General features: G+C 38.7%; 3 protein-coding genes across 6 annotated transcripts; 1 reads left to right on the forward strand and 2 right to left on the reverse strand.

Annotated features, from left to right (window-relative positions):
• Positions 1–534: 534 nt before the first annotated feature.
• On the reverse strand, positions 535–47,594 carry LOC139725219 (ATP-binding cassette sub-family C member 9-like; the record flags this gene model as incomplete). The annotated part of the gene is made up of 14 exons (XM_071636309.1): positions 46,983–47,594; positions 43,127–43,363; positions 40,122–40,313; positions 38,184–38,339; positions 36,132–36,287; positions 29,665–29,799; positions 23,116–23,278; positions 15,534–15,574; positions 11,280–11,546; positions 10,137–10,361; positions 7,369–7,447; positions 4,765–4,870; positions 2,252–2,350; positions 535–700 (listed from the first exon to the last, which is right to left on the reverse strand). Coding segments are annotated over exons 1-14 (2,634 nt in total), but the record flags the coding sequence as incomplete, so codon positions are not given.
• Positions 27,597–29,157, reverse strand: LOC139725234 (uncharacterized). The gene has a single exon (XM_071636324.1). The coding sequence runs from the start codon at positions 28,947–28,949 to the stop codon at positions 27,699–27,701; it is 1,251 nt and encodes a 416-aa protein (XP_071492425.1). The 5' UTR covers positions 28,950–29,157; the 3' UTR covers positions 27,597–27,698.
• Positions 47,595–66,962: 19,368 nt separating the features above from the next.
• LOC139725235 (ATP-binding cassette sub-family C member 9-like) lies at positions 66,963–112,734 on the forward strand. Of its 4 annotated transcripts, none has more exons than XM_071636325.1 (33): positions 66,963–67,435; positions 74,054–74,147; positions 77,300–77,948; positions 79,084–79,320; positions 80,035–80,226; positions 81,356–81,511; positions 82,941–83,096; positions 84,146–84,280; positions 85,069–85,231; positions 86,630–86,670; positions 88,227–88,493; positions 91,360–91,572; positions 92,234–92,312; positions 93,210–93,315; positions 94,023–94,121; positions 94,694–94,859; positions 95,879–96,016; positions 96,679–96,886; positions 97,944–98,170; positions 99,415–99,584; positions 101,578–101,647; positions 102,160–102,317; positions 102,637–102,729; positions 103,225–103,327; positions 104,624–104,743; positions 105,733–105,844; positions 106,623–106,753; positions 107,982–108,060; positions 109,267–109,375; positions 109,907–110,010; positions 111,041–111,174; positions 111,770–111,832; positions 112,525–112,734. In XM_071636325.1, the coding sequence occupies exons 3-33, from the start codon at positions 77,337–77,339 to the stop codon at positions 112,660–112,662; spliced, it is 4,779 nt and encodes a 1,592-aa protein (XP_071492426.1). In that variant the 5' UTR covers positions 66,963–67,435; positions 74,054–74,147; positions 77,300–77,336; the 3' UTR covers positions 112,663–112,734. The 4 variants fall into 4 exon arrangements, with proteins under 4 accessions (XP_071492426.1, XP_071492427.1, XP_071492428.1 ...); XM_071636326.1 differs by having other exon boundaries at positions 77,303–77,948; XM_071636327.1 differs by having other exon boundaries at positions 74,062–74,147.
• The last annotated feature ends 6,013 nt before the right edge of the window (positions 112,735–118,747 follow it).

A 118,747-nucleotide genomic window follows, 5' to 3' on the forward strand; every position in this document is an offset into this window, starting at 1 on the left:
AAGTTTTCCCAAGCTGACATGTTACAAACATCAACATTGGCCAGAGTATTAAAGAATGTCCAGTGATGTAGTCTATACAAGATTTTAGAGCATATACAGGCATACATTGTGCATTGAAAACCTGCATCCTAAGCAGGACAAGACATGCATTATTATAAAACACCTATTTAGAATGTAGCTATCCGATTGGTCGATTGCCCATCATGTGACATTTAGTGAAAAGTTCCAACGGAGTCGCATGCTCTGGCTGTCATTCATAAAATTGAGCAAAAATGGATATCATATGCACTAAGGTAGGCATTGCATGTGAAATATACACATTATTCAGGGCATTAGAGTGCATAGTGCCATGATATACATTAAGGAAAAATGTGTATTTCTTCCCCATTGATTGCACCGGCCATCAAAGCACCACATGGACACAACACATTACTGTCGGCGCAAATCTGGCAGTATTGCGACACTTATAAAGAACCCTCTTTAGGACAGAGAAAGAGACACATATTTATAGTGAATTGAGAGATGTATACTGACCAGTATGACAATGTTGTTGAAGCTGTACATGGCTCGGGCCACACTGACCCTCTGCTTCTGGCCTCCACTGAGGTTAATGCCCTTCTCACCGATCTCCGTCTCATCACCAGCTGGAAGGATGTCAATATCTGGCTGCAAGCAGCATGCCTTGATCACCCTCTCATACCTGATGGGTGGAAACATTCACACATGACTGATGAGCACAAGCAAACATAAGTACACAAACACACATACACACACACGCACCCCCCCACACACACACACACATGAATAATATGCAGAGTTATGAAAGGGAGCAGCACTATATATAGTGACTTCTATCATGTGCATAACCCAGGACATTCACACCTTCTGCCACATTTTCTACAACTTTGCTCAAAGAAAAATTATCTCAACAACATCCACATTAAATGCAGTTACATCTCTCATGACCTTCTGCAGAACACTGTGGTATCAACAATTTAATCGCTGCGGACGGGCTGATTTTGCTACAACATGCGTTTCCCATAGACGCTCATGACTCGTCCTCAATGGGTTAGGAATGAAGTCTCCAACCTATTTGTGTGACTCTCATGGGGAAAGAAGTAGAGAGCAACTAAAAGGTCCTAAAACTATGATTTTGAGTCTTAGATATACCTTCAAAGGAAAGGCAGGGTTATCTCTTTCTTTCTGTGGTATTCATTACATCATTTTTTTATTTTAGACTATCGCGATATCATCAAGATCTTGATAAAATGTTAAAATGTGACAATGGTATATGTGACCGTGCATCACAAAACGAACGAAAAGTCGCACACACTGATTTTGTGTGAGGACTGAAAATAGGTGAAATTGGTCAACCAAGCTGATTTTGACTTTTTCATATTTTCTGAAAGAGCAAGTCTTCTTCTACATTATGCTAAAATTTGGGATCATAAAATGGGCAGGAAAGTGTGTGTTTTAGCAGTTTATCTCGAACATTTTTTTTGGCAGAATAGTGTGACTAATTGTGGCTTTGGAGTCCCCTTTACATTTCTTAAAAACTGTGTACACTCTCTTCACTTTCATTTCCTATAACTATTGAAAGGATGATGCTACTACTTTGAAAGTTGGCATCAATTAAGGACAGAATGTGTTAATAAGGCATGTTCAATTTCAGTTTAATCTGATAATCCCTCCATTGTTGTTACTCCTGTGGTTTACATCCTGTTTTTGTCCCATTCATCGCACAGCCAGCACTGCTTGGTAAAGATTAAGCACTTGAATAGACATTGTACTTCAGAGCCTCTTTACTCAGTTCACACTTTTCTTGAGTGTGTGTTTTCTTTCCAATATTTAGATAGGTTAGGAGGGTTCATTTGATTTGAGTTATACATCATTTTAAAGCTTAAAGTCTGCTCTTTCAGAATATGCTCTCAACTAAAATTTCATATCTGGCGACTTTTTGTTGGTTTTGTGGTGCAGGGTCACATATACGGCAAAAACTGCAGAATTCTCTACTGAACATAATGCTCATTACCGTACAGTGTACTTCAAGACTGTGTAGGCTTTGGATACTCATGCACTCCTTACAATAGTATTAATATGGGATCAAAATGATCAGACCAACAACATCGATCAACTAAACAATGACATACATAACATTTCTTCATTCTATTGTAAATATCTTCCTAAAAATTCTGAACATGGTGGAAATAAGGTGAGGAAAAAGACAGGAAGGAAGTACTGCATCACTCACCTGTCTGGTATGTATTGATTGCCAAAGAGGATATTTTCTTTCAGGGTTGCATTGATCAACCAGGCCTTCTGAGCTGCATAGGCAATAGTGCTCAAATCCCTGACGAAGAATATGATAGAACACAAGCTAACATTCCAATAATAATCACATAAAATCTTCAATGTGATAACTGGGGATTCAGTTCACATTTGGCATCATGTGATACAGCAAGCAGAGCAAAGAGGCTGTATCTCCTTTTTTGCCATTGCAATGCATCATTCAAAATCAATGTTAGTATTCTTTTTAATCCTCTGTATTTTTAAGTTGATGAAATAAGAATTCACTTCTGGAGGAACAGCACAGAGATACTGTTATTCATGGAAATCACAACACGACAGCAATACAATTTCAGCAATTTACAATTTGCAAACAACATGAAATGGCATCACCAGTAACTTTGAGTTAATCTTTTCTTAATTGACTTCTTATTTTTGTTTTTGTGGGTTTTTATTATTATTGTGTTTACAAAGAGTTCCTTTCCAAAAGGTGATAAATCCATTTGTCATGAAATTTCACTTTTTGACACAAATGTATTCAGTTTTTGAAGCTCCATACAGGGGCTGATCCAAGAATTCCATAAAGAGGGAGCGCCTTTACAACATTAGAATGATGGGGGGGGGGGGGGGGGCGGCACCCTGTCCATTTTTTTCATCTCTTTTGTTTTAACAAAAAATAAAGTGGGAGTGCATGCCCTGTGCGCCTCTGCCTGGGTTCGCAACTGCCATACAATAAATAGTTTGAGTATGGAAATCTTTAAGAAAAATAGAGAAATCAAGCACTGAAAATTGTGTTCTGTTCAAAAATGTCCTAATTCTATTTGTTTCATTCCAAAAGGTATTAAAAACAGCAGTATCAAATCAGTGGCCTGTGTGCGTTCATCATCACACTTAGTACCACCTCTAAGTAAGGCCAGGCTAGCTGGCTAGCTTTCCTGCCAGTGTTCCCGTTTTCCAGATAATCCACATATTACCCATTATTGGCTGTCAAATGTTTCATTTCTAAGCATTCAAATTCTTTGTATGATAGAGGAAACAGGAAGACATGTGTAGAGATACCAAATCAGCCCACAAAAATTAACAAAGTCACAGAAAGTAGTTACTACTACAAGCAACATATACCTGTTGTACATCACCATCCTGAAATTTTTGTTCCAACAAGTAGTAGAGCCTTTAAAAATCCCTTAAATTTCAATTATTTACACATCAGTGTAGATAAACAGATTTTATGAGGCACATTTTCTTCATCCCATTATGGGGTAGTACTGAAAGGACATAAAGTCATTGCATTAAAAAAAAAAAAACAAAGAAGCATGTTAAATTTAAATTCAGAGTTTTCCCCATACTATTCAAGGTGGATTTAGCAGTTATTGGAAAGGATCTCTCACATAAGACACACACATGCAACAACAGCAACAAATGGTTTAATGTAAATGTATTCTTCAGCTTTGACACTTTCCAAGGTTTAATTGAATTTACAAATTAGAAAGTTCCCAAGGTTGTCATCAAATTAACAACTTGAAATTTTCTAAGGGAGTATTTAAATTCATAGTTTGGGTGATTTCTAATAGCCTATGGTGTCATTGAATTCAAAATGTCATAGAATTTATAGTTAAGATAATTTCCAAAGGGTTTCTCATTAAATTTAGAATTTGGATATTTTCTATGGGAGTCACTGATTCTATAATTTCCATTAAAGATAATATTTAAGGTTGTCACTGAATACAGAGTTTATGTTTAATTTCCAAACGTGTCATCATAAATACAAATCTAGATAATTTCTAAGAGAGTCTTGACTCCACTATTAGGAGAATTTTTACAGAATGTTACTATATTCATAATTTTCGCAATTTCTCAGGGTGTCATTAAATTTCAGTTTAAATAATTCATAAGAGTATCATCAAGTTTACAATTTGGATCATTTAAAAGGTGTCACTAAATCAACTAGAAAAGCACTCCGAGAGCGCAGACCTCCGCCAAGCAGTTACTTTCCACTAATGATCTTGCTCTTCCATAGAGATAGGTGATTTTCACCCACTGAAAAATCGCCCGATTTCCCAATATAGAAGTCTTTGTTACGTCATAAACCCTCAGATGCACTGCGCGCCTCTCCCCAGCAGAAGCTAGAGCACGCACTTAAGTGCGCGCATGCAAACCTCAAATACATGCAGCCTGAACTCCCAAGTTCATTGACCCTACCTGCAAAAATATCAAAAATCTTTCATAAATTCCAAAAAAATTCTCGGATCACAACCAAAAGGTAATCGTTTGTTACTTGTGTCATTCTCAACCTTTCCTGCAAGTTTCATCCCAATCCGTTAACTACTTTTTGAGTTATTTTGCACACAGACAAACAAACATAGGAAAGAACAACCCAATGGTAACGAAACATAACCTCCTCCCTTGGCGGAGGTAACAATCTGGATAATTTCTAAAGTTGTCATTCAATTTACAATTTAGTCTGGGGCAGAAACTGACCTGTTCCACTGGACCTCACCACTAAGAGTGGTCATTTCTCCGAGAATGGCAGACAGTAGAGACGACTTCCCTGACCCTACTTGACCGACGATCATTGTCAACTGACCTATGACAGATGGCATTGGTGGATTGATATAAGGTGAGAAGCAGAAACAGCATTTACTGTAAAAGTGGACATTTTTGCACAACTAATTTTTTTGGCTCAGTTGGTTAAGAAGAGTTTTGCATGTTTATAATTCTGCGGAATTAGGACATCAACTACTGGAACATATGGTAAGCAAAAATATTTGCATGCTTTTATTTTTGCGCTAGCTTCTGGTTGTAGGTAATGCGTGAAAAATTTCAACACCGCAAGAATTTCCACTTTTACAGTATTCAGAGGTGATGATTAATAGCATTTATCAAATTAGCACAAAAATTCAAACCCTGTAAAGACAACCAGCGAGATATCCCACTAGCAAGCAGATTTTATCACACTACAGTTAATTGAGACAATATTATCTATGCACTGAATGTGATATGTGTATTGGAAAATTGACATACATTGTAAATATGCCCACCCCTACATACCATTTGCCACCATGCATCACAAAACGAACAAAAAGTCGCACACACTGATTTTGCGTGAGGACCGAAAATAAGTGAAATGGGTCAACCTAGCCAATCTTGACTTTTTCATATTTTCTTCTTTTACATTATGCTAAAATTTGGGATCATAAAACGGGCGGGAAAGTGTGTTTTTTAGCAGTTAGTCTCGAGCATTTTTGGTAGAATAGTGTGATTAGGTGTGTCTTTCGAGTCCCTTTTTCATTTCTGAAAAACCTTGTACACACTCTTCACTTTCAACTCTAATAACTTTCGAAAGGATAGTGCTACTACTTTGAAAGTTGGCATTAATTATGGACAGAATATGTTAATGAGGTATGCTTGATTTCAGTTTAATCTGACAATCCCTTCATTGTTGTTACTCAAGTGGTTTACTTCCTGTTGGGTTTTTTTTTGTCCCATTCATCGCACAGCCAGCACAGTTTGGTTTGAATAGACACTGTACTTCAGAGCCTCTTCACACTTTTCCTGAGTTTGAGCTTTCTTTCAAATATTTGGGTTAGGTTAGGAGAGTCCATTTGATTTGAGTTAAACATCATTTTAAAGCTTAAAGTCTGCTCTTTCAGAATACAGTCTTAACTAAAAATTAATGTCTGGTGACTTTTTGTTCGTTTTGTGGTGCAGGGTCACATCTGACAGTGCATGCTACATGTATCTACACTGCCCCCCTCCTCCAATCATACAATATTTCACCATGCTTTGCTGGACCTCCAACACATTACATTCACATGGAAATAATTTGGATCACTACTGGGAGATGATGATCATGTCATTTCAGGCAATTTTGGTGCTACACTGGATATTAAAATGTGATGATAGCTATTGCAGTAGTGATTACAACATTCATTTGGACAGTGTAGCACAATTTAACAAGGAAAAGTAGAAATTACGCGGTGCGTAATATATGTCCCCGCCAGAAGTAGCGTTTTGTAGCAAAATGTACAATATAGGTCAAAAATCAAGGTCAAAGGTCATAGAAGTCAAAGGTCAAAATTCTGTGTAGAAGTTTTGAAGCCCTCACCTAGTGCCATCACATAAAGCAAACAGAATCGAAATCGGGTTAGAAACGGCGAAGGAGTAGCATTTTGTAGCAAAATGTACAATACAGGTAAAAAATCAAGGTCAAAGGTCAAAGAAGTCAAAGGTCAAAATTCTATGTAGAAGTTTTGAAGCCCTCACCTAGTGGCATCACATAAAGAAAATGGAATCGAAATCAGGTTAGAAAGGGCGAAGGAGTAGCATTTTGTAGCCTATGTACAATATGGGTCAAAAATCAAGGTCAAGGGTCAAAGAAGTCAAAGGTCAAAATTCTGTGTAGAAGTTTTGAAGCCCTCACCTAGTGCCATCACATAAAGCAAACGGAATCGAAATCGGGTTAGAAATGGCGAAGGAGTAGCATTTTGTAGCAAAATGTACAATACAGGTCAAAAATCAAGGTCAAAGGTCAAAGAAGTCAAGGGTCAAAATTCTGTGTAGAAGTTTTGAAGCCCTCACCTAGTGCCATCACATAAAGCAAACGGAATCGAAATCGGGTTAGAAATGGTGAAGGAGTAGCATTTTGTAGCAAAATGTACAATACAGGTCAAAGGTCAAGGTCAAAGGTCACAACTGAAATTCTTTGTAGAAGTTTCAAAGCTCCCGTGTAGTGCTATCATATAAAGCAAACAGAATCAAAATTGGCTCATAAATGACAGAGAAGTATCAAATTGAACATTTTGATCACACACGGACGCACACACGGACACACAGACACACGGACGGACACACACACATACGGAGCCCGTTTCATAGTCCCCTGCTCGTAACTCGTTCGGCGGGGACAATAATCAGTACACAATCTGATGTTTTGAAATTTAGATACACATAATGGAACCTCATCGTGATTTCTGCACTCTTAGCTTGAATACTATAATAATCTTCTTTGTCAGCAACTACATGGGGCCTCCAATATGGGATTGTACCGTCAAAAATAATATATCAGATGAAATAAGTTTCTACCTGTGGGAATCTCCAGATTGATGTCTGACAGAATTGGAGTGAAGGAATCTTGGTCCCACGTGAAATATCCATCGGTAACCTGAAGTTTGTCGAGAACACAGTATGATAGATGTAAACATGCCATCAGAGTATGAATGCTATGAGATATATGTATACTAGCTTTTTTAACATGTCATAGTTTACAAAGTGAGCCTTCTGGAACTATTTCCCTTTTGAATGAACACTGTACAAAAATTACTGTGATGCAGGAAGTATACTACAGCGAACTAAAACATATACATACATAGCTACGGTAACTATCAAAGATCGAGTCAGGTAGTAAGACAAGACTTGACGAACAGTGTGACGTGAATACTTTCATTTCTGCAACTGTTTGTGTTTCCTTCAAGAATTATTTCATTCTATTTGAATACATAAAAAGAATATATCTCCCTTCAAGCCTAGATCTAGTACTGTATCATGTCTGTTTTGTGACAAAAATCAGAGAACAAGGTACAGTGATATTTGCCACAGCAAAAATTCAAATCCGGAAAGTGCTGCACGATCAGAGAGGGAATATATTTATGGGGGGAAAAAAATAGACTGAAGAAGTCTATAACGGGCAAAAGGCAAAAAAAAACAACATAAAAGTGCAAGAAAAAATTATGGTAACAGTAGAGCAAAAGTAAGACACAAAGGAGAAGGGTTCATGATGAGGGTATTGTTCTTAAAGGAGGCCTCCGGCTGATTTTCAGATTTTTACATTTGAACAACTATAAACTAGTTATACTGAGGACAGAGTTTCAGAATTTGTGATAATTGGGATGAAGAATAAGAATATTTTCAAAATTTAGAACAAATTGCAATGAACAAGGATGATGACATGGCAGAGTCACCATAAGAATGCATGAGTTGGGGCTCAAGGAAGCAGAACAAAAGAAGAAGGCATGCATAGATCATACACAGGTGAACTCGCAAGCAAGCAGTATTGTAATGAAATTACACTGCTACATTTCTGAAATATGTGAACCTCCTCTGTCATCATCCTTGTTCAGTGTAATTTGTTTAAGGTTTTTCAAAGTATTGTTTCTCTGCTCAAGAACCACAATAAATTCCACAAAACTATACATGGAGTTGTCGATTTATGTACTACATGATGTGAAATTATGAAAATCGTCTGGAATGTCCCTTTAATGCCACATGATTTGTTTTAATTTCCTTAATTTGCCTTTTACATGTGGCTCCCACATGTCAACTTTTCCTAGAAGTGTGACCACAGCCTTAAGCTGTTCATCTCAGAATTGATAAATATTAGTATCATATAAAAGTTACATCACAACTTAGACTTTTGCAACAAAAAGTTGACACTTGTCAATCCAATATGAAATTCACTTTTTGAATGTATTATGATATTTTGCAGGTTTTCACTTTATGGAACACAATTATTGCATGTTAAAGGTCCTGTTTACCTTTGGGAACAGTGATTTAAAAAATGTTAAGATATCACATTTAATGCATATGTATAAGTCAGTTGTATCACAAAACATCCTACCATATAAAATTTATGCAATAAAACCTAAAATATAATGAGATATCAGTAATTTTCTCATTAAACCATAACTGTAGATGGTTTAGTCTGGCAACATTGTTATTATAGCTATTGTTCACATTTTGTGTATTTAACAATACCTAACATTGATTACATGGATTCAAATTTTTACAGTGGTTGTTTCTATCCCAAACTCACATTTTGGAACTATTTTAAGGTACTTATGTTGGGTTTTTGTTTCATCTGCAAATGGTAAATTATGCCTTTAATATTCATTTGAGCTGTTAATCTCAGAACTGCTGAAAACTTGTAACTTTTCAATTGATTTATAGCAGAGTAGACATTTTGCTGTGAAAAAGAGGCAAATTAACACTCATCTGGTCCTTGCCATACGTGTCTCTTTTTGTCAAGAAAACTCTGTTTGACTGCACAAGGATGTATCAATAAGTGAAACACCATTGTTGCTTACTAAAACTTTATCTGTGCTGTTCATTTAAGAATTGAGGAATAATTGTAACATTTGAAGTTATAGCAAAGTAGACATTTTGCAGCGAGAAGGGTGGAAACTGGTCTCTCCCATGATAACAGCACTGGTGCATTGAAAATAGGATTTTCACTTTTCATGATTATCTGAATCTGTTCCTTAAAGGACAAGTCCAGCTTCATATACATAAGGATTGAGAGAATGCAGCAATATTAGTAGAACACATCAGTGAAAGTTTAAGGAAAATTGGACAATCCATTCTAAAGTTACGAATATTTTCAGTACCGTATCTGCGCTGTCACTGCTGGAAGAGAAGACTACTACAGTGTATGATGTCACATGCATACAACTACATAAGGAAAATAAAAAGAGAATTTCATAAAACTTTACTTTTTGAATAAAGTGCACATTTCTTCGACTTGCCACTGACGTATGTTAAGGGTAATATTATTCCCCCTGCCTTCTGAAAGAGAGAAGTCGAGTGTTCTTTTGTTATGCGAGAAAAATGGAAATATGTTGAATTTTCTTTATTCTTTCTTTATGTCGTTGTACTCATGTGACATCACAGGCTATAGTAGTCTTTTCATCCAGCCGTGACTGAGCAGAAACTTCAAAAATTCATAACTTTTTAACGGATTGTCCGATTATGCTCAAACTCTCTCTGATGTGTTCTACTAATATTGCTGCATTCACTCAACCCACATGTCTATGAAGGTGAACTTGTCCTTTAAGTTTGGGTGGCCCTATACAGCATACCTTCAGCATGACGTCCAGGGTGAGTGGATCCTCTCTTGGCTGGGATGGTGAGTGCCTGAACTCATTGTTGACACGGGTGAACGGCTTCACGTTGGACACATCTTCCCAATCACTCTCCCAATCACTCTCCCAATCACTCAGCATCGGCTGCCTGTCACTAAACATGTCCCTCTCAGGGGATTTCATGCCCTTGCCTTTGGGCTCAATGACAGCTGTCTGGGGGACCTGTAAAATTACAGGACAAAGGGGAAAATTTTTACTTTCTTTTTCTCAAAAAAGTAAATCTTCTACAATTCTAAACTTTTTCATGTGTCCACTTCTTCCAAATTCTGTAACTCATTTAGTTCTCAGATTTCTTTTTTTTTTAATGAAGCAACATAATATCCTTATGAGATTTCTCTTTCATTTTTAGTGAAACCTATATCATCACAAACACTATTGAATAACTCACAGGTCTTCTGCTCTCAGGGCTCGATGCTAACTTTTTTCTCTTTACGTGGCCCCATTTGGTACACAAAAATCTTTGAATCTGAAATTTTGGTGGCACTCCAAAGAAATGTAGTGACCAGAAATAATAAGAAATATAAAAATCTCATTGCGAGCCACAAAAAAAAAAAATTCAGTGGCCCGATATCAATTTTAGTGGCCCTACGGACACCGGGTCACCGCAATTGTTGAGTCCTACTCGTAGTCTACAATAAGGTGCTGAAGAAAGACAAGATAGATTACCTTGGAGTTGACTTGACTTGAAGCCTCATGGAAGATAAAATTAAACATCTGCGAGTCTAATGCTCACCTTAGCAGCGCATTTTATCTTCATAGCAATCCACGGGAGGCCAAAACTTGAAGAAACTTGAGATTCAGGGAGTATCACAGGCCCTTGAGCAGCACTTTCTATTAGGTTCTCACCCTAGAGGTGCCCCTAGGTTCACCATCAATATTTGTACAAACTATGATCCCCTCCATTACTCTAAAGATTACTTTAAATTCAGTCATTACTTTTCAAGAAGACAGACATGTTCAAAAATTTATACATGAGAGACGATGGACAACGCATGGGGGATACTGGACAGTGAACAATGAGATTTCACTTCAGCCAATGTGGCTCAGGCATATGCAAGCTTAAAAATGTGAATTACTAACCTCTGTGCTACTGACGTCCTGGCTGGACATCCATGTGACCTCCCGGTCATCTCCTTCCTTTTTTCTTCCATCATCCTTGTCCTCTAGCTCACCCGCCATGAAGTAGGCTGTCAGACGCTGTGTGCTGACCACGGCATTGACCTGGGCCCCGAAGACTACCGGCAAGAAAATGAGGGGCATGGTCATCTGGTTGAAGACTGTGAGGGCAGCAAACGTGATGTCAGGCGTCAGCGCCTTGCCCTCTATTGTCGTGTACAGACCATAGGACTGGAATTGGTGGGGAGGCAACAAACAAACAATGAAATGTCACAACATTTAAAGAACATGAAATTACAACTGATTGGTCCTGTCAGTGTCAGTGACCTGCTCTCCATTGCAGTGTGTGTCTATTGTAGGACAAGGGAAATGGAAATGCAGCAGAAATGATAAATATCACAGCATTGCACAATGAATATGAAATAATCCACACATGTCTGCTTTGTAGAGTGTTGACAAAGCACAGAGCAGACATACATCATTCCAATCACATATCAACATACAGTCCAATTTCTCTTATCGGGACATGTCAGGACTGGCGCTCATTCGTATATGGGATTTGGCCGGATATGGGAGACTCAATGTTTAACACACGCAGAGAGTTTGCTCATAAATGAATGATCACCTGTATCATGCCCTGATTTAATGAAAGGTTTTCTGTCCATGTTCTTGCAGTAATTTAGGGGTAGCAAATGTCTGAATGAATGTTATTGAAACAGAAATTTGATGTGAATGTATGTTACGTTGGGAAAAATACTTTTTGTAAAAACGGAGTACAAAAGTCGCGTTTATAGAACATTTATGTCAAATTTCTAGGAAATTAAACATAGTAATAAAAATCACTGTGAAGGACTATGATCATGACTTACGCAAACTATTCATTTTACTATAAGTACGGACAGAGCGAGAGAGCCACTCTTACTTTGCCATTCGTCTGAAATGTATTCATTAAAAGCTAAAACGTAATTGTATTGTTCGAGCAAAAAGAATTATTCTTGTATTACTAGAAAGCACAGAAGAAAAGGAAAATGTAGGGTTTACTAAAGGTATGTTCCACAGGGCGCACTCAAGGATGCGAGGCTACCATCTATACACTAAATTTACTCATATTTATAAGTTCATATTAATGTATAGATATGTGACCCTGCACCACAAAACAAACCAAAAGTCACCAGACATTAATTTTTAGTTAAGACCATATTCTGAAAGAGCAGACTTTAAGCTTTAATTAACATGATGTATAACTCAAATCAAATGGACTCTCCTAACTTATCTAAATATTGAAAAGAAAGCACAAACTCAGGAAAAGTGTGAACTGAGAAAAGAGGCTCTGAAGTACAGTCAGTGTGTCTATTCAAGCGCTTAATCTTTTTCCCAAACCATGCTGACTGTGCGATGAATGGGACAAAAAACAGGAAGTAAACCACCTGAGTAACAACAATGAATGGATTATCAGATTAAACTGAAATTAAGCATGCCTCCCTCACACATTCTGTTCATAATAAATGCCAACTTTCTAAGCAGTAGCACAATCCTTTCAAAAGTTATTAGAGTTGAAAGTGAAGAGTGTGTACAAGGTTTTTCAGAAATGAAAAGGGGAGTCCACCTAATCACACTATTCTACCAAAAATGTTCGAGATAAACAGCTAAAAAAACACACTTTCTCGCCTGTTTTATGACCCCAAATTTTAGCATAATGTAAAAGAAGACTTGCTCTTTCACAAAATATGAAAAAGTCAAGATCGGCTAGGTTGACCCATTTCACTTTATTCAGTCCTCACGCAAAATCAGTGTGTGCGACTTTTTGTTCGTTTTGTGGTGCACGGTCACACAATGTTGTTAGTGTATTATAATTTTCGCCTCGTTAGGGGTGAAAATTTTGCCTTTTTAGTCTTGAAATTGAACTTTTAGACAAGAAAAGTGCCTTTATTGTTCACTTTCATCTTTAAATAATTGATTAATCATTTGATGTTTACTGTGTGTTGTTTCTTTTTTTTTACTTGGCAGCCCAAGGGGGGGTTAAACACCCGAAGTAGATCTGTCACTGGGTCCAAAGGGCGAGAAGTTATCATTCTGGCAAGCGCAAGCGCCTCTATTTTAAGATATAGATGCTTTTTGGTGGTATTTAAAAGTGTTTTAAGATCATGAATTTTATACAATTTCCAAAGGAAAAAATGTTGTGTTTTTATATTGTTCAAGACATAATTAACTAAAATTAACAGCAGACTCAGACTAGTTTATATCAGGCATGACAGCCCATATACTATAAAAAAAAATTTAGTGAAAAAAATACCAAACACATTATCCAACAGATCTAAAGATTAAGATGTCAAAAAAAAGCATATTTTAAAGGGGAAGGCTAGTAACTGATCAGTGGGAATCAGTGGAAATGCTGGGAGATGATTGTTCCAATCCTTATGGGATTCATTCAAGAGTTCATTGTATATCTATTGTTGTGTGAAAATGATTTGCTTCAGAACGGTCTCATATTCAAGTAATGTGCAGATTAATGCTCCGTCACTGACCAGGGACGCTAACCTGGAAGCATTAAACTGCACATTACTTGAATATGAGACCATTCTGAGGCAAATCATTTTCACACAACAATAGATATACAATGAACTCTTGAATGAATCCCATAAGGATTGGAACAATCATCTCCCAACATTTCCACTGATTCCCACTGATCAGTTACTAGCCTTCCCCTTTAAAAATTAGGCTAGTGTGCCATTTCCTTCTCTATTTTTGCAATTAGGTAGGGCAATAGGGGCCGGGGGTATAATAAATAAACACAGGATCTCTAATGAATTCATGTCTTTAATCAATAGATGGAGGGTCTGAAAGGATATCAATAAACACCCCTGTGTTAATTATAAGTTTCACAGTATTTTAGGCACAAAACTGACGGTGTTTGTTCAGTGAAAAGCAGATCAGAGTCACTGCAGAGCCCGCCCGTGCAATTGAATAAGTAGTGAGGGCATGCATCCCCGTCGTGGCTGGGATCCGCTCACTTCGTCATATGGTAGACACCCACTAATGGACAATGTCTGCATGCCCAAAGTCAGTGATGCGACGGAGCGAACGGGTCCCGGCCTGCGCCCCAGACAGCCTGTCCCCAGCGGGGCTGTATGTCCCCACTACTTATTCAACTGCATGTGCGGAGTGATAGCGCACTAGCGCCGAAAGTTTTCATCGAAAGTTTTATCCTGCAGCTGCATTTATACATTTGGGCCAAGCAAACACTATTTACCTATATGGATTACTAGTGCTTTGGTATTGTCTAGAATGATGAGTTCCCTGGCCCGGGAGTTTTCTCTTGCTGACAGCACCGCTGCTGGAGGCTGGAGAGAAACAATCATTTTGAACCACCTAACAAAACAATTCGTACCCAGTAGAGCATAGCGTCCTCATGTGCATGTTGAACTAAAGGGACGTACATTGCTGAGTCGTGTTCCGGCGAGATGCTGACGAGCGAAACCGCTATAGACTGATTTGAATGATTACCGCGTGCAGCCCGCGTCATCGAGGGTTGCCAGACAGTGTATGATATTAATCAAAAGTCGCATGCTGCATCTGATGTGGCAGTACTTTAATAACAGAGAATAACACAATGGGTTACAAATAGGGCCTACCCAGTATCTTGCATGATCAGGTCAGCAGAGTTGGGGAGGGGGGGGGGGGGGGGGGGGGGAGTGCCAAAAAGGTGTGGGGGGGGGGGGTCCACACCCCCGTGACCTAAGTATGTGCTATTTGTTAAACTCACCAGGTGTCCAGTGATAAAACCATTAATAAGTTCAATGAAGGTATAATTAACATACTGATACTTAGGCACACTGTACATTTTTGAACTCAAGCCTTTGCCACAATTCCAGATTTTCACAAGAATCTCATAACTTAATGTTCAGCTCTAAACATCAATGAACCTGCAAATACTAAAACAGGCAATACACTAGAATTTGAAAGCGCTGCATAGCTGGCAGTGTTATATAAAAAGCACAAAGCAATGTTTGTGTTTGATTATTCATTTATTCCATTTTTCTTTTGGCAGGATAGCCCTTTCATCTCATAAGTACATGAATATTATGTTAAAACAAAGAAAGTTTTGAAAGATGAAACATTTTGTAACTATAAATGCAGCTTTAAAAAGCCTCCTTCTTACAAGTCTGATAGCATGAGCCTTTGAATTACAAACGTTTTGGGATCATAAGGGTGACTTACAACTAGCATCATCAGAAGAGGGCCAGCGTCAGTGAAAAGATCTGTAAAAAAGAAGTGAAGTGAGAGACATTTCACCTTATTTAATACAAGCATAACTTTAATTGTAGACACCATGAGTGCCCTCACCCATTTTGTATAATTGGGAATGATGCCACATACTTCATAAAGTGATCGCACAGTAAACCTTACCTAAGTTGACCATGCACGAGTCGAAAACTCGGCCAAGGCAAAGCTCCAGAAAAGTCTTAATTTCTACTTTGTTATTTCTTAAAATAATCTTTCACGAGTCAAAATTTACAAGTCAAATTTGGGCTATATGTCGAAGACAATATCAAGTCCAAATTTGTGTGAAAAGATGTTATTTCCATGGCACAAGTTGAAGCTTTTTTTTTCCGTCATTCAAACATGGAAGTTAAGCATTCTTGCATTCCTTCATTGATATACAACGGAAAATACATTACTTTTCTCATAAACACTCCAAAGGGCCCAATCCAAGTAAAACCCTAATTTCCCCTCTATTCTTTAGGTTCAGCTGAGCAGAGCACAAATTGCATGTACCAGGGTAGAGGCGAGCTATGTGCAGGCGTCGCAGAGGGGTTTTGAAAAGAAAAGAAAAAAAAAGAAAAACCCTCACAATCAGCTATGGCACCATTGCGACTGGTGAGCATATAACTGATATAACGTGTACTTTACACTTCACCTCAGCCCCAGCAGGTCCAACACTGATCTGCAGTGAATAATGTGAGGACATGGTTTCTGCAAACATGCCTACACTGTCATGAACTCTAGCTTGGTTGGCTGGTGGTCACGTGCATGAGTTGCAGGCTTTTATTCCTGAATAGGTGATTATTGTACTGTACGAGCTGAAATTTTTGCGCACAGATATTTTCGCAAATTGCTACTTGGAGAACATTTTCGCGTGTTGTTAATTTCGCGGTTGCGAGGGTCTAACAGAACTTAGTTATTTGCGCGTTGTTACTTTCAGGTGTTGTTATTTTCGCGCTTCAAAGGCGATTCACGCAATTCGCGAAAATAAAACCACCGCGAAAATTTCAGCTTGGACAGTATATCAGACCAGAGATTGTATGCGACAAGAATCACACCACGACATAAAAAGTTGTGCATCCCTTGGGGGGGGGGGGGGGGGGGGGGGGAACAAGAAATGTGATAACACTACAGGCATATTTAGTGCCAATGTTCAGCAATTCAGGTGGAAAAGCTGCATGATATGAACATAAGATCTTGACTCAATCGACGTGAGTATCATGTATAAAACCAACTCATGACTTACTTGTGTCCTCAGCACTTTTTTTTTTGTGATTGTAAATGTGATTTATGATGATGAGTTACATGTACCAGGAGTGAAGAATGGAGATAGATGCATTTAATTCGCCCACACTCTTACTCTTTAATACTGCAATGGTTGTGACCATGTGAAAAACATAACATGCAATGCATTTTAATTATCGCAGTCCAGTAATAGATTTTCATGATTCTTTCACAGCCATTGCGTGACATGATCACAATCTATATAGTGGATACATCTGTCCTATCCTTGAGTGTATATCATATGGAACAAAGATTATTTTATTTGTAATAACAAAGTTAATTTGTATAGAACTAGAAACTCTGATAATTTGTATACCACTTTACCGTCTTAGCCTGTCAAGAAAGTCAATAAGGTATACTGGCCCAAAATATGGTAACTCCCCCAGTTTGAAATTATGCCCCACCATTTTATCATTCAAAAGACAGTTTAAATTACAGTTGATTAATGCTTATTGTTCATAGAACTATGTACACAGTGGTCCTGTATATCCAGTGCGCTGGCCGATTTTCAGCATGTGTTGTTCTGTGTTCTCCATTTGGGGCGCCTGCTCGGTGACCTTCACCCTGGCGCGCTGGTGGGGAGCGTGCGCCGGAGTGGGGGTCATCGGGCGGCAGCCCCGGGTGGGGGATGCAGGGTGATACAGGTTGGAAATCGCATGCATGCCTGTGGTGATCGTGCTTGGAGCCTTCTACATTGTATTACAATTATTCTTTTACACTACTATCGTAATGGAGGGCTCTGATCATGCTCAGTGCTATATATGCTGGAAGTGGTGCGCCCTCAGTGGCGGGGAGCGGCTCACGATATTGCTCGACATACTAGTACACACTGTAGAATCAGGTTAAGATTCGCGATTATACACCTGCACGGTATATTCACTGGTACTCAGTATTTTTATGATATGCAACTTTGTTTGCTCTTATGTAGATTTTTATAGAATATTGTATGCACAAATTTTGTATTTTTTTAAAATTGCATTTAATCATAATTCTTGCCCATCCTTTTGTCCCACCCTTTTATGGTTGTTTTTGGTGTCTTGGTTCCTTCCTTTTGGATATTCTTTTCTTGTCCCTATTTTTGCAAATCCGGTCCTTTTTTTGTGTGACTCATGATTTATGAAACAGTGTATAACGACATACACATGTACAGTTTTAATATTGTATATTTGCTCATGGGATCAGCCTCGAAAGGCCAATGGCCTACTGCTGATTTCCTCCACCATTTATTTTAATTGTTATGTCAATCTTGAACACACACTTTTTAACTTTTAACTGTGATTATGTACTTACCCAAAATAATTTTTGGTCTGTATGTATGTTTTTGATTTGATTGATTGTAAATTTATATGTTTTTTAACTGACCCTGAGTGGAAATAAACTGAAACTGAAACCCGGTGGCAAATGAAACTCCTGATCAACTCATGAACATTTGTTGTGACATAAATCGTCGCCCCATCAAAAATTGTCGCCCCCGGCTCAGGCCGACAATTTTTGACGGAGTTGGCGGCATAAATTGTCACCCCGTCACAAATTGTCGTCTGACGACAATTTTTGATGCTCCTGCAGTTCCCAATTTTTGACCTAGTCGGCGACAATTTATGATGGCAAAAACAATTGTTGCGACATAAATTGTCACCCCGTCAAAAATTGTCGTCGGCTATGCGCTGTGATCGAATTATGTGGTTGGGGTGGTGCTCTGGTGTTATGCTTTGGTGGGGTGGGTTTGACCATGAAGCTACGTAGCTTCATGGTATGACTGGTAAGTAATACGTACATGTGTCTGTGTGTGTGTGTGTGTGTGTGTGTGTGTTTTTGGGGGCTGTATGGTACAACGTATGTGCTGTGTATGATTTGTAGGTGCGTATAATATGTGACTTGTATGCGTTTGCGTATAGCTGTGTGTGTATGCGTGTGTGTGTGCTTGCGTGCGTGTGTGTGTGTGTTTGGCATATAATAATACAATATGTGGAAACTGTGCATAGGTGGTGGTTGTAAAGTGGTAGTGGTTTGTTTGTCTGTGTGTATACGTGTGCCTGTTTGCGTACGTGTGTCTGTTTGTGTTTGTGTTTTGATGTTTGTGCAAACGAACTTTTTGAGCAGCAGGCACTACTGTGGCAATATGAAAATGCCTTCAACGTGTATGAGCACGTGTTTATAGAGTTCACAGCAGCATTGATTTCAAAATAGTAAAGGTGTGTCAATTTCAGCGGTGAGGCCGGCTAGGAGAGAGAGACAGAGAGAAAAGGCATACAAGGGAGGTACCCTCCCTAAATGTTATCTGTCTTTGTTCATTTTTTCACTGCAGTCATATTCTTCCATCAGTCGATCTTAACTACAACTTCCATATCATTATTCTTTGTCATATGCACACTGCCAATACATACGCTTTATAAACAAACACCAACAAACACTCAAACACATCATCATAATGCAAATAAACCACCTCAACCCTTTTTTTCCCCCTGATATTTATTGATTTCATTCAAATCGTTCATAAATCAACCCATTCTGGGTGTAACATGAACAAAAACGTTACAAATGCATTTCAAAACACAAACAAATCCATTTGTCAATTTATACCACAAATAATCTCACTTCAACAGAGATAACTCGATTATAAATCAACCCTACTAACATTTTCTTCACGAGAAAGAAAGAATGTACCAAACCTATATCCCTTGAATATATTGGTTTGGATTATGTAACTCCTTCTTACTTACGAGGGCACATAAAAACAACAACTACATTATACAAATTTAGAATGAAATCATTCATAAACTAGAAATGTCGCTATGGCGACTGGTATGCCTCCGGCATAATGCATGATTCTCCTAATAGGTCTAAATAGTACATGCGGACAATGTGTGATTACATTTTCACAAAATTGGCAAAATGTTAAAATGACAAGTTTGTCACAAATGTGTTGAATGCTCACCTTCCTTGACCTAGGTTTCACTGGATGAATAGGAGAGCATGTATTTGGGATTGACAGACTTTAACTTGACTTTGACCCATTCATACATTTATGCATGGGGTAATTTTCAAGATATGGAGAAAAAGTGCAATTTCTGTATTGAATAGTAAATTGTTACCATTTTCATCTGGCCTTTGACTCTAAAATGAGATAATCATTGTCAGGCAGAAGATGCATAGATATGTAATACGTTTCAAGATAACTTGAGCCACTTCCGAGATATGGAGGAAAAACTTAGTTCAGCACTTTCACTTGATCTTTGACCTTTTGACCTGAGAGGCAAAAACAAAAGAAAAAAAAAACTTTCCAAAGAATCTCTTTTAGGCTAAACATGCATACACCTACTGTAGTGTTAAAAAAATAATAATCCTGCTGGCATTGCATAAACATGAGGGAAATAGTAAAATTTTTAAGTGTTGCCCTTGACCTTTGACCCCTGACCTTTGACCCCATGAACCCTAAATTCTCTAGATAATCACTGCCAGTCAGTACATGTATATATACAATCTTCCATGCAGAGACCTTGAACAATTTCCAAGGTACAGAGAAAAAAGGTAATGTTTTAATATTTTTGCTTGACCTTTTGACCTTTGACATCATGAGCCAAACTTTCACCAGAGAATCTTAATTGGTTAATACATGTATACACTAAGTTTCAAGAAAATATCTTCAGGCATTGCAAAGATATGATGGAAATAGTGAAATTCTATGTATTTGACCTTGACCTTTTGACCTTTGACCTTGAGCATATGCACCCAAAAGTTGATAGGCACAACTTCACCCCCTAATACACATACATGCCAAGTTTCATTAGGATACCTCAAAAGGTTTTGATAGTTACCTTGTCCACAAAATTCATTACGGACGGACGGAAGGACGGACGGACGGACGGACAACCCAAAAACATAATGCCTCCGGCACCACTTCATGGCAGAGGGATAAAAACCCGACCAACCCTTCCCCTCCCCCAACCGAAACAAATCTACATCTATCCTAAATATTAAATCCTACCAAAATCTGTCATACCATTTAAAACTATCCTTCTTCAAATCAAATCCCCATCCCACCAACCCCCATTAACCAAAACCTAAATCATCCCACACCCACATTCATCAACCCACATACATACATACACCCACACACACACCTGAACCGATACCACCTTCCTTCCTGATGAAACGACTTCCCAATGTTGAAACGTAGGACATAATGGACAGTATGCATAAAAGCAGCATCCGCCCGCACGCAAGAACCACTCCGAATTCATATACAAATCCACCAAATAAAATCATCAAACTCAAAACTGCTGATAAAATCAATATAACGCTTATGCCAGCAACAGCTTACCCCTCCCCACGCACAGCCAAAACACATAATAAACACATTCTTCCATCATATACACTAACACACACACACACTTTTTTCCCTTGATATTTATTGATTTCATTCAAATCATTCATAAATCAACCGCACACACACACGCACACATACATACATACACACACACGCACAAATGGACACTCAATTATCATGTGCGCGCGCATATACACACTTCCTTGAAACCTCACCGTGACTTTTTACATGGCTTGTTTGCATGGATGTAGCGATGTAAGTTATGTTTTGGTATTCCAATGACTTTTATGACAAGAATGATATTACCCAGCAAAATGTGCTTCGAGGGCGGGCGATAATTTTTGTCGCCAGCCCTCATCATAAATTGTCGCCAGACGACAATTTATGACAGGGGCGACAATTTAAGCCGCCAACTCCGTCAAAAATTGTTGCCTGTTTCAGGGGGCGACAATTTTTGACGGGGCGACAATTTATGTCGCAACAAATATTCACATTTTAAAACAAAAAATATACATATATATTCTTATATTGCTAATGTCCCAATTCGCATCTGGTCTCGTACACAGAAAATATGAATTTGTTGAACCCAATACTGTGTAGGGCTGCTCCTTTCTAAACAGGAACTACAGCAAAAGGCCCAGAGTACACATGGTCAACTCAACACAAACTCAATCCAGGCTCTCTCAAGAAATAGTAGAATAATAGAAAAGTACTAATTATGGTGACATTCAGGTTTATATACAAGATATAATGTAAAATACTTGAATAGTAGTACAGTTCAACCTCGATTATCAGGCCATGTCGGGACCGGCGCTCATCCAGATAAGCGAATTGGCCGGATATGGGAGACACATTGTTAATGTATATAGCTGCCGTCCAAGCTGCCGTCCCAGTGCACTGGCAGTTAGGCAGGTAGCGTACCCCACAATGGTGGTGTAATCTATGCTAGCCTGCATCGTGATTTACTGACAAGTTTTCCATCCATGTTCTTATGGTAAATTTATAGATCATGACTGCTTACTTTTACAATGATAATGTGTTATGTTAATTCTGTTGGGAATATTGTAGGTAAATTGTGTGAGTTACGTAGAAATTCTAATTGAGTTTAAAGTCACTGTTTTTTCTCAATTTTTGGATGAAAAAAAAAAGTCCTTCACTGTGTGAATGCTTCTGGATAACAGAGATTTCTAGATAATCGAGGTCGAACTGTATACATATATAAACACATACGTGTATATATCATATACCCTATTTACTATATACTATATATCTGAGAATTTACTTTTATGAGAAGTTGTATTAGATGGCAAATATCGCAAGAAGAAAACTGGTGATAACAAGAACATTGCATTGCAAGTTCTCATCCATGGCTTGGAAAAATATGAGTGCAAGCATTGTGTACATTTGAACACCTTTGTATTAATTGCTAATTCATTCTATTATCACACGTTAAATACCACAAAGTATCAGAAATGAATGTGAAACAGGACATGAACAAAATAAGACTTGAAGGAGAAGTCATAATGCTTATTTGCACCTAAAAGCCCTTTAAAAAAACAGAGAAAAAGAAATATTTCTGCTCTCCCTTATTTGTGTTTACGACCAAATCTGACACCAAGCATTTTGAAAATTATTCAAGTATGCAACAAACCACTCGCAGGCCCTTATTCCAGTTTATTTTTGGTAACTTTGATTATAGTTTTTAACTTAGATAATTGTACTATTTTTGGGGTGCTTTTGCTGCCTAAACTACATGCATGCATCCTAGCAATGAAAGAATGCAATGTTGTGTATCAGCATTTCTGTAATAAGAATTAAAAGACTACTGGGTAACAAAACTTCCATGAATTTCATTACTTTGAAATCAAAGTCAACTAATGAAACATACAATGTTCATCAAACAGTGGATGGAATTGAACTACTCACACACGACGCTGCCCCATAGATACTTTATCAACATCTGCATGATCTCGCTGGACCTGGCTCTCCCGATGGCCGAGAGGAAGATGTCCTCCCAGGCGTAGAGCTTGATGAGCCTGATTCCCTGCAGCATCTCATTGGTCTGCTTCAGGCGACTGTCGGCAAACATCTGTGAAGACGTGGATTTCGGGAACGAAGCGTGATCAGCATAAACGTGTGCTTGCAGGGCATTACAAATATATTTCTTGCACCTGCTGAAATGGCATTTGGGTTGGGGCTCCATACTAATAACACTCAGGCAGGTGGGTTTGTAGTGCAAGTGTCACAGACTTGTACAGGTTGTCTTCAACCTTGACAAGACATGTTCCTAAAAGAGGAAGACAACCATCTTGTCACACCAGCAGGATCTAAAATCAAAAGATCTGAACACTTGGGCTTCGTATACAATGTCCTATTATATCCCTCACAAATTATTTTTTGTCCTCTGATTAATTGAGGGCATAGAAAGTGACAAAACATATTTCCACCATGAAAATCCAAGTTCAACTATTTCCCTATATAGATGGTAATAGTATAAGAACTATATATCACACTGCCATGTCAATATTTGCTAAGCACACGTGTACCATTCTTGTCACAAGCATGTATTTTCGCGCATGAGACATCACATCATAGGACGGTTTCCACCAAACACACAGCGTCTACACTTCGCAATATAAAGGGCATTACAAAGTCAATGCATACACTACCACGTTGTAATTTTGTGCATTAATAAAAGAGAAGATAACTTTAGATCGGTCAACCACAAGTTTTTTACTTTGTTGTTATTCTTATAATTCATTGGGAGGGATATACAGCTGTGAAATGAAATACTAGGTCATTATTTGAGGTTCTGGTGGCAACTTCAGCAGCACTAATTTCTTTGGGTTGTGCCCCTCAGAAAATAGTCCTAATGAAGTCACCTCATGCACACAATTTGACACAGAACCTACATTGTAGGTAAGGTGTATTTGTATTAAAGGGATGGTACAGTATTGGTGGAGATGAGAATTGGACTTTTAACTTTTTGCGAGATACCAAGAAAACACTAATGATATAGCACAGAGCATACCATTTTAAGAGGAATTCAAAGTTTATTTGATGAAAATTGGGTTTGGAATAACTGAAACATCCAAAAACAAAGTAAAACAAAGCAATCGCAATAAAGTGTGGGTCCCACACTTTATTAGAATAGAAAGATTAAATGAGAACTTACCTGTTTGAAATTTGATCTTTATTTTACGAGGGAGTTGTAGGAAGAGAATACATTGAGAGACCCGCTTTGCGCACGCGCAGTCATTTTTCGAAGCATCAAATGTGGCTGCTGGATATCTGAAAGATTATGGAGAACTTAGCTTCAAGTTAGAAACTTTGGGAGGGAGAGGAGGGAATGTATTCTCTTCCTACAACTCCCTCGTAAAATAAAGATCAAATTTCAAACAGGTAAGTTCTCATTTAATCTTTCTATTTTACTTCTGGAGTCTCCGAAAGAGACTACATTGAGATTTTGAAGCCCAGCAGCCATATTTGTAAGAAAGATAACAGAAATGACTATGAATTGTCATTTACCAAAAAGGGTAAATTGTTTACCTCGTCTGGTCATTTCTTTAGTAGAGCAGTTGTGAGACACTTGCTCCCATCATCGAGCAAGGGTTTGCTGTAGAACTTTCTGAAAGTCTTTTCATTCGTCCAGCCTGCCTTCTCAAGGATAAACGAAACTGGTAAGTCTGCTCTGTGTGCAGCTGACGTCGCAGCTGCTCTTGTTGAGTGAGCCTTATATTTTGAAGTGTCGATTCCTGCCGCTGTCATAACATCTTTGATCCACCTGGAGATGGTTTGTGACGTAACTTTTGCATGGGGTCTGCGAAAACTAATAAAGAGCCGACGCTCTTGACCTCGAATTTCCTCAGTCCTCCGTATGTAGGCTTTGATGTAGTTGACAACGCACAATCGACGATCTGGAGGGTAGGCTCTCATGCTCAGTGTGTAGCCAGCGTTTCCCGGCCTATTTTGTTTCAGTAACTCGCTGAAATGAAATGTAACTGATGATCCCTTGAGTATCATGTTGTCCAAATTCAGGAGCTGCAACGACTGTGCTCGCTGTGTTGAGATGAGAGCCATGAGCATGCATAGTTTTTTGGTGAGATCTCGTAGGCTCAGTGCATTTGCCGGTGACAGCTTTCTGAGATAACAAAACACAATATTTACATCCCAAGTATCTACATAGCGAGGTCTTGGGGTTCGGAGATGGAAAACTCCCTTCATAAATCTTGATATCAAAATGTTGTTCCCAACTGTAGAGGCACCATCCTCAAGAACTAGGAATGATGCGAGCGCACTTCTTGCTGTGTTGAGTGCATTGTATCCAAGACCTCCTACATGAAAAAGCTCACTAAGAAATTCTAAAACAAACTGAACACTAGAGTGAAGATGGCTTTTCTTCTTACTCTTGCAAAAGTCTTTCCACTTCTTTATGTACACACAATATTGCTTCTGGGTAGAGGCTCTCCAAGAAGCGGCCAAAATGTCCACAATTTCCTTCTTTAGTCCTGTCCTTTCGAAGGGCTGCCGCATAACCTGCAACAGAGAAGATCAATTCGATCATACAAGGGATGTGGTTCATGCGTTACAGGTTGCGTTAATAGGTTCCTACTCCTTGTAATTAGCACTGCTTCACCCTTTAACATCCTTTTCAGCTTAGGAAACCATGCCTGTGTGGGCCAATTTGGCACTACCATTATGCCTTCAGCTCTATCTGTCCTAATTTTTTGGGATGAGACAGAATGGGGGAAAGGCATAGAATTTGAATTCTCCCCAATCCAACGTAAATGCATCTACGGCTTCTGCATTTGGATCTGGCAACCAAGTGACATATCTCTCAAGTTGGTTGTTTAGTCTGGACGCAAAGAGATCAATGTCTGGAAGCCCAAAAACTGAAACTAGTTTGTTAAAGGCTTGCTTGTTAAGCATCCATTCATTTCGGTCACTGAACTTTCTAGACCTGCTGTCTGCCTCAGTGTTCTCACTCCCTGGAAGGTGTGCTGCAGTAACCCAAATATTACGTTCCATGCACCACCTCCAGATGTCTCTAGCTGCACTGTCACAGTCCTTGGACTTAATACCCCCCATGTTATTCAAATAAGCAACTGCTGTTGTGTTGTCTGACCTAAGGAGGACATGAACATCATGTAAAGAAGAGCAAAAGGACTTCAGTCCAAACCCGGCTGCCAATGTTTCCAGGTAATTGATATCATTCTTTCTAGCTCTTTCCATTTCAAGATCGTTCCATCTGCCTCCCGTTTCAATGGACAGATTTGTGGCTCCCCAACCAAGCCCACTAGCGTCTGTACGCAGCTCAAGTGTAGGTCTGTTACGCTTAATTGGTGCACACTCCTCAAAGACATGATTAATCCACCATTTGAGCTCTTCTTTCCCTTCTAATGACAGCTTCATAGGTCTGTCAAAATGGCCTTTGTTAGCTTTAAGGGCGGCAATTTTGTCACGTTCTAGGCATCTGTAGAAAAGAGGGCCATGTTGGACTCCAGGGAAAGTAGCTATTATCTTCCCGATAACATGTGACACCTGCCTGATTGTGGGTCTAGTATTGTCAAGCAAGTCTGAACAGACTGTGATAATGTCCTGCATTTTCTCTTCTGGCAGGGAGATAGTCATATCACCAGTGTGCAGCTTAAACCCTAGGAAAGTGAGCTCTTGTTGGGGTTCTAGCATAGATTTCTCCTCGTGGACTACGAAACCTAGTTCAGACAGGAGATTTGTGGTTGCACGTACAGCCTCCTTTGCTTGTTCTACTGACTCTCCGATAATGAGAGTATCATCAAGGTAGCCTAGTACTATGTGCCCCATTTCTCTCAGTGTAGCGAAAACAGGTTTCATGAGCTTGGTGAAAAGTCTGGGCGCTGTGCTGAGCCCATTTGGTAGGACTTTGAACCTGTAAAATTTCCCTTGCCATGGAAATTTCAAGAATTTTCTGTGTTCAGTGTCAATTGGGATGGAGTAGTAAGCATCTCGGAGGTCGACTGAGGCTAGGAAATCTCCTGGGGAGATTAAAAGGGCAGCTGTATGAATGTTATCCATTTTGAAGTGTTGTACGCTCACACACTTGTTCAAATCTGTCAAATCAAGTATTAGTCGTACACCCCCATTTTTCTTGGGTCGTGTGAAAATGTTTGAGAGAAATTCTCCTTCTTCATGACCACATTCTTCGATAACATTCTTAGTCAGTAAGCTTGCGATCTCTCTGTCAATACAAGCTGAATTGTGCTGGTTTGGTTTGTATTGAATGAAGGGCTTATCCCTCCTAGGGGGCATACATGCTTCTCCAAATTCAATTTTGTAACCCCTGATTGCTGCCAAAATAAATGGATCAGCTGTGATTTGGCACCATCGCCTGTAAAAAAGCCTCACTCGACCTCCGAGTGCCACTGGAGCTTTCTTTGGAATACATTGCACACACGTACAAATACATTGGGGAAAGCAGGTATGATGATGATGTGAATCGAAACTACCTACCTCTTTGGGTATGCTGGTAGTTATTTCTTGCGCTGCATTGGAGGCCTGTGCTGTGGAGCCTGTTGTGGGGGGCGGCTCGCTGTGCGGGGTGGTGGCTGCTTGCTGTGACCCCACTGTGGGCGCTGACCTAAAAAAGGCCTGCTACTACCGCCGGCTGTTGGTCTGTGTGTTGAGGCAGCTGAACTTGCATTCCAGCCAGCACTTCTGTATTGTCGCTTGGAGAAAGCAGCTCCCCTGTACGGGTGGTACGTGCTAGACTGTGGCCGCGAAATTGGGTTTCTCATCACTCCTGATGCAGCTTTCTGCTCCTCTTTGAGATCTTTCATTCTCTTTCCCAATTCATCTCCGAATAGGAATTTAGTGACGGGAGTGGAAGGTTTGCAAAGATGAGAGTAAGTGGCTGCCATGTCCGGCTTGATAAGCTCTTTCCTCAACGAATTGAGTTCAAAATTGGCATTGCACAGCAACGCCAATGCGTCCTGCTGTGTGTCAGTCAGCCGAGGTGATGGGAAGGACTGTATTAGCGCGCTCAGGCCCTTCGTCAGCGACTTCTGCACACGCTGTAACTTGGCATCTCTACTGCGTGTGTGTTGCGGTAGGTTATCCCAGATCGGGCCGTTCACCTTCGGTGTAGCGAGGTAAACACAGTTGCTTGGGGCTGGATACTTAGATGCCGTCTCTTCCAACACTTTTTCTTCTAGCGGGTGGCTTATGAGGTAAGTAGTAGAGCTGGCTAAGTCCTCGTCTACCGGTAGTCCTGTATCACCCGGCTTGGCAAATTTTGCTGCGAGAACGGGAATTTCTTGCACGTCTGCCGCGTCTGACGCAAAATCGCCTTCTTCTCTGTTGGCTTCGCCCGTGTCACGCACGTGCGGCTCCCCGCACTGTTGAAAATCAGTTTCCATAGGAATTTCACACTGTCCGGCGCTGTGCGCCTCATCGTACGCCACAAAATGGCGCGATGCCGGTTTCGGCGGCGTGGAGTTTACACTGGGCAGCGCGTCGACCACTTTACTCAGAAGACTTTCCAGTCTCGATAGTCTGTCCTCGACATCCGAGGATTTTTCGGCCGTCTTTGGGCCCTGCTTCGCTTGCGGCACTTTACCCGCCATGTTAGTACCGGAAACCGTGTCCGACTTAACTAGTTTCTTTTTTGGCTTGACTTTTTTGTCTGTCGGAGGGGAACGTTCTTCGCAAACAACGTTGATGCTTCCCACTGCGCCGGGCTTAGCCGGATGATGCAGCTGTTCTTTGAGCTGTTGTGCCTCCATCACCGTAGCCACCGCGTGACTTTCGTGGAATGAGGCCGCTAGAAAAGGTTGTGCTTGCCGCCTTGCTAAGCACCGAATATTCGTTGTACGATATGGGAAGATTGCGGAATCTAATTCCACTAACTGCTGGTTTCTAGAACCGTTAGTACCGCGAAAATGCGATAAAAGATCAGAATTTTCGACTGCGATAAGGGAACTACGTTCGAATACTCGTGCGTAGAAAAGCGATATGACTGCGCGTGCGCAAAGCGGGTCTCTCAATGTAGTCTCTTTCGGAGACTCCAGAAGTAAAATCGCTCTTTTTTTGATATCTCGGCCATTTCAAAACCAGTTTTCATCAAATAAACGTTGAATTCCTCATAGAATTACTTGCTCTTTCATATTTCATAAGAGGTTTCTCATTATCTCACCTAAAAATGTTAGAAACCCCAAATTAGGTCTCAACTAAAACTGTACGTTCCCTTTAAACTTGCCACTTCTCACTTATACTATCAATAAATTTCAATCCTTTATCTAAATTCCCAAACAAATTGACATCCTAACACCCAAGAGATGTTCCCTGCCAAGTTTGGTGAAAACTCATCATAGGGTTATCACGAAGATGCTTAAGGTGTAAAAGTTTGTGCATGCTGTATTATGCACGCTGCACAATTCATGATAGCTCACTTGAGCCTTCGGCTAAGGAGGGCCCAAGATTACCAACAGACAAACATACCATTTTATTCTTTTGGGACTGGGCCAACTTCTTAGCAACCAGCGTCTGAATCAGCGTGAAGATAATGAAGACTGAGGAGCCGATGAGAGCTGCCGATCCGAGGTTAAAGTACAGTATCACAAGGAAACCAATCAGCTGCATGATCAGGTTTGAAGAAGGATGAACATAAATGAGATAATTTCAGAAAAAAAAGAAATACCCCTTGTTAACCCTACAGTACTTATTTGATGCCGAAATAAAGCTCAGGCTGTAGTATTTCATTAAAAAAAAAATCTTTAGTTCCTTGACTCGTTTCAGTGAAAGACAGCATGTGAGCACTATTTTTTTTTTGCAAATTATTTTCTGACAATCAACATTTCATACAATTCTACTTCTCATCTCAAATGAGTGGAGTTTTGCGGATTCAATACACTTCTGGTGACATAACTTGCAGAGGATGTTAACCTGTAAATCAATATTCTAGGTTTAAAACAAAAAGTCTGGCCAGAAAAAGTCACATCATTTTAATATAGTTACAAGTAAATAAGAGATGAAAAAGGTCACTTCTAGAGTTCATATAAAGCACACAAAGTGTCACTACAATCTACATGCATCATGTGCAATCAATTTTGCTGTGTAGTATGTAAATGTTCTTGGATTGAAGAGGGGAAAATGAACTATGTCATAAATAATTTAATCTGCAGCCAACTCAACTCAATTTCAATTTGATATTCCAAAGCTTCATTATTCTGAATGTTTACTAGTTTGAATGGAAAATGAAACTAGAAATCTGCAGCCAACTCAACTCAATTTCAATTTGATATTCCAAAGCTTCATTATTCTGAATGTTTACTAGTTTGAATGGAAAATGAAACTAGAAATTGTCATTGCATTGTGATGCGATTGCATCCCCCGGCACTAGACAGGGCACACAAACCATCCACCAACAATATGACCTTTGACCCTATAAAGGACGGAACACTATGTGCAGCACTTCCAAAATCAGTAGGCTTGTAGATTATATAATGGTAGAGCTTCGTACCAAATTTGAACAAAATCTGTTCAGAAATGTAGCTTATAGAGTGCACACAAACCATCCATCAACAATACGACCATTGACCCTGTAAAAGACGGAACGCTGGGGGTGGCATATCCGAAATCTACAGAATTGTAGATTCCATCATGATAAACCTCCATGCCAAATTTGAACAAAATCTGTTGACAAATGAAGCCTATAGAGCCAACACAAACCATCAATCAAAATGTTGACCTTTGACCGTATAAAAGATGGAACAGGGGGGGGGGTGAGGGGGGCACATAAAAATCTTTAGACTTGTAGCTCATATCATGGTAGACCTTTATACCAAATTTGAACAAAAATCTGTTACGAAATGTAGCCTATAGAGTGCACACAAACGATCCACCAACAATATGACTTTAGACCATATAAAAGATAGAACAATGGGAGCAGCAGATCCAAAATCTATAGGCTTGTAGATTATGTCATGGTAGACCTTCATACCAAATTTGAACAAAATCTTCAAGAAATGTAGCCTATAGAATGCACACAAACCATTCACCAACATGACCTTTGACCCTATAACAGCAGAACACTGGGGGCGCCACATCCAAAATCTTTCGACTTGTAGCTCATATCATGATAGACCTTCATACCAAATTTGAACAAAATCTGTTCACAAATGTAGCCTATAGAGTGCACACAAATCATCCACTATTACAATTTATTCATTCATTTATAAATTAAATTATGACCTTTGACCCCATAAAAGATGGAACACTAGGGGCAGCAGATCCAAAATCTATAGGCTTGTAGATTATATCACGGTAGACCTTCATACCAAAGACAGAACACTGGGGGCAGCATCACCCAAAGTTACAGGTGAGGAGATACTACTAATATGAACCTCCATACACAAATAAATCTGTTAAGGTTTGCAGCCGCAAGAGTGCACACAAAAATGTGACGTGGCGGCGGAGACGGCGCCGGCATAACGCTGCTGAATCCAAAGTATCCTCCGGCATTACATGCGTGGGGATACAATAGATGATGACTAGAGGGGGAGGGTGTTCCACCCGAAGGGTTTGAAATGCTATTGAGGGAGGTTATAAGTCCCGAGACGAAATTGAGGGATTTTTTCATGATGTGTGATAAGTTTCACATAATTTGCAAAATATTGAAATGACAGGTTTGTCACAAATGTGTTGAATGCTCACTTTCCTTGAACTAGGTTTAATTGGATGAATGGCTATATATTGTCTAAGAGTGCAGGTATTTGGGGATGTGAGGATTTTTACTTGACTTTTTGATCTTTTTATCTACTGTAAGTTTATGTATTGTGTAATTTTCAAGGTATGGAGAAAAAGTGTAATTTAAGCATTTCAAATTTAGCATTTAACCTGCAGTGGCCTTTGACCCTATTTCCAAAAAATTCCCAAGGGAATCACTGTCAGGCAGAATATGCATAAATATGTACTAAGTTACATAATACCTTGAGTCACTTGCGAGATACGGAAGAGGTAATTTTTAGCACTTTCACTTGACCTCTGACCTTTTGGCAAGAAACTTTCAAGAGAATCTCTATTGGGTAATACATTATATATTAAGTTTATTATCCTGCAGGCATTGCATCACATGAGGGAAATAGTTAAATTTTGAGGAGTTGACCTTGACCTTTGACCCATGACCCCCAACTTCCCTAGATGATCACTACCAGTCAGTACATGTCACATGCACTGAGTGCCATGAAGATACCCTGAACCATTAGTGAGATATGGAGAAAAAAAGGGACATTTTGACATTTTCACTTGACCTTTGACCTCATAACCAAAAACTGGAGACTCTCCATTTGGTAGTAATTGTATACACCAAGTTTCAAGAAAATACCTTCAGGCACTGCAAAGACATGGGGGATATAGTTAAATTTTCAGCATTTGACCATGACCTTTTGACCTTAAGCATGTGCACTCAAAAGTTAATAGGCACAACTTCATCCACTCATGCATGTATACATACCAAGTTTCATTAGGATACCTCAAAATGGTTTTTTAGTTACGCTGTCCAAAAAATTCATTACGGACGGACAGAAGGACGGACAACCCGAAAACATAATGCCTCCGTGGCGGAGGCATAAAAATCTTTGCCACTTGTATGATTGGTTCTATCTTTACATCTTCAAAATTCCTGTTGTTGTTTTATTCTTCCCAGGCCTGTAACATTTCTAAACTAGAAATATCGCTATGGCGACTGGTATGCCTCCACCATAATGCATGTTTCTCCTAATAGGTCTAGATAGTACATGTGGACAATGTGTGATTACATTTTCACAAATTGGCAAAATATTAAAATGACAAGTTTGACACAAATGTATTGAATGTTCACCTTCCTTGACCTAGAGGCCCCCCCCCCCCTCGACGTTCCGCGCGATGTATCGCAATCGCAAAAAGCTATCGCCGCGACGTTTCATGACTTTTTTCTTTCAAGTCTCCCGCATCTTTTGACACCAAATTTGCGATGCCCGGGCGCGTGGTTCCGAAGTTACGCATAAATATGTACATGCATGTCAGACCAAAAATTGCTCAAAAACGTGAATTTGTGTACAATTTCAATGCAAACTGTGCTTTCAGGCAAATATTATAAAAGCATGATTATTTTGGTGTTTTATTGATTAAAATCAATGAATAACATATTTTCTTGTTCGGAGCGATGTCGCGGACAAATTCATCGAAAAAACAATGAAAAACATAAAGTCGAAAAAACAAAGAAATACATAAGAAATTCAAAAAAACAATAAAATACTTAAGAATTTTTTCTGATGTCACAATTTTTTTAAATTACATTTGCTAAGGACACTAAAAAGAATATTTACACAAAAAAATGTGCCTGTTTTGAGCTTTATTTTGTGATTTATACCAAATAGTCTGATTTCATGCATCATTATGCATAAATTAGCATAATTTAGCATAAATGATCAGTTTTTGAAAAATTAACTTCAAGGTATTTTAGATTACATCATATGCAATGTGTGTGCCAATTTTTGTCGCGATCGCACGGTCGACAGCCGAGATCTGGGGGGGGGGGGGGGGGGGGCCTGGGAGCCTCCCCCGCTCTATCAACTACCTAAATAGCCCGGCCTAGTTAGGGTTAAGGAATTTGACTTGACTTTGACCCATTCATACATTTATGCATTGAGTAATTTTCAAGGTATGGAGAAAAGGTGCAATTTCTGTATTGAATAGTAAATTGTTACCATTTTCATCTGGCCTTTGACCCTAAAATTCATAAGATAATCACTGTCAGGCAGAACATGCATAAATATGTAGTACGTTTCAAGATAACTAGAGCCACTTCCGAGATATGGAGGAAAAACTTAATTCAGCACTTTCACTTGATCTTTGACCTTTTGACCTTTGAGGCAAAAACAAAAGAAAAAAAAACTTTCCAGAGAATCTCTATTAGGTTATAAATGCATACACCAAGTGTAAAAAAAAAAAATAATAATCCTGCTGGCATTGCATAAACATGAGGGAAATTGTAAAGAAATTGTAAAATTTTTAAGTGTTGCCCTTGACCTTTGACCTTTGACCCCTGACCTTTGACCCAATGAACCCTAAATTCTCTAGATAATCACTGCCAGTCAGTAAATGTATATACACTATGTTCCATGAAGATACCTTGAACAATTTCCAAGGTACAGGAGAAAAAATGTGAAGTTTTAATATTTTTACTTGACCTTTTGACCTTTGACCTCATGACCCAAACTTTCACCAGAGAATCTTAATGGAGTAATACATGTATACACTAATTTTCAAGAAAATATCTTCAGGCATTCAATAGATATGGTGGAAATAGTGAAATTTTATGTATTTGACCTTGACCTTGACCTTTGACCTTGAGCATGTGCACCCAAAACTTGATAGGCACAGCTTCACCCCCTAAAACACATACATGCCAAGTTTGATTAGGATACCTCAAAAGGTTTTGATAGTCACCCTGTCCACAAAATTCATTACGGACGGACGGACAACCCGAAAACATAATGCCTCCGGCACCACTTCGTGGCGGAGGCATAATTATATAAAAGTGTCTACATGATAACTTTCTTTTCCTTTTAGTTGCAAAGAAAGATACTTCTACCCCCTACCATGCCAAGTCCAAACCATCTCAATACACTTTAATAGTAAAAACAAAATCAAAATGTGAAACTGAGTCAAACACTCTTAAAATCTACTGCTATAAAAATAAGTACTAATATTTTGTGGCAACCAATGGAAAATCATACCATCTATTAAAGGACATACATGTGGATTGAGTGAATGCAGCAATATTAGTAGAACACGTCAGTGAAATTTTGGGGGAAATCGGACAATCCGTTCAAAAGTTATGAATTTTTAAGTCACTGCTAGATGAGAAGAATACTACAGTGTATGATGTCACATGCGTACAACAATATAAGGAAAATATAAAGAGAATTTCACAACATTTCACTTTTTGAAAAAAAGTGCACATTTCCTCGACTCGTCACTGACGTATGTTAACGGGGATGGCTAGTAACCGATCAGTGGGAATCAGTGGGAATGCTGAGGGATGATTGTTCCAATCCTTGTGGGATTCATTTACGAAGAGTACATTATATATCTACTGTTGTGTGAAAATTATTTGCTTCAGAACAGTCTAATATTCAAGTAATGTGCAGATTAATGCCCCATCACTGACCAGGCACGCTAACCTGGTAACATTAAACTGCACATTACTGGGATATGAGACCATTCTGAAGCAAATAATTTTCACACAACAATAGATATATAATGTACTCTTAAATGAATCCCACAAGGATTGGAACAATCATCCTCCAGCATTCCCACCGATTCCCACTGATCAGTTACTAGCCATCCCCTTTAAGGGTAATATCATTCCCCCTTGACTTCTGAAAGAGGGAAGTCAAGTGTTCTTTTATTATGCAAGAAAAATGAAAATATGTTGAATTTTCTTTATATTTACTTCATACTGTTGTGCACATGTGACATCATACGCTGTACTAGTCTTTTCATCCAGCAGTGACTGAGCAGAAACTTTAAAAATTCATAACTTTTAAAGAGACTGTCTGATTTTTCTCAAACTTTTGCTGATGTGTTCTATTAATATTGCTGCATTCATTCAATCCGCATGTCTATGAAGGTGAACTTACCCTTTAATTGTATAGTTCTTCCAATATTCCTGTTTTCTGTGTATCCCACCTAATACATGTGTATTATTTCATTCAACTTTTTTTTTCCCCTTTTCGCTATAAAACCATTGGAAGAATTTCGGAATCTACATTTAGAAGTGTAATTGGTGTGATTTTTAATGCCCATCTTGAATGCCAAGAGGATCTTTACCATATTTTTCTATTGATGTACACCTCAATAGTTCTCTTCACACACACACACATACAAATGAATGCAAACACATGCTCACATACAACTCTTACCGCATAAGGAATAGACCATACATGCTGGATCCATTGCACCGCATTGAATATGTTGTCCGCATCAACTGACATGTGATTGGTGACTTTTCCCATTGTCATTGAGCCACCACTAATTGAGTAGCTGGAAAGGCGCAGTGACTTGTTATACACAGCTGTCTGGAAGATAAACAAATGTTTCTGTGACTTTAACATTCAGTGACATCACAGTCTGTTTCATGTATAAACAAACATGTATATGAAATATACAGGTACTTTAATAGACATCCTGATGAATAAAAGTGATGTGCATAACAAAACCACCACAAAGTCACCAGACTTGAATTGTCAGTTAAGTGCAGATTCTGAACTTGAAGAGCAGACCCTAAGCTTTAAAACAAGCAAGTGCCAAAATGTGTCTCGCCCATTCATGTAGAAGAAATTAATATTTTCTAACTTCCAGAAGTTCCTTGACCACGCCTATGACCTTTGACCTTGTGGTGACCTTCAAATCCCTAAAGGACATTAACCACCCAAGTTTGGTCACAAACAGACGTAGGGATCAAAAGTTATAAGCCATAATCGAAACGTGCCGTAAAACTGAACATTGGACCCTAAAAGTTTGTTGACCCCTGTCTGTGACCTTTGATCTTGTGATGAACTTCAAATCCCCAAAGGACATCTACCATCCAAGTTTGGTCACAAACAGACAAAGGGATCTAAAGTTATGAGCCATAAGCGAAACGCGCCGTAAAAACTTGACATTGCACCCTTAAAGTTTGTTGACCCCTGTATTAGACCTTTGACCTTATGGTGACCTTCAACTCTCCAAAGGACATCTACCATCCAAGTTTGGTCACAAACAGACATATACATCAAAAGTTATGAGCCATAATCGAAACGCGCTACAAAAACTTAACATTGGGCCCTAAAGTTCATTGGCCCCTGCCTGTGACCTTTGACCTTGAGGTGTACTTCATGTTTGGTAAAATGTGTAACTTTGCATAACCACTCTTCCCTCCAAGTTTGATTGAACTTGAATTCCACAGTAGAGATTTATTTAAGTTTTTGTAGCGATACGGACGGACGACAGACAGATGGACGGACGACGGATGGATCGACAGGCGATCCCTAAGTCTCCCTGCACCTCCGGTGGGCTCGACAATGACAAACAAAGCAATACAAATGGACTTCCATAAGGATTGTTAGTAAAGGGCAGATTTTGAATGAGCAAATCGTACAATTACTGTGTAACTCATTATAATGGATTTTCATATTAAAGTATCAAAAAATCAATAGAAAGAAAGTACATCCTCTGGAAAAGTGTTTGTTGACAGAAGTAACTTTGGAGTTGAAGGTCTACTGTAAAAATGGATGTTTTCACGAGAGTAAATTTTTCACGCTCATCCACATAAGATGAGTTTCTCATGTTTTTCAACTCCGCAAAATCAAAACATGAACTACTGGAACAGGAAGCAAAAATAATCGCGTAAAAAGTGTTTTTACTTTTGTACTGGTATCTGGTTGCACGAAATGCTGGAAAATGTAAACACTGCAAAAATTTCCATTTTTACAGTATTCAAGTGTATAGTGTCAGCCCATGGTGCTCTGTGCAATGAATGGCCAAGAAAAAAAAAATGGGACAAGGAACTCATAATGACCAAAATGAAGGGATTGATTAACAGAGTTGATATGGTAGCTGAAACTCTGCACGCTGATAAAGCTCATTTTATTTCTCTACAGTTAAGTAATATCAATATGTCGTACCATGATCTTTTCAAAAGTTATCACTTATGTGTAAAGGCTGGGTTTATAAGGAACAAATAGGGATCTCTAACACACCAGGCTGATTTACTTTGGGAGTAACAATGAAACTGACATATAAACAGCTCCAACCGGCAGTAAGTGTATTGATTGTTAACCGTTGAGGACCAGTCCTGAGTATATTTGGGCAGGTGTCTTTGGGAAATGTGTGTTGTAGTAAAATCAAAATGTCCTCAACAGTTTAAACAGTGTCTGTAGGTGTAAAATGCTTAAGGACTGTGTGACTGCTGCTAACCAGCAGGGAGAACTGACCTGGATTGCTGCTTTGGCATGAGCTGCTTCCATAATGGTGTATTGAAAGTGATGCTGGTTGCATAGGCACTGGATGAGGGTCAGGATGAGGAGCAGAGTGGCCAGCACGAATCCATTGGTGAAGAACGTGTACAAGGAGATGTACTTGGTGGTTGACTGGAGGGGATGGTGACATCCACAGTTAAAAGCATACAGTCAAACCAGCTTTTCTGAGTACCTCTCATGTATAGAAGCAACTGAGTTTGCATTTCCCATGGGAACATTTTACTTGGTATTACTGGATTAGTGTGTAAAGGGCAACGGTTCAAAAAGTAATTTATTATAGTATTGACTTTACAAATGTCTTGACAGCTCAGTACTGCAATCATTTAATGCTTGAAAAGAGTGAATGAATGGGCAGGGTCCATTTTAATCTATTTACAACATAACATGGAACCTGTGAGCTACACGTTCTGTCCTATCCTTCTGGACTATGAACAAAAATATGTACAATTGTCAGGATGTTGCCCTCTTTTGTTGCTGATAAAATATTTGATTACCCATGTACGATTCTATTACACAATATTGCAGAATAATGTGTCCTAAAGACAATACTGTGTGACGTAAATGACAGCACCTTGTGCACAATATTCCAATGTAAAGTGTAAATATTTTCAAATAACCAATTACCTACTGCCTATTTCCAAAACATGGCCATTACATCAGTCACTGCAATATCTATAGCAGTGCTAAAAGCCCAGCCAGTGGGCTGCAAAACTCCCACAGGTGGGCTTTGATGTCTTCTCAGAACAAAAATAAACATGAATGGTTGCCACGGTGACTGACACGCCTCTGCTACTTTGCATTATTCTCTAAATAGGTCTACAGAACAGCTTGCCTATGTGAGAAAATGGTTTCATATGACTGGCCAATTATCACTACCTGTATTTTCATGACCGTAATACTTTGAGCCATTTCAAAAATATAGACAAACTACGAATGTCACTACGGCTTGTGTGCTCAAAAGTTGATAGTCACAGCTTTATTCAATCATACATACAATTGTACAAGTGCCAAGTTTCATTTGATACCTCAAAAGGTGCTTAAGTTATGCTGTCCATAAAATTGATTATGAATGGACAGACAGATGTTAGGAGTGACCAACTACCCAAAAACATAACACCTTCAGTGACACTTCGTGGCAGAGGCAACTAGAAATGTTGCTATGGCGACCGCTATGCATACACCATTATGCATGGTTCTCCCACAAGGTCTATAGTATGTCTTGACAATGTGTGATGAAAGTTTTACATAACTGGCAAATCATTAAAATGACATGTTTGTCACAACTGTGCTGAGTGTGTTCACATTCCTTGAACTAGGTTTAATCAGATGCATGAGTATATTGTTTAAGAGGGCAGTTATTTGGGGAATTTAGGACTTTTATCCGACCTTTGACCCTTTTATAGGTTTATGCATTAAAGTAATTTCCACAGTATGGCAAAAACGTTTCATTTCAGCTAGCATTTTAACCTGGCCTTTGACCCTTGACCTTTGACCCCATGACCCTAGAATTCCAAAGAGAATCATTGTCAGGCAGTACATGCATAAATATGTACAACGTTTCATGATGATACCTATCAAGGTGATAGGCACAACTTTGCTCACTCAACAATGCCAAGTTTCATTAGGATATATATCTCAAACATTTCTCTTCTTTTTTTTTTTTATGCTGTCCACAAAATTGATTACAGATGGAAGGATGGCTAAGGACAGTCCGACACACAACCAGAAATCATAATGCCTCCAGCAACACTTCTTGGCAGAGGTATAAAACAAAACTGTATTGCATCCATACATGTAATTGAGCCTCAAGAAAACTCTGTATGATCCAAACTGGGATGCGGATTAAAAAAAACCAAAAGACAAACAATTGAGAAGCGTGAATTTACAGCATACCTCAACATCCCCAGGGGTTGGGTAGACCAGCTCTGTGGCATAAGCGATCGCTCCAGAGACGATGTATGGCAAAACAAATAACAATGTGTCTGCAATGAACCTGAAGATGGCTGAACGGATAAGACCAGGATATAAGGACTTGAGGTACACCCAGTACAGGTTGATTGGCTTACCAGTGGCTTTGGCACAAGCCTACAGAAAAAAAAGGATATTAATCACAAAGATTTGTGTAAGAGAAAGAATACATACCCATTTACAAAAAAAAAAAAAATACTATTAACATCCATATCTTTGTATTGGCTATTTGAATTGGCACTGACCAAAAGTTGCGCAAAATGCGCAAATTAATGCACTGCAAAAATTTGTGCATTTACAGTAATCAAGAACAATGAAGTCAAGAAGACTAAAGTGAGAAGAATTATACTGCAAAATCTGTATCTATGTACAAAACTGTGCCTCTTGATGGTACACATGTGTAATGAAGTTTCACTGGTCTGAATTGCAAGCATATGGACCGTCTCAAAAACATTCCACTTAACATTTTACTTTTCTCTTGACAGCTTAAGGATGTAGGTGTATACGGAAAATCTTTTCTATGCTTTCATTAAAAACAAACAAAATCTTTGTAAGCAAACAAAATTCCGCCAGTTGCCACTTATGACCGACAACTGTGTTATTAACATACAATGTACTTTACACATATACAATGTATCTAAATGTACATCTAATATCTCACAGTAAACCAGAATTGAAAATAAGTGAAGAACACACAAAAAAATCTCCTGTCATTTCAGGTGCAAAGAAACAGATGAGTAAGCTCTTTGAGATGTCACAGTCAATGCTTACTATAAACGTGACCCACTAAAAGGATCTGAAAGTCGAGGGAGGTAGACTTTCTGAAAATGACATGTCATTATTCCCTTTACTCTTCCGCTTTAATTTCATATATAACAAGACTCATAAAAGTGATCAGTTGTGGAGATATTGATGATTTTAAGAGACCATGTTGAGTGGCCTGGGATATCTCTCAGCATTTTGAGGAAACCGCTTTCAAAGTTTTCTTTCCGCCGCAATCGTGCAAGGGGAGGTAGGACAGTTTTCACCTCTTGACAATGGAAGATTCGCTCATAATAGCAACCTCTGTTATGTTCATTCAAGCTTAGCGCCAGCAGTCTACGCACATCCAATCACAAACCAGGATGCCACACACTGACCAATAACATCACTCCCTTGTTGATAGGGGCAGAGTGTATCTGCAGCGCTAAATCCAAATCTTTGGACACATTTCTGTTCCGTTGAAAGTCAGAAAATAATGGCCCCCAAAAATGCTAATTTTTTGCCTTTCCTTCTAATCATTTAGCTTCGAAATTTCGGCAAATGATAGACGAAACATTCGACTACAGCATTATGCCATAAAAGAAATTTGATGGTTTTGACAAATTTTGATGATCTGACTTCAAACTCGATTTCTTGGCTCAGTCGCCAGCAACTTTCGTGATCCTTTTCTTGTGGCGGGTCACACATGGTTAAATTGAACTCTATCAACAAACATGACTTTAATTGGTAGTGACCTAAATTTAAAGTGAATAGTATTATTCACACTGATCTATGATGAGGTAACATATGCTATAAACTGATCTACATACCTGACTTTTATTTAATGAATCCTATATTCTAAATGGCTACAATTGGGGGCATAAATTCACAACATTTTGCATGTGGCACCATAGGAGAAGTACTGGTAGCCTACATGTTTATTTGTAACTCACCCACAGCACTTAACTGTCCTCATTTGGTACAATACATACGTGACCGTGCACCACAAAATAAACAAACAGTCGCACCCCTTGATTTTACTTGAGGGCTCAAAAAAGGTGAGATGGGTCAACCGAGTCAATCTTGAGTTTTTCGTATTTTCTGAAAGAGCTATTCTTCCTCACATTATGCTTTAATTTGGGATCATAACATGAATGGGAAAAGGTGTTTTCACAAGTTTTTCTACACCGCTTTTTATGGGAAAGTAGACTGATCAGGTATGTTTCCAAGGCCCCTTTTCATTTCTTGAAATCCCTAGCACACTCTTCAATTTCCAGTCTAATAACTTTTGAAAGGATAATGCTACTGCTTTGAAAGTTGGCATTAATCATGGACAGAATGTATTGATAGAACATGCTCAATTTCAGCTTAATCTGATAATCCCTGTATTGTTGTTGCTCAGGTGATTTACATCCTGTGTTTTGTCCCTTTCATCGCACAGCTAGCGCTGCTTGGTAAAGATTAAGCACTTGAATACACTCTGTAGTTTAGAGCCTCATTTCTCGGTTCACACTTTTCCAGAGTGTGTGCTTTCTTCCAGTATTTAGATAGGTTAGAGGAGTCCATCTGAATTGAGTTATACATCAGTTTAAAGCTTAGAGTCTGCTCTTTCAGAATCTGCCCTTAACTAAAAATCCATGTCTGGCGACTTTCTGTTGTTTTTGTGATGCAGGGTCACATACAATATACTAATACAGATACATGTACTGTAAAGACTATAGCTGCCATAGCAAAACATGACCCCTGTCTGATGTCATTGCCATGCAAACAACTCTATGGCAACACCTGGGGCCTGCTGCATATCAAAAGTGCTTTACCTGAGAAAAACTCTGGTAAGAACTGAAAACTCAGGTTAGTATGATGCTGCTATCAACTTTAACACAGAAAAAAAAAAAATCTGTTAAAAATTCATCAGAGTTTTTAAATTTTATGCAACAGTGTGTATTGGCTATTGACCTGTTAAAGGCAAGTCCCGAGTATACTCAGACACGTGTCTAGATGGAAAATGTGTGATGTAGCAAAATTAATCCGTCCTCAACGGGTTAAATGGGACCACAAATGGCCAATTAAAATTTCACTTGATTTTATTTGGCATACAAAACAGCTCCTTGGGTCAAATCATGGACCTGACATCAATGTGGAAAAAATATCAATTCCAACTGTCAATAAACTTCAGTATTAAAACACACCTGTTCTTTGGCCAGCGCTTGAGAAAACTTGCTAGCATTGTAGCGTACGGTGTGGGTTTCTGTCAGTGAGCCTAGGTCGTCGAGCTCCAAATGGTGGTCATAGCCAGTATGGAAGAGGGGGTTGAGCCACCAGAAGAAGATGCTGGATGGGATGTTGGTGTAGCCCTCGTAGAAATGCATGTTGGGATCACGGAGGTCTTTTGGAAATGCCCCTGGTGCAGAACAGCACTTAACCACCTTATGGATACAAGTAAAGTCCATCATTCACGACACGAGGAATATATGGTATAATTTGAGACAACGGTTCACATGATGTGGTAAGAAATGGAAGCAGGAGACCTGGGGGACATCTTGCACTCACACGAGTACTGCAATTTCACCCTCCATCTCACTCATTGCACGAAGAACATAACAAAAATGGGGAGCTCCTGGATACCGTACCTCCATGAGGGCATGGTTTCTATTATCACACTGACAGTAATACAATAAACCTGCCAAGTTTAAATAGGAAATTTTTTACCATGCATATTCTAGAGAAGTTCTATCAAAATGTAAGAATTGGCCCCGAAGTTCCCAACCCCAAAGGGGGTCACCATTGGATCTGCTCTGTAAACAAATTTGAACAGGCAAAAGCACATTCATGAATGAAGATTGTAATTATTCAGAATATTTCTGGTTTTACGAAACACAACTTCTTTCAGATTTTCTAGTTTTGGGGTGCTGGGCCCCTTAGGAACCCCAAGTAGGATATGGTGCCCATATAAGTGCAAATATGCTGTAATATCAGAAACATTATGCAAAATGAAACTTTCTGAAATTGGAGCCATATCAGTCTTTTTAGCAGCATACCACCAAAACTCAATGCATTTTACTCTAAAATATCTGGTTTCTTGCAAATTTTGAGAAAGCTTCATGCATCAGCATTTACAGAACTTAAAATACATTCTGTCTCACTTACAAAAATTCTTGCACAAGTTTGATGAAAATGAGATCATGCCTTTTCAAGATGATGATACTTGTAATGTGAAAATTGGACTCAAACTTGGTCCACCTCCGATCCCCACCCAGCCCTGAGGGGAGTACATGTACAAACTTGAAACTACAGCCATACTATTAGCTCTATTCCTTCTGGTTCAAGTAAAGATGAGGTGAATGTTTTTAAAGATTCTTTCAGTTAGGGGATCTTGGCAGCTAGGGCGGGGACATGGTGCCCATTTGAATAATTGATAATATTCTACCATTCTGCAGATCTATATCGTTGCTGGGGTAACAAGACCTTGTATCTGCAAATTTGGTGAAAATGACTTTTTTGGATTAATGGTCAAATTATGGATTAAGTGATGTCCTGTCCAAATTCCAACTGTCTTACTCCAAAAATGAAGCCACCATGGCATGTCAAAGGAAAGGCTATCCCATTCACCGCAGTGCTTTGGCCGCCATGTTTTTTGGCTCTCCTGAACATTTGACATTTTGTAGATACGAGGTCCTGTTGCCCCAGCCATGATATGCTACATGTACCTGCAAAGTTTTCTCTTTTTTTCAGTTGTTTTTTTCTTGAAAGAAGAAGCTGAAAATGATAATACACATTTAAGGTCCAATTTGGTATTCCCCATCGTGAACAAACTTGACACTACAGTCACCAAGTTTGCTCATAGCACCTACTTTTAAAGCTGTTTCCTGCTAAATTCTAAAGATCTCTTAAAGGGATCGTATAGTTTTGGTTGAGGCCTAATTTCAGGTTTCTAACTGTTTTTGGTGAGATAATGAGAAACCTCTTATGAACTATGAAAGAGCATGTAATTCCATGAGGAATTCAATGTTTATTTGATGAAAATTGGTTTTGAAATGGCTGAGATATCCAAAACAGAATGAATCTGATAAGTGTGGGACCCACACTTTATTACGATCACTTTGTTTTACTTTGTTTTTGGAAGTTTCAGTCATTCCAAAACCGATTTACATCAAATAAACTTTGAATTCCTCTTTATGCTCTGTACTATCTCGTAAGTGTTTTCTTGGTATCTCGCAAAAAGTTAAAAGCCCAATTCTCATCTCCACCAATACTGTACTATCCCTTTAAATGTTCCCAAATTTGAGGGTTCTTCGACCCCAGGAGAGCATAATCCCCACTAATACACAAATTCATCCCAGGGAAATCCTCATATGGAAATTCGGTCCCCATCTCCCCCTCCCTCCTCCCCCCCCCCCCCCCAGCCCAGAGAGGGCACCCCCAGATCCACCATGAATAAACTTGAAACTACATGTATAGACACCAATGGCACATTATCATCTATAGCACTTTTAAAACTAATCTCTATCACTTCCTGTTCTAGAGAAGATCTTTAAAGATTCCTCATTTTGGGGCCTTGGGCACAGTAGGGGGGCACATTGCCCAATTGAGCAATATAATTGCAATTTAGTTCACTTGAGCCTACATACATGTAGTGTGTCTTTGTGAGCTAATGATATGCTTGATATGAATTATGGCACAACCCAACAATGTGTTGAGTGATAATACATTTCCTTGAACTGGGTCATTATTTCAACTCTCATGATACACCCAAGTGGCCTACATTTTGACCAAAATTGAATGAAGAGACCTTGAGCCATTTCAGAAATATAGAATTTATAGTGAAATTTTAGCATTTGAACATGACCTTTGATCCCTGACCTATGACTCCTGCATGGCCCACAACTTTTTTTTCCTATTAATATCTGGTAATCATGCAACAAAGTTTACAACATCACAAATCATTTTCAAAATAAAGAACGTTAAAAAATAACAATAATAAACTTCCGGCATTTTTACTCGACCGTTGCATGACTCCATGGCTAACATTTTCCCTACAGAATCATTGTGTGGTAATGCTTGAACCTGTATGCCTACATATCAAGAAAATTGTTACAACAATGAAATATTGCCAAGGTATAGAGATAATGGTGTAATTTAAGCATAAGGTATTATGATTCGGCTTCCTTTTATCTGACCATTGACCCCATGACCCAAAACTTCCTGAGAAAATCAGTTTCAGGAATTACATGCATTGACAAATGTACAAGTTCTTATTTTTATGAAGCCAATTTTTTGATACAGAGCAAGAAGTTTTTTTTTTTTAAAGAGCAAAACTTACCCTACAAGAGAATCTTTGTCTGGTAATACTACATGTTTACACTAAGTTTCACAAAAGTACATTTGTACTTTCTGGTCTTGTAGCAATACAGGGAGAGAGTGAAATTTTATCAATTGACCTTGAGCACATGAACTCACGGTTGATATTGCAAGGTAAAGTCATGTATTGAAAATGATGACTGTATCAAAATACATGATTTTTTTACTCTGCACTACTGCCACCATTGTTTTTAAGCAAAATAACTGTCAACTTATCTCTGCCCTCTGCCAACTTCCACCACCAGTTGACATTATCAGCTGACATTATGGTATGAAATGACCTTTTTTTCATTTTTTTTTAAATGAATGTACATTGACCTTTCACTGTAACCATGACCTTTTACTGTTATCCTGTTCACGCAAGTAATAGTAATCTTTTTCCCCGTTACACTGACTAATGACACGTCTGGATACTCTGGTAAAGGATGGAAATGACGATTTTTGGCACAAGTAGAGTGACCCTGAGTATGTAGTTCTTGACAATTCATTATAAGTGTATTCCATAGGAATATTCCTTTATCTATTAGATTGCTATCTATTACTTCTCTTCATAGCACATCATATCACTACTGGACTTTCCAAGAAAAACTTAAAGCTGAAGAATGCAATATTACCCAAGGTTCAGTGATATTTGATCTGAAGGATTCTAAAGCATCTAAATAGATGATAGATATTGTACATACTTACCACAACTTGTATTTCAACCATACAAACAAGAGTGACCAGCACCATAGAAGCAATATTTAGATCCCATCGCAGCAGGTCCAGTGTGACCTCCTTGTCGTAGTAAAAGGTCACAAATCGTGCACACTCTGCTGCAAGGAGCAGCATCCAATACAGGCACTGTGGGACAATCATGGCTGGCACGTTCCAGTACTCCATGTGATGGTAGTAGACTGCTGCCAAGATGGACGCCACAAATGCTGCAGCAGGAGTGGTGTAGAGCCGTGGCATGGTGTTCTCCTCAGATAATGTCATGAGGTCAGTAAGAATGCCCTCCCCTAGCTTCGCTAGGCAAACCATCATGTACAGCAGGTAGATAAACCACCTGACTACATGGCCCGGATAGCGCAGGATGTAATCGTGCTTTGTCGTCGTCATTGCATTGCAACATCGCACAAAGACCAGCACCAAGCTGGCGACGACAATGAATGTCGCATGGATGCAAGCAGCCACAAGATCAGTAAAACATGCGTTGTGGATAGTATGCAGTAGATCCCATGAAAATGTGTACAGCTTGTCCTGTGTTGTGTTCACACCACAGAACCAGTCAAAGTGATTTGCCGGAGCCCCCTCCATTGCACTGATGTGTTGAGATAACGTTAGTCTGACATTCACCCTGCTGGATTGTAACAATGAAAATAGAAAGAATCATAAAAGTAATTGTTAATCACAAAATAGTAATCCCACAGTATTTGGGGTCATATGAATACAGATAGTAATCCCTGCACTAGATTACAGTTTGTATCAAATCTTCAGGGAATTATGCCTATTATATCTCTTTATCAGTGCCATAAGAAAACCTAGATCATATTTTGTTCAAAGTATAACAAAAGAAAAAGTAATCCTGGAATCTCCTATGCTTTCTAAGTGTAACTGCAATTTGTACAAACTGTCTACAATAAGATTTCAACAAGTCCCTAAACTAAGTGTTATTGCAGGAAGGAGTATTTTTCATATTCTGACAAAAGCAATCCTCTCTACCACAGCTATGTTTAAACCTTTCTTTAAGTCATGTGGTTCTCCTATTTATGGATAGTCACGTATCTTCACGCAGCCCCCACTGAAACAATATTTCACATGCTCACACAAAAAGCCAGCACAATAGACTAGAAATGTTGCTATGGCAACTGGTATGCCTCCGCCACAATGCATGGTTCTCCAAATAGGCCTAGAGTATGTCTTGACAATAGGCCCGTTCACACACAAGGGAAAAAGTGCGATTTAAAAATCGATTTTCTTATCGCGATCAAAATTTCGAAATTTTGTCGTGTGTGGACAGAAAAATCTCACTAATTACCGCGATCCTTATCGCGATCCAACTCGCACTATTAGTACGATTTTTCAGAATAATCGCGATTATTCTGCTTGTTTACAAAATCGAGTCTCTTTGAATCGCGCACGCACGCGAAACTCTATTGGGACTGCGGGGTCAGTCTTCGGTCATGCAAGTTTCGCGCATGCGCAATTTGGCCACTGATCGTTCTTTCCTTGCTGCGAAGTGCAATTTTTCCCTGTGTATGAACGGTCGAAAAAAAAGAATCGAAATTTGGATCGCGATTGTAATTTCAATTTCCGTTGTGTGTGAACGGGCCTAATGTGAGATGAGAGTTTCATATAATTGGCCAAAAAAGTACAGTGACATGTCTGTCATAAATGTGTTAAGCGTTTACTTTTCTTGAAGATAGTTTCCTTTTGGATGGATGGCTAAATTGTTTGAGAGTGCAGGCATTGGGGATTTAAGCATTTTCACTTCAACTCTGACCTTTGCCCTTAGACCCCATGGCCCACAATTCTTCATATAATCACCAACTGGTAGCATCCAGTTTCCTGACAATACTTTGAGTTTTTTTTCAAATTATGAGAAAAATGGTGGCATGTAAATATTTCCCTTGACCTTTGACCCCATGGCCAAAGTCTTTCCCTATAGCACAGAATCATTGTGCAGTGATTCATGTGTACACATAGGCTTACATTGTACCAATAATTGTATTCTTAATAGGTTAATGCATTTCAAAGTAATCCTAAAGGTATGGAGAATTATTACAAATACCAGACTTTAAGCATTTTAACATGACCTTTGACCCTGGTCTTTGACCCCATGGCCCCAAAATTCCCAAGAGAATCACTGTCAGCAGTACATGCATATATGAGTACTATGGTTCATGACGATACCTTTAGGCATTTTTTAGATATGGGGGAAAAAGTGAAATGCTAGCATTGTCATATGACCTTTGACCTCTGACCCTACAGCCCAAAACTTTACCAGATAATCTTTATGTGGCAATGCATACACTAGGTTTCAAGAAAATACATTCAGGCACTGCATGTGGGAGAAATAATAAAATCTTGCAAATTTGACCAGAACCTTTGACCCTTGACCTTTGACAAAATAACCCCCATATTCTCAAGAGAACCAATATCATGCAGATACTTGCATATATATAAATGTATTATATTTCATGACGATATCTTGAGCCATACCAGAGATTTGGGGGAAAAAAAGTGAAATTTTAGCATTTTCACTTGGCCTTTCCTTTGACCTCAGACCCCATGGCCTGAAACTTTCAATAGAGATTCTTTATCTGGTCATACACTGAAGAAAATACCTTCAGGCATTACAGAGATATGGGGGAAATCATAAAAATTTTATGAATTTGACCATGACCTTTGACATTTGACCTGTCACCTCGGGCATGTGCAACCAAAAGTCCACATACAGGCACATTTTTGTCCACTCATACTTACATACCAGTATGCCAAGTTTCATTTGAATACCTTGTACAGGTTACGCTGTCCATAAAATTGATTATGGAGAGACGGAAGGACGGACAGACAACCTAAAAACATAATGCCTCCGGCAACACTTCGTGGCGGAGGCATAAAAATGCATACAATGCACAAAATAGGAATACAAACTAGTGCCATTTTACTGCTGCACACAGGTGAGTGTGATGCCTCCCCTTCTCACTAAAATTGCTGCACCTGTCATAAAATGTGATTTTGACTTACAAAACCAACAAAAAGTCACACACTCGGAGTTTCCTTGAGGACTCAAAATAGGTGAAACGGGTTAATTTGATACACTTTTTCATATTTTCTGGAAGAGCAATTCTTTTTTTACATCATTCTAAAGTTTGAGATTATGGAATGAATGGGAAATTGTGCTTTAGCCAGTTTTCTAGAACACTTCTTTGTAGAATCGTGTGATTTGGTATGTCTTAGAGGCCCTTTTTCATTTCTTAAAAATCGTTGACACACTCGTCACTTTCAACTATAGCTTTTGAAAGGATGCTGCTAAGTGCTGCTTTGAAAGTTAATGTTCATCATGGCTAGAATGTGGTAACAGCATGCTTGATTTCAGCTTGCTGTGATAATCCCTTCATTGTTGTTGCTATGAAGTTATTTTATCCTTTTTTTGTCCCATTCACTGCACAGAGCATGGCTTATATGTTGCTTGAAGGTTTGCATGGTCGAGTAAATGGGGGAGAAAGGTTTGCGGTAGCAACATGTGTATACGCAGTCAAGGATAGCCTAGAAAGAGGAGAGTTACAGTGAGGAGGGAAGTACGTAGGGAGAATGTAAGGAAGGCAAATAGAGACAAGTGAGGGGAAGCAGAGAGCTGGAAGTTGAAGGTGCACTAGTGGAGACAGGAGCAAAGGGGACAGAGAGAGTCGTAAGAGAGAATGATAGTGAAAATCAAGTGAAAGGTTCAGACATCTCTGGGAGGAGAAAGATGAAGTCGAAGGGAGGGGGAGAGGGATAAGTTGACCATTGGTAAATCATGGACATAGGATACAGAAATAGAGTTTCATCAAACCAATCAGGAGAAACAAAGTCTGTGAACGATATGGACTTTGGTACGGAAACACAGAACGACGACAGGAGAAATAAATCAGACCAAGAGGGGGGATAAGACTATGGGTAAAAGAAAAAGAAAGAGAGAGGAGGGGAGGAATGAAAGCTACAGTGCAAGAGAGTGAAGGGCAAGTGGTTGAGTGGATCCTGGAACTGGCAGCTGTGGAAGAGAACTAAGAGATAGAATAGTTAGAGTTATGTCCTGAAAATGTTTTCTGTTGGAGAAAGGAAAAGGGAGAAAATATAAAGTTAAGTTGTAGTCCTGAGGTAGGGGATGAACTAGACAGAAAGATCCCTCTGTCGGGAGGAGTCTTTTATCTTTTTTTTTTCATTATCATTCTCCTAAGGGTAATACTGTATAAGGAGGGGATCCCTGAAGCCAGATGCAGTCTCCGCGGAACATTTCCCCGACGACCAGATACAGACCGATTTTTCGGTCAAGGGATGAACGAGGTAGTAACCTGTGAAGAAACTGTGAAATATTCAGGTGGTACTGAAAAGGGCTGTTGGGTTGTAAGGAAGCAAGAAATAAAGAAGAAAAGAAAAAGATATGTGGAGGAGAACAGACTATAGTGAAAGAGAGAGAAGAAAGTGGAGTAAAAATAACGGAGCAAGAAAACTAGTTAAGATAGAGCGAGAGATACAGTTATAAAATAACTATGATATAATACTTGGAGAACTTGACAGGCAGATTGAATGTCCTTTGTCAGATGTGTGGCGCAACCTGGGAGGAGGCAAGGTGTGGAGGATGCGGTCCTAGGTGGAGATCGTTGGCAGAAGTGGGCAGAGCGTCGACTGTTGGCATGCAATGTTTGCGTTGCGGCCATTGAGATTGCATGGCTTGGTAAGACTAAGTGCTTGAATAGACCTTATACTTCAGAGCCTCTTTTCTCAGTTACACACTTTTCCAGAGTCTATTCAAATCATATACCCATTGGATATTCCGAGCACACAGAAAGTGAATTGCTAAAAAAAAAAAAAATGCACTTTTAGTCAGAGTTCAACCTGTGACCTTTGACTTTTTAACCTCCAGGGACTTCGTTAAAATTCTAATCAGAATATCTCTGGACACCTTATGTTGTATGCCTGGGCTGGGTATAAAGAAATTTCATCAGGCAATTTCCCCAAGATGAATTATAAATTGTAATAACATTTAAGATGTGAGAGATGGTTTGTAAGGACAGGCAGCCAACAATCCCAAAACATAATGCCTCCACCACAAGATAAACCCTTCCTGAGCCCATTTCATAAAAGATGTTAGGATAGCAACTCTTGCTGGAATGGCAACTTCCAATAGCAACAGCCAATCAGGAAGCTGGATTCTTGTCATTACTATGACAATTGCCATTCCAGCAAGAGTTGCTATCATACATGTATAAACTTTTTATAAAATTGGGCCCTGGACTGTCCCTTTATACAGTTGAACCTCTCTTATCCGGCCTCCCTTTATCCGGATCTCTCTATTATACGGACGCAATCTCGCCATGATTTTTTTTTTTTATAATTATGGGAGGAAAGGGGGATTCCCAACTCCTTGAGAACTCCTACATAAACACACATGAATTACATATACTTGATACATTTCTTGATAATTATTTAGGTAAATCATCCTAAGAATTCATAAAAGAAAATGATTTCATTCTTGCAAACACGAACCTCTATTTTGGGGTCTGTTACTGAGTGTAACAATGAAAAGGTTGCAGTACTACTACATGTGGTACTAAAATGGGCTACATCAGTACATGTATAAAGCATTGAGTCTCCCGTATCCGGCCAAATCCCTTATCCGCATGAGCCCCGGTCCCGACTTGTCCGGATACGAGAGGTTCAACTGTATAGAAAGTTTCAGCAGTCACCTCCTAAACCTCTCTGATTGAAAATACTGAATGAATGATTACTGACCCATGAAAGAATGTCTGCAAAACCCAACCAAAAGAATGCTGCTGTTGTCAAACTTCTTGAGGGATTATCTTTAAAGCTCTATCTAAAGAAGAGTACAATTGCTTGTGCTCCTTAAATCTCTTCATCTTTCTATTCACAATGTATTTATAATAGACTTTGCATTCTTCTCTCACAGTGCTTTTATTGAGCCTCCAATCTGAGTAGATATAAAGCAACAGCTTAAATTCAGTTCAGGCATTACCACCAATGGATCCTCTGTGCATGCAAGAGTCACACACACACACACACACACACACACACAAATTCACTTTTCTAGCAAGTGCTTGACTTGCCTCTTAGAGAAGGCAGGGGGAACCCATTATTATGTCAGTAATGAGTCCAGGAAATGTGGCCCTTTTCATCCAAAAAAAAAAAAAAAAAAAAAAAAAAGAATTCTCATTATTTTCCTGATCTGACATCAGAAACTGAAGCAGTCTTCTCATCCATAATAGTGGCACTTCAACCTTAAAAATTTGTAAATTTTGAGCAGATTGTCAAATTTTCCTCAACTGGGTGTTCTATATGTACCAACATTGCTGCATTCACTCAAGCCACATGAATGAAGGTGAACTTGTCCTTTAATACAAAGTTAGTCTTTAATCATACAGCTCTTTAAAGGACAAGTTCACCTTCATAAACATAAGGATTGAGAAAATGCAACAATATTAGTAGAACACATCAGTGAAAGTTTGAGGAAAATTGGACAATCGATGCAAAAGTTATGAATTTTTTAATTTTTGTGTTAGAACAGCTGGATGAGGAGACTACTACAGCTTGTGAGTCATATGCGTACAACAGTATAAAGAAAATGTAAAAGAAAATTCAACATATTTTCACTTTTTTCGCATAATAAAAGAGCACTTGACTTGCCTCTTTCTAAAGGCAGGGGGAATAATATTACCCATAACATTTGTCGGTAACGAGTCAGGGGAATGTGTACTTTTTTCAAAAGATGGAATTTTGTGAAATTCTCTTTATATTTTCCTTATATTGTTGTACGCATGTGACATCTAAGTTATTCATACACTGCAGTAGTCTTCTCATCCAGCGGGTACTGCACAAAAACTTCAAAAATTCATAACTTTTGAACGGATTGTCTGATTTTCCTCAAACTTTCAATGATGTGTTCTACTAATATTGCTACATTCTCTCAATCCTTATGTTTATGAAGGTGAACTTGTCCTTTAAGTTTCCTGTCCTACGTTAGACCTTAATAGTTTAACCACATGATGATATTCTTTTCATTCTTTAAAATCTTTAAAAAAAGAATAGATTATAGATTCTCGACATAAAATCCACAGTAGGTTTACCATCAACTCATTAAAGAAGAAATCTGCTCAAGAAGTTGTTCAATTTTTAAAGACAAAAAATTTCCCTGTAGAACTGTGCAAAATCGATCAAAATCGGATTTAAAAAAAAAAAGGAGGTTTAATATGACATTCTATTTTTTTTTCTTCAGACAATACTTTGTGACCAGTTGTTGATTCAAATCAGCAAGTAAAATGTCATGCCTTCTTTCTCTTATTATTTCATACAGAAATGTCACCAATCTCATATTTCACGTGCATAAATATAGAACTTGCCTTAAAACCATTAAAAATACAAAAAAAAAAACCAAAAACAAATGTTACCTCTGCCATATTTTGGTATGGAAATATGCTTTTACCCATTAGGCCTATTAGCTAGAAATAATTTTTCTGAATTTCATATGGAACATGAATGAAAAATTGTGAGGGCATGACATTATCAACTTGCACATTTGACTATTCAAAAGGACTGCATGGTCAAGAAATGTTTTCTGAAAAATGTTGAAATTCAAATGTATCTTTCTTGTTTCTTAAATCCAAGTTACATGTATCATTTCAGGAACATTTTGTAGCGATATCTTTCTTTCATAACTTTATTTTGGGGGTGAATTCCCTCTTTATATTCATCGGGGAAACAGCTTAGGACTATATTGAAGCACTGGGTGGTTGATATGATAGGTGGACTTTTTGGGCATTTCTTCCTCTTCTTAAAAATACTCAACATATTCCATCTGGAACCAAACGAGGAGGAAGGGGGGAGTGCCCAATATTGCTCTGTTACTTAGTGTTAGTCCTTATAGCTCGAATCTGAAATCTTGGTTACGGATAGGGCCTACTGTAAGGTAGCTGTCTAGGTGCCTACATACTTTGAATTTGCTGGCAAATAAAATCTGAAAAAAAAGTGAGTTACATTTATTTTGAAATAATTAAGAGCCCAAACCGGCTTCTCTCCATTAGCCTGACCAGACTCCGTGCAAAGCATACAGCAACTGGGCTGTGTATAGGTCTAGTTACTCTCCGTATTTAAAGCTTTTATTATGATGCATTATGATACATTTTTCACCAGTCTCCCTGGTACCGAGGAGTCTGTGACTTTGAATGTTTTTAAGACAGATAAAAATGTTAACATGCAGCCTTGTAGGTGTGGTACAAATGATGTGGATCATCATCACTAACTACAAATGTACACACAGCCCAGTCGCTGTAAAACGTGACGCAATGCGGGCTACATCATCACCATCATTTATCATCATGCATTCTCGTGAGAGAAAGGATCAAATTGAAAATTGTGTTTTAACAAACATTGTGTTCTGTTTGATGGTGGTGCAATCAAGTTTCTCAGCTTCGCGCTTCAAAACGTGTGATACTAGGACCCAGTCAATCTACTACAGTACACAAGCATTCTACATGTTATTATTTTTATTTTTTAAGTTCTATTAGATCATGTAGATCTAATGTTACGCTACAGACATTGTAGTACTCTCCCCAGCATCTACGTCTGTGTCACTCGAGTGTCAGAAGAAGTTCTACAGAGCTAGGGCTATGTTTGACCGACAAGTCTGTCTAATTCCGCGAAAAACTTCTCATCTATAATAATGACATTTGCTGGGTCAGCTCAGTTTTAATTCTGCGAAAAACTTCTCATTTATAATAGACACTAATGACATTTGCTGGGTCAGCAGTTTTAATTCCGCAAAAAAACTTCTCATTTATATTAATGACATTTGCTGGGTCAGTTTTAAACTGACCCAGCAAATGTCATTATTATAAATGAGAAGTTTTTTAAATGAGAAGTTTTTTTGCAGAATTAACCGTTAGAAAGACTTGTCGGTCAAGGGCTATGGGGGCTAGGCCTTTCTAACATTTCGATTTACAGATCTTAAGTAGAAGTCGGTTGTCCATATTTCCTGTCAGACAAGCGTCAATGAAGTACTTACGGAACCTTAGTAGCGGGTAGTAAAACCAGAAGACACCAGCTTCCAAGACGTCTTTCATATACCTGATTCAGATACAGATAAGACTTGGGCGAAGCAGAGCCGAGGAGCGTGTTTCAAGTTGTGTTTCTTGCAGCGAGAAGCAGCACAGCCATGCAGTTATCGATCTGAATATTGTTGTCGGGGATCCCAGAGAGTTCTAGTTAGTACATTAATTTAAAAAAAAAAAATCCAATTACTAACGCTAAACTCCTCCAGACAGACAGATTTTTCTGTCTACGCAACCAGCAGGCATCAAGCAGCATAATGATAGCTGTACAAGTTTGTAGGCCGAAGATCGGGCGTTCACATTGTGAATTACCAAGGAGCTTCATGAAGCTCCCTTCAACTGCCCTTGGAATTACCCGGTCAGCCCCATCAGACTGGAGGAGAGCCAGGCCGGCCAGCCAGCCAGCCAACAATAGGCTAACAATACGATCCGACGAGCAGACGATTACTGTTAAAACTCAGTCCAAAACTCGTAATGTTGTTGTTGTTGTTGTTCTTTTTATCGCTGATAACTATCGAAGACATCCAAGCAGACAACACAACCCACCTCCTTGGATAAGCCTTTTCAAAGAGCATCGCATTATTCACGCTGAATACTGTCTTACGTCATCACAGACAGCTCGTTAGCGTGGAAAGTGGTACCCAGAAGTACAAGTTCCTCACTCCTCGCCTCTAGCTAGCTCAGCTCAGCTAGCTCACCGGGCCAAGGAGGTGGCATTTGCGGATCCAAAGGGGGGCTCACCGGGCGCGCGCCCCTCTTTATTTTTTTCTTAAAACAAAAGAAATGAAAAGGAAAAATGGGGGCGCGTGTGGCCCCCTTTGATTTTGTGAAGGCGCCTCCCCTTTTATCACGGAATTCCCGGATTCGTCCCTAAACTCGATCAATAAATATAAAATCTGCCTAATTAGGTTCAAGGAGCTGGAGGTATGGGTACAAAATACATACTCTATACTTGTATACCAGGGGCGGATCCAGGAATTCCGTAAAGAGGGGGCGCGTTTACAAAATTAAAGGGGGGCGCACGCACCCCCCCCCCCTCATTTTTTTTCTTTTTATTTCTTTTGTTTCAACAAAAAAATAAGGGGGGCGTGCGCCGGTTGGGGTCCTCCCTGGATCCGCCCCTGTATACAGTATTTTCTCTCTCTCTCTCTCCCTCTCTCTCTCCTTGGGAGTCTTTTTTAGTTCTCGCAGATCGACGGAGAATAGATAGTCACATGGGGTAAAAACTACCCTCCTGATTGGCTCAAACTCTTTGGTATAGGTTTATTCAGTCGTTCATCAGGGATAGGCCCTACAGCCAACCGGAGTGCAGGGGCCGGTGCGTAGGTCAGGAAACGTATTACTAGTATACCTTGATTAGGCCTATGGTGATGAATAGGCCTACTCAACTGGGCTCAATTTGGTCTCCCTTCCCCCCCCCCCCATTTCATGCAAAAGAAGAAGAAGAAGAAGAAGAAGAAGAAGAAGAAGAAGAAGAAGAAGAAAAGACGAAGAAAAAAATGCATTACGGCGATGTAAAATGGCTAAATGTCAAGGTATCTGTCATCTCTTTACTGCGTGTCCGTCTTCATCAGAAGTTAGATTGAGGATTTCTAGAATTGAAATTGAACGACCGGGTGCAAATATATTTCATGGGATCTTTGAAAATCTTTAATCAAAAGGTTATAAATTATGAACGGCTAAATTACAGTACATTATTCTGTCGCGTCTTGACCCGCGTAGGCCTATATGTGTATTCCTGTCTTCTTCATTTCGTGTATAGGCCTAAGTTTGTGGATATAATAGGGACCGAAGGGGAGGTGTGTGAGGAAGTGTCCCCCCCCCCTCCCACACACACACACACACTGGCACACACACGATGAAGCATTTTACATTTTTAGAGCTGAAATTCAGCGATCTGGTGCACACTTTTATGGTGAAATATTTGTGATTTTGAAAATAAGAAAGTGAACACAATTTTGTTATCAGATGAGATTTGAATGGCTAAAGCATGCTGGGCTCCCAAATGCCGGGGTATCTGTCACCAGTCCTGTTATAATCCGTATTTTATGGTGAGCGTTCAATGTTCATGTTTAATTGAAGAGGGGGGGGGGGACGGTCCCCCTTATCCCGCCTTCCTTCTTGAAAGGCTATGAAATAATCGTGGTATCCGTATTAATATGATATCCTCTTCATTTGCATGAGCTTTTTCATTGTATTAACTTTGGAGATGAAGTGAAAATGGAGGCATTTCCCATCTGCCACTTCCCAGTTACGCGAGGGAGCTTTTGCGTTTTTTATGATACACAGGGTGGAAATAAACGAATGTCCCCCCTCCCCCCTCCCCCCTCCCCCCCCCCCCCCATCATTTTTGTTTTGTTACCTTTTGCACATGTTCCCAGATACATTATTTTTAAATGCTGGAAAAAAAGAAAGAAAAATAAGCGATATTTAGTTTTAAAAATCAAGACAGCGGTTCCCAAGAAAGTCCCAGGAAACTTAAGGGGTGGGACATGATTGATTGTCTTTGTTGACAAAATGCTTGATGCTTCCCTCTCTCCCTTCTCCGATCTCCGCAAACACGCACCGTATATACGCATCCGACGCACCCCCGGGGATGGGGGTGGGGGATGTTACAGGCCTGATATTGTGGTCCGGATGGCTGATATCTGTTTTGACCAAAGGGGTCATGATCCTCATGCACTGTCTATAGCTACTCGTAAAGGGTGAGTAAAAAAAAAATGTCGCTATAGGGTCATATGGCGACTGGTATGCCTGCGCCATAATGCATGGTTCTCACAAAGTCTACACCTGGACAATGTGTGACGAAAGTTTATGCATCGAGTAATTGCCAAGGTATTACAGGGTAAAAGTGCAAGTTAAGTATTAATAGAAAATGTTTAAGATTTTACTCTGGCCTTTGACCCTATGACCCTAAATTCCCAAGAGAATCACTGTCAGGCAGTACATGCATCATACTCCGGATCATGATTATACCTTGACCACTTATGAGAAATGGAGGAAGAACTGAAATTTAGCATTTTAGCTTCACCTTTGACCTTTTGGCAAAAACTTTTCGCAGTGAATCTCTATTTGGGCAGTGGCTGATCCAGAGGGGGGCGCAAGAGGCGCACGCCCCCCTTTATTTATCGCTAAAAACAAAAGAAAGAAAAAGAAAAAAAAAAGAGATGAAACCCGGAAGTGGCACCAGAAATATTAGTTGCGCCCCCCCCCCCTTTTACAGAATTCCTGGATCCGCCCCTGATTGGGTAATACTATTGTATACACTAAGTTTCAAGAAAATATCTTCAGGCATTGCATATAGGGGGAAATGGTGACATTTTGAGCATTTGACCTTGACCTTTGATCGTTGACCTTGAGCATGTGCACCCAAAAGATGATAGGCACAACTTAACCATCTCATACATGCCAATAGATACCACAGTTTTTTTAGTTACGCTATCCACAAAATTAATTACGGACGGACGGACGGACGGACGGACGGAAGGAAGGACGGACAACCCAAAAAGATATAATGCCTCCAGCGTTACTTCGCTGCGGATGCATAAAAATCAGCCATAAAATCAGCCAAAAAATGTTATTATGTTTTGAAAGAGAGTTTATCATTCGGTATCATTTTGGTGTGGTATGTGTTCACACATGAGAATGAATTGGATGAATTTGCAAGAGCGCAAAAGTCGACTCGTGCAAGAATGTGACGTTACAATCATTCAATAGTTATAACTTTATCAAAAAGTATACCATGGAATTGTATAGGTTTGCCCTGCCGTTCTCATTATTTTATCATTCAATTTCATATTAGAAGAATTAATTTTCGTCAAATTTGCTCTGGCGTCAAAATACGGTCATTCAAAATCGCTTTTTCTTCGTTTAATATTGACTAATTTGACAACCGATTTCCGACTGCGCATGCGAGCACATTTTCGGCAATGGTTATTCAACTTCGTCTCCACCTGTCGCCAGCTCTTTCCGAGTTGTTCAAGTTCGGATATGGGCAAGCAAGTTCATAAAAGGAGCATTCAAATTAAACCTGTGCCAATGGCCATTAAAAATACTAACTTGCTTAGTAACTTGTACTGCGTTTTAAACTGAATGTTTAGAATGTTTAAATGTGGATCATAATAATACACGACGATGCAAATAAGTTAGTATGTTAAAGATGAAAGAGCAGAAAACTGTATTATATTATGGTGATCATAATTAAGATAAAGTTGTCAAATGAAGATTTTAAACACAATATTGATCTTAGTGAAAATAAAAACGTAAATTAGAGATAAAGACAGCCATGAGATGACATGACGAAACTATGATTTTACATTGAAGTTTAGATTACAATATGTTAAGCACAAGAACACAATGGGTGTTCAAGATTAAACAAATGCTGATTATGATAATGAAATGGTAGTGGTAATGGTTTGTTTGAAAATTCATTTGCAGCCATGGAGATGGCTGAATTGCAGAATTTTGTACAATACACGCATCATATTTTATTTTATAATAACATACATAATCATGCAATCATTCTTCAATTAAAATATAAAACTATATAAAACACACCTGGGGGGCGTTTCATCAACGTGTTCGTCGGAGGTTTTCACCGACAAATTTGCTATCAGCCAATCAGACGAAAGGATTTCAGTAGCTTTTAACAGTTGTCGGTGTAAATCACCGACAAAAAGTTTCATAGAAAACGGTCCCATGATGACCAAAAATATCAAAATCAACCAAATACACTTACATTGAAAGATCTGCGAGAAAAACGAATGCATACACAAACTTATAGACCAAAATATATCAAATATACACAAATCATTATACTTCGCCAACAACTTTCAAATTTTGTTTATACTTGTACTGAAAAAAATAAGGCGGGCAGTGATGACATAAAAGATATTAAACACTTGTGTATGGAGACGGAGAGAGAGAGAAACACAGAAGGGGTAGGAAGGAGATAGCAAGAGAGATAGAAAGAGACAGAAGAGAATAAAATAATGAATCTATTTCGTCTTCATCTTGTATTTCTGTTAGAATCATCATTTCAATCCATATAATCTTTTAACATTACTATCTTTTTAACAATATTATAATTATATCATTAATGATCACAATTATACAAAAACCGAAATACCTTATACATTATAAAGGGTGGGCTACGCACGCATATGCAATAAGCATACAAACATAACAACATTCATTTATATTTCACATTTCAATCATTCTCATAAACACAATTAAGATTATTATGTAATAATGATCTGAATAGTACATAAGCTCAATCAATATCACACGATAATCTCAATTTAACTCATTATCATTGTTAGAAAAAAGATATGCGTGTTATAAAAATTGCACGGTCTTGAAAAAAATATTGTCAATTATAAATCGTATGATAAATATAAAATATAAGTTTTATGAATGCAGGTGTGCAATACACACAAAATATGTGGATCAGAAAAAAAAAATATTTAAAAAATCGCAGAAAATATTGCAAAATCATAACATTCAAGAGTAATTATTGCACAACAGGAGTATTGCAGAAGTGTAGCTTACTAAATTTCAATCACATATTATGACCACTGCTGGACAAATGTAAGATAAAAATCAAAAGTCACATTCAATGACTAGCTGGACATAATCACTGTTGCCTATTCATAAGTATAATACGTGCATTACGAAATAGAATGCTCAATATTGTGAAAATCTTGCTTAAAATTGAAATTGAAAGTGCTTTTCAGTGCTTATCGAGCTCATCACACTCATGTGAATACACAAACTTGGAAATCCATGCCCAGACACGAAATTAAATGCTCACAGCCGAACTTTAAAGGGACTGTACAGTACTGGTTGAGGTGGGGATTTATGTTTTGAACATTCCTAAGTGAGTTAATGAGAAACTTCTTATGAAATATGAAATAGCATGTAATTTTAAGAAGGATTCAACGTCTTGATGAAAATTGGTCTTCAAATGACTGAGATATCCAAAAAACTGATAATGATAAAAGGCGACAGGCCACGCCTTTTATTCGGATCTCTTTGTTTCACCCTGTTTTGGGATATCTCAGCCATTGCAAAACCGATTTTCATAAAATAAACTTGTGATACCCCTTAGAATTGCATGCTATTGGACATCTCATGTTAAAAGCTAAATCCTCACCTCAACCAGAACTGTACACACCCTTTAACTTGCGGCCACTATTTGGGTGCAAAAAATCACCCCCCCCCAAAAAAAAAAAAAACAAAAACAAAAAAAAACAAAAAAAAACAAAAAAAAACAAAAAAACAAAAAACAAAAAACAAAAACACACACACACACACACACAGACACACACACACACACACACACAAACCAAAAACAAACAAACAAACAAACAAACATAAACAAACAAACCAAACAAAATTGGCCTTGAAAATACGCCAATCATAATCATTAATATAATCTTATACAAGCGCCGCCCTGAAGCTGCCGCAATCTCATCGGATTGGCGTTAACTCGCCGTAGATGGAGTACTCGTGGTATCCATAGAAAGGGCCTGGAAGGTGATTCTCTGCTGTACGAGGAAGCTATACAATTCCAAAATGATTCTATTCAACGTGTGTAAGGTCCTGTTTACCTTTGTTAACAGTGATTTAAATCGTAACTGTATACACGGTTTAGTCTGGAAACATCTATTTTTATTATAACTATTGTTTATATTTTGGATTATATTTAACAATACTTAACATCGATTGTACCTATTCAAATTTTACAGTGATAACATGATAATAGTAAAATGATAACAACAATAATAACTTGAATAACAATAATAATGATAAATAATAATAATAATAATAATAATAATAATAATCATCATCATCATCATCATCATAATAATAGTAATGAACACACACCACACAAAAACGCTATATTATGCTTGTGAAGTGCTTGACTTCGTATTGATTAGTGTAAATAAACTATACATTTGCAATTTGTTCATTTCATTTCATTTCATTTCACTTCTCATCAGCGACGAACGCTCTGGAATTATAATAGCCGAGAGATGCTTTCCATGAGTCCATAGGCAGGAAACGTAAAAACGAAGAGTTTGTTCGCAAAAACCGATAAGTCCATATTTGCCAAATGGAGATATTTGCGATTAAAGGTAAAGAAAAATAAAGAGAATAATAAGAAAATTTTTGCTTCTTTTGACCATAACTTCAAAAATGTACCTTTATTATGTAGTGACCAATATATCATTTAAAAGGTATTATTTTTTACTTTATGACAGAGATCGTAGTTCGAAATCTTCAAAAATGGACTTATCGGTTTTTGCGAAGAAACTCTTCAGAAACTGGGTTTACAAAAGAGTTTGCAGAGGATATCAGTTCATTTGTAACAACATCAATAACAATGATAATAATGATAATAATAAAAACAATAATAACAGTTATTATTATTATTATTATTGTTATTATCATTAATATCATTATTATCATTTTTATCTTAATCTTTATCATTAATACAATTTCAGGGAATCTGTCTTTGAACACTTTACCCCAAAACTATCATCAAAAAGATCATTATTAATCATAGCACACAAGACTGTATGGTGTATAGGTTTGTGCGTGCATTCTAGAATTTGCGTCTTTCATGATTATCTTTTTTTTCTTCAATCCAATCATTCAATTGTCAGTTATTTCCATCTTAGGAAAAATTGGAACAAAATACAAAGAATATATACATGACACATTTTTGCATCTTCATTTCGTAAGAAATAGGTGATATAAGGATAATAGGCCTGTGTATGTCTTTATATGCAATTTCCTATAGAAAAGTCAAGAAGTGTAATGCACACTTTGAAATGTTGACAAAAATAACACAGTGCATATTTAAAAAAAAAAGGCAATTCAACTTTGGAGGGCTACTATTTTATAATTGTCAGCTATGGAGAGTACAATGTTGGTTGTGAGGAAAGGGGAACTCTTCCTCTTCCCAATGATATACCTAATTACTGCTCCTGATATACCTTGTTCCTTCACCATAACACACAAACTTTGAAAAAAAAAAGCAATTTGTCATGGTTGTCTTTAAAGTTCTTGTGCTCAGTCATGCATGACATTTTGTCAACACAATAAGGTAACAATGAAAAGAAGAAGAGTTCATCTTTCCTATAACATTGTGCTTTCCATAACTGACAATAATAATATAGTAATCCTCTAGAATTGGATTTTTTTAACGTATATATACTGTATGATAATGAGGCACTCCGTGAGCGCAGCCAACCTCTGCCAAGCAGCACATCCATACACGCATATTATTTCCCAATATAAAAATCTTTTGTTCACGTTATCAGCTTTTGACCCTTTTCGCCAAAATATTAAGAATCCTTCAAAAAATCATAAATATTCCCGAATCACTATATATCAAATATTATGTTCCTGTTATACTGTGTCATTATCAACTTTTCTTGTAAAAGTTTCATCCGAATCCGGTCATAATTTTTATCTTTTAAGTCATTTTACAAACAGACAAACAAGCAAAGAAACGACGACGAAAAAAACAAAACAAAAACAAAAACAATGATGACCTCCTTCCGCCCCTTCCGCAAACGCTTCTGAAAGAATCATATACGATGCTGGCAGTTTTGCGAATGAAAGCGGAAGGCACCCGGAATGTTTCATATTTGATAAAGTTGTCGGCAAATCATGCTGTAATATTGTCCTTGCTCATGTTTTTTTTTTTACCACTCCCGTTGTATATGTGTCTGCGCTGTCTGGCTACGATTAGCATATTCTGGGGTTATTTCGCGCTCTTCCTGAGTGATGCCTGGGGCACTCCCATAGGAATGTCTGCAGTCGGTCCTCTGAGATTATCAGAAATATGAAACTGGACAAGCCGATTCGCACACTTTTTTTCCCCGCTTTTGACGTGGACAAGATGCAGAAATTAATTACAGAAATTGCTTTTGCTGGTTGTCCGCACCCTGGCGGACGTCAGCCCTTGGTCGTGGGACACCCCTCCTCCTACCTCCTCCCCCCCCCCCTCCCACGCGGGAAAATTCGTGATAATTACAGTGGCGGATCCAGAGGGGGCGCAACCGGCGCACGCCCCCCCCCCCTTTATTTTTCGTTAAAAACAAAAGAAATAAAAAGAAAAAGAAATGAAATGAAACCCGGAAGTGGCACAAGAAATATTAGTCACGCCCCCCCCCCCTCCCCTTTACAGAATTCCTGGACCCGCCCCTGAATTATGTCCATACTAGGGATGGTGTGTTTTTCATAATATTATTTCTTTCTCCCCCCCCCCCCCCCCCCCCCCTTCCTCTCGAATCTCGGAAGTGACTGAAAGAGCTGTAGGCCTACATGTACTATGTACGTGTATGTATGGTGGCCCTGAAGATAAGAAGGGCCTGTCTGGCTCACCTGACGGTAAGGTATTGCCTTTATAGTCCTAACCCCAGTCAACCGGAGGGACTGTGTAAGCTGTTATTTTCGCGAGGGTTTAATTTTCGCGAATTTCGCGAATCACAGTTGGTCTCGATGCGCCCTCTAAATAGTGCAATAACTTCAAGCGTATGGCCTTGTTATTCGCGAAAATATCTGTACGCGAAAATAACAGCGTATACATCTTTCGTCTTCCGTGAATTTCGACTTACACATGTTAATGCCCATGGGCAATACCGGAGATCAAGATCAGAGAAATTCTGCTTTAGGGTTTTGTTGGCATCACATTCAGTTCAGTGAATAAATTCTTCACACTTTTAGTGATGCTGAGAGACAGGTGTTACAACGGTGTTGACAATCAATACCAAAGTTGGCAACTGGAGACTTTTCCCAAATTCTAACCTCTTCGATGGCTTAATTGTCTGTGAACATTTTAGGAGATCACCGTAAAGACACGTACAGAAACATTGTGAACTCTACTTCGACTATTCTCCATACAGCAGCCCATTTATGAAACAAACAAAAAAAATGGAATGGAAATGAATGACTATAATCATTATGCATTAACACTGTGCGGCCATTTCCATGATGTGAATGTATGTTATGCGTTAAGCCCTATAACTGTTATTGTCATTTTCATTTGGATGAATAACGATAAATAATAATAATAATAATAATAATAATAATAATAGTAATGGCAATAATAATAATGATAATAACAACAACAGAAATGATAATGATGATAATAGTTATGTTCAAATCTTATTGCTCGGCATACATACTTTGATTTCCAGAAATTTCGGCACAAATTAAACATGATCACAGGTATATAACATCCACATTTTCTTTATTCTAAGCCTATAACAGCGGTTAAACATAATCTCTATACTTGTTAAGTGTCGTATACCTTGCGCACATTCTAATGTATATGAAGTAAAAGTATGCTTATGATAATATGATTCCTGATCTATTCTGCGTTATTGAATAGAATAGAATTGAATTGAATAGTCGGGTTTTTTTTTTTTGAGAGCTTTATTTATATTTCCCTGCAATTTCTGGCCATGATGTTAATTGATACAAATACCACATCGCATGAAAGAAGCAAAAATGGAGAGTTTTATCTTTGTTCTCCTGACATTACATCAGCTAGACTTCCAGCAAAATTTTAAAAAGCAGATTCGTTTTGAAATTCTTTGTTTTTCCCCACAATGTCACATTTCTTAATCATTCCCATTCTTCTTAGTCCGACATGAATATTTCTTCGTCTTTTTCGACCTAGCCAATTTTTCGACCTGTGTGAGACTGAGGTCGAAGGTTCCTCGCTACTGCATGGATGCAATCATTGTATTGGAGGTTTATTTTGGTTGTCGACTGAAGAGGGCTTTGCACTTGTTGTGTGGGGCTGATCACTGAGATCGAGAGTGCACGGTGACGGCCACTGTGGGATTTCGCGTACGGGCGGGTGAGTGGTAGCAGCTTCAAGCTAGGGCACCTGTTCTGGGATCTGCAGCATCTAGCATGCGCAAACGTGAAGGTAACCGCCGCACCGTTCCATGTCCTCCGTATCGATCCCGCCTCCCGCGTGAGTTGGCATAAATTCTAGACTAGAATCTATAGCTACCGGTACTCGTTTTAGCAAAGATCCTAGCAGTACTAGCATCTTTGGTTTTAGCTATAGGCCTACGCCGCCAATAAACTGTGCAACGTCGATCCCACTCGAACCGCGAGCCCACAATAATCCTCAAGGTTCAACTTCAACTCTTTGTGAGCTTCACACCACGCTCGCCCTGTCGACGTCGTCGGCCTGGCTCCTCACAGAGCTGCAGAGCAGAGCTCAGGAAGCAAGGCTGGTCGTTTGCAATTGCATGGCCTTTTGATCAACGAGACCGTGAACAAAACGGCGTGATTGATGTGAGTGGTCATCTTCTTTTTCTTCTGTTAATCCTGCCTACTTCAATCCTGCAGAGTCCTGCAGATTTACATGCGTGTGTGCGTATCATCATAGGCCCAAAAGGGCACCTGAGACTCTGAGAGTGTTGTGCAAGTGCCTGGTCCGTAGTGGAATGGATGGAATTGGAATGTCAATGAGGTGCATACTCTATAGACTGAGTAGCATGGTGCGTGAAAACTTCTCATTTATGATAATGACATTTGCTGGGTCTGTTTTTCGCTTGAAAACTGACCCAGCAAATGTCATTATTATAAATGAGAAGTTTTTCGCGGAATTGGACAGACTTGTGTCTTGTCGGTCAAGATGCATGTATGGTGCATGGTGCAAGTAAAATCCTGTTGCTCGATTTACTCCACATCTTCCGTCAGACGATGACAGAAGTGCTACAGTGCTCTACTTTGCGCACTATAGCAATTATTGTCCGGGATCGTAGAAGTCGATCTAACTGAGTAAATTTAACTGTTACAGTGTTCGACAGAAAGATCTGTCTCTAGTGTCTGTCCCGAGGGGCCGGAGTCTTCGACTTTTACGGCTCTCCTCCGTAGATACACTCACTGTTGTGGTATGTAGGACTCTAGGAGGGGATTCCGTGAAGCCAGACGTAGTCCCACGTCTCCGCGGAACATACAAAAAGATTTATAACTGTAGACTCACGTAGTATATCACCAACGACAAAAATACAGACCGATCTTTCATTCAAATCAAAGATCACGATCATTCATAACTGCCTTCTCTAATTCTTTGCCCTTAAACTCCAGTCCAGCCCAGGACTACCTATTTTGGTATTTGTCCAAATAGGTCTAAGTAATGTTATGCAGGTTTGTGGAAGGTACTCGGACTCATCATCCCAGGGACTATTTAAAACAAGTAAACTAGTTACTAAACATTAGAACTTCAAATAGAATCTAGGCCTAACTACGGTAGGAGGCCTATGTTAAGCTAGAATTGACCTAACTGCAACCAGCCCCAACGTGACGCGAAGCGTTGGGCATCCACAGTATAACTGTGTTAAGGTCCAAGGAGTTTGTGGTTAGGATTGACCACCACTACGACAAAATACTGAAAGGTTTGAAATAAGCCCAGGCCGAGCCAGCCACTGTTTAACGCACAGAATTGCAATTGAGGCCGTGCTCTGCCCAGCCCTTCACTGTAAACGAGGTCTGTGACATTGATCATCACTTTGGTACTCATCGTCAGGATGTCCCCTGCAGGCCTGTGAATGCCTTGTCTTATGGTCTGATTAATTTTTGACATGACATTCTGAAATACTGTACCCTTCCTTCAAGAGCAGTCCTGAAGGCATTTGAGTTTTTAGCTACACAGTCAAGCCAAATCCACACAGATAGTGAAACCTGCATTTCTATTAAACAACAACAGTGATGACAAATTATCGCAACAATCTTCTCACTCAAAGGTTAATGTATACAATAAAGTACAATTGTTAGAGTGCATATTAAAAAAAAAAGAAGAAGTACCAGCAAACTCAAGCTTGTTTGTGAGTAATTGATATCCTTTGTTGGCTTGATTTGTAAACTATAATTGTGGACGTGAAATTAAAAACCTCAAAAAAATGCTATTTGATGTACAAAAACCAACTTTCCATAAATTCCATCTCAGTTTTATGACTACCAGGATCTAGATCAGATGCCTTGTATTTTACATACGTTGTAGGACTGCTTTTATACTGCCTAATCATTATTCCCAACTTCTTTGTGTTAGTGAGCTTCAATACTGCTACACACATGTTGACCCTTTCTTGTTGCTAAATAGTAAAAAGGTGCTTTGACTCAATCTCTCTCCCATCTTCTGTATTTTTTTCCCATCAAATTCAGGAATATGATGCAATAAGTATTTCTTCCTACAGGTTTCTGTGTTCTGCACACGCAGTGGTTTACCTTAAACCAGTTTGCGCTTTAGTGTTTGTCTTATATTTGTGCTCTCAAGCCTCTCATCCCCTCCTGTAAACTAGTAGCACAGCAGCATATTCATGTAATATTTACCGGTACCATATGTGTACAAAGGATACACGTGTACATCAATGGTTTCTTTCTTTCCACCAGCATACATCAATTTTTCGCCAATACCCCTGAATGGTGTTCCTACCCATCTTCCCGTATCCAACCATCAATATCTATTCCATCTACCTGGTATCAGTATGTCTTCTGTGTTTGTCTAATTATTTCTTGTGTCCTTTCCTCTGCACCCATCTATGTGGGTAGATAGACCTTCATTCAACTATGTAGCTGCTCAGATGTAGACAAACATCTACTTCACACACTTGATTTACTATGTAAAGGTGATAGTAGCTCAGCTGTGTGCCCTTTGGTCCATGTGCCACTCGGGCATGAGTCAACATTTTTTGCATGTGTATGTGTGTGTGTGGGGGGGGGGGGGGATGGGAGGGAGGAAGCATGGTGATTGGAAGAGCATTCTAGTGGGTTCGTAGAGCAGTCTGCAGCCTCTTTCTTTCATTTGCTTCACTTTTTTTTTTCCAGCAAGATCAAAAGCTCAATAAGCATAATATGCATGTATGTCAAGTACTAACTCTATCTGGTTTACTCTAATGTTATTTAAGATTGTGGCTTGCACTTGTACATTTTAACTACTGTAGTGGCATCTACCAGTGATGATACATAATATTTATTCATGTAGTTCGTTTTGCACACAAATAGTGTGCAGGGGGATTTTAATTAAGTACCTGACATTTCAAAGTCTAGCAAATCAGTCTTCATGAGTCCCATTCTCTCTCTTTTTTTTTTTTTTTTTGGAAGTAGATTATTACCTGAAGAGTGTCATATTGCTTCAAACAAGCATATATGCATACAAATTGTACCTTGATTACCCAAGTGAAGATTAGAAACACTGTGGGGTACTAGAATGCCACAAACTGTAATGCATTCCTATCTATGATTTGATAACAAGCATATTATGTGCATGTTGACAGGCGCAACATTCACAACAATACAAAAATTGTAGTTCAAGTTTTTTTTTTTCTTCAGATATTTGTGCACTCTTTAAAGTACGAGTTCACTTTGACATTTAACGTGTATGGATAAAGTGATATCAGTAGAATACCAGTGAAAGTTGAAGAAAATCAGACAGTGAACTCAAAAGTTGTGAATTTTCAAAGTTTCTGAGAAGTTACTGCTGGATGAGAAGACTACTGAAATTTGTGATGTCACATATATGTAGAATGATTTAAGGAAAATATAAAGAAAATTTAAAAAAATGTAAGTAAAAAAAGTGCACATTCCCTCAACTTGTTACTGACTTGTGATACTACGATGGTCATCAATATAATTCATTCTGCCTTATGCAAGAAAAGTGAAAATGTGTTAAGTTTTCTTTGTATTTTCTTTTTGTATTTCAGGCATGTGACATCACATGTAGTAGTCTTCTCTTCCAGCAATGGCAGCAATGAAACTTTAAAGATTCATAACTTTTGATATCTAGAATAGTCAAATTTTCCCCACACTTTCACTGTTAGTGTATTCTACAAATATTATATTTTTACGTTTTAACCACTTTGCCGCCATATTACATAAGAATGCATGTATACCTAACTACGAATCTGTACATCCAGAAAGTTTCATAAGCCTTGCCTGACACAGAAGCAACTTACTAAATACAGCAGGGGCGGATCCAGGGAGAACCTCAACCGGCGCACGCCCCCCCCTTTATTTTTTGTTGAAACAAAAGAAATAAAAAGAAAAAAGGGGGGGGGTAGGGGTGCGTGCGCCCCCCCCTTTAATTTTGTAAATGCGCCCCCTCTTTACGGAATTCCTGGATCCGCCCCTGTACAGTACCAAATCAGATGTATACATTGAAGTGAAAATAAAGGGACAGGTGAATCAAGGAGCTAACTATTCGACCAAGTACAATAAATTTATGAAAAATATGCGAAGATTTCGTTACAATAGGATCTCAGCCTATTATCTCAGGCTACTTAACAACTTCCTTGCATTGTTGGAAGTGGTGACATCAAGAAGAGTAAATTATGCATATTATGTTTAGTGATTTACAGTTTTATAGAGAGATAGGATGCAAACTGCAAGTGACAGTACTTAGGCTGTGCTGTTTTGGATAGGAGAGAATATTTCAAGTGTAATCAATATCGTGTTTCACATTGTCATGATGTTCAGTCTACTCCAAGAATAACGACACAAATTAAGTGTTTTTTTGTTGCTTTTTTTTCTGGGTTTGCAAGAAGTAACGGGTAATGTCCAATCCCTAGACGCAAGCATACATTTAATTGAATGTACCATTATTTCTTCTGTTCCAAAGCAAAGGGGCATTTAACTTATTGTTTGAGGTAAAAGGGAAACATTCTGTGTGTGTGTGTTTCAAGTGTGAATATAGTTTGAACATACAAAATTAATTTTTCCAATTTTCTTTTATCAGTGACAAAGAAAAAGAATTTGAAAAAATTCCAAAAGGATGATACTTTCATTAAAAAAATGAAGGAGAAGAAAGATTTGCTCTGCTTGTAAAGCCACTGTACTTGCATGCTTCACTGATTTTGTGACTGTCCCTTCTGCATATAATGCGATAAAAAGGGGAATTGTGTAAATGCAGAATCCTAATCAGTCTGTGTGAGAAGATTTTATTCGACACCAGCAGTGACAAAATGACCAATGTGGTTGACTCACTGAGCTGTGAATAGGAGACAATCTCAAAAAAATGTTTACTGGTATTTCCACATGTACCTCCACTCTTTCTATAGGGATAAAGAGTACAATCTTTCCCTTTGTGCCTGGACCCACTTTAGAGGTTTCTTTTACTTTGTAGATAAACTTTTTTTTTGTGGCAGGTCACAAAAGATTGTACAGTAGTGGTCTGGTGGTGGTGTCTTCGCTTGATCTGCAATGATAGTACTTCGCGAGAACTAGAGGAATAGTAAAGGAATGTCAAGAAAATGAAAAAAGAGAAGAAAATGCTGTGGTGGGAAATAGTGTGTGATGAAATATCTAGATTAGGCAAATATTGTAAGAGTGGAAATTTTTTGCAGTGTTGAAATTTTTGCTCTTTTTGCACATAACCAGAAACTAGTGGAAAATAAAAACATGTGAATTTTTTTTCTTTCTATATATGTACCACTATACAATGTCTTGATTTTGCAGAATTAAAAAAACATGTGAAATGCATCTTACTTGGCCAAGTGTGAAAAATTGTTCACTTGAAAATATACACTTGAACACTTATGGTCTGATGAAGGATTTCCCCGCAAAAAGGAAAAAAAAAATGTATTTCATGGATAGTTGACGGGAGTGATAGGGATAGAAAAGCGTGCTGATTTAGATCTGGTTCTCATTTCCAATGTGCTGGTACGAGTGCTCAATTTGGTGAAGTTTATAGCCACTTTATTAAATATGAGCCTGGATTGTTTAGTTGCACACTCATTATGTATTTTGTGTTCTTTGTTTCACCACTGAGTAATGTTTAAGTGTATCAAGTTCAGAGGAATCCTAGTGACATACCACACTATGCAATAACAGACTCATTGCCAGTGATGTTAAAATCATGTACACTGACAATGAAGCCTGTTGAATATTTGATGATTTTCTAGAATTTTGAAAACAAACATACAAATACTACCATGAGTAAAAATTCCGAATTAGTCAAAGCCCAGTACGAGCAAGGTCCTATGAAAAAACAGAAGTAAAAAAAACCCTGTCCCTTTTGAAATCACAAAAGTGTATTTGTTTATGTCGCCATAACTGCAGTGATGCAATAGATTTTATGTGCATCCTATATATGTATTGTACAATGTGAATGTTAGTAAAGCAGTCACAGAACAGCATTATGATAGTACATGAAAGTATATGACCTAGGGTACATACTACAGTCAAACCTGCCTTAGTGGCCACCTGTTTATAGTGACCACCTGTCTCTAGCGGCCACTGAAATATCCCCCCCGAGAGAAAAGCCCTGTTAAAGACCCAGTGTATAGCGACTACTAGCCGCAAATTTTTTGTTTTCCCGCGGTAGATTTAAACCTGTCTATAGCGGCCAAAAACCCAATGGAGCTGTAGCCGAGCCGATAATTCAGCGTGTTTTTCTGTTTTGTAGCCATGTGGGCAACGTTCAGTGATCGCCACCGCTGCATTCATCCCTCATTCTGTCATTATAATGCTCTAGCGGTATAAAGCTTTCTTCACGACAATACACATACCCGGTAATACTGTCTAACAATTTCATATACACGGGCATGGTTATGCATGAAACACACGTCGTGTGCATGCCACGTACACATACATGTGCATGTACATGTAAGGATACAATGATGATACATGTCCATGTAAGCAATGCACACAAAGTTGGATTACCTGTCTATAGGGGCCACCTGTCTATAATGGTCACTTTTTCTGTCTCCCTTGGGTGGTCGCTATAGATGGTTTGACTCTACATACATCTGTACACTGTGTGCTTTGCAATAGTTTTCCATGAATCTGTACTGTCAATGATGTTTAGATCAGGGCACATTTTTACCAATTTCTCATTAAGCTCAATGCTTGTTTAAATAATGATGTATGGTTTTCTGTTTGGTCCCCCCCCCCCCTCCCTTTTGCTTTCTGCAGAAACACAGATTGTGGTACTTTGATCTGCTATGGAATCAGCTGTGGCTATACTGCTCTAATGCTGTGGAGTTCTACCCATTAATCAGAGGCCAAGGTTAGTCTTTTGGCTCCAGAAATGCTGGCAGTCATTATTGCACTCCGTGTATTCTCTCCTTTGAGGGCAGCAATTAGAGCGTAATGGAGCAAACATATACCTGTGGCTATAATATGGTTTACATGCTCCATGATATCACATACTAATACCGCCAAGTGTGCTGGACCATATAAATTATATGCAGGTCATCAGGTGATAGAGTAGAAGGCCTTTTATACATGGACACGACCATTTGTGTAAAGCTTGAAAACAAAAGGGATACATTAGATATTACCTGCTATTGATTTAACTGATGTGTGTTTTTATTCTCAGTCTCTGTCTGCAGAAAAGATATGTGTCAGTGGTTGCATGCATTTCACATGTCAATTGTGTAAACTTGGCCTTTGGACTCTTACTTTGTTGGAGTGCACAGTGTAAAGTGTTCATTTCGCCCACTAATAGTTCTCTGCTGATTAGAATGTAGAAATTGACAAAACCTTTATATAATATGTGTGTATATTTATAATAAACAGCATATCACAAATGCGTAAAAAAAAAACCAACAACACACACACACACACACACACACACACACACACACACACACACTGCAATGATGTTTAATGCTTTGTGGTATGCTGCCATCAGGGCCACGAAATTAGGAGTAAGGGTAGGGGTTGGGGTTGGGGTAGGGAATGTCTCATTGCTTCTAACAAGATGAAGGGATAACCCCTCCCCCCCCCCCCCCCTCATTATTACTTGACTGAATGCCACAAAGAGTAATAAGGTTTAATGCATTGGTTTTGTGGTTGATGATGAGTAATAGCTAATGCATTGCATTTACAGAAGCTATAAATTTAGGTGTGCTTATGGAGGAGGGAGAAGAAGGGGGATGTGAAACATGAGACTTAATGGGAAAACGTAGTTCTCAAATGCCTGCAGAACTGTAGATTTTTGCTCTAAAATGTATGACACTATGAAATGTGTAAGATAATGCTGTGAAAACACAATTTCAATGTAGGTAATGACAAAAATATAAAATATTACAGTCAGACCGCAGCACCCGATAATTCGCTCGTATTTATTCAACGTATGCAAGCCCACTCGAGGCATGCATACTAATGAGCTGAGTAAGGGGATTTTGTCCTTTGGCTTTCGGCAACAAAAATACACCTTATATTCACAAATTTGGTATCAAATTCAAGGAAAATATGTAAACTATTGTCACATGTTACTCAAATTATTTTAAATGAAAAATATCATAGCGTAATTTGAGCTTGAAAAATGATGGAAAAAGTAATTCGTGCAGTACATGTTCAAGACGTCAAAAGAATACCAAATTCACTTTGCATCTCAATGAAAATGCATTATTTGGTAGTCTATCTCTTACTCTTTCTATCCATGTAAATATCTTGACAATTTGTTGCTTAAACCGGTCAGGAACCAGTAAAATATACATCGATGTCAGTGCTGATCAGCTTGAAACCGTGCAATCTCAAGAGAAAGCTCTCTCATTGGACAGCACTTGCATTCAGCGCTTGCATTATGTCATTACGCTGCTACATGACGGTTTGATGCCACTTGCGGTTTTTTGGCACGCGTGTAGTTCAAGCCAAGTTCAAGTGCTAGATGCAAGCACTGTCCAATTAGAGAGCTCTTTCGCGCCACTGTACACTCTGTGTGGAGCATAATTCCGGCTTAGGAGTGAATTTTACAGACATTTCAAAACAGAAAAACTAGTATAAATCATGTTTGCATCTCCTTGACTCCAATATATGATGAGTATCTAGGTTTCCTCTCTACGAAAAAGCCAAAGTCAGAAACAACAGTTTCTTAAACTGGTCAGGAACCAAAAAAGAATTTTAGACGACAAAATCTTCCATGAAAAGCAGGTAAAATTCACGCAAATTCAACTGATTATATCGTCATGATAAGATCCGATATTATACGCAAATTTAGTATCAAAATAAAGATCAAAGTCTGCAGAACAATTTACCGTGACTTGTAGCCATGACGAATGAATGTACAAGTCGCTACACGGTGAAAACCATAGCCCTGTCAAACTCTCTCAAAATCTCGCACGACGAGACACCTTTTGAACGCAAAGATCGTCAACGAGAGTGAATAAATCTTGCCGGATCGGCTCATTAGCATGATGTGCTGCGGTCTGACTGATTAGCTGAAAGGCTTGCCAAAGTACTGCAGTCTCAGAGTATACCCTATCGTAGTTGCTACATACTTTTTTTTTATTTTAATGATTGATTATCAATAAAAGCCAAGCAGGCCACAGCAGTATCCACTGATCTTTTCTGCTAGACTGAATCTGATGCAGCTTGTTGAAAAATATGATTGCTCGAGCATTATCCATCATCATGTACCTGGTAACCTTCTACTTCCCACTACAAAATGGGGAGAACATTCAAATATAAAAGTTGTATGCATATGATTGAACTTATTCTACTCTCCATTTCTGTTTGATCTCAAGATACTCCAACACAGGTCATTATCCTGGCAAGTTGTGTCAGCCAGACAAGTTTGTTGGTAGACTCTTTTGATCTATCGAGATCACAAACAAATTCAAAGTGGTGGAAGATGAATTTTGAGCTTTTCTGAGAACTATGTTTTGGCTTAATGCATTTGTCTATATAATGTGTAAAATACAACACAGGAAGTTGTTCATTTCACATGAAAGGAGGATGTGTTGTTGCAATGATCGATCAACCATGTAGTGTCCTTTGGACTCTAAAAAGACTTAAGTTTGTTCAATAAAAGGAGAATCACATGATGTACAGCTCCAGTAGGAAGGAATTGTCAAATGCTGATAATAGATAGAGCTTCCTGCAATAACTCCAGGTAAGACTTGTGGGCAAAAACAACGAACTGATGAAGTCAATTAGCACTATCATGATATTGCTGTTGCACTTCATATATTTGATATGTAGAACATGAAAGGAGATTTTAAGAGGACTTTCTTGTCTCCCGTTGCACAGACCAATGTGATCTAGATTTTTCATATGTATGGCACTGATGAAAACATGATACAAAGTACATTTGTATTACAGGGATTATTACTGTGCTTATATGTCTACAATGTGAACACCAACTTTATATTGCATGTACTTTCCATGGCTGATACTTTTCTGATTCTTTGTATTTTAATTTTTGCAAACCAGCAGGGTGAATGTACTGTCAGATAAACATCTCAACACAATGGAAGGTACTCCGGCAAATCACTTTGACTGGTTCTGTGGTGTGAACACAACACAGGACAAGCTGTACCCATTTTCATGGGATTTACTGCATACTATCCACAACGCATGTTTTACGGATCTTGTTGCCGCTTGCATCCATGCGGCATTCATCGTCATCGCCAGCTTGGTGCTGGTCTTTGTGCGATGTTGCAATGCGAGGACGACGACGAAGCACAATTACATCCTGCGCTATCCAGGTCACGAGTTCAGGTGGTTTATCTACCTACTCTACATGATGGTTTGCATAGCGAAGCTAGGGGAGGGCATTCTTACTGACCTCATGACATTATCTGAGGAGAACACCATGCCTCGGCTCTACACCACTCCTGCTGCAGCATTTGTGGCGTCCATCTTGGCAGCAGTCTACTACCATCACATGGAGTACTGGAACGTGCCAGCCATGATTGTCCCACAGTGCCTGTACTGGATGCTGCTCCTTGCAGCAGAGTGTGCACGATTTGTGACCTTTTTCTACGACAAGGAGGTCACACTGGACCTGCTGCGATGGGATCTAAATATTGCTTCTATGGTGCTGGTCACTCTTGTTTGTATGGTTGAAATACAAGTTGTGGTAAGTATTCTTTTGTATCATGCAGGTGTAAATAGATTCTTAAAATCAAATCAAAAGCTTCAAAAGTTACCATCAGGTAACAGTCCTTCAAGTGTCTTGAACTAGTGAAAGAATCAAAGGTAGCCTGAAACATGCTTGGCAATACAAAATTACTTTTCTGTTGTAATGGTCTAGACAGGAGTGTCAAAGAAAGATCCCCTTTGATATGATTTCTGGGTATATTGGAAACAGAAATCCTTCTACAGATTGGTGCAGTTGAGAGAGAATAGTGTTGATCAACCTGTTTCCTTTATTGTGCAGCTCTTATTGTGCAATTGAGATTGATGACAAATGTAATAGTCCCCCTAACCTCATTCAATAATTGTAGATACCTGTATACTTGATACATCGTGTATGTAGCTACAAATGTATGTTGCTATACTGATACATTTGTTTCTATCAAGAGCTTATTGTAATAGATCCATGACTGTGCACAGTATTTTTGTGAAACAATTGTTTGCAAGATTGTTGTTTTGTTTTTTTGTTTCTGTGAATCCAAACTGTAGTATCATGATAAACATGACAAATTCTCCCCTGCCATGATGTTACTGTAACAAACGAAAGTTAAGCATATATATACATTGTACGTTCAAGGGATGTCAAGGAAAGCTTAATGCAGGTTTAGATACAAATGAGGTTCAAATTTATGATGTTTCTGTCCATATGCCCTGTCCAAACAGTAGTGATTAAGACCCTATAATCTGGGAGATGATGAATCTCTGGTAAATTTTACTTCACAGATTCTGTTTTGTTTCTCTATTGAATGTCAATCGGGTTTGTGGTGACTGAATTTTGATCTGTACACTATTGATTAGTGAGAGTAAAAACAAGACGGTAACTTGAAATTAAGGCTTTAATATCAAACAGCAACAAGAAAGAAGAATATTACACATCAGGTATACCAGAAATGTCACATTTTCCCAGCCTTCTTTCAGCCTCAAATTTTGAGTTTTGATGTCGTAAGGCAGATTCATGATCTTGGTTCTGCCAAGCAGAAAGACATGCATGGAAAATGTGAGCATCCTATGAAATTGCCCAAATACACTATAAGATGTATTTCCTGTTTCATGGTCTTTTCTTGTTTTCTACCTCTAAGGTGGTAAAGTGCTGTTCCCAAGCAAAGGCGTTTCCCAGAGACCTCCGTGATCCCAAGATGCGCTTCTACGAGGGCTACACCAACGTCCCATCAGGCATCTTCTACTGGTGGCTCAATGCTCTCTTCCGCACTGGCTATGACCACCATTTGGAGCTCAGTGACCTAGGTTCTCTGACAGAAACCCACACAGTACGCTACAATGGTGGCAAGTTTACCCGAGTGCTGGCTGAAGAACAGGTGGGTTTCTGCACTTCAGTATGCATTTATGAATTGGACTTGCATGCACCGTGTTGTATAAACACAAAAGTCATAGTTTGAGTTTGTCAGATGTCACCTCAACACTTTATTAAATTTGAACAAGTTACTGATGCAATTGAAGCAAACTCAGCACCAATTGAGTCATATTTTGAGCTCCTGAATAACTGAATATTCATTATATCATTAGTATACAATATTTATTAATATGCATCTAATGTTAAACTCCTCTGTAGCCTTGTGCATTAAATCTATTATTCAGTTATTTTTTTTTTTTAGTTGCCATAAGATATTGATTGTTTCTGCATGTGGAGATATATGGAGAGATGTTTTTGATACATCATTAGTGGCAGCATAGACAATTGTTCTTTTTTCCGGGGTAGAAATGCTTATTCTTGTACATCCAGGAGTCTTATATTAGTTTACATATTGAAATTTTGAACTTACATGTAAGGTGCAACATAAGTGGATTCTCTTTGAGACTGTCGGTATGTTGCCCATGGCTTCTTACAAATCACATTCTTGAGACCATCAAGACATACAAGAGTATATAATTCTATATAGATGAATGTTTTAGAGTCCAGTGCTTCTTACTTTTTTTTTATTTTTCTCGACCATGATTTTTCTTTTTTCATAAATGCAAATGTCTATATTTCTCTCATGCAAATCTTGTGGTTTATTTTCATTCTGTGGTAGGCCCGTGCCAAAGTCACTGGTACGCCAGTCAACCTATACAAGGTGTACCTCAAGTCCTTTTACCCAGGTCTCATTCGTGGAGGCATCATTAAGTTCTTTGGGGACACATCATCATTTGTCTCGCCATACCTCTTATCTGGAGCAATCGCTTATGCCACAGAACTGGCCTACCCTACCCCTGGGGATGATGAGGTATGCTCTTAATTGTAGTGACGAATAGCAGTCATTGTTTTATAGTGAGCGTGGGTATAGTGTTTGATATGAAAGGTACATACTGTACCATTACTTGTCATATAGTGTCATTTTATCCCTGTGGAACATCTAGGTGTAATATATCTTTTTTTTTGTGCCCAGATTCCTGGCTTTACTTTTTCATCAGCATTCAGCAATCCATCCAAACTTGACATATTTGTAAAGCTAACAAGCCCACTCAGGTGTAGCAATGTGTCTCAGTACAAAAGGAAGTCCATGGTGACACAATAGGGATTAGGGGGATTAGGCAATCTCTATTCATGGATAATTAATTTCTACATGGTGCTACCCCAAACCTCTCGTCCTCTTTTAACACATTTAGGACGAGTCCCGAGTATACTCGGGCAGGTGTCTATGAGAAATGCTTGTTATAGCAAAATCAGCCCGTCCTCAACGGGTTAATTCACCATGCAAACTGTCAAACAGCACATAATTCCTCAATAACTGTCACAGTGGCTGTTGGCAAAGAAAGCATTCTAGCGTGCATGCCAGTCTGCGTACAAAGCACAGAAGGGTTTAAGTACATAGTAGTGCTGTAGCAACACCTGCAGTGGGTGTCATCCTGCGGAGTTGATTGTATATTTGCTGTCATGTCAGTCAACAAAGGGTTAAATAGAGTGTTTAGCTCACAAGTTTAAGGCTGGAGATGCAAATAGACCTTTAGCATTATCTGTGTTTTTAAGCATTTGTGATTGCAGTACAAAGTTGTGAAAAATGTAGAACATTTGTCAAATCATTACCATTGCTATGTCTCTCTAAACAGTGCAAGTCCAAATCGTTATACTGTAAAAGGGGAATTCGCGCATTTCATGCAACCAGACGCTAGCACGAAAATAAAAGCACGCGAATATTTTTGCATGCCGTATGTTCCAGTAGTTAATGTCCTGATTCTGAGGAATTAAAAACTCGCGAAATCCATCTACCCGGCCGAGCGCGAAAAATTACTCGCCTGAAAATATCCACTTTTACAGTAATGGCTTCAAATTCAGTTACTTCTATACATGACTGATGTTCGTAAAGGCCGGTTTAATTGCATTTTGTTTGCTATGGATATTACCCTCCCCTGCAGGATAAAACCAAGTACATCTCCTGGTACGCGTTCTTCACCAACGGCTTTGTCCTGGTCGTCCTCCTCTTCGTCCAGTCCATATTCCAGCGTCTGTGCAACCAGCATCACTACCACAATGTCATCATGGAGTCAGCCCATGCCAAAGCAGCACTCCAGGTCAGTTCTCAAAACTGGCCACCGACCAGCAGTGGTCACTTTCCCAATGCATTTTGGACCATTTTAGCCACCACTTAACATTGTGTGGGAAAATTGCAACAAATTGATGAACCTACTTGACCATGCAGTGAAATGATAATATCAGTCGTTTTTCTCCAAGAGTTCTAGGGCAATTACCCCCTGGACAATCACCCCAGACCCTTCCCCTGACCCTAACCCTAATCCTAACCCTAATCCTAACACTACACTCTAACCCTAAACCTAACCCTGATCCTAATCTTTGCTCTAACCTTATCACTAACCAGTATTTAGCCCGGTAATTGTCCTCAGGGGGTAATGACCCTGATATGGCTCCAAGTAAATCTGCAGGGGCATGATTGATACCTTGGCACTAACTTCAAAACTCAGGAAGCATGTAAATCATGAAACATCTTTCACATTGTTGTGCTTTGGCCTGATGTACAAAGGATGTCTAGCCAAATGCATATCATTGTGTTGAGAACCAGTAAAAATATTTATCAGCTTGCATGAGACTAACATGATTACTCCAGCTTCTGACTCATACAGCTGATGCATGGAGTGGAAATTTTAATATAAAGTGATTCACCAATGATGACAAGGCTCTTTGGGGTGATGTTCCAGTCATTGTACCCCTTTTAACCTGTTGAGGACGGACTGACACCCATTTCCCCATAAACACCTGCGCGAGTATACTCCGGACTCATCCTCAACAGGTTAAACTCCTAAAACACCAGTCAAACTACTGTAGTATGTAGAGAGTTTGTAGCATTGCTGTTGATAAGTCATACACTGAGTGGAGATGTTTATTATAAGCTTTGTTGTGAGATGGTGTAATCCCACACACTGTGTTTCTTTGCACTCTCTTTTTCTTTCAAGGAAATTTCACAGAAATATTTACTTTGTTACCATAAAATAACAGTGCTTTGATAAACCTACAATGATTATCAAGGTAATTTCGTCATTTGTCTCTGTATTGTGTATTTTTATCAGCGGAATATGCGGACAATAAAATGAATTGTTCATTCAAGAAGGACAGATATGACATTGATGCCTCATTTCTGAAATTGCAATTAGAGCGATCTAGGCTGTCACATTCTAACATTCTTCTTATAGTACCACATTTGTGTAGCAGATGATATTTTACTGAAGGGATAGTAAAGCTGAGAACATGACGTGGTGTTGATATAAGTACATCTTCATGTGGCCACCTATACAAGAATGCAAGCTGTATCAAAACAATTGATGTCATTCACCGCTGAAATACAAATCGTTTCATTTTTGGAATATGTATTATGATAAGAGCAGATTTGCATTATAATGTACCATCCACATAAGGGTATCTGTGCATCTGCATAGTATGACATCACTGAATGTAAAAGTGAAAGTGATGCATTCATTTATCTTTCAGTCAGCTGTGTATAGCAAGTCACTTTGCCTCTCCAGCTACTCAATCAGTGGGGGCTCAATGACAATGGGACAGATCACAAATCACATGTCGGTGGACGCGAACAACATCCTCAACTCGGTGCAATGGGTCCATTATGTGTGGTCAATCCCTTATTTGGTAAGACTTATTTGTTTTTGTGTGTGTGCATATCTGTGTGTGTGTGTCTGTGTGCGTCTGTGTGCGTGTGTGTCGGTGTTGATGTCTGTGTCAGTGTATGTGTGGATTCATGGGGAAGAGATGACTGAGGTGTGTGTGAGTGGAAGTTCCAGCTGTCTGTGATTACCATGCCCGTTCTGCCCTGTGAAACATGGTGAGTGTACTTGACTGCCTACTTGAGTCATTTGTGACAGATGTTATGACAACACTTCAGACCAGAAGGAATGGCACAGAATGACAAAAGACTAAGTAGCACAATTTATTACATTGTATGTGGGTATTTCCTATTTTCATAAAATGTTTAAGCAATGAAAATGCAAGATTTCATTCAAGATCACAGTATATATTATAGATTTAATGACCTGTTGTAAGCAAACCTTTAAAGATCAGTCAATTGATAACTACATGGGCAGAAATTAAATTAATTTATGACAAATGTGGCTTTGATAGAAACAAACTTACAATGTATGGAGGTGACTTTGTCCATTACTGAATGATCCTGAAACACATGGTTTTCTCAGAATTCAGATCAGGGGCCCATTTCATAAAACTTGTCATCAGTGACAAGTTGTCTTAGATGTGACAAGCTACTGAAATCCTTGCATCTGATTGGCTGAGAGCAAATTTGTCATAGAAATGTGGCAGTTGTCACTGATAACAAGTTTTATGAAACGGGGCCCCATGTGAGGTGTTTTAGAACCAGTTTCCATGGCAGTGAATAGCTATGACACTTTGGTACTCTGTTGAATCCATGGAGACATGCTCTCTTTCCACAAGCAAAGTGGAATCCCATGGGATGCTGATTGTTCGAAAGGAAGTTAGTGAGGAATAGTGCTCACTTGTTGTACATCATTGAAGTGAGTCCCATGGCTTAAGATGATTTCGTTGAAGTACTACAAACCAAGCTTTAATTCTGTACCAGATGAGTACTGTGGGGTTAGCAAGTGGTATTTTCATTCTTCTGAAATTATCACTATTATGTTCATCCTTCTTGAATCCGGATCTTGCAGCTGATTGGCTACCTTGTCATTCTGTACTTCACCCTTGGATCAGCTGCTCTCATCGGCTCCACTATCTTCATCATCTCTGTGCCGATTCAAACACTGATTGCTAAGAAGCAGGCCCAGTACCAGAAGGGTGCAATGGTATGTTTGTCTGTTGTTTTGTTTTGTATTGTTTTCAAGAAAAATCTTTCTCTCTCTCTCTCTCTCTCTGTCTCTTTACCATTATTGCAGGACATAAACTGCTGTGTAGCATTGTTATTAGGGTAAACAAGCTTGCTGGGTAGACCAAAATTACTTGACAAGTGGGACATTGCTTATGTGTGAATTTTGCCTGTGAGTGGTGTCATAAAAGTTGTGTTTGGCACACTAGTTGTTGCAATTTAGCAGTATTGATGGACTGGTAAGTGATAAATCATATCCATCGAAATGTTTATGGGTTCAAATTTTAGATGACACATAAAGTGTGTGTGTTTTTTTTTCAACAGAAAAAGAGCAATTGAAACATGAATTTGGGGCAGATTGATGCACGCTATTCAAAAAAAAAAAAAAAAAATCCCACTAATTTTTAATGACACTCAATATTGATTTCCTGTTTTGACTTTGAAATCATCCCTATCCAGAAAAATGATTGTACAAGAGAGTCAATCTTTTTTAATAGCAAATCTTGGTTGTTCAATATTGACAAAAAAGAAAGAAAGAAAGAAGGTAATAGTCGCAGAGAGTCTCTCATATATTAAAAGTTATCTTTTAGCTCTGTATTTGTCACTATGGAGACTAGGATTTTTAACATGAAAGCATTTTGTTATTGTTTTTGGGATTGAAATCAAAGTGATGTATGAATGTGATGTGCAAGAGATATCTTTTGAAATACCCTGGAAGCACACGCTTATGCTGAGCATGCTTTGTCTATGAAATCTGCATCTTCGCAGACGTTTGCCGACAGTCGCCTGAAGCAGACCAATGAGATGCTGCAGGGAATCAAGCTTATCAAGCTCTATGCCTGGGAGGACATCTTCCTCGCGGCCATCGGGGGAGCCAGGGCTAGCGAGATCGTGCAGATGATCACCCAGAATGTGTGGAGGATCATTCTTAGTGAGTGGTTTCATTTTCATTGCCAGTGCGATGAACATCATTGTTTTATTATTGGCCGACTTACTATACGCCATATATTTTGCAAGTAGGGTGTGTTTGCAAATTGAACAACACACAGAAAATTCACTCTGATCCAGAAATTAATGCAACTTGCTCGCATACATGTAATGGTACAATACTGTAAAAGTGGATATTTTCGTGTGACTAATTTTTCGGGCTGGGCGAGCTGAGAAGAGTTTCGCGTGTTTTTAATTCCGCGGAATCAAGACATCGACTACTGGAACGTATGGCAAGCAAAAATATTCGCATGCTTTTATTTCCGCGCTAGTTTCGGGTTGCGCGAAATGCGCGAAAATTTCAACACCGCGAAAATTCCCACTTTTACAGTACACAGTTCACAAGTCTCTGCACACCTACGATGTACTGTGTGAATGGATGAATGAAAATGAGTGATGTACCAATTAAGCATTTGCTAAATTGTCTGAAAGTCCTGATTTGAAAAAAAAAAGATTTGTATAAATATGGCATGCACAGTCATTTTTAAACTTTGACATTACTAAAATGCTTGTGTTAACCCCTTTTTATTGGCATAAGTGCATGGTGCACAACACTGCATTCTGCTGTTGCTGGAGTTCATACACATAATGTTGCCAGAAATGATGCAATTTAATAAAACGTTTTCAGAAAAATTGCAACTGAGCAATAATTTTTTTGTAAATGATATGCCTTCACACTTACAAAAAATGAACATGCAGCATGCTGAATGAGGAACGGCAAAGCAGTTTGTTCTCTGCCTACTTGAATAATTTCCAAAATGCTTGTCAGTTTTTTATTCTTATTGACACCAATTGTTGTGATCAAGGCAGTGTAAAAATTTTGTGCTTCACTTAATTTGCATGTGTGGCTGCAACGACAATCACTAGTATTTTTAAGCTAACATTATACCAAACTTTATACTTCAGAATACTTTTTTGCTATATCCTGTTTTAATATAAAACTTTTACTGTTATGTTTGTTTCGATTTTGTAGTGTCCACTTGAGTTACTTTGCACTCTTAAGTTAGTTTGAATGGATTTGTATTTGCCATGTAAAATATCAGGTAAATGTATGTGGATGTTACAATAGAGCTAGGAATATTTTACTTTGTTAAGTTTCATGAGCTTAATGTGAACCGAGTCCTTGTTATAAAGACAAGTTAGGTTCATGACTGTCGCATTCCTGTCACATGAAAGACTGAGTGAAAGGAACATAGATATGCAAATATATGCATGATTATTACATCTTTGCTTAACAAATGAATAAGCATCATTCTTGATTATGCACAATGGATAGGCCAGTGTAGTTGTGAAAGTACTTCAAAGAAAATCAAATATCTCTCATCATGTATCCTTTGAACAGATGGTGTTACTGCGTCTGCTCCTCTCCTGGTGATGTTGATCGTAAGTCCCCCTGCAGACACCAAAGTGTCTTTAAATGTCTTGCTTCATTTCTCAAATCCTACCACAGTAATGATTAGAAAGCCACCCACAATATAAGCTTAGTTTGTGTGTTTTAATTCCATATAATCAAAATATTTACTAGTATTATATTTATATTTTTTCATTTTTGTGCTTTTATTTTGTGCTAGTTTAGTGTCACACTAAATGCACACAAATTTCCACTCCACAGTAGCATGAAAAGAAATTTGGCACCATGTGCAACAAACAGTGCCCACTATACTGAAACGTGCTTGTACTGTAAAAGTGGATATTTTCACGAGACTAATTTTTCGCGCTCGGCTGGGTAAGAAGAGTTTCCCGTGTTTTTGATTCCGCGGAATCCAGACATCGACTACTGGAACATATGGCAAGCAAAAATATTCGCGTACTTATATTTCGCGCTGATTTCGGATTGCGCGAAATTCGCGAACATTTCAACACCGCGAAAATTTCCACTTTTACAGTACTCTATGAAACAGACATGTGTCAATCATTTTGTTTTAATTGGAATTGCTGTGATGGGTGATGTTCCTGCTGCCTTTTCATTATACCCCCGCCAAACGAAGTTTGAAGGGGGTATATAGGAATCAGTGGACGGTCGGTCGGTCGGGCGGTCGGGCGGTCGGGCGGTCGGGCGGTCGGTCCGTTGCAAATCTTGCGTCGCGAACTACTTCCTCAGTTTTCAACCGATTCCCATAAAACTTGGCACAGATGTGTGCCTTGGGTTGTAGATGTGCAAGACGTATTTTTTGACAGTACCCAAAAGTACGTTGCCATGGTAACGGCATATTATGGGCAAAAATGGGTACAAATCTTGCGTCGCGAACTCCTCCCACAGTTTTTGATCAATTTTTATGAAATTAGGTACAGATGTTCATCTGAATATGTTAATGTGCAAGACGCATATTTCCGCAGTGGCAAAAAGTGCGTTGCCATGGTAACGGCATGTTATTGGTAAAATATAGGGCAAAATGCTTCATGGCAAAACTGCTTCATCAGTGTTCTTCCAATTCTCATGGAATTCATATTGAATGTTTGTCTTAGGATATAGGTCAGCATGACACATTTCTTGACAGTGACAAAAAGTATGTTGCCATGGTAACAGCTCACATATTATGAGCCAAAATGATGGAAAATTTTGTGTTGCAAACTACTTCCTCAGTTTTTGCCCAATTTCCATGAAACTTGGTACAGATGTGTGCCTTTGGTTGTAGATGTGCAAGACGCATTTTTCGACAGTACCCGAAAGTACGTTGCCATGGTAACGGCATATTAATGGCAGAAGATCAAGGAAAGATCTTGCGGATTTAACTACTTCCTCAGTTTTTTGACCAAAGCTTATGAAATGTTGTTTGGCGGGGGTATAACCAGTCGCTGTAGCGACATTTCTAGTTACGTCTGTCCTCCAGTCTTTTACTGCAGTAGACGGCAAGTAACTGACAGCTCCAAATGAGTTACCATTCACTTTAGATTTCATAACATTTTGATGTTGTTTTCTGCTTCCTGACCAATCCTAGTCCTACAGTCTGTACACGGCTATAGAGGGCAAGGCTCTGACGCCGGACATCACGTTTGCTGCCCTCTCGGTCTTCAACCAGATGAGCTTGCCCCTCCTGCTCTTGCCAATGATCTTCACGTTCCATGTCAACGCCGTGGTCAGCACACGCCGCCTGACAGCCTACTTTACGGCGCCCGAGGTAGAGGACAAGGATGACGGGAGGAAGAAAGAAGGAGATGACCTGGAGGCCAGTGGAATGTCCAGCCAGGATTTCAGTAGTACAGAGGTCAGGGACTGATTAGCATTATGCAATATTTCCCCCATGCTTCTTCATCAAGTTCAGCTAATGCAGAGCTGCACGCTAACCCATTTTTTTCTACTGGTCTGACCTTTCTGTCGGACCAGTACATGTAGGTACCCTTTTTAAAAAATCTTTTACTAGTCCATTCCTGAAAACGTTACTAGTCCGACAGTGATTTTTCCAGGTCAGGGACTGTCAGACCATTGCCAGTGTGCAGCATTGGCTAATGCTAGTCATTATTGTCTTTCTACAGCACCTTTCTGCAAATCACTCAAGAGCAGAAGACTTGTGAGTTCTTCGATTGTTCTGGACGTATTTTGTTCTAAGAATTAAGTGCCTTATATAATGGAAGTGCACTTTATAATTGCCTTGTTATGCTGAAAAAAAAGGGTCATTGTGAGTACTCTACTCTGCTGAATTGTTTCACAGGTGGTTGTATTTAACTTAATTTCAGTGTTACAAATTGCGAGATGTAGAAACAAATTACCAACAAGTTTTGTTGGTCATTAGACCAATTCAAGTCATACAGGCTATGATTTCCTCACTTATTGTTAAAGTTGTGAAGTGCTCCCAAATGGCACACACACCTACATGTGTACTCACAAAGTCCTGTTTCCAATAGTGTAGAAAATGGGAGCAATGTTTGGAAGATGCAGCCGCTTGAAGTACTTATCGTCGCTAGGGTGACAAGACCTTGTATCTGCAATATTGGTGAAAATGACTTTTTTTGATTAATGGTCAAATAATGGGTTAACCCTAACTAGGTGGGGGGGGGGGGCCCTCTAAGGCCCCCCCTCGACGTTTCGCGCGATGTATCGCTATAGCGAAAAGCTATCGCTGCAACGTTTCAAGACTTTTTTTCTTTCGAGTCTCCCGCATCTTTTGACACCAAATTTGCGATGCCCGGGCGCGCAATTCCGAAGATGCGCATAACTACACATGTATGTATGTGCATGTCAGACCAAAAATTGCTCAAAAACGTGAATTTGTGTACAATTTCAATGCAAACTGTGTTTGCAGGCAAATTTCATAAAAGCATGATTATTTGGGGGTTTTATTGATTGAAATCAATTAATAATGTATTTTCTTGTTCGAAACAATGTCGCAGACAAATTTCATCGAAAAAACAATGAAAAACAAAGTCGAAAGACAAGGAAATACATTAGAAATTCAAAAAACAATAAAATACTTAAGAACTTTTTATGCCTCCGCAACGAAGTGGCCGGAGGCATTATGTTTTCGGGTCGTCCGTCCGTCCGTCCGTCCGTCCGTCCGTACGTCCGTACGTCCGTACGTCCGTACGTCCGTCCGTACGTCCGTCCGTACGTCCGTCCGTCCCGTTTTGTTTTTGTCGATATCTCAAGAACCGTGTGGTGGTTTTACATCAAACTTGGTATGAGGGTATATCCTTGGGGGATAATACTTTGTGTGGATTTTAGGGTCACAGGGTCAAAGGTCAAAGGTCACAGGTTATTTTGTGAAAAAAAAAATTGAAATTTCATTTTTTTCTCCATATCTCGCAAATGGTTCAAGGTATCTTCATGGAACTTGGTATATATGCTTGTACTGATGGGCAGTGATTATCTAGGGAAGTTGGGGTCGTGGGTCAAAGGTCAGGGGGTCAAAGGTCAAGGTCAACTCCTCAAAATATCACTACTTTCCTTAGAATGCAATATGCCTGAAGGTTTGTTTTTTTTAAAACTTGATGTATGGCATGTATTACCCAATATATATTTTTGGGGAAGTTTCTTGCCAAAAGGTCAAAGGTCAAAGGTCAAGTGAAAGTGCTAAATTGCACTTTTTTCTCCATATCTCGAAAGTAACTCCAGGTATCATCATGAAACTTACATATTTATGCATGTTCAACCTAACAGTGATTCTCTTTGGAACTGTGAGGTCAAAGGTCAAAGGCCAGGTTTAGATAATGCTATTTTCCCATTTGATACTGAAATTATACTTTTCCTCAATACCTTGAAAATTACTCAATGCATAAACTTATAAAAGGGTCAAAAGTCAAGTAAAAATCATCAGTTCCCCAAATACCTGCACTCTGACATTTTAATCATTCATCCAATTGAACCTAGTTCTAGGAAAGTGAACATTCAGCACATTTGTGTCAAACCTGTCCTTTTAATATTTTGCCAGTTGTGTGAAACTGTCATCACACATTGTCAAGACATTGTACTATAGACCTATTAGGAGAACCATGCATTATGGCAGAGGCATATCAGTAGCCGTAGCGATATGTCTAGTTTTTTCTGATTGCACAATTTTTTTTCTCTTACATTTACTAAGGACACTAAAAAAAATATTTACACAAAAAATGTGCCTGTTTTGAGCTTTATTTAGTGATTTATACCAAATTGTCTGATTTCATGCATCATTATGCATAAATTAGCATAATTTAGCGTAAACGATCTGGCTCTATCATCTACCTACACTGTATATAGCCCGGCCCAGTGAGGGTTAAGTGATGTCCTGTCCAAATCCCAACTGTCTTACTCCAAAACTGAAGCCACCTCGGCATGTCAAAGGAAAGGCTATCCCACTCACCACAGTGCTTTGGCCGACATGTTTTTTGGCTCTCCTGAACATTTGACAGTTTGTAGATACAAGGTCTTGTCGCCCCAGCGACGATATGTGATTGATTGTTTACTGTTTCATGGCTCATATGTCTTGTGGGGATGCAGTTATCCTGGGCAGTTGCATTGTGTTACTTTTTCAAAAAAGAATAAGAATCTGCTTTTGTTTTCATGCATTGTTTCAAGAATGCATCTGCATAAAGTACATTTTCAGTACAATCTTCTCTTATGGGAAAAATATGTTCGTATATTGTCTTGTAATGTTGAAGGTTCCCCATACAAAGGTCATTGACCACAAAGGGGTGCGCATTAAGTCGTCCAAGAAGGATATATACAGCGACACGCAGCAGCTTCTGGCAGAGAGTGATGAGGAAACTATGGCTGGCATGGACAGTACCTCACCCACCCACGTCAGCACACAGTCCAGGCACTCGCCATTCAAGCCCAGACAGGACAAACTAGCCCCAGAACTCATGCTCAAGGTATGCAGTATGGAAATGTTAAGCTATTCAAAATAATCTTTGGAAAAATAATTACAAAGAAAGAAAGAAAGGAAGAAAAGTGTCAGTCAATTATTCTTAATGCATACCGTCAAAAATCCATGCCATTATTATTGAGTGGAAATGTTAGGTCATTCAAAATCATCTTGGAGAAATGTTTACAAAGTAAGAAAAGAAGAGAAAGTGTCAGTCAGTTATTCTAGAGCATGGCCTCAAAATCCATGCCATGTCATAATTACAATCATAACTCTGTGTCAGTATGGTTTTCAGACAGGTATTGTGGAACTAAACAATTCTTTGCATGAAAACCAAATAATATTTCATTTTATGATGTCTTGCTTATCCAAACCTGTGTTGTGTGTAGTCTGCAGCAAGAATATGATGTTTTTGTGGATTTTGCTTTTTCCTACAATATGTGTAGATAGTCATTTAATCAAAGAAGTCTTTTAGAGAGTGTGTGTTCATGGAGAAAAATCAAAGAGAGCTTTCCTTGTAAACCGTAATCTGTCAAAAGACTTCTGTTTCGGAATGTTGATAATTCCGTGAAATGTGTGAGGTTGATTTCACCGAACATTTCACATGCTGATGACACCCCTAAATAATCATCCTCTATCTTTCATATTACATTATCAACAATCTTCAGGTTACGGAAGGAGCTTTCACATGGGACCAAGATTCCACCACTCCAATTCTGTCGGACATCAATCTTGAGATTCCCACAGGTAGGAACCAACTTTGTCTGATACTTTATTCTTGACAGTTTTGTAAGTCCATTTTTGAAAACACATTAAGTTGTTATCAAAGTCAAATTATATCTAGTATTCATGCTTAGAATGCAGAAATTAAGATCAAGTTCCAAATGTACCCTAGTACATTTTCAAACATTACTGTAAAAGTGGTTTCTTTCGCGTACAGAAACTTTCGCGGTTTCCATCGGTGCCGACTTTTTCGCGTGTGTTTAAATTTGCGGTCGGTAATGATAGCGTTGTAACAATCGACGAGTTCAAAACATTTTCGCGTGATGTTAAATTCGCGGTTCAACCTCAAAGCGCGAAAAGCGCGAAAATAAAACCACCGCGAAAGAAACCACTTTTACAGTAGTCTTTGATTTGAGCAATATTCACACAATATACAAAATGGCCCTATACTGCCACCCACATTATAATGCAATAATCATTGTTGCAGTAACTGCAATAATCATTATTGCAGTAACTTTAATCATGTGAATGCAGTGTAGCACCAAATACTACACAGAATGATACGATTGTGACCATGATCCAAATCTTGGGATGGAGCAAGACTTTTTTTTCATACGTATATGATGTTTTAGCAGTCAAACACTGCATTATGCTGGGCAGTGAAGATACAATACTTGTAGCATGAAAATAACAAAGAAATAGTATTAAAAGATGGGCACTGCGTTCCCAATATGCATATTAGATGCATGATTAATGCCCTTCTAAATTACTAGGATGCAAGGCACACAGTCTGGCACTGTCTCAAACCAGCATTATACTGCAATCAGTTGGCGGGATCCGAGTGACTGTGGTAATTTGAAAATGTGCAGTGTTATACCGCCTTTGGATGAATGCCATTCTTGATTCTCCTCTGTCTCTCAGGTCAGTTGACAATGATCGTTGGTCAAGTGGGGTCAGGGAAGTCATCTCTGCTATCTGCCATTCTCGGAGAAATGACCACTCTTCATGGCGAGGTCCAGTGGAACAGGTTAGTTTCTGTCCAGCCTGGGAGTTGTGGTCATCCACAGTTATGACTGATAGTGACAGGTGCTAATTTTGTAGCCATATTCTGTCATTTAGTAAGTTCATCTGGATATGAGTGTGGTATGAATTCAGACTTGAGAGAATGTTCTTAAATTCTGCAACAACAACAAAAACAAAATCAACAGATCTATATTCAGTGTACCCTCCTTTGAATTTGTAAACACTAGTTCTTTTTTCCCCTTTGTGTCATGAATGCAGGCATTGATTAACTAAACAAAAGTTAAACATTCAATAAGGTTTGGAATAATGTCTTTGCAGACATTGATGTTGGAAAATCATTTGTAGTTTGTTGTGTCAGTATAAAGCAGTTTGTCTGTGCTTGTCAAGGTATCAAGAGATTTAAAATGTTGAATTTTGTCAAGAATTTTACAGTGCATGGCAGAAAAAGGCTGCAACATGTAGTCCATTCATGAAACACCACATAATCCTAAATACAGGCTGCATCACCAGTTCTCATTGCTACCAGTGATGCTCAAGTGTTAATGTTGCTGAAACAATATTTCAAGCTGTTATGAGCATTCATTGCCTGAAAGTCACATTCAGGTAGTATGAATTGTCCTGGTGTGACATAAATATTTTAAGCATAATATGCAGTCTTAATGTGATTATCACTGGAATGTTGGATTGTGATTCCATCTTATTCTTCCTCAGGGATTTGAGCACTATTGCCTATGCAGCTCAGAAGGCCTGGTTGATCAATGCAACCCTGAAAGAAAATATCCTCTTTGGCAATCAATACATACCAGACAGGTGAGTGATGGGATTACTTCCTTGCTGTCTTTTTTTTTCCCTCACCTAATTACCGCCATGTTCAGAATTGTGAGGAAGATATTTAAAATAGAATGAAGAAATGTTATGTATGTCATTGTTTAGTTGATTGAAGGTCTTGAAGATGGTCAAAAAAATTATGTAAGGAATGCAAAAAGAAAGAGATAGCCCTGCCTTTCCTTTGAAGGTATATCTGAGATGCATAATCTAGTGTAAGGACCTTGTTGCTGTTATCTACGTCTTTCCCTGTGAGAGTCACACAGATAGGTAGGAGACTTCATTTTTAAACTGTTGCTACCACAGTGTTTGACAGAAGGTCATAGACAATTTTAATTGCATTTAATGCTGGTATTTTGGGGATAAGTTTTGTTTGAGCAAAGTTTTAGAAAATGATATAAGTCACTGTAAGTGCTGCTCCCTTTCATAAACTCTGCATATTATGAATTTGTGGGGGTGGGGGATGGAGATGCGCATGTGTGTGTGTGTGTGTGTGTGTTTGTTTACTTATGTTTGCTTGTGCTCATTAGTCATGTGTGAATGTCTACACCCATCAGGTATGAGAGGGTGATCAAGGCATGCTGCTTGCAGCCAGATATTGACATCCTTCCAGCTGGTGATGAGACGGAGATCGGTGAGAAGGGCATTAACCTCAGTGGAGGCCAGAAGCAGAGGGTCAGTGTGGCCCGAGCCATGTACAGCTTCAACAACATTGTCATACTGGTCAGTATCTCTCAATCCGTGTTATCTTTCTCTATCTCCCTTTTCTTTCTTCCTTTTGTTTTTGCTTTCTCTCTTTCTCATAAAGATGGTTTGGTTCATCCGTTCCATTGCTGTCACACTTCCACAGTAACCTGTTGTTTCTAGCCATGTGGTGTATTGATGGTGTTATTGATTGGGAAGGGATATACATGTGTAAATATATTCCTATATGCCATATATTTCTCTGCCACTTCAAATGTTGTGGAACATCCATAGAATTCAATGTAGAATGTGTCCTTGAATAGTTAAAACCTTTCATTTGCAAAGCATAGCAACAAAATGATGAAAATAGAAGGTCTGTCAAAAGTAAAAAGAATGGCTTGTCTTCTAAACTTATCACATTATGCTTTGTTGGTCATAATGTGCTCTGTGCATATAAACCTCACAAACTTTGCAACTGAAGGGAAGGGGGTTTATGCTATGCTGAAGTCTTTGGAGACCAGTGTTGATGCTAAATCCTGCACAAATATTAAAAGCCCTTTCATTCAGACATATGAGTAACATATCAGGGGTTTTCAGACCCATCTGAAAGATCTGAAAGATCTGCTATATTTCTGCACCCAATTTTGACCAAACAGAATCAAGGATCCATCTAATGAGGTATATCTTGTATGATGTATTCTCTAACATTCTGGTGTGCATTTATAAATGAAATGTGTCAGACAGAAAAAAATATATAAGAAGGACACATCTAAATTGCTGGAGTTTTGAGAGAAGAAGTAAATTTTCAAATTAATATCACAGTCATTGTTAGTCATTTAAACAGTATTTCATTGTGATTTGCCAGACAGTGGCTTAAGGACAAGCACTGGGTAAGGCATAAATTGCTTTGTCCATGGGTCAGATAATCCCTAGCTGGATTTCTGGTTGGCAGGAAGCAAAGAGGTTGTGCTCAAGACATCACTTATTCCTGTTGGACATCTCACCTGGACATTGCACATTTTTTGTTGAGAAATCCCTGCCCCATTCCATTCATGCAGGATGACCCCCTTTCTGCCCTGGACGTCCATGTTGGCAGCGACATGTTCTACCGTGGCATTGTGGAGTTCCTCATCGGCAACCAGCGGACGGTCATCCTGGTCACCCACCAGGTGCAGTACCTGGAACACGCTGACCAGGTGAGCAGGATGTGAGCTGCAGAGGTGGAAGTGCTGTCATTGATGGAGAAGAATAATCACTCTGGTGATAGCTGATACTCTACAAGGAAATTTTCATGAATTTTGCACGACCAGAAACAAGTGTAAAATTGAAAGCATGCAAATTATTTTACTTGTCATATGTTCCACTACTTAATGTCTTGATTCCGCAGAATTAAAAACATGTGGTATTCATCTTACCTGGCAGAGGGTGAAAATTTACACATTTATAGTAACCGATGATGTGTGATGATACGATCATGGAACGAACGAGTGACAAAACAGCAGCAAAGCTGAGATACAAAATGTATTTTGATATGAACTCAGCTTATCAAAACGATGCTGAGAAGAGACCAGGGAAAATAGCATACATTTTAGAGGGAAATGTGGAGAAAAGGTGCTAGTTTTCAGTCCCTCATGCCAGAAATTTGTTTCAAATGAAATCTGAGAGGACTGTAATGATGGATGACCACAGGTGCTGTTGTATAATGCTGTTCACTGATGACTTTACATTTAACTGTAAAGCCTAGCTACAATTTAGGCATTCATGATGTTTAAAAGTATTCAGTCAGACAACCAGCCAACATTTATTCACTCCCCTAAACAATTTGTGAAATATGTGTCTCCTTGGTTTAACACGATAGGTTATCTACATGAAGGATGGTCTGATCGGTCACAAGGGGACCATGAAAGAAATCGGGGAAAAGGACCCGGATCTGATGGAGCTGTGGGACGTTACAGTGAAGGAGATCACCGAGTCCGAGCCAGAGTCCGAAGATGAGACGAAAACTGCCCACGAACGCAAGAAGCTGGTCAGACAGGTGTCCCAGACAGATGAGGTCAAGCTGAAAGGTACTTTGATGTTATTTTTGGAGAATGTCAGGATACGTTTTTCGTTCTTGTCTCCCCTATAAACTTTGACTTGGTGAGGAGAACATGTGTGAGTTGCATTTGTGAGACAAATTCAAGAGTTTGAATTCGTAAAAAATGTGCAATAATACACCATATTTTGTTTTGTCTGTTACATGAATGCGTATGTGCTTTCTTTGTGCGTGAACTCTTGCTCCAAGTGCAAGACACAACTTTAGTGTAGACTCTACTATAAGTTTTAATAAGTGCTTTTTATGGCTGCTTATGCCTTCTTTAGATAATGATATAACATAGACAATAATTTCATGGAATACTAGGGAATTTTGGGAGTCATTAGGGCCAGTATTTGATGGTATTATACTCTTTGCCATTCAATATTACATGATCCTTCTGCCTGAGGGGTATATTTAATAGAGCAATATGCTCTCAATCTGGTATGATACGATAGAGTACACTTCAGTTCAGGTCGGTTTGCTTTGAGTGCTCGAGAGCATGACCATAGTATCAACCATGATATTTTCATTGATTCATATTTCATACCCCATGATATCAGAGACTCTGGTAGTTTTGCAGAACTGTACAGCTGAGATTTTTTTTTTTCCAAAACTGGAAACACTGTTATGAACAGTGCCTTCAAGATTGGTTAATCCAAGGCTTGACACTAACGGTGGCCCGGGGCCACCAAAAACGCACGTCGGGCCACCAAAATTTCAGAAATGAAGAATTTGGTGGCCTGATCGGGCCACCCAAAAAGGTCAGATGTTTGCCTTTGGGCCACCAAAAATAAACGTTAGTGTGGAGCCCTGGTTAATCTATGCTTATTTCTTTGATAAGACATTTTTCTGTGGAAAGATGCTCGAGGTGGTAGCGTCTTAAGGGATGCTGTAGTTCTAGATTCCACCAAATGATTATTAGTCATGAACAGTGTGTAAACGTAAATAAAGTAATGATGAATTCATTCATAAGGAGGCCAAAATGTAATCTGAACCAAAGTGATGTTTTACTGGACGAAAATTTGTTATGTGGTGTTTCCTTGCAGAGGCAGAAAAGGGAAAGGATGGAGGTGGAAAGATCATAGAGAAGGAAGAGCGAATCACAGGCTCTGTCTCCTTGAAGTACTACTGGTACTACTTCACAGTCTTCAGTCCCTTCGTCTTCTTCGTAGTCGTCATTTTGGCAGCGGCACAGTGTGCAGCCCAAGCAGCCACCAACTTCTGGCTCTCAGCCTGGTCCGATGCTGGCGCCAACAAGACTAACATCACCAAGGTAGGAGTCTTGGATCAATCAGAAATCAGGTCCTGATCATAATCACAAAATGTGAACCAAGTCTCCCTTTGAGTGAGTCACTTCTTCATATCTTTGCTGGGGCGACAAGACCTCGTATCTACAAAATGTCAAATGTTCAGGAGAGCAAAAATACATGGCAGCCAAAGCACTTTATCAAACGGGAGAGTCCTTCCTTTGACATGCCGCAGTGGCTCCACTTTTGGGGTAAGTACAGCTAGGATTTAGACAGAACATCACTTAACTAATTATCTGACCATTATCTAAAAAGTCATTTTCACCAAAATTTCAGATACGAGATCTTGTCGCCCCAGCGACGATGTACTTCTTTAGCCAACCCCAGCGACGATGTACTTCTTTAGTTCACCTGAGCCAACGGCTCAAGTGAGCCATTGTGATCATTCATTGTTAAGCAATTGCCTTGCGCCAAGCACCATGTATAAAGTTTAAGATTTTCAGCTTCTTTTTGAAAACTCCATGATCGGTTTTCAACAAATTTGGCAGGTATTATCAGCATGATGATAAAGTTTTTTTTCTTCTGAATATCCACCATTCTTCCCCCTTCCCCTCAGAAGGGGACCTCGTAAGGGGTCCCAAGAGCCCCCAAATACGAGAATCTCAAAAAAGAAATCTATAAAACCAGAAATGCTCTCAATAGATATGTTGTCGAGTTTACTTTCAAATTTGTTAATGGCTCATCGAGGGGTGACCCCATTGATTGGGACCGAATTGGAAGCCATTTTTCACATTTTGATCTTCTTTTTGAAAGTGCGTGGTCAAATATTCTTCAAACTTGACAGATCGCTAGTATGACAGAATATGCAAATTGACACCATGCCTCCCTAGAAGACCACCCCTCCCCCCACACACACACACACATTTGCTGTGTTTGTTATAAGTAATAGTCTGTGAGAATGCATTACTCAGATGAGCACCAAATCCCTGGGTCTCTTGTTTTCTATTAGCTCAGTACTTCCACCTCAATCGCAAGTCTCGTGTTTTGCTGATAGTGGTTCCCATGTCCCACGTTTATCATGGTCATAGTTTTGACAGTATGGAGTACAGCAGCACCATGATTTTTTTTTTCTCTACCCAAGTGGTAATCATCCCTCAGCTGCTATGACCTAACTTCATGCAACCTTTAGGAATCACAGTTTCTTAGTGGATCATGTGAATGTGGAACACTCACCTCTGTCGCCTTCATGAAATCCATGTGCATCATGCAGGAAGAAGCCCAGGAGATTGTGGACGAGTACCTTGGCGGCTATGCCGGCCTGAGTCTGGCTAACATCATCCTGGGCCTGATCTGGACCACCGTGATGCTCATTGGGGCACTCTATGCTTCACGCACCATGCATAAACTCATGCTGGAGAGGATTATCCATGCTCCGCTAAGGTGAAAAGAGCGCGATGCTACAAATATGTCATTATTTTATATGGTTTAGTCAAGTCAATCACCTGTCAACTATTTAATAAACATTACCATGTGATTATAATGTACTCCCTGTAGCAGAACATTTTTTTGGGGGGTGGGGGGTGGGCAGATTTTGTCTCTTTGTAGAACAAGAGGCAGACAAGGGAAGGAGGAGATGATAAGACTAATGCATGCAATTGAACGCGCACCATGAGCACGAGGTAAAAAGACACTGAAGCTTTTTAAAGTTGGGCATAGTCAACTGCGGTATAAGCTTTAATTTTTGGGAGGGTTTAAGTTTTGTGAATTTCAAAAATCACTGCTGGACTGCAAATTTAACAACATGCGAAAATGTTGCCATACGCTAGGCTAATATTTCACTTACGATAAGCCTCAGTGTCAAATTGCAAAAACTACATTTCGCAAAAATATCTGTAAGCAAAAATAACAGCTGATACAGTACAATAGTTGTATATAGCTATGGACTTGTCAATAATGCAGTGGAAGTGGCTTCCACAGGACATTCAAATTGAAATTATGCTTAATTCTCAGAGTCCTATGATTAAAACCATATGATATCACAGATGATGCCTTTTGTTGTCAAAATACAGGGAATGTTCTGACCTGAGAGTTTGAAAATGCTGTTTCAAATGTTTTTTTTCCCTGTCCATGAGCAGCTTTTCAAACCCCTCGAATGGATCACTCTGTACATTCATTTTCATGTCATTCTTTGTTGGAACAAGTTTCTTGTCTCGAACACACAATGAAAGTGTCTGGCACATTAGGCAGGTTCTTAATGATATCTGTGAAGCAGACATAAGTAGGATGGCCATGCTATGTGCTGATAAGCAAGGTAGTGTATGAGGAGTGCTTCTGTGAGCACTTATTCTGCCTGCTAAAAGCCTGTGTTTGTTCTAGCTGTACTGCAACCCTGTGTTTGTAATGAGTTTGTTGTTGCCTTTAAGTTATGTTGTGATCTTGAAATGTCAGGAGAAAGAGAATGAGAGGCATGTCAGTGGCATAAGACATTTAATACACCCTCCATCTAGTCCTTTCAGGATACCTCATCTTTCTGATGGACAATTGACAAATGTCATTATTACTTTCTATGGGTCTGATTTGTGAAACACCTAAATAGATGAGGATCTTCTTCTTTGTCCTTGTCTTTGTTGTCTTCATCATCCTCGTCTTTGTCTTCTTCTTTGTCATCGCCATCTTTGTCTTCTCCTCAGTTTTTCTCCTGTCTTCGTCTTCGTCTTGTTACCACCGCCAAGGGGGAGGTTATGTTTTCGCTACCGTTGGTTGTTTGTTAGTTCGTTAGTTAGTTCGTTTGTCCGTGTGCAAAATAACTCAAAAAGTAGGTAACGGATTGGGATGAAACTTTCAGGAAAGGTTGAGAATGACACAAGTAACAAACAGTTAACTTTTGGTCGTGATCTGAGAATTTTAGGGAAATTTATGAAGGATTTTTGATATTTTGGCAGGTAGGGTCAATGAACTTGGGAGTTCAGGCTGCGCGTATTTGAAGTTTGCATGAGTGCACTAAAGAGCGTGCTCTAATTTCTGCTAGGGCGAGACGCGCTGTGCAGCTGAGGGTTTATGATGTAACAAAGGCTTCTATATTGGGAAATCGGGCGGCTTTCAGCACACAATGCAGTACGTATGGGTGGAAATCACTGATCTCTGTGGAAGAACAAGATCATTGATGGAAATGGGCTGCATGCTTGGCGGAGGTCTGCCCTCTCAGAGTGCTTCTCTTGTTTGATGATGACAGCCAGGTTTTTCCTGTCATGTTTCCATTTCTGTGAAAGAAACTCTTTCTGCTTTTCTCCTCCCAAACCAACGTGTGTATTAAACCTAACAGTATGTAATCATAACTATTATAAGTTGACATACGCATTAGCATGTTGGCATGTAGATAACCGTGAGAGAATGCCTGCCTTCACGTACTGCCTGCATTATTTTCTGGCACCAGGTTCTTTGACATCACACCCATTGGACGAGTCTTGAATAGATTTGCATCCGATGTTCAAGTCTTGGACCAGGTCAGTGATCTGCTCTTGCTACCTTTGTTATCTCTTGCCTGCGTACTCACCAAGTTGGCATGACACACCTTTAATATGTAAATGCCTTTAAGGCGTAAATGTAGGGCCAGTCAGATTTCAGCCACATTTTCTTTCATAAAGAAGAATAATGGCATATGTTTAAGGTTTTCATCTGGTCTTGTTTTGAAAGCCAAGGATTATGAATTTAGTCCGGCAATCAACTCATCAAACAAACAATGGTCAAACGACTTACCTCTTTAAGATACAACCTTTCGCCTGTTTGTGAATGAGAAAAAGAAAATATTTATTGGCATGATGTGAATAGGCCCGTTCAGTTTCATTTTATTTCCTGTTCATACTGCAAAATTATTATTCATTTTTTACTTGTTTGTGTATGTGCGTGTGTTTGTTTGTGTAGTGGAGACAAGGTGTTTATATTTACATTGAAATACCAAGTTTGTTTCAGCTTGTGATGTATAACTACTGTCTCCTGTTATATTTCTACTGAGCAGCGTATGGGTCAGCTCATAGCCCAGGGACTGAGGTTCACATTCGCTGCGATCTCTGGCATTATCGTCAACGCCATCGTCTCCTGGTATTTTGTGGTTGCCATAGCCCCTGTGACAATCTTCTACATTCTTCTCATGAAGCTCTTTATCACAACCTCTCGGTGAGTTCATAATCATTACTCGTGGTTTTGTGGTCCTCATCACTCTTGCCATGACTTTCCATTGTCAAATGATTCAGAATCTTTGTTGCAGAATCTGTTTTTATTTTTAACTCTTTTTTTTTTCTTTATAGGGGGTCACAAGAAATTCTGGTCTATCATAAATTGTTTTCATGTTGCTAGCCTTGTCAATTTACAAATAGCATATTCTCAAAGAATTTGAAGAACTCTTGTATTCAATATAAACTTCTGTGACTTATTTACAGTTTGTATTTCAAAGAAGTAATCCATGAAATGCTTGGAATTTTTTGTGACTCTTCAGAGAGCTTCAGAGACTGGAAAGCATCAGTCGTTCACCGATATTTGCCTACTTCTCCGAGACCTTGGGAGGTCTCTCAACTATCAGAGCTTATGGGTGAGAGCAGTGTGTCTTTTCTTGTCTTTGCATGGCTGGGATAAATTGTATTGCCCCAGCAAATGAAAACTCATAGGTTCAAACAGCATTACTTAATATTTCAGACAGTATTTTATGCATGTGTTCAGTTTTTGTAATTCTGGTCAACTAATTGTAGGAAAAGTTAGAGCTCAGTTATCTAGAAATAGCGATAGCATATAGAACTAACATTTCGTTTTAAACTCATGGTTGCATGTGATGAAATGGATGTTTACATTAACTTTTATTTCATATAATGAGAACATTAGGTTAATACACAAAAGCCACTAGGACTGTTGTAAAATTGTAAACTCAACTTAAGCTGATCTGGATATACAGTGTACACAACATCACTATCTAGAGTTTTCAATTGACATGTTCTTACTTACACTCTGTGTAGTAGACTGTCTAGTAAACCTGTTTTACAGAGCCGGTGCAATTCTGTTTGTTTTCTTTAACAACATTTTGCTTTCTCAGTCTCAACAATCGGTTCCAGATGAAGATTCTCAACAAGATCGAGACCAACAACACAGCATTTATTTACTTGCAGACGGGCAATAGATGGCTTGGAGTTAGACTGGTAAGTGATGAACTGTGACCTTACTGTTTTAATGCCATTTTGAGGCAATAGTGCAAGGGTATTCATTTGGAGTGTTGTCATGCACCAAACTCTGGATTTTGCTCTAAATGAGGAATATTTTGCAGTGTGAAAATTTGCTTAGTAAAAAGCAAATATATTTTAGAAATTTAAAATGTGTTTTGAGATAGCATTCCTCCGACAAATTATAAGCAAGCAACGTTCATTTGGATTAATCATGAAAAAATTTCTACTTTATCTGTGTGATAATAAACAGAGAAATAGATGCGATGTCAACTGCATGTTTAGATGATGATGCTCAAATTTGTACTGAGACTTTGTGAAGAATACCAGAGGAATGGATTCAAAGAACTTTACTCAAAATAGAATGGTTTGAGTAAGTCCTTGACTTTTATGAGGGATCTTTTTGTGGCATCTTACCCTGGTTATTAGGGGGAGAACCAACATTTGAACTACAGAGAAAACATACCCACCATTTCCTACCTCACCCTTCAATCAAAAAGTAATAATTTGATATCAAATGAGAATGATTTTCATACCTTGTCATAATGAGGAAAGACTTGTGAGTGTAAAATGCTGCTGTTGCTCCTGATGTTTAACTTGTCTTGTGACACTGAAGAGCCATAAAATTGTGTCATGCTCAAAATTGTGTGTCCTTGCTGGTATTGTGTGGGCATAGTGCCATGATTGAACCCATTCATGATGAGCTGATTTTGCTATAACATGTATTTCCCATTGACGTCTCCCAAAGTATACTGGGGACTAAGACTTCAACAGGCTGAGGGGCATTATCATTTAACAGTAGAGGTAATGATCTGAACATCCTTTATGTGCCCGCACAATTAGCTTAATCTTCCAAGCTTACATTGTAGTCACCAGCATTCAGTAATCCATCTTAACTGTTGCAGATTAGCAAACCCACTCAGGCGTAGTAATGCCTCTCAGCCTAGCAAAAAGTACTTGGTGACACAGTGGGGATTAGGGGGATTAGATAATCACTATTCACTGGCAATTAGTTTCCAGACATGAATGCCCATGGGCAAGGAAAGCAATCCAGCATGCCTGCCAATCAATGGACATAGCAGAGTAGGGGCTGAACTGATCCCCAAGTACTTGGCAAAGATGCATGATTATTTTGCTTGTAGTGTACACTAATACAAAACTGTACAAGATTTGCTTCGCATGTATCATTATTTGTGTCAATGAAACCATGTCTGTAAAGATTGATTTCTTATTCAACAATCTTTTTTTCCTGTGTGCCTTTGTTATTTGCAACAGGACACAATAGGAGCTTTGGTCGTGTTCATCTCTGGTATATCCAGCCTCGCTGCAGCAGCTGCTGACCCAGCAAACTTTGGTCCCAGTCTTGTGGGTCTTGCTATTACATACGCCATGTCGGTGAGTCACAAATGGACCTCTTTAGTTGTTCACAATCCATAATTCTATCATATCCAGCTAACTGCAATTCTGTGAGAAATGGAAAAGCTTTCCCTCAGCCGTTACTTTAAATTTGTGATGGGATCATTCTGCGTGAAAATTCCTGCTACTTTGATTTGAAATAATGAAAAGCTAGTGGTGAAGTTGGTTCAATCAATCAGAATCCCGTGTTTAAGCCCTCCTTGCGATATCTGTGGTTGATTTAGGTACATGTATTGTGTTTTTCATGACAAAGACTTCCTCTTAGAAAAATGTGGTAGTTTTCTTTTCTTTTCTTTTTTTATTCATCAATCATCTTATATGATGAGTATGTGATTCCAGTTTGTTACATTACAGCATTTTTGTTTTGTTTTTTGTTGTTATTCTTTTTGAGCAAGTTGAACATATTCAGTTGTGCAGAAGTACATATTTCTTCATGTTGTGTGACATGTAAAGTATGTTTAACACTACTGTCATTGCCTATGTCAGCTTTACTATTCTATTCTTTGTGGTAAGATTATTGATAGCAATGCATTTTCATTTGATTCCAAACAATCAATGAACTATAAACAGATGCTAAAGGCAGAGAGAAGCATTTACCAAGGGATTGTGCTGGATTATATGGCATAAAAGAGAATGATGTAAAGGAAACAGGAGATTTAATTTCCATGTATGGATAAATCAAGACCTTAGAATATGGAGTTAGATATATGATCAGCCTGCCAGCTTGGGGTCTGTTAACCCTTTACTTCCCCAGGGGAATGTACCTGCAGAAATTTGTGATCATCTTGGCATCATTAAATTAGCTTTTACTGCAAATCGTACACTGGCAAGAGATTATGATTAATAGACCTGTGTGGGTTCATGAAATCTGCACAAATCTGCAGCAATGAATGATACGAATTGCTGTGAATATTCTGATAATTGTCTAAATGTCCACCCCTTCCTCCCTGCAACCTTCTTCCTCGAAGATTGCCAGCATCTTGAACTGGGTGATACGAAGTGCAGCAGACCTGGAAATGGCCATGAATGCTGTGGAGAGGACCAACTACTATTCTGAGGTGGACATGGAAGAATATGACGGTAAGTCTTATGAGCTTTGGGTATTGTTGCTCTAGACCTCAATCTTGTTTGACACATAAACGGCATCGAAAGTTTTGCTTGGATTTGATTGATATTATGATATAGCTTATTTGCAGTGGTCATGAAGGTTCATGTCAGGGTAATTACTGGTACCTAATTTTAGCTATTGAAAGTACTTTGGAAGATGGTGATATACCTTGTACTCGTACATGTTTTTGTTTTAGAGGTTTCAGGTGTGTTAAAACAGAATTTCAAAGTGGTCCGATGTGATCCTGTAGACATCAATGTATGTTCCGTAAGGTTTGTCTCCTGTTAAATGCATTTGTATACTTTTCCTCTTCAATATTTTCAGTATTTTCAGTATATCTTTGTAAATGTTTGCTAGCTTGACTCTGTGTGTGACTTTTATTGACTGTATAAATTTATTTTTCATCAGGGCAAGGACTTTTTCATGATAAAATAACTAGGTAGTGTTTGGGGAAGAAACTCTTTTTTTTTTTTTTTTTTTTTTTTTTTTTTTTTTAAGATGCTACATTTTGCCAGTGCTCTGGTTGCTGACATTGCAATAATTGGTTTGATTGTGTATTTGATACTCTTCTGTCTCTCTGTCTCTGTCTGTCTGTCTCTCTGTCTGTCGTCTCTAAATCATCAATATATCTTTACTTGCAGGGTTGATGTTATTTTCTTGCAAAGAGATCTGCCTTCTCAGAATTTGTTTTCAAAGCCCCAAACAGCTTGTGTGATTGTGTCTGTTCTCTTTATGTGCTTCCAATGGTAGGTTCTGTGATACCGAAGGGAAATTGGCCAGAAGACGGCCACATCATATATGAGCATGTCTCCGCCCGATATGCCAAAGACTTGGATGCCGTCCTTTCTAAAGTGTCTGTCCACTTCAAGGCTGGCCAGAAGGTGGGTGTGTAATGAGAGACAAACCAGAATACTCCATGATTACCTCCACCAAGGGAGGAGGTTATGTTTTCATTGCCGTTGGTTTGTTTGTCTGTGTGCAAAATAACTCAAAAAATTGTGAACGGATTTAAAAGAAATTTGCAGGAAAGGTCGAGAATGACCCAAAGAACAGATGATTAAATTCTGGCAGTGATTCAGAAATTTTTATGGATTTTATGAAGGATTTTTGATATTTTGGCAGGTAGGGTCAATGAACTTGAGAGTTCAAGCTGCGCAGTTCTGAGGTTTTTATACGCACACTAGAGTGCGTGCTCTAGTTTCTGCTAGGGCGAGGCACACTGCGCAGCTGAGGGTTCATGACGTAACAAAAGGCTTCTATATTAGGAAATCGGGAGATTTTCAGCATGCATACGTATATGGGTGGAAATCACTGATCTCTATGGAAGAACAAGATCATTGGTGGAAATAGCTGCTTGGGGGAGGTTTGCGCTCTCAGAGTGCTTCTCTAGTTTGCAATGTCTGCCTTTGACTTTGGACAATGTTGAAAAGAAAAAAAACAAACAACAAATCTGCCAGCAATGAGTAGAGGGAAACTTCAGCGCACATTTCAAACGACCATGATAAAAGGGTAAAGGCAATAAAAAGGGTAATGAAAGATTCACCAAAACTGAAAAAAGAACAGTTTAAAAGTACTGATGTATCATGATTTTTCATATGTTCTTGTCAAACAGTGATGACCATCACACTGTCACACCAATGTGATTATTTCCCAATGTACAACATATATGAAAATATTTAATGGAAATTTAGCTGGGGTATTACAGACAGTCAAAACATTGTAAGAATGTAAAACAAGTTTCAGAGGTCAAAAAGAAAGAAAGTAAGTCTTTATAAGTATCTACAGTATTAACAAAGCAATGAAGGGTAATTATGTTTTCATTGAATATGAAATACTTTATAGTTTTGTGATATGACTGTTGGTGGTTATGTCATAGGCTTGCAACTCTTTCATATAAGGTATTATCTTTTTATGTTGATAATCAAGCAACTTTAACTCCACCCCCTCTCCTGTAGAGCTATGACAACACTAGAATAGTTTGAGAGAAGCTTGATGCAATCATGTGCTAGTGTTGAGTTAGAGAATATTATTATGGTGTAACCCTTGCATGCACAGTCATCATTTGAAGCTTGAATAACAATAAATCTATGTGAAAATTTTGCAACTCAGATCGGCATCTGTGGTAGGACGGGCAGTGGAAAGTCATCACTCACCCTGACTCTGTTTAGAATCATCGACATGTTTGAAGGTGAGTCACTGGAAGGTTTGTGTAGCAGCTAGTAGATGAGTCATTATGGGCAAGGTTATTCACACTCGCACAGTTGATGGTGACAACAACCCATAATTCTCTTTGGTTTAGAGTAGTGAGGACGTACTGACATTATGCTGATTTCAACAAGGGTAGTAGTCAGAATAATGCTTTGTGCTGTGTACAGTTTTGAGTATTTGTGATCTGCTCTTCTCATTAAAAGCACAACAATCTGAAAAGAATGAAATAAAAGGAAAATCAAAGAACCATGGTATCCTGCTTTCAGAAGAAAAACAATTTTTGTTTTTTTAAACTGGATATTAGTACAACTTTTCAACTGTAATGTTGTCATATTTTGTTCAATATCTCCAATCATCCACTATCAGAGGTGTAGCACTAAAGTTACTACTAAAAAAGGCACATCTGTTACCTCTGTTTACCTATCGTTCATCATACCTACCCAGTATACAAATGTGTATATGCATGCATGTGTGTGTACATACCGGTGCATACATGTATGTGTTATTGTACTGTAAAAGTGGAAATTCTCGTGGTGAGGAAATGTTCACGCATTTTGCACAATCAGGAGCTAGCAAGAAAATGAAAGCAGGCAAATGTTTTTGTATGCCATATTAGTTCTAGTAATTAAATGTCCTGATGCGGCGGAAGCAAAAACACATGAAATTCAGCTTACCCAGCTGAACGCGAAAAATTACTTTCGTGAAAATATCCACTTTTACAGTATGTATAAATATATGATGCATCACGCGTTACCCTGGGGTACCGTAGTACCCTGGGTTACCGCGTTGCGTAGCACCACCTCACGTCCACTCGAGGACAGCCGCAGAGAAATGCATGTACTGTGTGTGCATGTACATAGCCACTCCCATGCCACTGCATGTTATACGATGCATGCATGGCACGCGGTGCTAGCAATAGCGTGTGCTTCAGTGCACTGCAGTGTAGTGGCTAGCACCGCTAGCTCCAGCACCAAAATAATTTCCACTTTTTGGCAACCCAGGGTACAACCTTTTTAAAAAAATAAATAATTCAACAAAATGGCTGATTTTTATTTGGTACCCCGGGATACCATTTATGTCATCATATAATGTATCTTCAGATGACATTTGTTGGATTTCAGTTTGACCATGGGTAAAGTTTATATATGACCCGCGAATGCCTTTGAATGTTTCCTTTTTTTTCCAGGTAACATCTTGATTGATGGCATCAACATTGGAATGCTTCCCCTGAAGGAGCTGAGGAAACGACTGGCCATCATTCCCCAGGACCCGGTTCTCTTCACTGGGACCATTAGGTTAGCCTTGCTTTCATTCCCAGTGGTCATTGACCTCACTAAATAATGGAGAGATGGGGGTGAGGGTACTTTTGATGGCTTGCCTAAAATATGTATGTATGTGGACCAAGAAAGTGTGAGAGATATTGAAGTTTGAAAAGTGACTGTTTGCTTTACTGTTTCTAGATATAATTCTTACTATTATCGCAATCATATTTTTCTTATAAACATCCTTGGAAAGGCTTTTTTTAGCATTTTGCTGTTTGTTTTGTTTTGTTTTTTCATTTCCAGTGATTAGCTGTTTCAGGCATACAGAAGCAGTATGCAATAAGTGTGATTCATTGATGTTGTGCCCTTCCTATTGCTACAGCAGTATTATAAGACACATGAGTTTAATGTTAATGTCTCGTAATATAATCCAAACTCAACCCAAACTACTTGATTCTTTGTGTCAGTTTGACACACTATTGAGATGCTCTCTGTCTGTGTTTTAATGAGGTGAAGATCGTATGAGCCTCTTCCTCTTTTTTTTTTTCCCGCGTCTCTGGACAGATTTAATTTGGACCCTCTCGGAGAAAGAAGTGATGATGAGATATGGCAGGCGCTGGAGATTGCTCAGCTTAAGGCTGTCGTCACTGGTCTGGAAAAGGGTTTAGGTGAGTTCAACAGTCCAGAGGTAGTCAATTATGAATTTACCATAAAGTTACTGTTTCTGATCTGTAAACCTGCGTAGTGAAAGACTGTCATTGACTGCAAGATTCAGAAGGAACGAAATAAATAACAAAAAGGGAAGGAAAAACGTAGAGGGAAATGAGAGTCATCTCTCAGCCAATCAGAATCTTGCATTTGAATTTAAGGAGTATTTTAAGATCAGTCAACGGAAATGTCTCTTTGAAATGTCCTTCAGGAGTGTTTAACACATGCTCCATCTTATAAGAGTGATTCTAAGAGTCGTGGCTTTCAGTCATGGTTTGTAAGTTTTGCTACATGTCATTTTTTGTTGTTTTTTTTATTCCATTTGTACCATATGCTACAGCTGTGTAGCATACCAGGGCTTTGCACAGAGCATGATGTTTGACACTATTGATTATACAGTCTATCAGTAATGCAATTTAATACAAAGTGATGAAAGCCATCACTTTGTAAATATTTTAATTTATGTAGGCATTGTGAGTGATTTAATGGTACCCTGTAGAGCTTATGGCGTTGTGACGTCTGTAAGAACTGCCAACAGTCTATGCATGAGGTCTCATAATAATTAGTCAGCAGTCGCTTTATTAAGAATACTGATCGTCATGTATGGGACCTTTCGACATGTATGATGCATTAGAAACTGTCTACAATCATGGGCTGTGATCATACAGCTAAAACTGAAATGAAGGACTTGTGTAATGATGATACATAATGTTTAAATGTCTGCCACACTTGACTTTCATGAAGGTTTAACAAGCTACTTCCAGACGTGGTGTATGCCTCATACTACAATTAGGGAAGCATTTATATTCTGCCCCTATAAGTAACTTCTCAGAAACTGGAATTTTCTTGGTAGCAATATTCCAGTTTAAAGAGAAATTGGCATGATGAGAGCATTTCTTTGTTTTTGACAATTTGACATTATGTTTGATTTCTGCTTTTGTATTTTCTTTCTTCCCATGTCTGTTGATATTTCTTTGTCTACGTGAATAGATTCTGAGGTCTCTGAGGGTGGGGAGAATTTCAGCGTGGGTCAGCGACAATTATTTTGTCTGGGAAGAGCATTCTTGAGAAAGACAAAAATTCTTGTCATGGATGAAGCAACAGCATCTATCGACTTTGAAACGGTGAGCTCAAATTCTGTGTCTGCAGTCTGTTTTGTCAGCAAGTTGTGTCCAATTTAAATTTGTGCAGAACTACCTTCAAATTGTAATGGTGTATGAAATGAGATTATTTGTTGGAACTAGAGTGTTTAATGGAAAGGAAATTTATGACTATAAAAGCAAGCCCCTTCAGACCAAACATTGAATTTTGTAGACACATTTTTGCCTTTCATCATTCGCTAAAGCAATAGGTATGTAATAGATACATATAACTGATTCCATTGTGTCCCAAATGTTACCCCACAGGGAAATCTTTGCTGATCATTATTCATTTTAGGAGGCTTGTTTACCATGTTCGCACACCGAACTCAGCCGATGGTTTGCCAACTTGGCATATTTTGCTGAAGCAGCAACCGCACGCAAATCTAGCGATAAATTGCTATATGTCACAATGCACTGAAGGTGTCATTCCATTTATCACACATACAGATTGCAGTGCACGGTGATTGAATAAGGGACTTTTCAAGTAAATTCTGATTTTCTGTTGAGATTATGTCTTGGAGAAAGAATGTGGCTACACAGCACTTTGGCAATGTCTTTCTCTCGTCTTCATCTTCAGGATCGCATTCTCCAGGAGGTCGTGGCTACAGCGTTCCAGGATAGGACAGTACTGACGATAGCTGTGAGTTCATTTCATGGTTTCTTGTCCATCTTGGACAATACAAAATCATATTATGTCACAAGCACTTTCCTCATTCACTGTGACTCCGAGTATCACACCTGCGTGTGCACACCTGATGTGTTTGATCAACCGATGTTAAGGACTGTGCTGAGAAAGAACTTAAATTCTGTTGGAACGTGCAGAACCCGTATAGTCAGCTTCATGAGTACTTGCTAGTAATCAGTTGTCTTTGTGTGTGTGTGTGTGTGTGTGTGTGTGTGTGTGTGTGTGTGTGTGTGCGTGTGCGTGCGTGTGTGTTTGTGAATGTATGGTGATAAATCGTATAGATATTGTAATGTGTACTAAGTATGTCAAAATACATGATTCTTTTTTAGGGTAAAAGATAACCCACCTACAAGTAATATTAGAAAAAGCCAAAAAACAAGACAAAACAAAACAAAACAAAAAACCTAAAAGACTTGCAGAAATCGTAATACAAACAAAGCAAAACAAAATACAAGATAAATTTTGTGCATGTTTAATGTTGGACTGTAGGAATATACTCACCCCTTGATGAGTGCATCCCTATTCCTGGCTACATATTGATGACATACCTTGGTACCCACCCCCCCCCCCTTCACCCCACCTCCGCCTTACATAGCCCTCCACAGTCAATGTCATATAAAATGACTGTCTTCTCCTCTTACCCTCAGCACCGTGTGTCAACTATTATGGACGCAGATCGCATCCTTGTCCTGAGTGAAGGCAAGGTTGAGGAGTACGGAACACCGGAGGCCCTTCTGGCCAAGGAGAATGGCATCTTTGCCTCGCTGGTGGCCAACAACAAGTGAGGGGGGCAATTCCGCCCCCCTCGATCCTTAACATTGATGTTCCTGGTCATTAATCATCATCATGTGAACACTGAAAATAAAGAAGAGGAAATGGTTCCTGTGCCATCCCAGATTGTTTCAGAAAATTGAAATATCTCTAAGAGTGGGAATGTGCATTTTGTTTCCTTTTTTTTTCAAGAAATGAAACCGTATATTTTTATGGATGACAATCTTATTTTTGTTAAAAGCATCAAATCATTAATGTACTAGAGTGTATGCCTTGTGTGAATGTATCTGATACAGTTGATGATGCATGGATTGATAGGCAATGGCTTTTTTGACATTGTTCACATCTTTATTGTGAGATACCCATCAAAGTTGTGATTTGAAATCAGTCTTTTTTGTTTATTTCACACTCAGTTTGTCCTGTAGGTGTGCCAAAATTCAGACTGTTCCGTGAACAGTATAATGTTTATCCTATGATGGCAAGTGATGGTGATTTACAGAAATTTGATACTCTATCCATCCTCATATTGTTTTGATAATGCAGTGTGATACTCTCATTTCTTTCACATTAAACACTTCAAGGAAAGGAGAATAGATTGTTACATGTATACATAAAGAGACCATTATAATAGAAGTAATGCGATTAGTAATATATTTTGGACATTACTGCTCATGCTCTAAGGCCCTTTAGACAGATTATCACACCAGCAGATGATAATTTGGTTTTGATGACATGGAATTGAAATGGTATTAGAGGAGCTTTGCCTGGAACTAGATCTGTATACCAGATGAAACTTATGGGAAAATACTGGTATAGAGATTGTTTTCCAACTCTGTTATGTGGCCAAGAACACCGGACTTTGGTTCAGTGGATAACTGGAAATATTATTGTAACTCTGGAAACAGTAGAATAACTTGATAACTGTGCTGGAATTGTGATTACAGGTATCAAAAAATACCCTTTAGATTTTAATTCACTATACAATAATTTTGACAGTGATATGTGCGAGTTGCTTAGGATTATTATATGTGTTTGTCTAGTTGTGTTTGGATCATATTAGTGTGAAAAAGTATATGGTTTTTACTCTGTTTTTATGCCTCCGCCACAAAGTGGTGGTGGAGGCATTATTATATCTGTATAGTGTTTAGGCTTTAGTCGTGTACTCCTAAAACAAAAGGGTACTAGGCTATTAAAGTGCATTTACCTGAGCCATGTTTTATGTGACATTTTATTCTGATCATTTGTGTTTTTTATCATCTGTATCTAGTTTGTGCCACTCCATTTCTTTCATACAAAGTCACATCTGTGATTGAATTTTTAGGCCCATTTAGAAGAAAGTAACAACCTCCAATATGTTAGACTGCTCACATGGTATTATTGTATTTTTGAAAAAGCAAAATAGAGTAACAAAAATGTTTGTGTGAGGTACTCTTTTTTTAATAAATTTGTCAGACATCTTCTGCCTGCATGTAGAGAATAGGAGATATCTTATCAAGCAGATATTGGTATCCACATTACAGCTGTGTTGACAAAGGTGACAACACATGATTTTTTTTTTTCCGCTGTGGAGACATTGTCTGTCAGTGATAGGGTACCATTATTTGTAACTTTAAATCAGCAGGTTCAACAAGAGATCTAGGAAGAACAGTCCTTTGTTCTCAACATGTTATGTATGACATCTGGTAGATGACCTCATGATTTTTAAATTCATCTACGGAATTTCCAGTTAAAGCTTGGTATTGCCCTCTATCCAGATTATATCTTTAATCTATCAAAGGACAATTTTTTTTTTTTTTTTACAATTTCATCATTCCTTGAAAGGACAGTCAAAGGGCAATCCCCATGTGTTCGGCGACATGGTGGAAAAAAAAAAGGAATATTGTCCTTTACAATTGTACATGGTAATTTCGTGGAGATGAAGGGTCAAAAAGCATGTTGCTGTTGCAGATGCTGTAATAGGGCATTCTTTATTTCTTTTGAAGACAGAGTGATGTGAGGTTTAAGAGGTTTCATGTGCCTCCTCCAGGGCCCCGTTGCAAGAAAGTTGCAATCAATTGCAAATAATTGCTAATTTTGAAACAACCATTCTGATTGGCTCAGGGTCTGCCCTATTAAGAAGACATGCATGCAACAATGATTTTGATTGGCCAGTGACAATCAGTTGCAAGTTGCGTTTAAACGCAAAGTTTCTAACAACGGGGCCCAGGTCCATCTTCCTCTCATTTGTCATCTCTGTCACTTTGTCAAAGTCAAGATCTCTAAAGAATGTTAGATGTTGTTGTTTCCAGCAGTGCAAAAGTGCAGACTTCAGTGGAAAAAAAAAGGCCTGGCGTCAAACAATAAAACTGGGAAGTCTTGCTTTTTAATGCTGCATTATGGAGCACTTTTGTGTCACATTTTTATAAGAACTGTTCATGGTAAAGCTGTCTACCTAGGATTTTTTGTTGTTTTGTGGTTTTGTTCAAGTGTCAGGGATAGACTTACATTAGCTACCAACAGACAGTGATGTATTTTTCTTGTGTCTCATGTTGCATATACATATCATACTGTAATGCTTGATGTTGGTCTTTCTTTGTGCGAAATAGTCGTCTAATTATCACTTTGAAATACAAAAAAAAAGAAAGAAAGAAAGTGTGAATGATGTTTGAATGAAGGATGAAGGGCTATATGAAATGAAAACCTCTTGCGAGGTTCCAGAATGCTGCCTTGAAAGAAAAACCGGTCAGTACTGAATATATATTTGAGCCACCCTAGGTAGAAGTCCTCAACGTAGAACTAGACTTGACGTTAACCGACCTTGTATCTGATGAAGAAGATTCATTGTATCATTTTTGATTGTCAATGTAGCATTCACTCAATTGTATATCCTCCTTTTATCTTCATGCAAATGGAGTAACGAAATGTATAATGTAAATTAAAATTCAAACAACATACATTGATAATTAGAAACCTCAGACTGAAAGTCTGTGAATGCGTCCAATATTCTGTGACGCTAAAGAACATTTCTAGCTTATGTGAGCACCCCCCCCCCCCTTTCCACCCATACACAAGACGACCCATGAATGATGTGATTCATGTCACGTGCTTAAGAGTTAAAATTAGACAGCTGGGTAAATATATGATTTGCAGTTGGCTGTGGAGAATCTGGAAGAGGTAAAGGTACAGTATTTCTAAAAAGAAAAAAAAAAAGTTAGTTGAATTTTCGACATGTAAAGTCAAGAGGTCATGCTCGGTCTGGTGAATTTTAAGACCTGCAGTCGATTCTAAACCTTGCTTATTATGGGAGAAGATATGCTGTGAATCTATATGATCCAATCATTTCCATGCCGATGAATAATGAGATGGTTTTGTTATGTTTTGTTGTGTTCTTATAGCCTCTGAAAGCATGCAGCGAAGCAAAAAGGGTCTCTCCCATCCCCCGTAGCTAAAGTAAAAATCAATTTACAGCTCGGTCTCTTATTTGTAGACTTTCATTTTCATTATTTCCTTTATTCATTGCTTTACTCAATGATTGTGAAGTTCCTTGTTCATCTCATGAATATGCCCTTGTTTTCAGGATGAGATTTGGTAAATGTCATTTTTATGTATTGCTGTAATTTTAATGCTCTCCTGGTAAAGCAACCTGATGGTGATAAAGAAAAAAAAAGAGAGTAAAATGTTACAGTGATTTGCATTTGGAATGTATATTTTTTATAGGGTACAAACAATATACATGTATGTACCCATTTTCATGTTGTGAGCCAAAATATCTCTGCAGTTATATGTCTATTGAAATTTTTATGTTGGCCTGGACCAACTCTTTGATTTTACTCCTCAGATCAGATGATTATTAATATTTTGACTTCTAACAGAGTGCTTATTAAATCAATATCAAATAATATTTGTATCATGAAATATGTCACCGTCTAATTGGCTCTTGAATTTGGTAGCAAACATTGAACCCTTTCAAAGAGTGGGTTCATAAGACTGGGTTTATGAGCTGTTGCTTCTGTGCTATGGTTTTGAGCGTGCATTTGTTTGTGCTTTCCTGTTTTTAAGTTTCTGTGTATTAGCTTGTGCAATTGCCTTTTTCTTCTTCTTTTGTTAGGACGAAGGGTCACATAAACATGAAAAAAAGATGTCATGGTATATCTTCATGATGTACTTTCTTGGGGTTAGCTTTTAGGAAGTTGGCATTGCTGATACAATGGAGGATTGAACTGACTTGATGAAAATGGCAAAACCTACTCTTTTAGTTCAGAACATTTATCAGTTAATCCCTTGTGATTACATCATATACCATCTCTTATTCACTTGTATGCAATGCTAAATCATATCTGACCTAAAAAAAATCTGTCCACAGCTTCATTCTGATGGCCAACTCTCTGAAGCAAGCTCACCAATGAAGCCTAAAAGACAGTAGAAGTTTGAATAATTTTAACTGCCCCATTTTTTTCTTTGCTTTTGATTTTGTTTTTTAATAAAAAAGGAAAAATAAAGTTGACATCTATACCCAGACAAGGATACTTTTTTTTTAAAATGGGGTGGTACACTCCCCCCCCCCCTTTTTTTTTTCTGAAAGGGATGGTAAAGTTTCAGTTTACATGGGGCTTCAGGTTTCCAATGATTTTTTATGATGAATTTTGAGACAATGAGAAACCTCTTGTGAAATACATTTGTATGAAAGACCATACAGTTCTATGAGGAATTAAAAGTTTATTTGATGAAAATGGGTTTTGAAATGGCCAAGATATATAAAACAAATGGAGCCTTAAAAAAAGGTGAAACCCACCTTTTATTAGTTTTCTCACCTTTCAATGTCTGCCGTTTAATAAGTGTAACATTCTGTTCTATCAGGTCACATACAACTGTATGACACAGAGATGTATGATCACATTTTATGGCAAATGAATTATACTATCCTGGAATTCCACATCAAACCAAAATTGGAGATTATGTAATGACTGCAAAAGATACAAAATGAATGTTTCTTTTTGTTTTTGCACACAAATGTCTTTATTGGCTTAATGCACAAAAGTACATACAATTCTTTAAATTTATGTTTTTCTTGACTCACACCCACGTTTTAAAGTATGACATGATTCATTTCTACCTTGAATGAGTTTACGTGATTATCCTACTGGCAAAAAAAGGCACTTACAAAAAACAGAAAATTCTGCATATTTTGACAGAAGAGCATAACATTAATAATGAGTACATTATTCCCTACACATAAATTATAAAAAATAATTAGCACAAGGTTTGCACCATCTTTTCATTAAGCATTTTGAATTTCACTCACTAGTGACTTGTACTGTGAAATTGTAAATTCATCTGAAGAACATGCAAATGATGAAAACACCATAAATCTAGAGCAATGGGACTGCAGCGTGCAGTTGCTAGATGCTCTCCCTTCACAATCAATCACTTTATTCTGCCAAATGCATACTGTCCTCTGTTAATCTTGATCACTGTGAGGGTTGACCTTTAAGTTTGCATGAAGGAAATAGTCCTCAATCATATCACATCCATGACTTAAATAACATTTTTATTGGACTTTTGTGGTAGAACTAACAGCCAGAAAATGGTCCTGTTAGCTAAAATTTGGTGACCTTTAAACTTCCGTCCCTGATATTCATGCATGTTAACATTTCTGTCACATTTCTACCCTTCTTTAATACAAAGTGTAGTACTGAATAACATTTATTTACCATTTAATGTTCCTAGCAGCAGTTATAGCTGGAAAAAAGTGCAAATGACCTTTGGCCTTGACCTTGAACATTTTTATCGGGGTCATTTCACAGAAACCATAGGTTATGTACATGTTTATCAATCCTTACAACCAGACTATAACCTGGACGTCTGGGGCTCAAGTTGTGGCTGAGAAATGACATGTTCCCCCACAGTTTAGTGACCTTCAAAATCAACCTCAAAGAATTTTGCCCAATTTCCAATCAGCGCTTCTACACCTCGTCTCAGGGAAATTATAATTATATATCCCCCAGGGGATTTTCTTACATTGGGCATATAGTACTGACAGAAAGACAATCTGAAAACAATGTCTCTGACATCCTTCAGGGTAAAGGTAGAAATATAATCAAGCTGTTTTGAATAATGATT

Source organism: Diadema antillarum, unplaced genomic scaffold (genome assembly GCF_040938485.1).
Source record: "Diadema antillarum isolate AM-2024a unplaced genomic scaffold, OU_Dant_1.0 seq00000028_RagTag, whole genome shotgun sequence".
Classification (NCBI taxonomy): domain Eukaryota; kingdom Metazoa; phylum Echinodermata; class Echinoidea; order Diadematoida; family Diadematidae; genus Diadema; species Diadema antillarum.

Excerpts from the sequence above, each read along its gene's own strand:
- LOC139725234 (XM_071636324.1), bottom strand. The coding sequence starts at position 28,949 with ATGGAGGCACAACAGCTCAAAGAACAGCTGCATCATCCGGCTAAGCCC.
- LOC139725235 (XM_071636325.1), top strand. The coding sequence starts at position 77,337 with ATGGAAGGTACTCCGGCAAATCACTTTGACTGGTTCTGTGGTGTGAAC. Across the intron at positions 99,585-101,577 it reads ATTATCCATGCTCCGCTAAG|GTTCTTTGACATCACACCCA; the intron begins GTGAAAAGAGCG and ends TTCTGGCACCAG. Across the intron at positions 108,061-109,266 it reads AATCATCGACATGTTTGAAG|GTAACATCTTGATTGATGGC; the intron begins GTGAGTCACTGG and ends TTTTTTTTCCAG.